Below are 121,749 nucleotides of genomic sequence, written 5' to 3'. Positions count from 1 at the left end.
GCTGAGAGATTGGGAGGTGGGAGCTGGGTTGGGCGGGAAGCCCGGAGCCAGGTGGGGATGGCAAGGGGAAAGGCAGGCAGGTAGGTATAGGCAGGCGGGTGCGCTAGGCTACCCGAAGTAGGGGTGCTCGCTCTGGAAGTTGTAATCGGGGCACACCTTCTGCACCAGTTTGTAGTCGAAGCTGAGGAAGGAGACGAAGATGCAGATGACCTTGAAGGGCTTGGCGCAGAGCCACGCGGCCTGGCTCTGCGTGTGCTCGGTGAAGCACACTTGCGACGGGTCGTAGAGGCACGGGCGGTGCTTGCGCGCGCGGTTCGTCTTCTCGTACTCCACATGACAGTTGAAGGCGCGCGACTCCTTGGCCCCGGGCACGGGGGGCACGCCCAGCGCGCCTCCCACCCGGAGGGGACCCCCGAGGGCTGCTGCCCCGGCTGCCGACAGGCCCAGCGGGGGGCCCAGCCCGGGCAGCACGCCTTCCAGGGCCAGTGTGGATTGCAGCGGGTGCGGCGCGGGCCCGGGCAGCCAGACGCCCCCGAACTCCACGCGCTTGGACGGCGGCACGATGCTGACGCTCAGGTTGCCCAGGCTGGACGAGTTGTGGCGAAAGTAGACGCTGAAGGTGCCGTTGACGTGGTCCACGATCTTGCCCGTGACGAGCAGCGAGAACTTGAGCGTGTGCACCCGAAAGTAGAAGTCGCCCCAGCCGAAGATCTTCTTGGCACGGGCCGCCTTCACCGACGGCTTCCTCTTGGTGCGGGGCGCCGACGCCCCAGGCTCTCCGGGCCGGGCCAGGGCCGCCGTGTGGTTCACGGGCCAGGCCCAGCTCCAGGCGCGGGAAGGGCCCAGCCCGTCTTGGGGAGTCTTGGGTGCCGGCAGCTGGTGGCCCGGGGAGCCTCCTCCCACGGCGGCTGCAGGGCGCAGCTCCAGGTACTGAGGAGGCCTCCCCGACTCTGCCATCTGGGCACTCGCGGCCTGCAGAGTGGAAAAAGACACTGGGGGTCGTCCCGGGTACAACCCAGCAGCAACCCTAGATGCCACGCCACGTCATGCCACTTCAGCCCCTTGGATTTTGGCATTGGGTTTGGAATTTTAGGAACCCTGGCTTGCAAAACTGTTGTTAGCAAGGGCATTCCAGGACCAAGCTCTCCACCAGCGAACCCCCTTTCTCCACCCTGGTCCCTAACTCTTTATCTTTTAAATGTTTTAATTGGGCGGGGGTTTGGGCCACACTCAGTGATGCTCAGAGGTTACTTTTGGCTCTGCACCCAGGGATTATTCCTGGGGGGGGGGGTGCATATAAGATGCTGGGACTCGAACCTGAGTTGGTCCTGCGTAGGGCAATGCCCTATCCATTGTGCTATTCCTCTGGGTTCATATCATAGTCTCTTAAAACTGGTGCTAGAAAGGCTAAAAATGTGACTTAGTGGTAGAGTGTCCCACATAGATGAAACCCTGGGTTCAGTCCCTGCACACACTGCAAACATAAATAAGCAGCCACAGTAGCTCAAAGGCATCAGTGGCTGCTTTGGGAAGGCACCATTGGAGGACCTCGTGCAAGCCAAAGCCAAGTGATCTGTTTCTTTTTCTTTTCTTTCTTTTTCTTCCTCTTCCTCTTCTTCCTCTTCCTCTTCTTCTTCCTCCTCCTCCTCCTCCTCCTCCTTTTATCCTGGTATGATCCTAGGGATCATACCTGTACTATCTATCACTCTTGGTCGGATTCCTTCATCAACCTATGCCTGCCATTCAACTTTTGTGAGAGCATAATTGTGCCTCTTCGAAGAATCCAATCAAAAAGGAGCGATCACTGGGGTGTGGCTAAAAGGGGAGTGTAGTTTCTGGAAGGTACCATGCTTCACTTTCATTCCCTGTGATTCTTGACTATTTGCCCTGTCTGGCCGCCTTTTGATGCAGTAGTGGTGTCCCCCAAGCATCTCCAGAAGGGCCCCCACAACAATTAAAGATAAAGCTAATAAATGGGGCTGGAGCAATAGCACAGCAGTAGAGCATTTGCCTTGCAGGTGGACGACCCAGGATGAACCCAGATTCAATCCCAGCATCCCATATGGTCCCCCAAGCCTGCCAGGAGTGATTTCTGAGCGCAGAGCCAGAAGTAACCCCTGAAGCACTACTGGGTGTGGCCCAAAAACAAACAAAAAAGATAAAGCCAATGCCATGGATATGTATAGGGAGTGGGGACTAGGGACCTTGATGCCCTCTCCTCAAGTTTGGAGCCCATTTGGGTAATTAAAGATGTGAGCACTTCCCAGAACCTCTGACGAGATCAGAGTCCCTGGAACCGTAGTGATAGTACAGCAGGTAGGGTATTTATTTGCCTTGTACATGGTTGACCGGGTTCTGATTCCACCATCCCTTGTGGTACCCTGAGACTGCCAGGAGTGAGTCCTGAGTGCAGAGCCAGAAATAACCCCTGAACCTCACATGGCCCCAAAGCAATAACAACAACAACAACAACAACAACAGCAACAACAAAGACTAAAACCTCTGTGCATCCTCCCCTAACCATAAAGGGGACCCCAAAGGGGGTTAAACTGAGAACAGGAGTCTGGGCATGGTGGGTTGAGCACCCCTAACTTCAATCATTTCTGCTATGGGGAGATAGCCTGCTTTGGGATCCCAAGGGGCCAAAGAAGCTGCCCATAGGAGCCTACACCCTTCATGTCTCAGGTGGCAGCTGATTTGAGAGACAGCGATGGGCCAAGTACAAGATGGATTGAGAGGCGGGAGCGGTGGGGCCAGGCCCCGGCCATCAATTATCTGGGGCAGGGATGGGAGGGGTAAGGGGCCGGGAGTGTAGGAGCCGGTGAGAGGCAGGAAGAAATATGGAGATGCTGCAAGGGAGGGGAGAGGGAGGGAGAGGAGCGATGTGTCAGGGTGTCAGTCAGACGGTGCTGGCAGAGCTATTACTGTGGCCCTTTCGATGTGTGGATTCAGCCTGGGGGGGAGGCAGTATTGTGAAGATGGGTCGGGGCACTGTTTGCACCTGTCTTAGATGGTGTGTGTGTCCGTCTGTCCGTGAAGGAGGTTGATTGTGTTTCCTATGCTGATGTGTGTGTGTGTGTGTGTGTGTGTGTGTGTGTGTGTATCCCTGGGGCAGCTGTGTGTGGGGTTTGTGTGTATGGGGATTGTTGTGGCTGTGTGTGACCCAGTTTGTATACCAGCTAGGTATATGTTGTGGTAGTTTGGTGCCTGTGAATCCACACCAGGATTGGCTATCAGTCTCTGGGTATTGACCTTGGGGTTGCCCATCAGTGATTGCTCCGTGAGCGGCTGTGTGGGAGTCTCTGGGGTGTCATTTTTTTTCCTGTGTGAGCTCCTGGGTCCCGTGTGTAGTTCTATCAAGAGGGTGTGTGTCATGTCTCCACATATAACACGTGTGCCCCACTGTGTTCCCCCTGGGGGTGCAGATGTGTGTCCTGACTTGTGTAGAAAAGATTCCTGGCTGGCAGGTCAGATTGGTAGCAGACAGAGATTTGAAGAAGGGGGGGTCCCCAGTGTACCCAGTGTCAGAGGCCAGGAGGACAGGAAGGCAGAGTGAAGCTGCTGCGGGGCTGGAATCTCCACTGCCTGGTCCCCATCCTTGCAGCGCTGCGATCCAGGGTTATTAATGCCGCCCGCCACTAGCTCGTCATACATATTTATTGCCCCCCTCATCCCTCCTCCCATCCATTCCTCCTCCCAGCTCAGGTGAGGGGGGCGGGGGTGGGAAGAGTGATTGACTCCACTGACAAGCCGGATCTGAGAGCCAACACCAGAGGGTGGTGGAGAAGCACCTAGGTTGAGGGAAGGATCGGGAGGGTGAAAGGACCTCCATGCAAGAGGGACTGGGGTCCAGGAGGTGGACTTGAGCCCCCAGGGAGGACACTGGAGGAGGGAGGACTTCAGGAAAGGCTTCCAGGGAAAGGTATGGGGGATCCCAGTGAACACAAACCCCCAGTCTCCTAACCTCTTTGGGCCCAGTCACCTCTCTTCCTGCCACACCTGGCAGCCCCTTCTGCCATCCCAAAGTCGCCCAGCAACACCCCAGGAACTATTAAGACTGCGTTAGCCCAGGGACTCCTTGCAGGCAGGATGGAGAGAGGGAAGGCAATTTGTCCGGGCAGTGAGGGGTTCCAGGGATGTGCCTGCATCCCAGACTCATAACTGTCTGTGCTTTTTCTTTCTCTGATCCTGGCAAATTTCCGACACCCTCGGCTGAGACAGCCAAGATAAAAAGGAAGAGTTGAAGGGGGGTGTGTGTGGCCAAAGCGACCTTGGCGGGGGAGCTTGGCCAGGGAGGGGCGAGAGCCTGGGAGGAAACGAGCCGAGAAATGGGAACATGGAATAAAATAAAATAAAATCCTCCCTCTGGCTTCCTTGCTCCAGCGCTCGCTCGCCTGCTCCCCTCTCCCCCTCGCGCGCTGGTGTTCCATCTTCCTCTCGCCTCACATCTCTGTCTCTCAGTCTCTCACTCGTCTCGCGATTCTGATTTGCTCCCAGTTTCTCTCTCTCTCTCTCTCTCTCTCTCTCTCTCTCTCTCTCTCTCTCTCTCTCTCTCTCTCTCTCTCTCTCTCTCTCTCTCTCTCTCTCTCTCCATTTTCTTCCTTCCACCCCTTCGGGGACATCGGTCTATGTCTCCAACTGTGGGGGGAGGTAGGAGTGTGGGGGAAGCTGGTGATGAAGGAGCCCCTCTACCCACAATTTAGGATGCTGTCTCCACTCCCTACAACTGGCAGCAGGAGCAGGGTGTTGTCCGAGACAGGCTCCCCTCGCTCCGGAGCTGGTTTAATTAAGCTAATTGGGCACGATGACATTTGCGGAGGGGAGAGGCGAGGCGGGCTGTCATCTGGAGGGGCAGAGGTGCTCCGTGGGGAGGGGGCTTCCCTAGGCTCCTGCAGCCCAGAGTAGGGCGGGAGACAGTTGGAAGCAAGTCTTTGCCCACAAGGCAGGAAGGAAGCCTATGCAAGCGAGGTGGACTCCTGCAAGGAGGACCCTCTTTCTGCTGTTCTAACTCCACTGAGGGGGGCTCTTTGGGAATGGGGCCTCTGGGAATAGAAGGAGGATCAGGCTGTCAGCCCACCAAGCCGCATTGCAGGGCACACCTCCCGGGGCCTCCAGACTGGCCAGTCCTTCTTCAGGGCTGCTGGGCCAGGCGGGGCCGTTTAAGATCTGGAAGGGGAGGACGGGGTGGCTGCCCGAGGTTTTGAGGGGATCCCTGATCCAGACCAGGGCTGAGGAAGGGGGAAAGATCCTTTGGTGCCCCTGCACCTAGAGAGAGAGGGCACTCGGGCAGGGCAGGAAACTGGGGGCTGAGGAGATTAGAAATCAGGTGGGAGTGAGAATGAAGGTGCAGTGGAGACTGGACAGATGGAGGGCAGCGGAATTGGGGACTTGCGGGTACAGGTCTAGATGCACAGGGGTGCAGAGATGGGCAAGGGAACAGGGTGAAGAGGAGATCAGACACTGTGGGCAGACAGGGGTGCAGCCGAGGCAGGGACAGGGAATGTCTCTGGACCTGGTGGGGTGGGAGTGAAATAGGGCCGAGGCAGGGCACGCCCGGTGACTGAAGGTTGGAGGCGGTGAGGACGGTGATCAGAGGCAGGTGGGGGCCGAAATGGGGACAGGGACGGGGACTGAGCTTCGGGGAGAAGCAGACAGCCTGGAGTAGGGGTGGGAGGAGAATGGGGACTGGACCTGGCGACGGGGGACAGGGAAGGAGACAGGAGGGACGGAGGCAGGAGCCTAGGACAGGTGCAGTGGCGAGGCGGGAGTGTCCGGCTGCAGAGCCAGGTTGCAGAGGGGGCCCGGGCAGGTGGGAGCGAGACCTCCCCTAGACCCCCAGATAGCGTGAGGGGGCGGGCCCGCTGGCGGGGTGGGCTCTGCCCTTGGGCCGGGCACCCCCTCCCCGCAGCCCCGCCTGCCCGCCCGCTCACGGCCTGCAGCGCAGGGCTCACCGTTATCTGAATTTTGATTTTATTTTATTTTATTTCCCTGCTTCCTAGAGCCGGCGCGGTCCCCCCGGGAACGGTCGCCCCCCGCCCCCCGCCCCGCGCCTCACTTTATTATTGCAATAAATGTGCCTATAAAGGCGCGGGCTCCGGGGCGCGGTGGGGGGGACGGTGAGCCGCGGAGCGGGGATGTAATTTCCCGAAGCCGGAGCCGGAGGGGGAGTGGGCGGGGTGGAGGTGGAGGAGGGGCAGGCGAGGGAGCTGGGGGGGGTGTGGGTGGGTGGGGGGAGACACGCCAATTTCCTGTTCTGGAGGCCACGCTCCCCTTCCCCCGTGTCCGCCCCTTAGCTCATTCCCACCTAGCACCCGGGCCCTCCAAAGGTGTTCAGACAGAAAGGCTTGGGGGCCTGAGACCGCCCCTGGCCCCCAGGACCCCACTCTCACTGCGGCACCCCTTCTTCTCCTGGACCCTGTCCAGATGGAGTTGCGGGGCTCTGCCCAAAGTTGCCCATCTTGCAGCCAGCGACTTATCTCCGAGCCCGTGGGGTGACAGAGCCCGAGTTCTGGAGCTGACCAGCTAGCTCCACCCTGGCCCCTTCCCCATCACCAACCCCCCCATCACTCTGCTTGTTTCTGCTCCCCGGTTCTGTCCTTGTGTGTCACCTCTTCCTTGTCATCTACAGTTCCTCCCTCATCCCAAGTTCCTGGCCTATATTCTGTCTTGCCACCGGGACCCCCCCCCCCCTCGCCTCTCATCCTCATAGGGACTGGCCCTGGGGACCTGTCAGCAATGCCGGCTCCATGTCTCCGGCCCATCTGCGGCTCTGATTACCCCCAAATCCCCACCAACAGCTTTGAGCCACAGCCCAGACAGCACGTGCCTAAGTGGCCCAGGCAGAGATTAGCTGGGGGTTAGGGGGCTAGAGAAGGGGCTCGGGAGGCAGGCGGGCTGCCTGCTGAGGCCCACAGCTCAGCTCTGCTAGTCCAGCTCCAGGGCCTAATCCTTCCCCTAGGCAGGATAGGGCTGGAAGGCCCCAAAGGGACCCACCCCGCCCTCCCCCACTAATTAGTAATTAGTGATTAGTGATTAGTGACTATTGATCGCCCGCTGTTTCTCCCAGTAGGCAGTCCCTTTGGCAAGGGGTGGGCTAGAGGGAGGGAGTCAGGGAACTGGGATCCGAAGGACCTGGACAAGCCAGACCCCTGTGAGCAGTGGGGGCCCAGGAGGCTGGCGTGGAAAGGGGTGCAGAGAGCCCTGGAGGAGGCGTGAACAGTGTGGGCAAGGGCAGGACTGGAGATGTTTGTGAGCCAGGGGCAGGAAGGTTTTCCAAAGGGCTGCTTGGGGGCACCTCTACAGACTCCTCCCTGGTGTCAGCCTCCTGCCAGCCTGTCACTGATTCCGCCCCTGGCGGAATAAACCCCCCCACAACCCCAGGAACACATCCTGAAGCTCTCAATTGCAAGCTACACACACACACTCCAGGCCACAAGCAGATCCACACTCACAACCAATACATACACTCAAGCACACACGGATTCTGAAAGCCCACCTTGGGGGACATGTGTGTATACAACATACTCACAACTGCACACAAGTACACATACCGTTCTATATCACACCCCCACCATCTGTACACTGGGTAAACAGATTCTCACATGTACACAGCTGGGCTAAAGGGTAGAGACCCCCACACTTACACACACACACACACACAAACACACACACACACAGAGACACCCGCAGCTGCAGCTCACACACTCCAGCTCCAGCCCCATCACTCTCATCCTCACGCTCATCCTCCCTCCAGTCTCCACCAGATGTTCCATTCCCCTTCAGGGGGCAAAGGAAATTAAACCAGATCTGTCCACAGGGGAGTTTGTTTGGCGGGCTGAGAGGGGGGAGAGCAGGAGGAAGCAGAAAGGCAAAAGGCAGGTGGGGGTGGAAGGATGATGTAGGTGGGGCAACGCGTCCTTATCTCCTCCCCACCCCTTTGCCCGTGGGTCACAGACCCCCGTCTGCAGTCCTTAGGAGCAGAGTTGGGCAGCGAATCCAAACCCACGTCCAGGCAGTGGAAGCAGGTTTTCTTCTGTGTGTGTGGGTGCTGCTCTGCCCACCTTTCAGTCATCAAGGTCATCAGTTGGGGTTGGGGAGGAAAAGGGCACTTTCCATCTTCACTGAGGCAGCCCCCATTCTCCATAAGCTATTTGGCTAGGAAGCAGGGGGTCTGATTGTTGGGGGGAATAACTATATACATTCTAAAATCAGCAGGGTCTGGGGTGCACTGGTAGAGGTTAAGAAGCCAACTACCTACTCCCCAAACTAGATAAGTCACAGTTGGGGTGCAGGAAATAGGGAAGCCAAAGGCAGAGGAGAGGAGAGAGGCAAGAACTTAGGCCCCCCATTGGGGGACCCCAACAAGGCGGAAACAGATGACTGCACTCACCCATTCAAAGCCAGCGCCACACACGCCCCCCCCCCCCCGCCTCACCCCAACACTAGACCTGCAGACTTGGCTTCCCCACAACACACGAAGCCACACAGGTGTACTCACTGACCCATGACCCATGCATGCAACCGCACACAAGCACACGATGTAAAGGAGTGGAAGCCTGCAAATTTGGGAGGGAGTGAGGGAGGCTGGTCAGTCTGGGCCCCCTTCACCTTGGGGGGACCCCACCCTGCCTGTGCGCCCCAAGGAAGGTCTTGGGGCGTTGGGGAAGAGAGACATTCTTCCAGACACCCTCCCCACCGTCCTCCCCGCAGCAGCCGGCGGGCGAGCTCGAGAAAGAGGGGTGTGTCTGGGTGTCTGGGGCTTGCGGGGCCACCGATCTCCGTGGGAAACGCCAGGGAGGATCGTGGCCGTGGCCAAGTTGGGCTCTTGGAGTCGTGGGAGCGCGCGCGCGTGTTTGGGTCGGGCCGGGCCGGGCCGGGCCAGCGCGGACGGAGCCCGGTCGGTGCCCGCCTGGGGAAGGGTGGGTGACAAGTGCTAGGAAGAGGAGTGAGAAGACAGACTCGGGTAGGTAGGTAGGTGGCGGGTGGAAGGAAGGACAGGCAGCGAGCGAGGTTGGCAGGCAGGCGAGGCTCACATCACACCCTTGCTGGCGTGCCAGTCTGTCTGTCTGTGTGTCTGTCTGTCTCGCACTCGCGCTCCGTCTGGCGCGCTCTGGGGCCGGGCTTCGTGCCCTTCCCAGCCAGCCCCGATCTGTGCCCCCTGAGCTACTGGGGGGCACCCCCGCTTGCCAAGCCGGTGCCAACTTGCAGGAGCAATCAGTCCTGGATAGGGGGAGTCTGTCTGTCTAGGTGTCTGTCTGTCTGTCTGTCTGTCTGTTTGCGCCCACCCACGCGGCGCAAAGTTCGAACGGGACGAGCCCCGCGCGTCCGTCCCCGGACCCCCGAGCCCCCCGCGTTCCTCCGGCGCGCCTCGGTTACCTTCCGCAGGAGCCAGGGGCCCCAGAGCAGCAGGAGCCATTCGGCGGGCAGCGGTCGCATCTTGCCGGCCGGCGGGGGCGCAGGCCCGGCGGGCGGCGGGCGGCGGCGCGGGGCGCGTTCTGAGCCGGGATCGGAGCGGAGCTGGGCGCGGGGGGCGGGGATCGGGGTGCGGGGGGAGAAAGTTGGGTCGGGCCGGGGGGGCGGGGCTCCGCGAGCGCCAATCCCGGCCGCGCCCCGCGCGCCCCCTCCCGCCCGGCTGGGGGCACCGAAGGTGACTTTCACGCGGCACGCCCCGGACACGCCCCCGGCCCAGGTGCGGGGAGCCCAAAGGCTGCCCAAAGGGGGGTTTGGGGAGCAAGCGGGAGGATGGCGAAGGCGCCCGGAATGGCACGCCCAAAACCGGGGTGCAAGGAAGACGGGCACCCCACCCACCCCACGCCCCCCTCGAGGGTCTCCCTCGCACCCCTGGACCCCCCGGGCGGGTGGAGCCTCGTCTGGCCGCCGGCGCGCCACGCTGACGGGGATGGATGGTCGCCCCGCGGCTCATTCTGCCCGGAGATGAGAATCATTGATCACGGACGGAAACCCCATCACGTCTGTCAATAGGGCTGACAAACGGCCCCCGCGTCCCGCCAGCCCCGCAGCTCCTTGGCCTGCTCGGGACCCCCATGCCCGGTCACCTCTGCCCCCTCCCAGCCTGCTGCTCCCTGCTGTCCCCCCCTCCCAGGCGCCCGCCCAGCCTCCCCCGGTGCAGTCTCGGCTGGCCCTCTCCAGCCCTTCCTCGTCCCATCTTTCACCGCCGCTCCTCCACGTCCACATCCCCGCTTCCGTCCTTGTCTCCCTCCAGCCCCGTCTTGGCAGGTCCTCTCTCTCCTCTCTCTAGGCTGGCTCCCTCCTTCCTCCCCGAGTCTCCCTCTCTCTTTCCCCTGCCCCGGAGTCTTCAGCTGTCAGCTGTTGCTATGCACTGAGGCTGTCTGTGGCCGAGGTGGTGTGAGGAGACCGGCAGAAAGAGACAGGGCCAAGCCGAGAGACAGAGATAGCTGCGATAGCAGAGATTGGAGACAAGCACTGTGCAATAATTAAGCAGCAGGGTCACTCCTGGGGGGGGGGGAGGGGAGCCCATAATGGGTCCAGAGACTGTCATGCCGAATAACAGACAGGTACACAGCCAGAGGCCGGCTAACACACACTGATGGACACAGTCCACTTCCACATTCAGGGGCACAGACAGGCAGACAGACAGACAGACAGACAAAAGCACACTGGCACCAGGACACTCATATTCAGGGTTCTCCCTGCTCCTTTTCCACCTTTGGCAGAGGGGCAAATCACAGCTGGTAGCTCGAAAGGATAGATACCCTCCCCGAGACACAGGTGTCCAAATGGCAAGCCAGGACACATGCAGATCAATGGATATGCCAGACACACACACACACACACACACACACACACACACACACACACACACACACACAGCGCAGCATCAGAGGTGCCAAGAGGATGAGAAGTCACTCTCCATCCATTCAACCCAGAACAGAGAACAGACAGAGGTGTGCAGGAAGGGTAGTGGTGACCAGGCCTAAGGCTCCAAGTGAAAAAACTGGGGTTCAGGCATAGATGCTTCAGAGGCAGGGAGGTCCCATCCCACCTCACCCCTGGGCCTATTGCATCTCTCTCCACAGGGTGCCAGCCTCAGTTCCCTCTCCCCCTCCATCTGCACCCATACACCCACCCTCACCCTCCGTCTTTGCCTCAGTCCCTCATCTGTGCCTGCCTATCTGCAGGCCAGCCTCTGCCTCTCTTCCATTTCTCACAGGGACTCTCTGCTTTCCTTGCCAGGTGCGGAGTTGGTGAGAGCAGCTCCCTGCAGGCCCTCTTCTGGCTGGTCCACAGAGAGGATCCCTACTGGAGGTGTGTGTGTGTGTGTGTGTGTGTGTGTGTGTGTGTGTGTGTGTGTGTGTGTGTGTGAATGGGGGTTATGTTCCATTCCACAGCTGGGGGCCCCTCTCCCTCGGCCCAGGATCTTGAGGCGACAGGCAGAGAATCAGTGGCTCCCGGGGGGCGCCAGATGCACGGCTGGCAGGGAGAGGGAGTGAGGGGTGGGTCTGGCAGGGAGTGGGAAGCAGGCAGATGCGGGGTGGGGGAGGGAGAGGAGCAATCTAGGGGAGGCTAGAGGTGGGGGCGATGGCGAAATAGCCCGAGGGAAGGAAGTGAGGCTGGGCTGGGGTCCGCTGGCAGGTGCATAATTAGCCTGAGCCTGTGAGGGGGCCCATGTCCGTCTTCCTAGCAGAGAGGCTATGCAGGAGCGCGTGCACCACCTGGTGGGCAAATGGCGGCACAACCCTCCCTCGCCACAACAAGGAAGACCCCTTTTCCCCCCAGCAGGGTGTTGGTCCAGCCCCTAGACCCGGTGGGGGAGCCTCAGAGGATCTCAGAACTGACCTGGGGGCTGAGGTGGGAAATGGGATGCTGTCCTAAGAGGGAGAAGACCCTGTTTCTAGAGGTGTCTAAACACATAGCTTGCCCAAGAAGGGAAGAAAGGCTAAGCAGGTTGAATGGAGCAGGGAGGGAAGTCAGAGAGTGAAAGGCAAGGGGAGTTGGGTCAGGATTTGCTATTGCCCCCCCCCCCCCCATCTCAAAGTCGCTGGCTGTCGAGAGACTCTGATCCTTTCTCAGGCTGAGCCAGTGTGAACCGTTGTGACCTTCTGCTGGGAAGGGCTGCCCTCTTTGAATGTGGCCGTCCTTTCCTGTCAACCCCTGGGAAGCCAAGAAATGATTGGTGACCTGAGTCTGTTTGTGGCCTATGGGGCTTGGTATTCCCAGTGCTCCTTATTGCACTGGGGACCCCTCCTCCCTCATCAATTCTCCTAAATCCAGAATTCTACTCTGGGCATCTGTTTATAATTAGTTCCCACAAAGTGTGAAATGTTAGCAGCTCAAGACAAATTCAGGCTGAGAGCTGTATAGGGCCATCATTTTTTTTTTGTTTGTTTGTTTTTTGGGCAATACCCAGCGATGCTCAGGGGTTTCTCCTGGTTCTACAGGCAGGAATTACTTATGGCAATGCTCAGGGGACGATATGCGATGCCAGGGATTGAACCCAGGTCGGCTGAATGCAAAGCAAACGCCCTACCTGCTGCATTACACTTTGGCCCTGTATGGGCCATCTTGAAGGATCAGGAGGCTCTTTACAACCTCTCTGGGTTTATTTTTATTTCTCAGTATGGGAGATCATTTTGACTAGCAGAGGGGCTTGTGCCTATAAATAAATGTCAAAAAAAAAACCCACAAAAAACAAATAGGGGCCAGAGTGGTGGCGCTAGCGGTAAGGGGCATGCTGTCTTGCACCCGCTGACGTAGGATGACCTGGATTTGATACCCCCCACCCACCTCCGCGTCCCATATGGTTCCCCAAGCCAGGAGAGATTTCTGAGCGCATAACCTCAAGTAACCCCTGAGCGTCACAGGGTGTGGCCCACCCCCTCCCCCCCAAAAAAACAAACACCACACCTTACAGTGTCAGAAAGTCAGAAAGAGCACAAGATCCAGCTAGAGAGTTGAAGTTAACTGCTGGAGGCCACACAGGGAGAAATCTGTCTTTCTGTTCAAGACTTGTGCCATCCCTTCCCCAGCCACCAAGAGGCAGAGAGGAGGGCAGGGCACCTCCAGCACAAAGCTCCCCCAGGTGGCCACAGAGGGCAAGACACAGTTCAGTTCCAGGACTCTCACACAAGTAGAAGACACAAGTGACTTTTTTTTTTTTTTTTTTTTACAATTTTATTTATAACAATATCTGTGTTATTTAGTTGTAAAGGAATTCAGCAAAAATTATTAAAACGTTCGTGTCCCAAAACGGGGCTGCTCGCTTGCCCTTTCTTGGCATGCCCCACCTCCTCATCCCCAGGGAGGGAAGGCTTGGGGGGCTGGGGGACCAAAGATAGTCCCCAGCCCTGGGAGCCTCGGCAGGGGGTACTGGAGAGTGAAGGGCCTGTCTGGGACGAGTAGAGCGTGGCCATCTCAGAGGTGCCCTTCGAGGGAGGCTGGGGCGGCCCCCCCCAAGAAGAACTAAAAAATGCCATCTTTCCTTCCTGCCCTCAGCCAAAGTCAGAGCTTCTGGGGAGGCAGAGGTCCTCTCCCTCCCTGGAACCAGCCCTTGGGGAGCTGGGTGTGGGGGAGCGGGAGGGGAGAGCCTTGACAAAGTGTCTCATACAGGGAGAGGGTGCACCACCAGCTCTCCCAGTGGGGTGCGATTCAGTGGGAAGGTGCTCCTTGGGGCTCCCTCAGAACTGTAAGCAGGAACCCTCCCTCCCAAAGCCCCCTCCCTGAAGGCAGCATTGGGGGGTGGGGATTGCTGAGGAGCAGGCAGGAAGGAGGAGAACGGAAAGAGATAATACTGTGCTCGCTTGCTCACTTGCTCACTCACATATAAAAAGTAATTCCTTCATTTTTACATTTATACACCCCGGCCAGGCCAGGGAAGGGCTGGCTGGCAGGAGGGGGCTCATTGGAAGAATTCTCTGGCAGGGGTCAGGAGGTGCTCTGGGGAAGTCCGAGGGAGGCAGAACCCTATGCCAAGGGGTCCCCTATCTCGTCCTCAGGACCCCGGCCCAGCAGTTCTCTCTTCTCATCCGTGCTGGCCAGGGAGTGACGGCTGCCGTGGCCACCCATGTACAGAGTGGCGTACACGGGGTTGGTGAAGTTGGTGGGCTGTGGGGAGAGGGTCTATGAGGGCTCTGGAGCCGGGCTCGGTGGCCTAGGTCTCCCACCGCTCCCCTGGGTCCCATGGTCCAGCCTAACCCTCCCCCCGCCCCGCAGCCCCTATAACCTTTTCCTCGGTACACCCGGCCCACCTTGTCAGGGTCCAGGGCAAAATCGGCGTCCAGGAGGCCCCCCACGTCATCAGGCTCCCCGCCTTCGTACATCTTGTAGGTGGGGTTCCCAATCTCCACATTCATGGCTCCATTGGTCATCCGCTGATGCTGGAAACCCTTAGCCCTGAAAAGAGGCAGGGGTGTAAGGGACAGGGTTCTGGGTGGGGCAAGGATGGGGTGAAGAGAAATAGCTAGGATGGGTGGGATTCCTATGACTTACCCCCGGACCCGTCGCTTGTACCAGAACACCACGCCAGCCACCAGGATCAGCAGCAGCAGCAAGAGCAGAGGGATCAGGATGGAGACCATGTCTGAGGAAGGAACAGGAGACAGTCAGAGGGACCCCAAGACAGGAGCCCATTCGCCCCTTCTGGTTCCACAGCTGCCTGCCCCAGCACCACCACCTACGTGCAGGCTGCTCTTGGCTGACCACAAGCTCTTCACACTGGGGTCCGGTCGTGTGTGGAGGGCACCTACAGAAAGGAGGGCAGGAGTGAACAAGTGTGACCCCCACAGTCAAGGCTGTCAAGGATATGAACGGGCTCCCCGCATGTGTGAGGAGTGGGAAGCAGCCCTTCGGGGTCCAGATGGACTCACTGGCACTTGGGCATCATCTTGCTGTCCATGGAGCAGGATCCACCATTGCTACAATGGCCCTCGCAGGTCAGGCAGCTTGGGGCCATTCGGCCATCAGAGCAGCTGTGGAGGCAGTGAGAGTCTGGGTGGTCTGGGAGGCAGAGCCCTCTGGGGTGAGAAGCTGAGGGATGGGGCTAGGAGAGAGCAGGGACTGGGGCAAGTGTGGTGGTGGAGGGCAGGGTGGTGGAAGGGGCAGGGTCGTGGAGGGGCGGGGCCAGGAAGGGGCACGCTCACTTGCAGGTGACATCTCCATTCTGCTTGTTGACTGAGCAGCTGCCTTCCAGACAGCGGTTACATTTATTAATCTCACAACGTGGGCCCTCGAAGTAGGCGGTGCAGCGGCACTGGCGGGGACCACCAGGCATCATCTGGCACGTGCCGAAGTTCTCACAGTAGCCTGAGCATTGTCCTGTTGGTAGGCAGGACAGCCTTAAGCCTCCCTCTTGGGACAGTCCTCTACGAGAGTGGGGGGTGCTGAGGACCCCAACTCCTCTAGGTGACTCCGCTCGCTCCTCCCGATCCCTCTGCTACCCCACCCCATGCCCAGCCAGTCAGCTTGTGGGTCCCAGGAACTGTTGAGGCAAGAGGGCTGTGCTTCCTAGGGACGATGCTTTCCAGGAAGCCGTGGGCTGAGACTGACTACGAGTGAGGGCCCTGCTCTTCGAACTTGCCCTGTGGCTGCCAGATCCCCAGTGGCAACCCCTCTGTCCCAGCTGCAGGGAGGTGACTTACGGAACTGGCAGCGATCACCCAGGAAACCCGAAAGGCAGCGGCACTGGGGCTGGTTGCCCTGGTTGACAGTGCAGGTACTGTTGTTGGCGCAGTAGCCCGCACACACCTGCTGGGTGCATCTAGGGCCCGTGAAGCCTGTGGGGCACCGGCATGTGGGCATGCCTGGCAGGAGAGAATGTGTGAGCGGGGCTGTGGCCCACGAACCCACCCAGCCTCCGCAAGGGAAGTAGGCTAGGGAGCCTGGCCTGGCAGGAGGAGGACAGAACAGAGCCAGCCCCAACCCTCTCTTCCCGCCCAGGGATGTGGACACGAGGTCATGTGGGGCAGTGGAGCAAAACCGAATGGGGCAGAGTTGGTGGAGTGGGGTACTAGTGGGGTGGAGCCAGGAGCGGTCTCGGCAAGAGAACCATACCAGAGGGGGAGGCAGCACAGGTGCCCCCGTTGCGACAGTACTCCCAGCACTGGTCCAGTTCACACTTGTCACCGGTGTAGCGGGGCTGGCAGCGGCACTTGGGCTGCCTGCGGGCATTGAAGAAGCAGCTGCCGCCATTGAAGCATTGCAGGTTACAGGTTCCAGGCTGAGGCGCTGAGGGGATGAACAGCGGGGCCAGTTAGGGACCTGGGGAGTCAGGGCCACAGGAGGAAAGTTAGGGGCCTCTGGGGGCTGTGCGCCTGTGCACCCGTGCTTACCATCAGGTGGGGGTGTTGGTGAAGGCACAGCCACGCAGGTACCATTGTCCAGCCGCTTGCCATTGGGACAGGTGCAGACGGGCCCGCTGGGGCTCAGCAGGCAGAGCCACTCACACTTCTTGCGATCACAGGGGTTGGTCACTGCAGATGTGGGCCGGAGTGGGGGTAGGAGGAACCCTGAGTCAACAGACCAGAACCCTTTTCTGCCCCCACAGGCCCTTAGACCAGGCGCTCCCTTGGCTCCCACCTTCAGGCTGTTTGTGCTGGTGGTATAGCACCACGTCAGAGGCATGGCTCAGGCCACCTGTCAGGTTGATCAAGGGGCTCTGTCCAAACTTTGAGATCTTGAAGACACGATTATTGCTGTAGGTGACGCCATAGATGTAGTCCTCAAAGACATCGATGCTGAAGGGGTGAGTCAGGCCTGGGGGAGTAGCTGGAACTCAGCAGGAACTCAGGCCCTGGGGGCGTCATCCTGGACACCAGCCTGGATGGTTCCTCAGCACTTCAAACTCATCATGCCCCCAATCAACTACCTCCTGCCCCGTTTCTTCTCTTGTGGACAGTATTAATCTTTTTTTTCTTTTACTAGGTCACATCTGGTACTGCTGGGGGCTATCCTACTTCTGGGCTCAAGGGTCACTCCCAGCACTGCTCAGAGGACCTTAGGTAGCCTGAGATTGAATTCAAGCCTCCCCCAGGTAAAGCATGAGCTCAGCCTGTTACGCTCTCCATCCCACTTGTAGGGTCAGGACTGACTTCTGGCCCTTCTCACCATATTTTCTAGGTTCCTACAGGAGCCCTTGTGGCCTCCATACAGTCCCTGCTGTATGGAGAAGGAATAGTGGGAAAGTAGTTAGGACCAGGCAGAAGAAATTTAGTGGATGCTGGGTGAACCTTGGGCTGGGTGGGGATATGGGAGGCCCTAGCTGGGGCTGGCTGAGGCCGAAAGAGGACACTGACCTCGTTTGCTGTCAGCAGCCACGATGGGGTCTGTGCCATTGAACCGGATGCTGCCGATGACCGAGAGCTTGGCATCTGCCCAGTAGAGCCGTTCATTGTAATAATCAACAGCCAGTCCTGGTGAGACAGAGAGCACAGTGATGGCTCAACTTATGCCATCCCAGATCTGGCCACATGACCACTCCAACAGCTTCTTCTGTGGGGGAAAAGCCTCAGTAACCTTGGCACCCCATCCCAGTCCAAACTCCTGTCCCTCCCATGGCCGATGCCTCGGACCTGTGGGCCACTGGATGTTCTCTTGCACCAGAGTCTCCCTTAGGGTCCCATCCATCGCGGCCGTTTCAATCTTGGGATGGTTCCCCCAGTCTGACCAGTACATGGTGCTGGGGAGAGAGAAGCCATTGAGTGCGGTAGTCAGGGGAGATCAACCAAGAGAGGTCACAGCTGACCATTAGGAGGGGTTCTCACTGCCTCCTGCAGAGCTTCCTATCAAGTTAAGGAGCTTTTTACTCTACAACCACAATGGGTTGATGGAAACCACAAAGAGCCCAGGACTTGTCAAGCCCAACCCATGCATCCTTGCCAGCACAGGCTGGGGGCAGCTGGAAGACCAAAGGCTGTAAGGACATGACCTTAATATGGTCTGTGAGTGGAAATGCATGCCTACAGGTCTTGGGCACCCACCCATCTCAGGAGTCTCCTCAACCCGGGCGCCTCCACCCCCAGGCCTCTGCCCACCCCCTCAGTGGGTCCACCACGATGGCATGGGGCTCGTCGATCATGCCCGAGATGAGGGTCTTGCGATTCTCGCCCTTCATCTGGGCCACCTCAATCACGTCTCGGCCTGAGTCAGTCCAGTACACGTTCCCGGCCACCCAGTCGATGGCGATGCCCCTGGGCATCTTCAGTCCTGAAATCTGAGTGGAAAGGGCGGAGGTCAGAGTTAGGGCTACTACTCTCTACCCCTGCCACTAGCTCATCCATACAGAAAATCATCCCAGGGGCCAGGGAGATAGCATAATGGGTAAGGCATTTGCCTTGCATGCGGCAGATTTAGGTTTGATTCTGGCACTCCGTATGGTCACCTGAGTCAGCCAGGAGTGAACTCTGAGGGCAGATTCAGGTGTGGGCTCCCCCCCGCACCAAAAAAATAAAAAGTCACTCTAGGCTGAGATGCAGTTCCCTGCCTTATCTAACTTTTTTTTTGAAGGGGACCACACTTGGTGGTCATCAGGGCTTATTCTCAACTCTGAGCTCAAGCATCATACTCTCAGGATTGGCCACATGAAAGGCAGTGCCTTCCTTGCTACCTCACCAGCCACTCCCTAGCTTTATCTAATGTACCCTGCATAAAGCTTTCCTGGATAATTGTCATTACTATTAGGTTTGGGGTGGCACACTTGGCAGAGCTCAGGAGACCATATGCAGTATCCTAGATGGAACTGAGTTGGTGAATTCAAGGCAAGTGCCTTATCTCTTTTACTGTCTCTGGCCCTGTGGGACATTATTACCCTCTTTTTCTTTTATTTATTTATTTTGTTTTTGGGGCCACACCAGTGACGTTCAGAGGTTACTCCTGGCTCTTGGCTCAGAAATGTCTCCTGGCAGGCACAGGGGACCATATGGGATGCCAGGATTCGAACCACCGTTGGTCCAGGGTCAGCTGTTTGCAAGGCAAATGCCCTACTGCTCTGCTATCTCTCCGGCCCCTTGTTTTGGTTTTTGGGTCACACCCGGCAGCGCTCAGGAGTTGCTCCTGGCTCTAAGTTCAGAAATCGCTCCTGGCAGGCTCAGGGAACCATATAGGATGCTGGGATTGGCAAATGGCCTACCTCCATGCTATCTCTCCAGCCCCTATTACCCTCTTTTACAGAGGTTCTAAATGAGGCCAAAGTACTGAATGGATTGGCCAAGATGAATTTAGCGGGTGGAGATAACAGTGACGAACTAAATGGAGCTCTGTTGCAGGAGGCCTGTTTGTACTGTGTCCTGCACCCTCAGGCTGCGATGTGGTCCAGCTGGTTACCAGCCACTCTCACCACTCTGCCTACTTGTCCATGCCAAGAACCAAGTCTGCCCTTGCCAGGCGCCCCCATGCCCTTTCTGATATCTTTTCCATACTCTGCTCTGAACCACTTGCTCTTTAATCTTCCTACCGAACCCGTGCCTCCGCGTGGACCCCAGGCTTGGTACTCACATTGAGGTGGGTGACACCTCGGTCAATCTGCCGCCGGTGGCGATTAGAAGTGGTGGGAGGAGCGGCAGGTGGCAGGCTGTGGTAGGAGATGGTGCCCGTGTGCCAGTTGGTCCAATAGACCCGGCCTGCCTTGACGTGGACATCCATAGCATCAATGCGAACACTCTCATCACCCTGGAAGGCCTGCTCATAAGCCGAATGTGGATGGCTGGGGAACAGGCTGCGGATCTCATTGTCATCAGCGATGTACAGGACCTGGTACTCAGAGCCTAGAGGGGCAGGAGGCCAAATTCTGCGTCTGAGTGAAAGATTGGGGCAGCTGGGACTGGGATTGGAGGAAGACCTGGGTTGTGGTCCCCATAAAGCTCAGACCCTTCATGTGGACTTGCCTTACTTCCTAACACAGCAGCTGCCCCCAACCAGAGGCCCCTTTCATCCTACATTAGTGTTACTGGGTAGGCTCCAGCCTCAGCCCTCTCCTCTCCCCTACCCTGAATTGATCTAGTGTGACCTGTCTGGGCAGTTGCCATGTTCCTCCAGCACCAGGATTTTCTGGCTACAAGTACCACACCCACAGCTGCATATTGTAAAGTGTGTGCTCTCAGCATACATCATATGTGGGGTGTGCAGGCAGAGAGCTGGGGTATATAGGCATGGACATGGAGACTGTACAGGCCTGGGCATGGGGTATAGGTTTGCAGGGAATGGGATGCACTTGGGCTTGTGTGGTAAGATTGAGGGTACAGGGCCCGGAGAGATAGCACAGTGGCGTTTGCCTTGCAAGCAGCCGATCCAGGACCAAAGGTGGTTGGTTCGAATCCCCGGTGTCCCATATGGCCCCCTATGCCTGCCAGGAGCTATTTCTGAGCAGACAGCCAGGAGTAACCCCTGAGCAACGCCGGGTGTGGCCCAAAAACCAAAAAAAAAAAGATTGAGGGTATTGATTGGTCGCAGGTGTACAGAGATTTGTGTGTGTGCAGTGTGGGAATTTGTATAGGGGAGAACTTAATTTATTCTTATCCAAACCAAAAAAGAAATAAATAGATGAGGGATTGGATGTATTGACTAATGGGGTGGAAGAAATCCTTTCTCAAGGGATATTATATACCAAACCATCACCTTGTACACATTAAAGATATCACTTTTTTTTTGAGGGGGGGGGGTCTATATTAGGATGATGCTCAGGACTTATTCTGGTTTTGCACTTAGGAATCACTCACTGAGGTGCTCATGGAATCATATGGAATGCCAGGAATTGAACTAGGGTCAGCCACATGCCAAGCAAGTACACTACCCACAGTACTATCACTCTGGCCAAAATACTTTTGTTAATTATACTTTAATAAACTGAAAAAGTAAGTGTAATGGGAGTATGCATGTTTGTGATTGGGGCCATGTCTGTGGCCTCTTTGGAGGGGTAGGTGAGCAGGCCAGAAGGGCATGTGTGTGCTGTACACAAACATTTCAAACTGTGCTGCACCTAAAACACTTCAGATGAACCAGGAGATGCTCACTCTGTGCTGCCTCTTTGTACCCATGGAAGTACAGCTGAGAACCCACCCACTCTTCCAGCCCTCCTTTCCCCGGGCTTCCAGACCTTCAGCCTTGCAGGTATTATGCGTCTTCATGAAGTTCCGAGCACAGCTGCAGAGGTGGCCGCCTTTGGTGTTATTGCAGAGCTGTGAGCAGGTTCCGAAGTTCAGGCACTCATTGATGTCTGGGGTTACATGGAAGGGTCATACAGAGCCCTAAGACGGGAGTCTCTGTCTCCCTATCCCCCTCCTCTTTGGCTCCCCCTCTCCTACCCTGGCATCCGGGCTGGCCAGGCACGGTGTGGAAGCCAGAGCGGCAGGCGCAGTAGGCGGCTTTCTCTGTGCGGACGCAGCGCGCCTCATCCCCACAGATGCTGGCGTTGGTGGCGCAGCTGGTCAGCTTGGGGTCTGTGGGGACAGAGAGTGGGTCCCCTCTCCTGATCCACTGGGGCCTGGGTTCTGGCTCTTGGCTGCTTCCTAGGGAGGCCCTGAACTCGCTCACCAATGCTGCAGTCTTCCTCATCGGACCCGTCCCCACAGTCATCAAACATGTTGCAGCGCAGGGAGGAGGAGAGGCAGCGCTGGTTCCGGCACAGAAACTCCTTCTTGTCCTTGCAGTGGGCAGCTTGGGCCGTGGGGGACTCTGGGGAGGGGAGGAGCCTCAGGTTCTGGGTATTCACCCCTGCTCCTCCTCCCATGGGGTCCCCCGTTTGCCCATCATAGATATAGGTGGGTCCCTAAAGCTTGCAGGGGAAGCTGTTAAACATTAGATCCCTATTCTCCACCTATCTGGTCCTAGGGCTTCTTGCTCCCAAAGATGGGTTCCCAGGCTCCCAACAATAGATGCTCCCCTTCCTGGGTGAGTTCACTTAGCAGACCTAGCTCCTTCTAGACCAGTACCACTTCCTGGCCAGCACCCTCACTGCAGGTAACCCTGCAGGACCCCTCTCACTGGTCTTCTTACCACAGTCTTCTTCATCAGTCCCATCCCCGCAATTGTCCGTTCCGTCACATTGGCGGCCGATCCACAGGCAGACACGGTCATTCTTGCACCGGAAGGGCCGGTTGGGTGGGCACACAAACCGGGCTGAGACAGGAAGAGACGGAGGAAAAACCAGGCTGGAGAGAGGTGGGACACCAGGAGCAAGAAAACCCGCCCCTCGTGGCTCCACCCCTTGACTGAGGCTTCCCCCTCTTGTGGCCCTGCCCTCTACCCCCCCCCCCCCCCGCCCACCAGATCCCCATCCACTCCAGTACTGCCATCTCACCACACTCCTCCGGGTTCTCATCTGAGTTGTCCCCACAGTCGTCCTCGCCATCGCACTTCCATGCCAGTGGCTTGCACAAGGTGTTGTTGCACTGGAATTCATCCAGGGGGCAGGTCCTCACTGGGCACAGTGGGAGCAGAGTGAAGAATGAGCCCTAGATCCCAGTTGCTGGTTGTCCAAACCCTTCCCTCTCAATCAGGAGCCCAGAAGGGCCCCCCAGGGGTGCCCTAGGTAAGCCAGATTGAACCTATGCCTCCTTATTTTCTACCAGCTGGAAGCCCATGCAGAACTGCCCCTTCTGGGTGCAGGAATGGCCCTTAGAGAAGGGTTCCAGAGCTACTGTGGTTCTATGGAAAAGGATTCATGCCACTGGGCAGGGAGGAAGTCAGGAGACCCAGGTTCCATTTCCAGAACCACCAGGGCAGAACTGGGATGTCTACTTCCATGTAGAGTTTCTGCTTTTGCGGCCTTCTCGGCCTGGGCCTTCACCCTATGCCCTCTGGGCCACTAAGCGGGGCAGGCAGTCAAGTCAGGGTGAGTCATAGGGCCCCGTGAGGCTATTTCTCAGCACAGATGAGCTTGTAAGCGGAGCATGTGTGGACTTGCCCAAAGGAATGGGTGGCTGACAAAGTACAGTTTAGAGCTCAGCCAGGGTCTCACCCCCAGTGCCACAGGCTTCCTCGTCGCTGCCATCCATACAGTCGGCATCGGCGTCACAGCGCCAGCGCAAGGGGATGCAATGGGAACTCTTGCACTGGAACTGGTCGATGTCACAGCGGGGTGTACAGTCTTTCTGTGGGCCCAGAGGCAGGCATGTTGGTCATCTTCCTGTGAACCCGTCATCCCCCTTCTCCTCTCCGGTCCCCACCCACCTCATCAGATCCGTCTGCGCAGTCATGGTCCCCATCACACTTCCAGCGTCCCGCGATGCAGCGGCCATTGGCACAGGAGAACTCGCTCTCAGAGCAGGGTCGAGGTGCTGAGGAAGGATGGGAAAAGACAGGCCCCGGGAGGTGGACACAGGGACATAGCCCTTTGGGGCATCTAGGGCCCTGGTCAGAGTGTGTCACCCGTTCCTGTGCCCCTAGACCATGGATGGCATGACTGAGATGCTCAACCACACCATGCGAGCAGCTGGCTGTCCTCATGCCAGCCCAGCCACAGAGGGGTGCCCACACTTACCCCAGGGGTCAGACACAGGAGAGAGGGTGGGTAACTGCCTGCCCTTGGGACAGACATTGTGGGGTTGAGAAGCGGCAAGAGTACTGAGACAAGCACTAGGGGCCAGAAGAGGGTGATGGGCTGAGGCACAGCACAGGGACGGGGGGGCTCTGGGCATAGGTGAGCGGGTGGGGGGGTGTGGGCACATCAGAGACACCTACCTCTGCACCCCCGAGAGGACAGTGTGAAAATGGAGAGAAACATGAGATGAGGTGAAATGGTACAAACTTAAATACATGACATGGAGTGGGGTGGGCTGGCGGAGTGGGGACGGGGACTCCACACCCCCAGCCCTGGGAGGGGCGGCCAGGTGGGAGGGGCGGCGGAGTACTGCTCAGGGAGGGGCTGAGGGTTCCAGGGGACATACTGCAGCTCTCCTCGTCGGAATTGTCCCCACAGTCATTGTCATAGTCACACTGCCAGCGGCCCGGCACACAGCGGTTGTTTTTACAGCGAAACTGGTAGGGTTCACAGGTCCGCTCATCTGCAAAGGGGGGCATAGCCAGGATGGGGGGGGGAACAACACATTAGGGTGGGGCCCCAGGCCACCATAGGGGAGGGGATAGGCAGTCTGGGAGAAGCCCACAATGAGAAGTTCTGGCCCTCCCCTAGCCTTGAATGGGTGGGGAAAGAGGGGCTCCTAGAGGTGGGCAGAGAAGGACCCATACAGGCAAGCCTCCTTGGTGGCGGCTGGGGTGGCATCAGAAGACTGTGGCTCCTGAGTAGAGACAAGGCAGCCCCAGACCTCCTTCCCCCATTCTGTGGGCAGAGCCTCCTGTCAGTGGGTGTAGCCCCTGATGGAGTGCATCCCGCTAGTATGTGTACCCCCTAAAAGTAGGGGCTTAGGCAGCTCACCACACTCTTCCTTGGGCTCATCTGAGCCATCTCCACAGTCATCCTCCCCGTCACACTTCCAGCGCGCAGGGATGCAACGGCCCGAGTCCTTGCAGCGGAACTCGTCCACGCCACAGGTCATCTGGGCTGCAGGGGCGGCGGGGAGGGGAAAGGGGTTTTAGAAGTGGCGGAGACTGGGGGTGGGGGGGGTAGCGGCTGAGGGGGCCACATGGGAGGGGGTGGGAGCAGCAACACGCCCAGGGGGTGCTGGGCTCCTGTGATAGGGAGCTCTCTGCGGGAGGGCACCCAGCAACTCACTGCAGTTGGCAGGCTCATCGCTGCCGTCCACGCAGTCATTGTCTCGGTCACACACCCAGACTCTGGGGATACAGCGCTTGGTGATGGAGCACTGGAACTGGTTGGGGGCGCAGGTCACCTCAGCTGCAAGGCGGGAGGGTGAGGATCTGCTTGCTTCAAACCATCCTGTTGCCCCCATCCCCCACCGCCACCCCTGCCTGCCTGCCTGCCCAGGCTTGGGAGACGGGGGCACTTAATCTCTGAGTTTGTTGCTTTTGTTTTCTGGATCTGCACACCTCTTTGTCAAGCACGATGATTTTATGAGCCAACCAAGTCACACCCGATAGAATTTATGTCGCCCATCTAAGAAGGCTGCTCCGCAGCCGCACGGGTCTCCAGCAGAAGCAGTGGGGGTGATTGCAATGTGAATCACGCCTTGCCGATCTCACCTACCACCCCAGCCCCACCTGCCCCGGGGCACTCACGACAGTCCCTCTCGTCCTCCCCATCGCCACAGTTGTCCTGTCCGTTGCAACGGAAGATGCCAGGAATACAGCGGTTGGTGTTGGTGCACTTGAACTGACTGGGCAGACAGACGTGGATGTCTGAGGGGGAGGGGAGAGGTAATTGATGCTGGATGGAAGCGGGGAACGCGGGCAGCACCCCATCTCCTCCATTCCCTCTGTGGGAGGTGCCCTGGGGACGTTTCTGCTGCAGGAACATAGCCTGGAATACAGCCTGAGGGAGGCTGACGTGGGTGGAACCCCAAACCCAGAGAGACCCAGGGAGAAAGGGGGGGCACCGGGACCATTTACCGCAGTTGGCCTCGTCACTGTTGTCTTGGCAGTCATTGTCTCCATCACAGATGAAAGCGGGGTTCGTGCAGATGCCAGTGGAGCACTGGAATTGTCCAGGCCTGCACTTGAACTCGGCTGCAAAGAGGGGTGTTGAATTAGAGAGAGGTGATGAGGGGCAGAAGCCCTCAGATCTGGGGGAGCCTGGTTGTCCTGACCCCCAACTCTCCGTCCCTGCCGGTACTCACGACAGTCCGAGGGCTCATCTGAGCGGTCCCCACAGTCATCCTCCGTGTCACACTTCCACCAGAAGGGGATGCATTTGTCGTTCTTGCACACAAACTGGGGGGCAGGCGGGGGCGAGAGGGGTTGGTGGGGGTCCGGTGGGCCCAGGAGGTTTTCTTTTGAGGGGCGGGGATGTTTTAAAGAGGTGGTGGGGTCAGGGTGTTTTGGGGGGAAGGTTGTATGGGATGAAAGGTTGGGACTTAATGGGTGCAAGAGGGTCAGGCCTGGGAGTCTTCGTGGTGAGGGGGTAGGAGAGACGGGGTGAGGGTTAGGGTATAGGGTATTTGTGTATGGTGACAGGTATAAAAGGAGTGCTGTGGGGAGACAAGAGGTAGGCAAGAAATGTGGGGGTGTTAGCGTGGAAAAAATAGGCGTGGAAGGACTCTAGGGCAGCTTTTAGGGCCTGAGGAGTTGGGGAACAGGTGTGGGGTCTTGGGGAATCAGGTCTAGGGAAAGTGCCTCACCTGGCTGGCAGTGCAGTTGGATACACAGGTGCGCCCATCGCCGCCCAGGTAGAAGTTGGTGGGACAGGCACACCTATGGCCGCCCCCAGGAGACAGCAGGCACAGGTTGCTGCAGCCCCCGTTATTGACCTTGCACGGGTGGTTGGGCACTGCGGGAAGAGGAAGGAAGAGGCACGGTCACTCCTCACGGAACAAAGAGAAGGGTCATGACTCTGGAAACCAGGCTCTGGTTTCTGGCACACGGTCAACACTGCTTAGTCAGGAGGGAGCTGTGGCCAGAGATGAGCTAGGATTTTCTTTTTTTGGGGGGGGGGGCCACACCCAGCGGTGCTTAGGGGTTACTCCTGGTTATCTGCTCAGAAATAGCTCCTGGCAGGCACGGGGGACCATATGGGACACTGGGATTCGAACCAACCACCTTAGGTCCTGGATCGGCTGCTTGCAAGGCAAACGCTGCTGTGCTATCTCTCCGGGCCCGGGCTAGGATTTTCTTATGATTTTCTTATTTTCTTATGCCCTGTGCCTCCGGAGCAGGCCTATACCATGCCCTGCAGTCTGAAGTCAGATATATATGCCCTAATGCACCCAGATATGCCCCGATACACCCAACATGCCCTGGCCACCTAGGCATGCCCTGTCTATACATAAACCCTATCCACCACACTTAAATTCTCCCCACTAAACCCAGACCCTTCTGACTACTCCCAGACCTCCCCATAAGACAATTGGACCCTCCCCCTACATTTGGACCCTTCCAACTATACCTAATCTCTCCCAAACTACACCCAGACCCACTCCCTTAGTCTCAGGACCCTCCTGCTTAGGTGGTTTAGGCTCTAGTCCAGGCAGAGCTGCAGCCAAGTGAGATGGAGCATAATCTGTCTTCAGAATTCCAGAATTACCTATGTCTGCCAAGCTCAGCTTGGTAGGTGCTGGAGAAAGGGTGTGCACAAATCTCATCTGTGTCTGGGGGGTCCTACAGGTACCCCTTCCCATCTGTGTTGGTCTCTCTAGTCCAGCTCACCCTTTCTCTGTTCCCAACCAGGGTTGCTCACCGTCTGGCTGTCGCAGGGCGTGGAAGACATGGAGGTCCATGGGCCGATGCAGTGTGCTGATGAGGAGGGTTTTGTTGGCACCCGTGGTCTTGTGGGCTCTATTGATGGACTTTGTCTCCCAGTCGGTCCAGTAGACGTAGTCTTCAAACAGGGTCAGTGCGAAGATGTGTGGTATGTCCTGGCTTAGCACTGTAAAAGGATTGGGGGGTGGGAACCCTGGTCAAACTCAAGGTTTCTTACCAGTTGTGTATGTGTGTGTTTGGGTCAGTGATCAGGGTTTGCTTCTAGCTCTGAACTCAGGACCACTTCTGGAAGGTCCAGGGGTCCATATATAGTGCTGGGGATCAATTGACCATGTGCAGGGCAAGTATCCCACCCTTTGTACTATCCCTACATACCCATTCCAGCCCTTCTTAACCCTTTGACAACCCAAAGCACTGACTATCCTCAAGTCAGAGAGCTAAAGAACATAGAGCTCAGATTCAATCATGTTCCCTTTCCCCACTTTTCTATAGTTTCCCAATCAAAAGTCAGGGAAAGGTGATGCTCCTCAATTCAGGCTCCACACCCACCTTCTCAGGGTCCTGTCATGGGAAGGGACCTCAATCCTTCCTCAGGGGCCAGAGGATGCCTTCAAGGATATCACCTGGGGTGCTTTGACCACCCTCCATAACTCAAGGATGTCATTCTGAAATCATGTCCTCTGGCTTTTATGCCCACTCTTGCCCGAGAGGTCTGCTCTCTTATTGCTTTGGCCCCCTAACCCAGCAGGTCTACTGTGCCGACTGACCAATATGGCGGTTGGAACCATCTAGGCTGGCAAATTCAATGTAGTCTTCTCGAGCATCGGCCCAGTAGATGCGCTCAGTGACATAATCCAATGTCAGCCCATTAGGCCACGTGATCTTGGTGTCCACAATGACGCTGCGGCCAGACCCGTCCATGCCAATTCGGCCAATAAGTGAGTGGTCACCCCAATCGGTCCAGTACAGGTACCTGGCAAGAGAGCGAGCAGTGAGGCTCCTGGAATCTGGTGGCTGGGTCCACCAGAGTCTGTATGGAGGCTGGAGCACATTGCCTGCTCTCAGGGGCTCCCCCACCTTCTTTGCCAGCATACCCATTCTGCACATCCACTACCAGCGCCCGGGGCTCTCGGAGGCCAGAGCTGACCAGCACAGTCCGATAGGCCCCATTGAGCTTGGACACTTCGATGGTGTCACGGCCTTTGTCGCACCAATACAGGTTGCCGCCCACCCAGTCCACAGCCAGTCCATCTGGGTTGCTGAGGCCTGTCCGGTGCAGCACCTATTGGGGAACAGGGCAAGGGGATTACTGGATGACTTAGGCAGGACCTTTAACCCCTAAAGCTCTGCAGCCTCGTGATGGGGAAGACGCTGCACGGGAGGACCCTGTATAGTCTGAGGCTCTTGGACAGAGACCATAGTGTCCCCACCGTGCCTAGGCATGGGTTCAAGAAAGGTGGACCACCTAGGATCACCCACTGACAATCAGGAAAAGATCTTCTAGATTCCAGCTGTGTCATGAGCCCATATGGGATGGGGTCAGGTAAGTAAATGTGTGTGTGGTGGAATGCCATAATAATTTGTTTTAAGGGGCCGGAGAGATAGCATGAAGGTAAGGCGTTTGCCTTTCATGCAGAAGGTCATCAGTTTGAATCCAGCTTCCCATATGGTCCCCCATGCCGGCCAGGAGCAATTTCTGAGCATGGAGCCAGGAGTTTCCCCTGAGCACTGCTGGGTGTGACCCAAAAACCACACACACACACACACACACACACACACACACACACACACACACACACACACACACACACACACACACACACACACACACACCACACACACACACCACACACACACAAAGAATTTGTTTTAAAATAAAGTTGCAATTTATTATCAACTCCCTGGCACATGTAAAAAGGGGCCCCGAGTAGAAATAGCTAAAGAAGTCCTGCCTTGGACCAGTGGTTTTCAACAGCTACCAAGTACCGTGCTGACCTACAGGAATGACAGATGGAAACACCCAGGCCTTACTGCCAGGGCTCCCACTGAGAGGGATGACAGAGGACAGGCGTGTTGAGTCAGTGGACCCCTCTCCTGCTCACCGCCCACCTTACCTGCACATTGCTCCCATTAAGATGCATCCTACGGATCATGCTGCCTTGGGTTGTTACGTCAGTCCAGTAAATCATCTGCTCTCGGTAGTCAAAATCCAAGGCGACAGCGTTGTTTAGGCCCTGGATTTGGGGTTGGGGGAGAGGGGTGACAAGCAGTGAGGACAGGATTGGTTAGGAGTGGGTGACAATAAAAGAATCAAACAAAAGAAGCTGTAGTGGGCCTAGGAGATGGATGAGTGGAGGGCCGGCTCGTACCTGCTTCAGCAATGTGTAGTTGGAGCCATCCAGGTTGAGCTTGCGTAGGTAGTACCGGTTGGCAAAAATCAGAAATGGCTCCTCGTCTGGAGACAGGAGTGGGGGGTTCCAGTTCAGCACCTTCCTGGGCTACATTTCAGTGTCCAATTCCCCAACTGACCTAGGCCACATCCCACCCACCCGGTGCCCGTCTTACCCATCACAGCCTTGCAGCTGTGGGGGTCCCCACCCCGCGGGGCGTAGCCTTCCACACACAGACATTTGTAGCTGCCATGAGTGTTGATGCAGCGCTGGCTGCAGGGGAAGGTGGTGCTGCACTCGTCCACATCTGCGCACGTTCGGCCATCGTCCTTCAAGCGGAAGCCAGGACGGCAGCGGCACTGAAGACACAGGGACATAGGGGTTAGGATAGGGGTTGGAGGTCTGCCCAGGAGCTGTAGGACCTCCCAGACTGGAGATGTAGAGAAGCCAGAAGACCTTTTGTGGGGCTGGTTGACTAGAAAGCTGAGCTTTACAGGGGAAGCAGTCAGGGAACCAGTCAGGTGCCCAGCTCCACCCCTCACTAAGTCCCAACAACCACAAAAGACTGTGTTCTGAGTTCAGAGCTCAGGCCGGTCCTGTGTGAGTCCCCTGTACCACTGCTCTTGTGCTTTCCCCAATCCCCGATCAGCTGTCCCATCTTAGGCTCCATTTCTGGTCCCTGCCACCCTCTGGGGGGCCCTCTATGTCACTGAGCCATGGACTCAACTTTAGACCTCCCCTCTTTTGCATTTCACTCCTTGGGGGTGGTGTCTTACGGTGGCTCTGTGGTGCCAACTCTCCCCATACTCCTGTTTCTGGATTAGCAGATCTCTGTGCCTATCAGACACAGAGGCCTCCAGTCCTTCCTTTTCCTGCACCCCTAGTTCATCTGCCAGCAGAGTCTGCAGGCTCCACGTGTACTTCCAGGCCAGAGAGAGCTCAATGGGTTGAGCCCATACTTTGCTTGCAGCAGGCGAGAAAGGTTTTTTTTCTGATTTTTTGGGGGGGTCTATCTGGTGACTGGTGCTCAGGGCCTACTCCTGGTGGGGATTGGGCTGCTATATATGGGATCAAAGCTAGGCCAGCTCATGCAAGGCAAGCATCCTATCCTCTGTACGATTTCTCTGGCCCAAGATTTGTTTTGTCTGCTGCTGAACGCGATGCCTGCAATGCTGCTTGGCATAGCCGGTGCAACTGGCACTGGCACAGAATAAGCTCCTGTCTTATTTTTGGGGGAGAGGGCAATGATGGGTCACACCTGGCTGTGCTTGGGAATCTCAGGGAACTTTATGTGGAGCAGGGGATCAAACCCAGGTGATTGCATGGAAGGCATGGACGTCTCTATCTGACTCCATAAGCCATTATGGAAGGAACATACGAAGGTGGGGTCAGGGGAGGCTCCTGCCAGGTGTGGGGTGTGAAAGCACCAGCCCACAGAGCACCTTGAAGCCAATCTTGAGGTCCTCGCAGTCCTGGCTGCAGCCGCTGAGCTTGCGGCTGAGACACTCGTTGACATGGCAGCCGCGCTCGTCGGAGCCATCCCCGCAGTCGTCCTGGCCGTTACACAGCAGAGCCTCCGCCACGCAGCGCCCACTGCCACACAGGAACTGCGAGGAGGCGTTGCACTTGTGCTCTGGGGGAGAGGGTCGGGGTCAGCTGGGGGCGGGGACTAGGAGGGGTCAGCCGGGCAGAGGACTGGGGAGCGCCTGCTGGTGCCCACCTGGGCTGGTGCAGTGCGGGTTCTTGGGTGCCTCGTCGCTCTGGTCGTGGCAGTCATTCTCCCCGTCACATTCCCACTGGCGGGAGCTCAGGCAGCGCCCGTTGGCGCAGCGGAACTCGGTGGGGCCGCAGGTCGGGTACTCTGAGGGCAGAGGGGGCGATCACCCTGGTGGTGTGACCCAGGCTCCGGGGAAAGGGTTGGCACCGATCGCCCCCAGGGCCCCAGGCTCACCACACTCGGGGGACTCGTCAGAGCCGTCTGCGCAGTCCCGGTCGTGGTCGCACACGAAGTGCTTGGGGATGCACTGGCGGTTCTGGCACATAAACTCCCGCTCGTCACATGTGCTGTTGTACACTGTGGATGCAGAGTGGGTGGATCCCATTCCAGCCCTGCCTGACTACTGAAGCCTCATCCCCACCCTTTCTCCCTAGGTAACTTGACCTTACCTGCAAGACCCCACCCATTCCTGGGAGGGGTCTTGGAAAAGGTAGATAAGGCCTTTGACCCAGGGGATTCGGCCCTTTTTGGGTCTTTGCCCTTTTGGTCTTTGACCAGCATGGAGGTCAAAGGGAAGATGGCTGAAAGGAGTTAAGATGCAGGGCTAGTGAAGAATGGCTGGGCTTGAAAGGTTATGATATAGGCCACACACATGTGGTGAATAGGGCATGAATAAAGTTGATGCTTCCTGATGCCTGTCTCTGGATGAGTCTGATTCTGACGTTCACCTAAACCTGGGACCTGCCAGCTGAATGGGGGTTGCGGAGCCACGTGGCCTGGGATAGCAGAGAAAAATCCCTCCATCCATCCACCTCCATCCAGCACCATCATTAATTATTTAATGCTACAACTACTGCCTCACCCTGCCCAGGCAGGGCACTGAGAAGAAGGGCTGGGGCATCGGGGGCTCCAGCTGCACAAGGGAACCCTACAAAAGCGCTTACTGCCCCTTGACTCAGTTTCCCCTTCTGCAAATGAGCCTGCCTGCCTGCTGCCTCCCTCAGCCCCCGTTCCTGTTCCACTCACAGCAGCCTGCAGTGACACTCTCATCAGCACCGTCTGCGCAGTCCTTGTCACCGTCGCAGAGCCAGCGCTCAGGGACACACACGTGGGTGCCAGGGCAGGAAAAGGAGGAGGGGCCGCACGTTTTTCCTTCTGTGGAGGTGACAAAGGGCCCTGAGTGTCCCAGGAAGCGCCGGAGAGGGCAGTCCTTGGGGTGCCGTGCCTAGCAGAAAGGGACACCTCCCGCGCCCCATCCCTGCCACCCCTCACCACAGTGAGCAGCCTCATCCGAGCCATCTCCGCAGTCGTCGCTGCCGTCACACAGCCACTGCTTGGAGATGCAGCGATGGTTCTGGCACTCAAACTGGGCCTCAGAGCAGAACTTATCTGGGTCAGGTGGAAGCCAGAGTAAGATGGGGGAAAGGACGGGGGGGGGGGGTGGTCACTAGGCTGGGAAGGTGGGTGCAACGGGATGACTGGGAGAAACAATCATGGCACCTCTGTGTGGGGGTTCAGCAGGAGCTGGAGAGATGCCTCCCTTCCCAGCCCATCATCCAGCTCAGACCCCAATGCCCTCCTATGATGCTATTTCCTGGGAGGCACCATGAGGTGGAGCAGAGATAAGTTTTTGTTGTGTTGTTTTGGGGCCACATTCAGCAGTGCTCAGGGGTTGCTTGTGGCTCTGCCCTCAGAAATAGCTCCTGGCAGGCTCAGGGGACCATATGGGATGCCGGAAATTGAATCTGGGTCCATGCTGGGTTGACCACATACAAGGCAAATACCCTACTATTGCTTTGCTCTGGTCCCTGATATTGTTATTTATTTATTTTTGTTTGTTTTTGGGTCACATCCAGCAATGCTCAAGGGCTACTCCTGGCTCTACACTCAGGAATCACCCCTGGCAGGCTCGAGGGACCATATGGGATACGGGGATTCAAACTACCATCCTTCTGCATGCAAGGCAAACGCCCTACCGCTGTGCTATCTCTCGGCCCCTTTTTTCTTTTTTGAGCCACATCTGGTGGTGCTCCTCCTGGCTCTGTGCTGTTGTGCTATTGTGGGGGTTGTTTGCTCAGTGCTCAAAGGTCACCCCCAGTGATGCCTGGGAACCACCAGGTGGCACCAGGGATTGAACTCAAGATTCCTGCGTCTCTAGCCTAGTGAGCCATTTCTCTAGTCCGTTGTTGTGGGGTTGTGTGTGGTGCATGCCTGAAGGTATGAGGGAATCATGTGGGACCAGGGATTAAAGATCATGTGGGCTACCACCTTTAAGGCAGATACTCAAGCCTGTTGACCCATCTTCCCACCCCGGTTGACAAGAGTGACATCCCCACCCGACTGCCTCCTGGTCCAGCACCTGGCTGGGTGCAATCACTTACTGCAGTGGGTCTCATCTTCTCCGTGCTCACAGTCATCCTCCTTGTCACACGTCCAGCTCATGGGGATGCAGCGCCCACTGGGACAGGCAAAGTAATTCAGGGGGCACCTGGGTCGCTTTACACCTGGGGGTCAAGAAAGACATGAGGACACCCAGGGGCGAGTAGGCCCTCCCTCCCTCTTACGATCACTGCCCACTGGCCAGACCTGGGCAGTCACGCTCATCACTGTAGTCCCCACAGTCGTTGGCCCCGTCACACACCCAGCTGGGTGCATAGCAGAGGGATGTCCGCTCGCAGGGCTGGAAGCGGATGCCCTTGACCCCAAGCCGGAAGTAGCTGCTGCAGTCAGTGGCACCTGGTGTGAGTGGAGATGGGGTGAGATCAATTTCTTTTTAAATTCCCACCAGGCCACCTGCAAGCCTGTAAGTCTGTGTGTTTTTGCAAATTGTGTGTGTGTGTGTGTGTGTTTTTTTAAATCAATCAAAGGATAATCCTGAGGACCCTCAGTCTGAACCAGTCAGGACAGGCTTAGAAGGATTGGGAGAGGGCAGGGAGGAAGCCTGAAGGTGCGCAGGATTTCACGAGGGCGCTGGGCAAGCACTCACTGCAGTTCATCTCATCCGAGGCATCTTCACAGTCCACTAGCTGGTTGCAGCGGCTGGACTTGCTGATGCAGGAGCCGTCCCGGCAGCGGAACTCGCCCACACTGCAGGCCTTCTCTGCAACAGGGCACATGCACTGTGTCAGGCGATGCTCAGAGCCCAGAGCACCCACCCGGAACCTGTTGCTGGGGGCCCGTTGATTGCAGGCGGGAGCAGCACTCACTGTTGCAGGGAATCTCATCAGAGCCGTCACCACAGTCATCAGCTCCGTTACACCACAGTAGGTTGGACACACAGCGCCCATTGCTGCACTGGCGGAAAGTCTTCTTGCAGCGGCGTGAATCTGTAAGGGAGGAGAGAAGGAAACTCATCAGGGATGCAATGGCTCCAGGGAACACAGTCAATTCTAAGGGTCTTGTGTGGGGTAAAAGGGACTTCTGCCCTCCATCTAAAGCTTTGCCTCCCCCTCCAGTTCAGATCCTAACCAACCTCTGACCTGGAACCTGGCCAGGAGTGGGGTGGGGTGGGGTGTGGATGTGGCTAGGGGTGGGTGTGAGTTTCTTACTGCAGTAGGACGGCTTCTCATCAGACTTGTCCTTGCAGTGGGAGACGCCGTCACACGTCAGGCTGAAGTTGATGCACTCACCATTTGCACACTCAAACTCATCTTGCGCCCGGCAAGAGGAATTCACGGCTGGGGAGGGCAATGGGGAAGCTTCGTGAACCAAGGGCCCAAGCCGTTGTGTATTGGTCCTTCCCCCGCCCCAATTTATTTTTTCTTTTTTTGGCAAAACACACCCAGTGGTGCTCAGGGATTACTTTTGGCTCTGCACTGAAAATCACTCCTGGTAGGCTCAGGGGACCTACTCCGGGTGCTAAGAATTGAACTTGGGTCAACCACATGCAAGGCTAGTGCCTTACCTGGTTTACTATCCATCCTGCTCTGGACCCCCTCTTCCCAGTAATTTTTGGAAATCCTACGTAGTGGTGCTGGGGCCAACCAGGACTATATCTAGCAGTTCTCGGGATGCCTGTGGTGTCAGGAATTGGACCTGACCCCCTGAACAGGCAGGGCATATGCTCTAGCCCTTTGAGCCATCTCCCCAGCCCTATATATTTTTTGTTTTGTTTAGTTTGTTTTTCGGCCACACACCTGGTGACATTCAGGGATTACTCCTAGGTATGCGCTCAGAAATCATTCCTGGCTTGGAGGAACCATATGGGATGCTGGAGGATTGAACCATGGTCCGTGCTAGGCTAACGCACGCAAGGCAGATGCCTAACGCCCTGTGCCACTGCTCCGGGTTTACTACTGGCTCTGGGCCCAGGGATCACTCCTGGCAGGGCCGGGAAGACTCAATGAGGTACAGGGGATCAAACTCAGGTTGATTATGTGCAAGACAAGTGCCTTACCCACTGTGCTAGCTCTCAACCCAGATTTTTTGTTTGTTTTTGGGTCATGCCCAACAATGGTCAGGGGTTACTCTTGGCTCTGTGCTCAGAAATCACTTCTGGCAATCTCAGGGACAATATAGGATGGCAGGGATTGAACCCAAGTCAGCTGCATGCAAGGCAAAAGCCCTACCTGCTGTGTTATTGCTCTGGCCCAACAGAATTTTTATTTTCAGTGCTGGGTTCCTGAAATCTGCTCTATGCCACTGAGTCATCTCCCTGCCCCACCTCCACTGTGCTGAGTGTACCCTTTGCAGCAGGCCAAGAAAGTCTAAGAAGACAGGATCCTCAGTGGGTACCCAAGGACTCCCTCCTTCCTCCCTCCCTCACCCTGGCAGGTGAAGTCCTCCTGCAGGATGCGGCCTCCACGGCAGGAGCAGTTGACATGGCCTTGGTGTGTGAGCAGACACAGGTCCTGGCAGCCCCCATTGTTGATACGGCATGGGGAGAGCTCACCTAGGCAGGAGGGTAGACAAAGGGATCATTCATCTATGCCATGTGTAGGTGGCCCACCCCCATTCCCACAGCCTAATGAACTGCCTTGCAGGCTGCGCTGGGGTACCAGCAGTGAGGGTGAGAAGACAGAAAAGGCTCTAGGAAGGTCTCATGAGGAGTGGGGTGGGCTGAGGTGGAGGTACTCTTAGTTGGAGAACATGGACTTTGAGGAGATTCAACTCCAGGAGCCTGGGATCGTGTGTTCACTGGACAAGAGATTCAGGTAGGCTGTAGCTCTCTGTGAGGGATAGGGGTCAGCCAGCCTGGCATAAGTGTGCATGTCCTGTGTATGCATAAGTGAAGTAGGCAGAGTGGGAGGCAGGGTGTGATATATACAACCAGGATCTGGGTGGTAGAAATGTAGAATGTTATGTTTCATAAAAGGAAGCATGAAACCCATTTATGGGGTGAGAAAAAGTTTGCTTGCAGGTGTCTTAAGGGAGCTATAAGTGTTAGCCTGTAGTGGGGTTGTGTGTGTTGTATTGTGTTAATATGGTGTGTAGGGTATATTATGTGTGTTTCTTGTGGTGTGCAGACAGTGTCTGTGTGATGTGTCAGTGTGTGCATGTCTCTGTGGACCAGCACTGTGGGCAGGAAAGCAAAGATAGGAGCAGGAGTCCACTCACAACTATTGGTGTCGTTGGCCACGGCAATGATGCCCATGGGTTGCTGGGGGATGTCCACTCTCAGTAGCTTCATGTCGCTGCCCACATACTTGTTGGCACGCTGCACTGCCCGCCGTACCCAGTCTGTCCAGAAGATGTGCTCCCCATACACGGCCAGCCCAAAGGGGTGCACTGGCTCTGACTTCAGGATCACCTGCAGGACAGCATCACCACCGTTGGGCACACTTAGGATTTTCCATGGCTTCTGCCCTACAGGAGTTGCCCCAGTGATGGGGTACATGACCCTGGCTGAGCTCTGAAGCATCATCCCCAAACAGGAAGGACACACAGAGATTCTGTGTCCTCGCCCTGAGTTAGCAGATGAGGTAACTGAGCCCAGAAGGGTGAGGACTGCACAAGGTTACATAGCTAAGTGGCCCACACTAAGTGGCCTAGCAGAAACTCCTCGTTCACTTGACTTTTCCCACTGTGCCACATGTCTCCCTGCCTGCTGCTTTGTGCTGGGCTGACCTTGACCCTGGTGCCCGCAGGGGCCAGGTCTACCTGCCCCAGAGACTCACATAGCGGTGGGATCCGTCATATTCGCACCGCTCGATCTTGTCCAGGGTGGCATCGGAGAAGTAGAGTTTCTCTGCTCGGTGGTCAATGGCCAGGCCATTGGGAGTGCGGATGTCTTTCTCAATGAGAGTCAGGACATTGGCTCCTGACAGGGCTGCCCGCATGATGCTCGGGTGAAGCTCATTCCAGTTGGTCCAGAACATCAAGCTGGAGGAAGAGTTAGAGATCAGGGATCAAAGCCAGGGTGTCTGTCATGGGGGTCCAGCTAGACCTGCCCATGGCTAGATCAGAGTTTGGCTAGTATGTGAATCAGACCCCACTCACAGGCCATATGCAAGCTCAGAGCTATCAAGGTCAATCCAGCTCTGGTGCCAATTAGTCTCTATACGTGCTTGTGAATATTTGCACAAGGATGTGGTATACATGTTTGGGAGGGGTACGTGTTTCTCAGTGTCTCAGAAATGTCTCACATTCCTTGTTTACTGAGAGGTAGTGTGGCCCAGTGAGTTAGATTCTTGGGTTCCATCCTTGCTCTCTGACTTACCAGTTGGGAGCTTTAGAAAGTTACTTAACCTTTCAGTGCCTCAGTTTCCTTTCTTTTTTTCTTTTTTCTTTTGGTTTTCGGGTCATACCTAGCAGTGCTCAGGGATTCTTCCTGGCTCTACACTCAGAAATCGCCCCCGGCAGGCTCAGGGGACCATATGGGATGCCGGGATTCAAACCACCGTCCTTCTGCATGCAAGGCAAACACCTTACATTCATGCTATCTCTCCAGCCCCAGTTTCCTTCTTCTTCTTTTTCTTTTTGTTTTGGGTCACACCTGGCAGTGCTCAGGGGTTACTCCTGGCAGGCTCAGGGGACCATATGGGACGCTGGGATTCAAACCATTGACCTTCCGCGTGGAAGGCCTTACTTCCATGCTATCTCTCTGGCCCCCAGTTTCCTTCTTTTTTTTTTTTTTTTGTGCTTTTTGGGTCATACCCGGCAGTGCTCAGGGGTTTTTCCTGGCTCTGTGCTCAGAAATTGCTCCTGGCAGGCATGGGGGACCATATGGGATGCCGGGATTCGAACTGATGACCTTCTGCATGAAAGGTAAACGCCTTACCTCCATGCTATCTCTCCAGTCCCAGTTTCCTTCTTTTTTTAAAAAAAAAAAAATGCCCTACACACTATACTATCGCTTTAGCCCCCTTGTATTTTTGACAGTGCTCAGAGATCTCTTCCTGGTGGTGCCGGGGGACCACATGAGCTTCTGGGGCTCAAACCATGGTTGGCTGAGTGCAACAAAGCAAGTGCCCCACCTTCTGTACTATCTCTCCAGCCCCAGTATTCGTATTTTAATGGCAGCCAGTGAGAAGCTGTTTTCCGTTACTCTATTCCTAACCACCCTCTTCTCATAAAAGTCCAAGGAAAGCCTTGCTTGAATGTCTCCTTTGTCCACAGTCCCAGGATACTGCCCCCAAAGTCCAGTGCGCTCAGTAGTCACCTCTGGGTGCCTCCCTCTGTGTTTTGGCTTCATCTCCCTAAAGGGGTGGTGAAGCAGCCAGCTGCACTGGCTGGGTTGGCAAAGCTCCAGCATTTGTAAAAGCCTCAGAGCTAATCAAGTTCCCTGCTAGGTCCTGGACCCTGATGTTTGTGGGGAAGCCAGGCTGCAGTGTGGAAACAGCACTTTCTGGCCTCTAGACTTGGAGTCCCCAAGCTGCACACAGGCCTTTCAGCCCCTACTTCTCATAGCATGGGCCTCCTGTTTTGCACCCAGGACCCTCTGCTTTACTGGTCCCCCTGGGCTGTTCTCTGGCCTAAGTGAGGTCTAGTCTTCTCAAGCCTTTCCAGACTTCATTTTCTCAGCCTCTTCCCTCAGGGTCTCCTTCTCACAGGCCTGGGACAATTTATATGTGGAGAATTGCAGGCCCTGAAGGTGCTGTGGAGAATGTCAGGTTGTGGCTGTAGGAAGAGGGTTTTCCAGGTCATTGATCCAGGACTGGAGGGAATCCAGGTCTCCAGGCCTAGGTTCTGGTATATTCCTCTAAGGCACTTTCTCCTTCTGGTGAAGGGTAGAGGGCTCCCTAAAACAGCTCAGGATTTGGTTTGGTTTTCTTCTGGTTTTTGGACCACACCTGTTGGTGTTCAGGGACTATCTGTGGCTCTATGCTCAGGGATCACTCCTGGTGGGGCTCAGAGGACCATACATGGTACTGAACCCAGGTAGTCCACACACAAGGCAAATGTCCTGCTATTCTAGCTCTCTGGCCCCCCAACAGCTCCGTTTCTGCCATGGCTCTAGTTGGCCTCATTCTCTTCCCTATCCTGGCTTGAGAATCACTTCCCTGGGGACCAAGTCCCTGCTTTCCAGCTGGGTAAGGTCCTTGTCACCCACTTCTGCAGCTCTCAGCAGCCTTATCACAACAGGAAAATCGCAGCTCTGCCCAACGTGCCCAGCACAAGCCAGACCACCTGAGCAAATGAACGCATCCCCTGTGCCCAGTGCAGAATTCTGTGGGTGGTCAGGATTTTGCAGCAGAAATATTCTGGTTTATGCACTAAAAGCCAGCAGTGGGGTCTCATCTGATGATGTGTCCAGGGCCATTGCGGACAGGTGAGGTCAACAGGGGCTCAGTGGGAAAGTGGGGAGCTCACTCCAGCTCTATCCTTGCTCCCTGGAACTGAGGCAGGTGGAAAGCAGCCCACCCTTGGGCTGGGCCTCTGAGCCAGGGATCAGGCAGGTGCTAACACTGAGTCACCTCTCAGGAACGAATCTAGGCAGTGGGATTAATGTTTCTACGTGGCTGTTTTGGGATTTTGTTTGTCCTTTGGTCTCCTAGTAAACGTTTGGGAAAACATTCCAAGTGCTGCTGAGCTCAGGGGAAAAATGTTTTTGTTTTGTTTTGTTTTGTTTTTTGTTTTTGGGCCACACCCGGCGGTGCTCAGGGGTTACTCCTGGCTGTCTGCTCAGAAATAGCTCCTGACAGGCACAGGGGACCATATGGGACACCGGGATTCGAACCAAACACCTTTGGTCCTGGATCGGCTGCTTGCAAGGCAAACGCCGCTGTGCTATCTCTCCGGACCCAGAAAATGTTTTTTTTCCATGAGGGGCCAGGATTGAGGAGAAGCGGGGAGCCTCAGTGGTGGGGTAACCAGGGCCTGTCCCTGCAGGAGAGCAAAACAACCCCCTGGGGTGTTTTCTCTCCTCTCTCTCTAATGTGTCCTAAATTCTGAGAGCCACATTTTTTGGGGGTGGTCACACCCGGCAGCGCTCAGGGGTTACTCCTGCCTCTATGCTCAGAAATCGCCCCTGGCAGGCACGGGGGCACATATGGAATGCCAGGATTTGAACCACCATCCTTCTGCATGAAAGGCAAACACTCCACCTCCATGCTATCGCTCTGGCCAGATGTGTCCTATTTTCTGTTGAAAGTCCACCCCAGGTCCCCGAGCTTCCCTGAGCATTCCTCTGGCTTGTCCTGATTGGAACTGAGGGAGGCCCCCCCATACTGCTTCCTGTGCTAGCATTCTCTTTCCTCCAGTGCTTCCCTGTTTCTTTCCTCCTCGCCCACCCACCACCTCTGGGCAGTCCCTCTGGTTCAGTCCTGTCTGGCCATCTGTGCTGCCCCCGATGAATTCTCTCCCCAGTGGCTGGCTCAGGCTTCACACAGCAGGTGTTCAGAGAACAATCTGCTCCAAGTGTGGAGTCCCAGAAATACAGGGGACCTATTGTGTATTCCAAATGTGACTCTGATGAACATGCGCCAAAAGCATCGTCCACAGCCCCACACACTCTTCCTTTCAGGGCCTGAAACACTGTACCTTCCCCTTCTATTTTAGAGGAAGACTGAAGCTCGGAGAGGTCATGGAGGTCACAGAGCCAGGCCACAGCCAAGCTCCCATCAGAGCTAGCCCCCATCCACATGTCTTTCCTGAGAAGTCTCCTGCCCTCTATGGCCTGCCCTCCCCACCCGAGGGCCCAGGCTCACTTTTGGCACTCGTCTAGCACAAAGGCCCTCGGATGGTCGTCTCCAGACATGGTGATGACTGTCTCACGCTCGAAGGCTCCAGGGCGGCTCTGGTCCACTGTGTGGCGGGTAATGGTGGATGTGGTATAGCTGGTCCAATAGAGCGTGTCCCAGGCTCGGTGATAGGCCAGGCCTTCCACGGAGCCCACATCTGCAGGGAGACAGCAGCTATAGGAGGGGGTCCAGGATGATAGAGGGGGACAACCTGGGAAAGAGCTTAGCATGTTGATCTGGGGAACCCTAATATAATGTGGGGGCAAGGGCAAGTGTGGGAACTGAAAATGTGGGGGACAGCATTGGGTACCCTTAAGTCCTTGTGTGTGACCCTCTCCCCTCTTCCCCCAAATTACGTGCCCAATCCCCTTCCCAAAACCTTCCGCCTCTGCTCAGTAGACTTGTCTGTATATTCCAATATCCTTTTTTCTGGAGCTAGATTTCAGCTAGGTTGGGTGTAAATTCAGTTTTAGTTTATCAGATCCTACTTGGTCTATACTGGGAAGCTTCCAACTACGAAGCCTCTGAGGACTGGGAGATTTCTCAAAGGGCCAGTGTGCATAGTCTGCAGCCAGAAAGCTCAGGTTCTGTCCCCAGCACCCCTGGGATTCAATTCTGAGCACCAAGCCAGGAATAGCCCGAGTGCCAATGGTGTGCTTCCAAATGCCAGGAAAGTCAGGATGAAACAAAACAAAACAAAACAAAACAAAACAAAAACATATAACCAAAAACACCCCCACCCCCCAAAAAAAAATCCTATTCCTGTTACATAAATATTTTAGAATGGTTATTTTGGGGCCACATCCAAGTGGGTGCTGGAGAGAGTGAGACTTGAGGGCTGCTTTGTTCCTGGTGGTACCCAGGGGACCATGCCCATGTGACGCCGACTCCAACTACTGCATTCAAGGCAAGTGCGTAAGCACAAAGCCATATCCTGGGTTCTTGTAAACATCTGTAACTCAGATTCTAAGTGCAAATGAGTGCAATGGAGAATAATTTAAGAGAAAAAGACTCAGGGGTTTGAGTAGTTCTAAGCAGCATGAAGGGGTGGTGGCCAGAGGCTGCATGAATAGAAGTTCTGTCCCCTGAGCCCGAAGGGAAAAAGAAGCCTGCCAGTGCCTCCGTCCAGCCAGGGTTACAGAGGGTCAGTGCAGTTTCCGACACTCCGTTTGCATAGACATATGGGTTGGGCTATGGGCAGGACAAGTTTGTTTATTTCCCCACGGCACACCTGCACCCAGTCCTGAGTCTGGGGGCTTTCTGGACAGGCTAAGTGAGAAAGTGAACAAATGAGGCACAGAATAAGGGTGGGGTCTGGCCGAAGGATAAGAAAGCAGCAGAGGAACTAAAGAGCTGGCTCCTGGGAGAGGCTATCTGAAACCCGCTGCTCCTTCTAGTTTGTTTGGTTTTCTTTCGTTTATTTTTTAATCATTTTTTGTTTTTGTTTTGGGGCCATACCTGGTAGTGATCGGGGCTTATTCCTGGTTCTGCAGTTCAGTGATCACTCCTGGTGGGGCTCAGGGGACCATAGGGAGTACTGGATATCAAACCTTTCCAAGTCAGCTATGGTCAAGGTAAGCACCCTGCACTGCAGGGTCCAATGGGATGGCTCCACCCCTTTGAGCTATGTCCCACTCCTTAGACCCTCTTTAGGAATTGCTCACAAGGTGTCCCCGTGCTTGTGTGGACTAAGTCTTTTTACAGACATGAGACAGAGGCTCAGAGCTTAGAGGGTTGACATGGGCAAGGCTGAATCAGTTGAGTCCAGAACCCAAGCAGACAGTAGTTGACACACAGAACTTAGACATGTGCAGGCGTCAGTGGGTAAGGGAGGTCAGTTATGACCCCAAAGGAGAAACTTGCAAGTAAGTGCAGAGAGAGCTGGGAGAGAGTACAGTAGACCAGAACCTCGCACTTGTCAGACTTGAGATAGATCCCTCACACCACACATGGTACCTTGATCCCTTCTAGTAAGCTCTGAGCACTGCCGGATGTGGCCCCAAAACAAAAACTTTGAAAAATGGGCCGGAGAGGTAGCGTAGCAGTGTTTGCCTTCAAGCAGCCAACACAGGACCTAAGGTGATTGGTTCGAATCCCGGAGTTCCATATGGTCCCCTGTGCCTGCCAGGAGTTATTTCTGACCAGATAGCCAGGAATAACCCCTGAGCACCGCCGGGTGTGGCCCAAAAAACAAAACAAAACAACAACAACAACAACAAAAACCTTTGAAAAATGAGGAAGAAGGGGCCTGAGTGGTGGCGCAAGGGGTAAGGCGTCTGCCTTGCCCACGCTAGCCTAGCACAGACTTGTGGTTCGATCCCCCATCGTCCCATATGGTCCCCCAAGCCAGGAGCGATTTCTGAGCACATAGCTAGGAGTAACGCTTGAGCATCACCGGTGTGGCCCAAAAAAAAACAAAAACAAAAACAAAACAAAAAAAAAAAAAAGAGAGAGAGAGAGAAAGAAGGCTGGAGCAATAGCACAGCTGTTAGGGTGTTTGCCTTACACTCAGCCAACCTGAATTTGATCCCAGGGATCCCATATGGACCCTTGATTCTGGCAAAAGTAATTTCTAAGCCTAGAACCAGTAGTAACCCCTGAGCACCAGAGGGCTCAAGGCTCCTCAGGCATGGGGTAAGGGATGATTCGGGGAAGTGAGAGGTTCTTCCACCCACCTTCCTCAAGACCCTGCAACCCCCCACCCCCGGCTCTTTTCAAGATTAGGGTCCAGACTCACTCTCCACAATGGTGGTTCTCCCAGAGCCATCGTCATTGATCTGTTGGATGTTCCCAAAGTGAATGTCGCTGAAGAAAATGCGATTGGGGGTGCCCGGGGATGTGCCAGCCCGGTAGTCAAAGGCCAGAGCGATGACGTTCTTCATGTGCTCAGAGTCCTCGAAGGGCTGCACGGGTGCATTGAGGTTGCGCTCATCCGACAGGTGGATACTCTTGAGGATGGTGCGCTCTGAGTAGAGCAGGTAACCTGCGTACTCGCGGCATGATGTGCCATCTTCTGCCAGCATCCCATGGGCGCAGGCACAGGCGCGCTGCCCGCCGCCCCTATATAGGCACAGCTGCTGGCAGCCCCCGTTGTTCACTGCACAGACGTTGGTACCTGGAGGGAGAGCGGGGAAGGTTGGGGGTTCACTGGGGAAGGTGAAACTCTAGTTGGTGCCCTGTTTGACTCAGTATCCTGGGTTTAGACCTTACACTGCAAATACCCAGGCTAATTCTAGAGATTCTCAGCAGCTCCAAATACAGGAGGGGCAATGGGTCCACTGGAACATGCCCTTTTTTTGTTGTTATTTTGTTTTGTTTTTGGGTCACAGCTGGTGGTACTCAGGGGTTACTCCTGACTCTGTGCTCAGAAGTCGCTCCAGGGGGGCCATATGGGATGCCAGGATTCAAACCAGGGTTCAACCTGTGTTGTCCGCGTGCAAGGCAAATGCCTTACCGCTGTGCTATCACTCTGGCCCCACTCTTTGAACATGCCCCTTTGGGTCTCTGAACTTTTTCTGTGGGATGCTCAGGGGTTGTTCTCCTGGCTCTGTGCTTAGGTATTACTCTCGGCGGTGCTCCCTCTGAGGATCATTTGGGATGCAGGGGATTGAACCCAAGTCAACTAAGTGCAAGACACTTGGTCTTATACCTACTGTATAAAGCTCTAGTTCTTGTGTCTCTGACTCTTCTCTGGGTTAATCTCACCTGGCCTCCCTCTTGCCTTCATCTCTCCTATCCAGCTCAGAGCCCCAGCCAGACACACCTTTTTGCCGGTCCCGGTTGAAGACTTTGATGTCCTTGAGCTGGACACCGATGCCTGTTCGTAGCGGCACAGAGTCCGTGGCATTGTCTTTGCTCCCACGTTTGATGGAGCCATTGGCATGAGTCCTGGGGGAAGAGAAACACAGGTCAAGGGTGGCTAGGAGGAAGACACAGCCGGCTGGGGTGCAGGCCAGGGGGACAGGTGCCCTCACCTGTCACTCCAGTAGATGAAGTCCTCAAACACAGACACGGAAAACATGTCCATGTTGTTGCTGGACAGAACCACCTCGCGGTTCTCACCCGTCTCCAGGTCAATGCGCTCTATCTTGTCTGTCCGGGCGTCACACCAGTACAGCTTCCCGTCCTGCCAGCCAGAGCACCCACCTCACATCAGGTCCTGTCTCCATCTTGTGTCCTACTTCTCTGCCCTATTGCCCCTCTACTCCTACTTCTGGGTCACCCCTTTATTCTTGGATAGCAGAAGTCTACTTTGGTGGTGGGCAGGCTCAGAAAACTCCATGATTCCCCTGGGTGCCAAACAGGGATCCATACAGAGAAACTCAAAAGGATAAAGGGAACATCCTTCCATGGGCCCTCCCCATTCATGGGCCCATCCACCCAGGGCTGGCCTATGTTCAAACCTGGTAGTCCACCGAGATGCCATTGGGCCAGCTGATGCTGACGTTGACCAGCACAGCGCGCTCGGAGCCATCCAGTCGAGATCGCTCGATGCGTGGATACTGGCCCCACTCAGTCCAGAACAAGTATCTGTAGACACGGGAGAAATGGGGCTCAGTTTCCAGACCAGGGAGAACAGAACACCTCAGTGTCATGGGCTGAGTGACTAGGCTGAACTGAGTCCAGGCCTGCAACTCACCCTTTCTCTGGGTGCACAGTGATGGCCCGGGGCTTGTCCAGTCCCTGGGAGATGACCACATAGCGGAACGAGCCATTGAGCCGGGCCACTTCGATGACATCAAAGCCCTGGTCTGTCCAGTAGATGTTGCCTGAGGAGTGATTGTGGGAGTTTAGGGGGTGTTGGTAGGGATTGGGGATCTGGGTCCGCCCCCCAACACCCCTGCTGCTCTCTCCTCCTCCTCCTTTGTCTGAGCCCATTTCCCCCAGGTCCTCCCTTAGCTTACCTGCGATCCAGTCCACGGCAATGCCCTCCACACGGCCAATGCCGTTGGTCACCACATCTTCACGCCATGTCTGGTCTCGCTTGGCCCGGCTGATAGTGCTCAAGCCCATGTCCACCCAGTATATGGTGTCGTTTTCTGGGGGGAAGGGAGCCAATGTGGAATTGTCAGCAAGATGAAACATGGTGGCTCATCAAAGGGGTCAGGAATGGAGGGGAGGGAGCGAGTGCTGGGAATCCCTGCAGATCTGTCAGTGATGAACAGGGCGGGACAGCACCGAGAAGACACCCCCAACACTTCTGAGGTCGGGCTAGCCTCTCACTGGACCCTAGAAACACACCACCCCAATAATTCCCTTTATCACGAAATGGCTCACCAGCATGGAAATCGATGCCAACAGCCAAGGAGGTTCCCGACACAGGGACGAGAGCATCTGACTTGTCGTTGGGGTCCAGGGGGATCCCTCGGATTCCCTCATGCACAGAGTATAGGAGGAAGGAGCCCACTCCTGAAACATAGGTGCCCGCATTACTGATAATTTAATTCCTTTTGCTTGGCTGGTCACCCTAAAACCTGTTTTTCTACACACACACACCTCTTCTTTCCCCATATCTTCACAGAGCCATCACTCCCTCAATACTCTGCCTGAGGCAGGAAGCAACTAGGTGCAGAGAAATTGCTCAGCTATCACCTACATGACTTATAACTACCACTAGAGGGCGGCAAAACCTCAATTTCTCTCCTTATGCTCAGTTTTTTTGATTCCCAACCTCAAAACAACCCTGTAAACCCCCAAAGGTTTGGGGAGAAGTTGGGGGAGGTTCAGACAAGACAGGGATGTATATAATTTTCACTTTCATTTGCCCTTCTTCCTCCCCTATCAATCTGGGCCATGCCTTTTCTCTGCTGAAATTCAACAGGCTCAACTCCTCACAGATTGTTTTGTCTTCTCCACAACCCCATCACACACCCAGCAGTAATGGTTTCCAAAGCTACACCCAATGGTGTTCAAGAAGCCATGTGGTACTGGGAAAGAATCCAGGGTCCCAAACATGCCCGGTATGCACTCAGGTGCTTTGAGCTATACCCTCAAACCAACACCTAACTCTAGACAGTTTCTGCATACTCCTCCTTCTCCCTGCATGAACTTCCAATGGGGATGGAACGCAGGACCTTATGTACGCCAGGCTTGCTGTCTACTGCCAATCCACATCCTTGGACTGGTCTTCCTGCTCATCTCCCTAGCTTGTATGGCCACCGCCCAAATGGCCCAGGGCCCTATCTGCTCATGATTCAAGGTACAGTGTGTTTGGGGAAATCTCAAACACTAGCATCCTTTCTGAGAAATCCTTAGCACATTCAATGCTCTGGGAAGTTCTGCAGCAAAAGAACCCCCACTTCAACCTGTCCAATTGCACGTTTCTTTCTGCAGCACTTTCCCACATCAAAGAGGGCTGTTCCCAGGAGTGCACTTGGGGAAATGGTGTCCTGGGGCTGGCTCATAAATCAGTCAGTAAGTTCTTGTGAAATGTCTCTGGGTTTCATCCTTTCTACTTGACCCAGCTGCTAAACCCCAACCCTGGCCCTGTCTCTTCACACCAGGATTACTCAAATCAGCTCCTAACTGGTCTAACCACCCCGGGGGTTTCACCCACATCAGCGGCTCTCTGCCGCCAGGTTAATCTTCCCCAAACATCACTTTCCAGGCACTGCTGGCTGAGAACTCAGGGAGCCCTGCCTATCTCACGGGGTTCCACTCACCACTTCCCTTACCCTCAGCCTCACCATTCCTGGTACCCCTCCAGGGGCCTTCACATCCCTCTGATTACTCTGCACCCCTTGTCTTATATCATAATTTCTCTGAGCTTCACTCAAAGCCTACTTGATCTTTATCTGCCTCCAGGAAGCCCACATCATTCCTCTAAAATCCTACTGTAGGCTGAGTCGCTTACTGTCCCTGTCCCTGTCACTGTTTAGGACTGCAGAGGCCAGGGACAGGATCTTCAGTCTTCCCAGCACCATAGAGGCTCTGGAATTAAGTGCCTCCTGCCCCTTGGGGAATGAGAGAGGAGCTGAGAGACGGGGAAGGCAAGGTGGGGAGAAGAGGTTGGTGCTGACCCTCGCAGGCCTGCTGGCCGCTGCGGAGACTGTAGCCAGCCGTGCACATACAGGTACGGGTGGACGCTGACGTGGGCAGGCAGAGCTGGGAGCAGTCACCGTTGTTGACGCTGCAGGCATTGGTGCCCTCATGGTCTGCAGGGGTGGGGGAGAGAAAAGGTTTAGGGGTGGGTCTCACCTGCTCAGAGACAGGAGGAGGGTCCATGCCTTCACCCCGGACCTCATGGGGGTCATCACCCGCCCAGCTCTTGGGTCTTCTGTCCCCAGGCCCCTACCAGAATGGCTGACAACACAGAGGGGGCCTTGGTGAGGAAGGGCTGGGGAACCCTGTAAGTGGTAGGTCCCCTGTTCCCCAGGCAGCCCCTGCCGCCTCACCTAGCTGGACGCTCTCGTCGTAAACCTTCATGTGCATCACTAGGGTGGTGCTGTTGCGCAGGACCACAGAGCCCGAGCCGTCCGCCTTGTTGCATGTACCCATCTTCTCCGACACCTGATCTGCCCACCACAGCTTGTCCCCTGGCGGGTGGGTGAGGACAGGAAGGAATGAGAGTCTGAGGCACCCCTCCCGCTTCCATACACACCCTCCCAAAGTCTGCCCCAGAGCCTTACCCATAATGGCCAGAGCTGTGGCCTTGCCCAGCTGGCTCCTCATACTGTCGATGACCTCCAGACCGCTCCCGTCCAGGTTGCAGCGGTTGATGGTATGGTTCCCGGAGCTGATCCAGTAGAGTTTGCTCTCTGGGAAGTCAATTGCCAGGCCTGGAAGACGAGGATGTCATTGCCCCAGAAAGCCTGGCTCGGGAGCTGGGGTCTGGGACCTCCAGTGATGGAGTTACATGTGTATGACTTTGAGTGGAGGGTGATGAGGGTGGAGCTGTGAGTTTATGGAGACAGGAAGAGCAACCAGGGGGGCTGGAGAGATAGCACAGCAGTGGAGCATTTGCCTTGTATGCGGCCGACCCGGGAGGGATCTGGTTCGATTCCCGGCATCCCATGTGGTCCCCCAGTCTGCCAGGAGTGATTTTGGGGTACAGAGCCAGGAGTTGCCCCTGAGTTCTGTTGGGTGTGGCCCAGAAACCAGCCAATCAATCAATCAATAAGTCAATCAATAAAGGTTTTTTTAAAAAAAGAGAACAACCAGGAGCCAATGAACAACTCTTGGTATGGTGTGGTGTGTGTGTGTGTGTGTGTGTGTGTGTGTGTGTGTGCGCACGCGCATGCCAAGTTCGTACCCACAGGGCCCATCTGGCCACTGAAGAGCAGGCTGCGGTTGCTGCCATCCATATTGGCCATGCTGATGTTGTCACCATCGGTCCAGTAGAGCTTCCTGGGGGTGGGTGGCAAGGTCAGAGTCCTCTTCTTCCCCCACCCACAGACCACCCCTCTCCCGCCTGTGCCCCAACTCACCCACGCAGGGGATGCACTACCAGGCCATGCGGCTGCTCCAGACCCTGCACCACCGCGTTCTTGAAGGAGCCATCCAGCCGGGCCACGTTGATCTGTTTCTTGTTGGTGTCATAGCTTGTCCAGAACAGGTTCCGGGACACCCAGTCCACAGCCAGCCCATGGGCATTGGGCAAATCTGGGGGCACATTGGGGAGAGAGGGTTGCAGGTTTATGGAGCATGGGTGGGGCGGGGAGAGGAGCTGCATGGGTCAGGCTGGAACCTGCAGAGACGACTGTCTCCACTCCTGTGCCGTTGATGAAGGCCCGTTTGATGGCCTGCGTGCGCACGTCTGACCAGTACACGCGCTGCTCGCGGGCGTCGTAGTCCAGCACCGTGACGTTGTCGATGTCAGGCACCGTGAAGGAGATGATGTAATTGTAATAGGGGGCATCCAGGTCCACGCCCCGGATCTCCATCTGCCGCGCATACAGCAGGAACTTCTTGAACTCTGTGGGGTTGGGTAGGTCACTGGGGCCACCCCTGCCTCCCTGCTGCCCCCTGCCCTCATCAGGGTCTCCCCCTCTTCTTCCACTTCTGGTTAGCTGCTGGGGAGAAGGGAACAGCCTGGAGATAGGCCTTCCTGAGGAGTTCCTGCCTTTTCCAGGGGGGACATTCAAACAGGACAGTGAGGGGCTTTGGCACACAGGGCCCCCCCTACCATAGCAGGTAGTGTTGTCAGGGCGAAGCTTCATGAGGTGAGGACAGGCACAGGACACAGTCCGGTTGTAGTTGATGAGACACAGGTGGGAGCAGGGCCCCCGGCCCCCGTTGGCCTCACAGGGGTTGGGAGCTGGGGAGAAGGAAGGAAACCTAATGACTGGCGGGGCCTGCCGGAGCAACCCCCTCACCCCCTCACCAGTCCTCTGGCTCCTGCATCCCCAGCTGGTCCCAGTTCTCCTGGGTGGCTCCTTACCCATGGGCTGCCGGGAGGGATGGTACACCTGCAGGTCGAAGGGCTGTGTGTTGGTCCTCTGAACCACGGTGACGTTGTGGCCCGTCCACTTGTTGGCCTTGGCCAGGGTGTTGGTTCTCCAGTCAGTCCAGTACACCTCCCCCCCATACAGCGTCACTGCAAACGGGTGCGACAGGAACTCGTGTCCCCGAAGCACCTCCATGTGGCCGGAGCCGTCGTAACGGGCTGAGTAAATGGCATCTGACCTGAGAGCATGGTCAGGGCAAAGTGAGGACGCAGCCGCCTCCAGGACCTCCACCTCTTCCCACACCCGGGGCCCCCAGACCTGAGCCCAGCCCCAACATCCTGCCTCCCATAAACTCATGGCTGGAGAACTTGGAAGACTGGTTGAGTGGGGTCCATGGATACAAGGAACCAGAGCCCAACTCTCACACCCCCTGAGGATTCCTATACCCCCATGAGTGCATTTGGGGCAGGAAAGGTTTGGTGGAAGAACCTTCCTGCACTGGGCACAGATGACATATGTGCGGGGAGGGATGGAACTCACTGAAGTTTAACTGCCTATGCATTTCTGTGCATGGGGGTGCCCCCAGCCCTGCCTCTACCTCTCTCTCCATTGTACTTCCTTCACTCTGGGCTCATAACAACTCAATCGTGCTGAACCCAGCTGTCAGCTACCCACTCTGGCCACAGCACCCCTGGCTCTCTTGATCCTCCCCACTGCCAGGTCCTAGAGAGATATGGTCTAGGCATGGCATGGGTGCTGACCTGGCATCAATCCAGAGGATGCGCTTCTCCAGGTAATCCACAGTGAGCCCGTTAGGCCAGCCCCCCGAGCCTGTCTCTCGGTGGATGGTGCGGCGCCCGGCCCCACTCATGGATGCTGCCTCGATGCGGGGCAGGCTGGCATCCCAGTCTGTCCAAAACAGGATCCTGGAGAGTGGAAGAGGCAGGCGGTGGTAGGCTGGAGCAGGGGAGGGCTACTAGGATCTTAGGTAAAGGGCAGAGGGATGAATGCATCAAGGGAACAGGGGTTCCTGATATGCTGAAGAGACCTCAGGGGGTACCAGGGAGACAGAATATGAGCAGGCAAGGGAATCCTCACCCATCTCGGGGATCCAGAGCAATCGCCCTGGGATGCTCTATGTCACCAGCCAGCAGGGTGGTGCGGAGGGTCCCATCTAGCTTGGCCACCTCAATTTGGTCCAGGTTACTCTCCACCCAGTAGATGTTGCCTGCGATCCAGTCTACAGCCAGGCCCTCGGGGGTGGCGAGGCCATACTGAATCACCACCTCAAAACTGGTCAGGGCTGTGGAGACAGAAGATTTGAGCATTCCCCAACCCTGACGCATGCACCCACATGACCTGAACCAACTGGAGTTCTTAGGCCCTCAACTTTCCCTGCCCAAGATCTCAGGGTTGAGCAAGGAGCCCTGCCCTTAGTACCCTAGTAAATGTGTGTATGGGGGTCTCCTGCCAGCTAGACCTACCATGACAAGGATAGAAACTTCCAGAAGTCACTGCCTAGAATGAGTAGGAGACTTTTCCTTGGTAAAAGACATCTGTGGATCCTGTTCTCTTAGGAATCCGTGAACACTGCCCCATCCCACAGCTGTCCCTGTGCTGATGAACAATTGGGCTACTCCCAAATTTTCTTTGTCAGGTAAAGAAGTGTTTCTATAGGGGCAGGAATGAGAGCACAGTGGACAGGGAGTTGCCTTGCATGCCATCGACCCAGGGTCCATCCTCGGGGAGGGATCCCTGAGTGCAGAGCCAGAAATAACTCCTGAACATCCCCAGGTAATGGCCAAAATCCAAATAACTTAGAAAGAAAATGAATTTTCTCCTTCCCCTCTCAATAAAAAAAAATTTTAGAGTGCTTCTTTCAGTCGGGGCTCAGAGGTCACCTTCTTAAGAGGCCTCCTTCCTCAATCATCTAATTTATTATATTTTATTAATGGTTTGGAGTCAAGCCCTGAAGTGCTCATTGGTAGCCCCCAGCACTGCGTAGGAGTGAGTGTAGTACAAGATGGAACCCGGGCGTCCTGCATGCAGAGCCTGTGCTCACCCTGTGGAGCTCTCTCTGGCCCTGACCCTCTAACATGGTCATCACTATCCATGCTCCCTCCGGTCATCGTTCCTTTTTCTCCCTCACAGCTCCCTTTATGTCTGTCCCACACACATGGGCCCATGCTCCATGGCCTGGTTTGTTGACACATTAGTTCCTTGGGGTCAGACAGGGCTGCTGTGCTGAACGGATTCTCACTACATGCATGTGGAGGGATGAAGTGTGTGCAGGGCCAGGGCTACTAGGCCACCTGGGGGCAGAAGGTGGGGTTCAGGTACCCCACCCTATGTGACTTTTTTTTTTTCCAGCCTACAATTCTAGGATTTGGGGAGCTGAGCTCCTGCTTCCAAAGAAAAAGGCTGATCATTGTGTTAATTATCAGGCTGGCAGTTCGGCTGATGATAATTACCGGGCGTCAGGCACCGAGACCCACAGCAAAATCTAACCCAATTAACAACCGTGTGGGGGGTGGGGGAGCCAAGGACCTCTGTGAAGACCTGCCTAGATCCCGGCCATGTCCTGTACACTCCACCCACTTGGGCCCCAGGGGGTGGGCGGTCACCTCCGTTGTCCAGCAGCTTCCCGCGGTAGATTTTGTCCTCCACCACGTCGGTCCAGTAGAGGGCACTCTGGCTGAGGTGAAAGTCCAGGGCGATGGTGTTGCGCAGGCCGGGCACCAGCACGCTGTAATCCCCCTTGTGAAGGTCAATGCGCCGGATCTCGTGGCGGTTGGAGAAGATGATGAAGGGCTTGAAGGGGTCTGGGAAGAGGGGATGACGCTCAGTTGGTGGCTGGCTCCCTAAGGCCCCCTGTGAGGGCCAACTCTGGGTCGGGTCAGAGTGGAGATCTGGGCCTCGGGCCCTCCCCGCAGAGAGTCTCACCCAGGCTGCGGCAGCTCTCGCCATCAGGTTCCAGCACCCAGCCCTCGTAGCAGGAGCACTTCACGCTGAACTTGATTTGGTCACACTTCTGGCTGCACTTGAGGTGCTTGGCACAGTAGCTCTGGATCTGACAGGTGTGGTTGTCCGGCCCCAGCTCCATGCCCAGAGGGCACGAGCACACTATGCCCTCACCAGGTGCCACCGAGCAGTTGTGGCTACAGCCGCCGTTATTCAGAGAGCACTCATCTGGGGACAGAAGGCAGTAGACAGGCCTGGCCTCAGACTCCAGGGCACTGCAGGACCTGGGGCCGGGCAGAGAGATAGGGCCCTGCCCAGACTGTCCCCTTCTTCCATCCCTGCCCAGTATCAGGCTTGCCACGTCCTTGACTCCTTAGGGGCCAAGGTTGAAATGGGACTATCTCTGGGCATCTCCCAGGAGCACTTTACCCTGCATCCACTAAATGTTCCAGCCACTACTTGGCCCCCATTGCAGCTCCCATTTTCTTTCTTGGCCTGTTCTTCCCTTAATCTCTGCTGATTCCGGGTATAGTAGAAAGTGTCCTGGAACCTACCAGCCGTGACCCATCAGCAACTCTCCAGGCTTGTTCCACCTTATCACCCATTGACCTCAAGGAACCTGGTGCCCCTCTGACTCAGAGATAAGGCCGCTCTGCTCTGTCCCTCACTCCCAAGCCAGATGCCTGTGCCCCTTGCTCTGACCCTCATTTCTTTCTATCTGAAGGCACACTCTCCTCCCCCACTTGCTCACTCCCTCTGCAAGCTGGAGTCCTGGGGAACTGGAAAACTGGGATATCCCAAGCATTCTACCCCCACCACCCCCACGGACACATCACACTCCCACCACCACCACCTCCACGGAGCCTTGGCTCGGAAGCCAGCTCCTCCCTGCGCTTGCCCGGGAGCTGTCTGTGTCTCCCTGTATTTTATGAGCTGTGTGACCTTAGGCCAGTTACCTAACCATGGTTTTCAAAGCTATAAAACACAGAATGATAGTATCTGCCTCACAGGGCTTCTGCTCAGGGATTACACGCTGGGAAGAGGAAGGTGTGCTAAGTACATCTCTTGCCAAAGCAAGTCCCAAATTGAAGAGAATTCCTGCTCACTGCCCTGGGTCCATCAAGCCACTACCCCTCACTGCCTGCCGCACACCCCCAGCTCCCGAGCCGGCTGGCTTGGTCCTCACCACACAGGTCTCCCTCATCCGAGCCATCTCCACAGTCGTCGTTGCCATCACACAGCTTGTCAGGAGGCAGGCAAACAGAAGTGTTGTTGGCACACGGGTGCGAGGGTGGCCTACACGCCAGGGACTCGCAGTTCTCTTCGTCCGAGTTATCTTCACAATCGCTGTCCCCGTCACACACCCAGGCTTTGCTGATGCATCGAGCTAAGAGAGGATGGGTCAAGTATGAGGGACCGTTTTCAGGCAGTGAGGCCTCTCTGTGTCCTCCATAGAGCTAGTGGGCAGCTGCTTTTCCTACCCTCCTTCCCTTCCTTTCTTCTCTCCCTCTCCTTTCTTCCCTCCCTCCCTCCTTCCCTTCCTTCTTCTCTTCCTCCCTTCCTTCTTTCCTTCTTCCTCACTTCCTTCCCTTCTTCTCTCCCTTCCCCCTCCCTTCTTCTCTCCCTTCCTTCATTCCTCCCTTCCTTCGTTCCTCCCTTCCTTCGTTCCTCTCCTTCCTTCCTTCCTTCCTTCCTTCCTTCCTTCCTTCCTTCCTTCCTTCCTTCCTTCCTTCCTTCCTTCCTTCCTTCCTTCCTTCCTTCCTATCTTCCAGCTCTAACCTTTGGCCCTCCATTTGTTTTAACAGTTACGTGCCTGCAACACCATAGGGTCTACTAGGAACTCAGCTTTTTCATTTGAAGTTACCCTGGCAATACTGCAGGGAGGACTGTGCAAAGGGGCTGAAGCTCAGTACTAATGAGGGTTGATTCTCAGGGTCCTCAGTGAGAGCCTAGCTCCTTCTTCCACCCCATCACCCTGCATCCCACACAAGCTTTTTCTATGCTGTCTTTTGCCTCAGGATGCCGCCACCTCGCCCCACCCCATGAAGTGCCACTGCTCTCCGTCTACTCCCAGTTCCCCTCTAATCCTTTACCAGAGTCCTTGCACCCAAACTTGACATTGGGGTCGCAGACATGGGTCACTCCCTCACAGCTCTTCTCATCACTGGAGTCCATGCAGTCAGTGTCCCCATCACAGCGCCACCGCAGGGGGATACAAAGCCCATCCAGCCGGCACTGAAACTCATCTGTGTGGCAGCCACCTGGAGGCCTTGTGGCTATTGTGGGACAAGAGAAAGGGGGTGGAGTAAGGCCTCTGGGTTATCTCTGCTTCAACAATCACTGATGTCTGCTTCCATGACCCTTCCTGCCATATCTGTCCTGAGCCTTGCTACCAAATTTGAATGTGCAGGCTGAGGCACCCACACCTTTCAGGATCCCGTGCTCTGGCTATATATGTGGACTCTTCCCCAAACCAAGTAGTTCTTCAGGTCAGAATTTGGATGCCCTTATCCCCAACCCAAGAGTTTCACTCATTCACTCCACCCATTTATTTAGAACCTATTTGTGTGCCAGAAGAAAACAAAGGCAAGTCCTTACTACTGATGGAGCTGAAGCTCTTGTGGGGGGAGCAGAGACACTAGATATGGCAGTAAAATTCATACTGGAGGGTCAGGGGCACCTCTGTGGGTTGGAACACATGCTTTGTTTGGGGGTCCTACCTGGCGGTGCTCAGGGGTTAGTCCTGGCTCTGTGCTCAGGAGTCACTTCTGCCCCAACTGAAGACCTTCCTTGTCCTTTCACCCTGCCAAACTTCTCGCTTTCTCCCCACCCCAGAGTACCTTATGCACCCTGCTCCCCAACACTGGCCTTACATGTCACCTCACTTCATGGAGAAGTCAAGGCTCAGAGGAAGCAACTTGCCCATGTTTCTCCTTTTTTTTTAAAAAATAGGGGCCACACTGAGCTGGAGTGGTGAGGAGAGAACCAGGACCCCAGACAGAGCCCTGAGGGTCTTTTGGTGCCAGGAAGCACACTCAGGGCCTTGCATATGTGGCACAAGCATGAATTCTACCACCTGAGGGTTCTCTGACCCAGCCTATAAGCGAGGGCAGAAATTCTTGCTATCACTTTCCACTGTAGGACTCTAGGCCTCTCCTGAGAAGTCCCACTGTTACCTTTTCTTTTCTTTTTTTTTTTTTTTTTTTTGTTTTTTTCTTTTGGGCCACACCCGGTGGTGCTCAGGGGTGACTCCTGGCTGTCTGCTCAGAAATAGCTCCTGGCAGGCACAGGGGACCATATGGGACACCGGGTTTCGAACCAACCACCTTAGGTCCTGGATCGGCTGCTTGCAAGGCAAACGCCTCTGTGCTATCTCTCCCGGCCCCCACTGTTACCTTTTCAATGCCCCTGAGTTCCTGTTGCCTCTATCTCCTCCTACCCCACTTTCCCCTTCAGGGCTGGGTGATCTCAGTGCTGTCACTGTTCCACCAAGTGTCGCCTAACTCCACCATGCAGAGGTGCGCTGGCAGTCCAGGTCAGATTAGGGCTGCAGAAATGTTAGAATGCAATAATGCAAAAAATTAAAAGATCTAGATGCGGGCCGGAGAGATAGCATGGAGGTAAGGTGTTTGCCTTTCATGCAGGAGGTCATCGGTTCGAATCCCAGCGCCCCATATGGTCCCCCGTGCCTGCCAGGAGCAATTTCTGAGCCTGGAGCCAGGAATAACCCCTGAGCACTGCCGGGTGTGACCCAAAAAAAACCAAAAACCAAAACCAAAACAAAAAAAAGATCTAGATGCTCTTTGTTGGAAGATCATACTTGGTCAGTGCTCAAGGGACCATGGTGCCAGAAACTGGACTGGGTTGGCAGTATGAAAAGCAAGTGCCTTAAGCCCTGTGCTATCTCTAACTCTGGATGCAGAAGTTCCAACTGATAAGACTGACAATTATGAGCTTATGTGAAAGCAGGCCTTTGTAGATGATCAGTTTAAGATAAGATCATGAAATAATCAAGAAGAGAAGGGGGGCACAGATGGCTCAAGGGGCTGAAGCACAGGCTTTGCATACAGGAGTCCCAAGTTCCATCCCCAACACATGGTCTCCTGAGCACTGCTAGGAGAGACCTCAAAGCACTGAGCCAAGAATAACCCCTGAGCACCACTGGTGCTCAGGCCAGAAAGCAAGACAAACAAATAAACAAACAAAAACCCAAAAGAAACAAAAAGAATTAAAAGAACAAAAGATGAGGCCCTGGGAAGTTATGCCTCAGTGGTAAAGCAAATATCCTTCCCTGGGCTCAATCTCTGGTAGTGGAAATGCAAAAATAATAATTAAAAAAATTAACAGTGCTGAAAGAAAAACTTATGAGGTCATTAGGGTGGGTGCCCATAGGACTTGACAATGTCCTATATAAAGAAGAAAGTTGGAAACAGAGATACAGGTCTAGCAGGACACAAATTAGACATAGGGAGGGGCCTCATGAAGATGCAGATAGAGATTGGGGTGAAGCAGGTATGAGCCCTAGAAACCACAGACCCTCTTTCCCAGTCCCGAGAAGGAGCTCTAGAAGAGGGAAACCCTATATTTCTGTTGCTCAGCCATTCCATTGGTGGTTCTACCACTATCTGTAAGAAGCTAACAGGGTTTAAAAATGGGAAGACGGGCCCGGAGAGATAGCACAGTGGCGTTTGCCTTGCAAGCAGCCGATCCAGGACCAAAGGTGGTTGGTTCGAATCCCGGTGTTCCATATAGTCCCCCATGCCTGCCAGGAGCTCCTGAGCAGACAGCCAGGAGTAACCCCTGAGCACCGCCGAGTGTGGCCCAAAAACCAAAAACCAAAAAAAAAAAAAAAAAATGGGAAGAAAGAGGCTGGAAAGATACTGCAGTGGGAAAGGCACTTGTCTTGCATGGACCTGACTCAGTTCATTCCCTGGTACCTGGGTATATATTGCTCAGCTTTGCTCAGGAGTCCCTGAGCAGAGACCCAGGCAATAGCCCCTGAGCATGGCCAGGTGTGCCCTACCTCCAAAACAAAATGAAAGATTGAAAATAGCACATGAGGGGCCTGGAGAGATAGCACAGCGGTATTTGCCTTGCAAGCAGCCGATCCAGGACCAAAGGTGGTTGGTTCGAATCCCGGTGTCCCATATGGTCCCCCGTACCTGCCAGGAACTATTTTTTCTGAGCAGACAGCCAGGAGTAACTCCTGAGCACCACCGGGTGTGGCCCAAAAACCAAAAAAAAAAAAAAAAAAAAGAAAATAGCACATGAAAAAAAAAAAAAGCTGCATTTCCAACTTGTCTTGGAGCCAGAATGGTCCGGGGTCTGCATCCTTCTATGGCAATGACTGTTGACTGGAGCTGAAAAACCAGCCCTCTTTGAAAAAGTCTGGTCTCCCCAACACACATTTTTTTGGTTTTGGGCCACACCTAGCTCTGTACTCAGAAATCACTCCTGCTTGGGGACCGAACCCTGGTTGGCCAGGTGCAAGGCAAACACCCTACTGTTGTGTTATGCTTCAGTCCCAAAAGGGTCTGGTCTTATCTCAGCCTTCTATATTCCCCAACTAGACCCTAGAAGCCTGAGCATTAAACTAAGCATACCCTGTGGGTCCCCTCTTGAGTATCTTTTGCTCAAGCTACCAGCTGCTCAGCATAGTCCTAGTGCCAAGTGCCCACCAGACAGATCCCACTCATTAAGGCTGTGCTGTGGACTCTTAGATTGTCCCCACTTTGTGGATGAAATTCACAGAGGCCCCTCAACATGAAATAAGTAACTCGTTCAAGGTCATCTAGATACCCAGCTGTCCAGCAGAGCACAGGCCCAAGGTCACCCAATTGCCAACCAAGAAGCTGGTGACGATCATAAGACTGAGACTGCTGTGGGACAAATTCCTTGAGAAGGGGGAGGAGGGTGGCCGCCTGGTGCTCACCCTGGTTTGTACAGTTAGCGTGTGTCTCATCACTGTAGTCTCCGCAGTCGTTGTCCCCATCACAGGTCCAGTGCTCGGGGATGCAGCGGCCGCTGTTACACTTGAACTGGGTGCTGGAGCAGGAGTGACTGCAGCCCGCCTCATCGCTGTTGTCCCCACAGTCATTATCTGGGCAAAGTGGGGGTGAGGGTGGCAGAAAAGGGAGAAGTGAGTAGCCTTCTTGGTGACTCTACTCTGGGATCCCCACTCCCACCTCCCCACTCACACCCTCCAGCCACCCATGAGAAAACAACAAACAGAAAAGACACAGAAACTGCATAGATTGCAGCATGCACCATGGCCCACTTTGGGGGCAAGGGGGAGAAATCCCTTCTCTGAATGTAGACTCTGAAAGGAAGGGTGTGGGGACTGGGGACTGCTTGCTTGGTGGGGTGAGGGCAGGAATTCTCAAGTTTCAGAGGGGGAGGCTGAAGGGTGGGGACCTGGGAGGAAAGGGCCTCATCTGGCCTTACCCTGAGTTAGGACAGGATACAGGGCTCATAGGGTCACTGCCTACAGTTGGAAGAGTTCGGGATGGGTCTGGAAGGCATGTGATGGTCCAAGAATGATCAGTACTTTCTAAACCTCCTTGAGTGTGAGACTCCCCAGCATTCAACGAGAAGCTTGGAAGAAGGGTGTGAACTGTCTTCCTCAATTATGTCCCTGCCTCTCTGCCAGTTGGATTTGCTTCTATCTTCTCCTCCCCGTACTAGATCTTGATCTTTTTGTCCCCATTTCTGTCGTGTCCTTGCTTCTGTGAGATTCCCTTTCAGCTTCCTTTCCCTTCACTATCTCCTTCCCTCCACCCCCTCCCCCAGTTTCTCTCTCTCAGGGGTTGTTGTGGTCCTAGGAGTTGGCTGAGTCTGGGTGGGTTTTGGGGTGATGGTGCATGTGCTTCTATGCACTGACCGGCAGGCTCAGGACAGGCCTTTTCATCAGAGCCGTCCCCACAATCCTTCTCTGAAACACAGAAACCGCCGGGGAGGCATTGGCACGAGACATGGCAGTGACATGAGGTAACGGCACTGCCCACATGACCTCCCACAACCAGGAGTCCCAGGCACACATGGAACATGGAACATCTGAACACATGCTCAGATGCAACCTGAGACCCAAGACACACACACAGAAAGTGCACTGGCTCCCTGAGACCCGAGCAGCTTCATCTGCTCCGTGGCTGGCTGACGGCCAGATAAGGCCCCCCATCCCTGAAGCCTGAGCTCCAGGAATGGGGTATAAAGGGACAAGGGAGCTGGGTTTCAGACTCCGGCCTTGCCCTCTGGCCCTTCCCTGCTCTCTCCCAGCTCTGTAGGCCAGGGAAGAGTAGGCTTATAAGCAACAAGCATGGTGTCCCCTCAGTCACTTGGATCCCCTGGGCATGGATGACTCATACTGAGATGTCCAGCATGATGCTAACATGCCAATAACTCACCACATCTAACCCTTCACCCCCCACCAGGTCTGGCTGTGGTTTCCAGCTTTCCTAGAATCAGCCGATGACTTATGGTTCTAGGTTTTAAGTCACGCTTACCATTGTCACATCTCCAATTGATGTTGATACATCTGCCATTGTTGCAGGTAAACTGAGTCAGGGGGAAGCAGGTGGGATATGCTGTGAGGGAAGAAGTGTAGCTGAGTGGGAACAGCAGGTGACCACAAGCTCCCTCCCATGCTGCCCATCTGCTGTCCACCCTCCACTCTAAGCCCTCGGGTACCCTGACCCTGAACTGAGAGCCATTCTCCAGTGAGATCACTGAGCCCCCAGATCCATGCTGTCCATACCCCTACCCTGCAAAAGCAGCACCCACCCACCCACACAGACATACATACACCCCGCACATGCACAAAGGGACTTTCTTAAGACCACCTAGGTAGAAAGTAGGGGGGGGTCTCTGCAGTGCCCTGTCATGCTCCATTGCTCGGGCCCTCTTGGCTACCTGACCCACCACCATCTCTCTCACCGCATGAAGCTGACTCATCGGAGCGGTCCCCACAGTCGTCGTCCAGGTCACATGTCCAGGAGATGGGGATGCAGCGGCCACTGGCGCAGGAGAACTGGTTGGGTGGGCAGGTACGAGCTGGGGGGAGGGATGGTGTGAGGACTCATGGGCTAGACCCCGACACCCATTTTTCTCCTACCCTATCCCAATTCTTTTCCTCTGACTCCTTCCTTTCCCCAGGCCCTTCCACCTTCCAAACAAAACCCCTAACTCCTCTGCTCTCCTGACTGAGAGGTGTCCCCATGGCCACACACCGGAACAAGTGGTGTTGGACTCATCCTCGCTGTTCCCACAGTCATTGTCCCCGTCACAGAGCCAGCGGTTGGGGATGCACCGGTTGTTCTCACACTTGAAGCGGTCAGAGGGGCAAGTGTGCTGATCTGGGCAGAGAACAGGTCAGGAGTCAGCGCTGTGGGGGCCATTGGGGGGCACCCTACAGGCCTGCACCAACGGGAAGACAAGCGACTCACGGCAAAGCGCAGGAGCCTCGTCGCTGTTGTCCAGGCAGTCATTGTCTCCATCACACTTCCAGCGTTCTTGGATGCAGCGGCTGTTGGCACAGGCAAACTCGCCTGGCTGGCACTGGGGTGGGGGTACGTAGGATGGGTTCGCTGTAGGCACCACAGATATATGAGGGGAAAGTCAGGCCTACATCAAAACATGTACTGAGTCCCTGTCCTTTGCTTCTTCTTTTTTTTTTTTGTTTTTGTTTTTGTTTTTGTTTTTGGGCCACACCGGCGGTGCTCAGGGGTTACTCCTGGCTGTCTGCTCAGAAATAGCTCCTGGCAGGCACGGGGGACCATATGGGACACCGGGATTCGAACCAACCACCTTTGGTCCTGGATCGGCTGCTTGCAAGGCAAACGCCCCTGTGCTATCTCTCCGGGCCCTGTCCTTTGCTTCTTTAAAATTTTTTTTTTATTTTTGTTTGATGGGGGCACACCTGGCCATGTTCATAATGTACTCCTGCCTCTGCACTCAAGGATCATTCCTGGTGGCCGACAGGTCAGGGCATATATGGGATGCCAGAGGTTGAGTCCTGGTTGGCGCTGTGCAAGGCAAGAACCTTACTCACTGTACTATTGTTTCAGCCCCATCTTTGCTTCTTTTACTATCTTTTTTTGTTTGTTTGTTTTTGGGCCACACCAGCGACACACAGGGGTTACTCATGGCTCTGTGCTTAGAAATCACTCCTGACAGGCTCGGGGGACCATATGGAATGCTGAGGATCGAACTCAGGTCTGCATGCAAGGCAAACATCCTATTACTGGGCTGTTGCCCCAGCCCTCTTTTACTGTCTTGAAAGAATACCCTGATTTTATTTTCCTAGTGTGATTTTGAAGAACAAATGAGAGTGGTGTAACCATGCAGCCCTCAACACAGCCTGAGGGTGAACAGCTTCCAAGGAGTGCAGACCCCTCTGCTCTAATCTGTTTTGCCCAGGAGTCATGCCCAGCCCTGCTAAGGGTCTCTCCCAATAGTGAATATTCAGGAGACCATGTGCTGCCAGGCATTTAGTTGGACTCCTGCATCTAAAGCATATGCTCCAGCTGGTAGATGTGTCTCTCCAGCCCAGATAATTGTGAGTTCGTGTGTGTGTGTGTGTGTGTGTGTGTGTGTGTGTAAGGGGGGGGGGGATGGAGATGCCAGGAACTGAAGTAGGATCTCACACAAGTATGACAATCATTCTACTATTGAGCAACTTCCTCAACCTCATTAGATAGATAGAGAGATAGACAGACAGACAGACAGACAGACAGACAGACAGACAGACAGACAGACAGATAGATAGATAGATAGATAGATATAGATATGGCCACATGCAAGGTAAACACCCTACCCACTGTACTATCACTCCAGCCTCTCATTTTCAATAGAGTGGGGATGTAATAAAAATGGTGGGATGTCAAAGAACTTAGGAATATTTTCCTGGGCCGGAGTGATAGCACAGTGGTAGGGCATTTGCCTTGCACATGTCAAACCCCAGCAGTCTGGTTTGATTCCCGACATCCTATATGGTCCCCTGAGCCTGTCAGAAGCGATTTCTGAGCGCAGAGCCAAGAGTAACCCATGAGCACCTCCGGGTATGACCCAAACCACTCCCAAACAAACAAACAACCAAACAAAAGAATATTTTCCCTTGCTTTGCCTGTATGAAGCCCTGTATTGATTCCTGTAATGGTATCCCGTGGCTCACAAATACCACCAGGTGTCCCCACCCCCTAATTAGCATCAACAGTAAAAAATTTTCCTCATTCCATGCCTTTTCAATGTTCAGTTTCTCCTAATCTTCAAGATTCCCAGAACTCTCTGACCATCCCTCATCCCCACATGGCTCTCTTGGCCCCCTTCCTCTCAGAGACCCTTGCCATGCTCCCTGGCCCTCAACCCAGTGGGCCCCTCATACCTAAACAAGTGACTCCATCTGCATCCAACACCTGGTCCTCAGCGCAGGCACACTGGCGGCTCCCAGGGGTAGCCAAACATAGGCTGCTGCAGCCGCCATTGTTCACCCGACATTTGTTGGTCCCCACTGCAAAAGAGCACCCAGGGGGGATCAGGGAAGGGGAATGGAGGACAGGGATGAGGAGACAGAAAAAGAGACATATGATGAGGAAGAGGCAAACATGGGAGAGAAGGGAGACATGAACCAGAAGGGTCCAACTGGTTTGAGAGGCCTCTCTTGTCAAATGCTTCAGAGTCAGGGCCTAAGATCCCTGGGGAGCACCTTTACTCCCCCTGTCCCAGAAGCCTCACCCCCATCTAAATACTTCCATCTCCAGCCCAGTCCCAGCCCAAATATTAGTCCCAACCCCAGAGGTACCTTGCTGCTGCTGGGCATCATACATGCGAATCTCAAAGATGGGGGGCCGCTCGCTGCGCAGAAGAGTCACAGTTGGGGGTGCACCGTCTACGCCCCGCTCTAAGCGGTAGACACTGCCACTCCGGTACTCGGTCCAGAAGAGGTAATTGCCATGGTGACAGAGACCAAAGGCGTGGTTCAGCTCAGGCCCCTCATATACGATCTAGGGATGGAGCAGAGGCCACTAAGGAGCTGGGAAACACGTGGGTGCCTGAGGGAGGGCCCAGGGTATCTGTTTCGTATGCTCAGAGTATACTCAAAGTATGTAGTACTCTGTTTCCCCATTAGCCTGGGAGCCCCTAAAGATGAGAGCATTACACAGTGAGAGGCCAGACTCTAAATCCAACAGGATGCTGACTGTCCACTTGTCCTTGACTGGGCTTTCAACATGTATAAGTACATGTGACATGACACAGACACAGACACAGACACACACACACACACACAGACACACACACACACACACACACACACACACACACACACACACACACACACACACCTATGTAGTCAGAAACCAAACCACTTCATTTCTTTGTTGAAGAAATTGCTAGAACCAACTGAGGGCCCAGAATTGTCAGGACTAAGAAATGGAAATGACATGGCCATTGCCCTTGAGCTACCTGTTGTCTCCAGAGGAACACACAGGTGGGGCAGAGAGCACAAAGGCCTAGAGCATTCCTGAGCACATTGAGGGCCTCAAGCACTGCATGTTCTCCCAAGTTCCTTTGGTAGCAGCCCTATGTCACCCTCCATCCTCCCTATGCCACCCCCCATCCTCCTGAGCGCCACTGTGAGGCCCATAAAACTAGAAAGGCAAAAGTCAAAAAGAAGGGAAAAGGGGTCCAGAGACAACATCCAGACAAGGTGTCCCGGGAGCAGTATGCCAGGCAGAGGAAGTACCTGAGTAAAGGGCTCAGGGGGGAACATGGACAAGGTGCTTAGTGCAGATATTCAAAGTGTGGGGTGAGAACAGGGAAGAAGATCATAGAGAGTCAGGGTCATACCAGAAACAGCTTGGTTCACATTCCTAGACATGCACACAATATGAGAAGCGCAAAGCACACAACACGGGAAGCTCACATCTTGAGCTATTCTGCAGTATACAGAGAAAAATAGGCAGGTGCTTACCAGCATGTGCTGTGTGCACACTAGTATACTCAGATATACTCGTGGACAAAATACAGTGAGGTGATTTTCCAACAACACAACACAGAACACAGATGTTATTAACACAAATGGGACATAACCATTGGTGACAGGTACACAAGCCCGAGTCTAGCCATGCACAGTGGCCACCCCCACACAAGAGCATGCCTCCCACCTTCCGGTCTGTTCCGTTGAGCATTATGGTCTCAATTCTGTCATAGAAGGCATCCACCCAGTAGAGGCGTCCAGCTGGGATGTCCAGACTTAGTCCGTTGGGCCAAAGCACTGTCTTGGAGGTCACAAAGACATCTCGGTGTGAGCCGTCCATCCAGGCCCTCTCTAGCCGCCCTCGTCGACTGTCCTTTGGGTCCTCCTCCCAGTCTGTCCAGTACATCCACCTGTGGGCGGTGACTGGTCAGTGACATAAGGTTACCCCTGCCATCCACAGCCTCCTCTGGGAGCCAACACAGGATCCAGGAGAGACCCTCACAGGGGTCTCCCCACCCTCCTTACACTCACATCACACATTTCATTCATTCCTTCTTCTACCCAGTAAAGGTAAGCCAGCTATCATTCTGACACTTGGGGACCCTTACAGAGCTCATAACCCACCCAGGGGTCAGATAAGAAAAAAACAACCAAGATGTTGCACAGAAGAGAAGGTTAGGTTAAAGCCATGAAGGAGATGAAGCACGGTGATTGGGCAGCAGGTGGGGTGAACATGAGAAACAGAAGTGGGCAAGTCTCTTGCAGGAGGTGGCCATTCACTGGGACCTACCCATTGAGGGGGTCAACCACAATGGCCCGAGGATGTGTCATTTTGCCCTCAATCAAGGTCTTGCGGGTCTGTGCGGCTTTCTCCAGTCTGGCCACACTGATAGTCTTCTTGGGGCCATCATCTGTCCAGTACAAATTATCTCCCATCCAGTCCACGGCCACACCCTCCACATTGTGGATACCTGTGGAACAGGAAGGGGTCATAAGGCAGAGGCTGGAGGGGAGCACAATGTGTCTATCTCAGAGCCCATTTGGATGGCTGGGAGAGGAAGAAGGTCCTGCACCCAGCATGATGGGTGGGATGGGAAGGGAGCTGGGAGGAAGAAACTGGGGAGCTCATTTGTGTTCCCCCATCTGTGTTGAGGCCCAGAGTCCCTCCAAGCTGCACATGACAGCCAGGAAGCCTGCGTGGCAGATGTGGGGAGAGCAGGGTCATGTCTGTGCCTGAGTTGGGGACAGGGGGAGGGAGGGTGTCTGAGGCCATGTGCTCTGGGCACAAGTGTGACGCCATGTCCCAGGCCTGAAAATCCTGAATTGACAAAATGAATAAATTAGGAAGTGATTTTTCACTTCATTTCAAGTGTCCTTTAAATAGCAGTTCCCCTGGTATAGGGAACCCCAATCTTTTCCTGATGAGGAGTTACTTTTGATTTCCCCAAAGTCTTATGATTGCTGACTGCAGAGGTTCTCTGAATGGGGATGAGGGGTGAGGAGCAAGACAGAGCGAGAGCCGGATGGTGGGGTGGGGGAGCCTTCTCTGGGGAAACAGGTGTAGGCTAGGGAATTGCTAACACCTGGCAGGGAAGGGAGCCTCACTGAGGAGCTGGGGAACCAGCACACAGCTGGATGTGCAGATCTCAACATACAGTTTTGAGGGGAAAACTGGATTCAGTTCACCATCCTGATTAAATGGCAGGAGGAGGTAACACCCAGCAATTCAAGGGCTATTCCTGGCTCAGGGGTTACTCCTAGCCAGGCTTCGGGAACCATGCATAGTGTTGAGGGTCACACAGGGTTGGGGGAGAGGTCAGTAGTTTGCAAGGCAAGTGCCTTATCCCTTATACTACTATCTCTCAGGCCCCGAACCAAACCAGTTGCTGCAGCTTTGGCAGCTAAAGTGCTGGCTGCAGAGGCCCTGTGAGCACACGTGTGCTGGTTGTTCCGATTCAAGGCCTTGCTCGGGTCCCTCCCAGGCTGTGTGCTGTGTGTGGCTCCAGGGCTTGGAGCCAATGGCAGAGAGACCCTGAGTTTTCCCCAGGGCTGGCAAGAACTGCCCACACTGCCTAACCCATCCATCCTCCTGCTCTTTTTGGCTCAGCCAAGAAGGAGGTCATACAGAGGTCACTCTGTCTATCCCATCATCTCCATGCCAACCAGCCCAGCCAGCAAGTCAGCAGGGGATGCGCCCTGCTGAGAGGACACCGAGTAAGAGGAGCCAAGGCCCCACTCGTACTCCATGAGGCGGCGGGAGTGGGGGACCCTGAGGAATCCTGTCTGTATGCTCCCCATGAGGAGGCCCTCACCGTCCTTCAGGATGGTCTCCCTCTCAGTGCCATCAATCTTCTGGCGACCAATGAGGTAGCTGGTAGTGTCAGCAAAATAGATGAAGCCGGTCTCAGCATGGAAGTCCAGAGCCCGGGGGTTCATGAGGTTCTCGATGGGGATCATGTGTTCATCTGGGACCTTGGCTCCCATGTCCATGCCCCGGATGATGCCTGGCCGGCCTTTGCCGTATACAAGGAATAGCTCATGTTCTGGTTCTAGGGCGGGCACAAATAAGGGTACAAAGTTAGAATACATATACACATGCTAACATACAGACACCACCACCACCCAGTCTCTACATGACCCCAGGGCCCGGATGCTCCAGCTCGACTGGGTCAGGGAATGTGACCATAGGAGGGAGAGCTCTAAGTCTCGGGGCCAGATAAGAGCAACATATAAGGTTCAGGGACACAATTAAGACTTTTATTTTTACCCACTAGGAATGTGCAATGGGGCAGGAATAGCAAGTAGCACGTTTAGTACCCACTAGTCAGTAGTCAAAATCATGGCCCCAAAGGAAGCACTATGTTAGAATCTTCTCACTCTTCTCACCACTTAACCATCCTGGTCTGAACCATCTTAGTTCTTCCCATACAGCTCAGAAATAACTGCCTGCCACTTCTCTCTGTTGATCCTCCACTAATAGCCCAAGTCATAGTACAAATGTGAATAAAATCACATCACTTAATTCAAAAGTCACCAAGAGAGCCTGGGAAGGTGGCTCAGTGATTTCCATATGAGTCTGAGTTTGATTCTCAGCACTCTACACCCCACAAGTAAGCCACCAGGAGTTTCTCAGCCCAGAATAAAATTTAGCTTGTCCCCGCCCTCAGCTCCCAGCCTTTGGCACTGGCCTAAGAGTCTGTGCATTGTGGGTAATCGCTGCCAAAAGAACAGCTTCTAGGAGGTCACATGATTCCTTTCCTCCCATCACAGAGTTCCACTCAAAGTTCTCAGCAGGGACGCCTTCCCTTACCGTTCCATAGAACCTGAGCCCTCCTGTCATCATTAATTTGTCTCTCCACTCTATGTCCTTCCTAGCGTTTCCCACCACTCAAATGTCCATCTTCCTGCCCAGACAAGAAGTCTGAAGCCAAAGGCAGTGCCAGAACAGAATGCGTCCCCCAGACACCACTGGATGAATGAAGGGTTGGGCCAGTCTGGAGACTGTTTTCTCTGAATAGGCAATGGGAGAAAGGTTCTGATGTGAGCTCAGAATTCTTTCCCTACCCCTCACTCAGGCATGGGGGAAGTTCCATCACCTCGCATCACAGACAGAGGCAGCCAGAGAGAGACAGAGTTGCCCCACACCCCTTCCCAGAAGGCATGTGCACCCTTCCCCATTACTCACTTTTGCACGATTTCCCATCACTACCCAGGCTGAAGCCAGAGCGGCAGCGGCAGGTCCGCGCCTTGTGGCTGTTGGCCAACAGGCAGATGTCAGAGCAGCCGCCTGGCTTTCCATACTGGTCATTCTCACAAGCATGGCTCCGCACTGGAGGTGAGAGGGGAGGTGGTAAGGACCCCCCTGGGGCACTCAATCCAGGGGAAAACATCCTGAGCATAACTTCACTCCCTCCATTTTCCTAGGGTTCCCTGCCCTATTACAATCTAACTTTCCTTCTTAGTGGGCACCTCTGTGAGCAGAGGAGAGAGTCACACCTCTGCCCCACAGTCAGGTGCTACTACTATGGCCCAACAACAGACTTGGTGGGTCTGTTCTTATCCCAAGCAGAATAGGATCCTGGATACTGAGGAACTGAAGAGAAGGAAACAAAAGAGATTTGAGGGCTTATAGCCTAGCTCTGTGTGTGTGTGTGTGTCTGTCTGTCTGTCTGTCTGTCTGGTCTGTGTGTCTGTGTTTGGGTCATACACTATGGAGCTCAGTAGCTATTCCTGGCTTTGTGCTGAGAAGTGGTCTCTGGGAGAACTTGGGGGGGCCATATGTGATATATAGGGTACCAGGAATTGAAACTGGGGGTTCAGCAAGGCAAGCACCTTAACCCCTCTAGTATCTCTCCCACACTCTAGAGCCTAGCTTCTCAAACTGTGGAATGAGAACCTATCATGGAATGTAGGCAGTTGCAAAATCTTGGGCAACAAAAGCTTCTGAACATACAATCACCAGAAAACAATCCATAATCAAATGATAGTGAATCTGAGGTGTTCCTGGCAGTGCTTCTCCATGTTGCATACTCAGGCCCAAGCAGGTCAAATGAGTTGAGGCCAACAGCAACACAGAAATGAAAGGTGAGGCCCAAGGGAGAGCTGTACTAGAGGGCAAGTGGAAAATGTTGAAGAATTCCTGGTCTTAGTTGGGTGGGTGGTGGCTAGGAGAAGAAGGCAGGAGGCTAGAAAACAGGGTTTTTTCCAAGAGGGGCTGTGGAGGGCTATGTGCTTACCTCGGGGCTGCCTTCTCTGGTGATAGATGTGGAGGGCACCACCCTTGTCCACACGAGTGACCACCTGGTAGTCTGTGCTGTTGAAGCGGTTCACACGGATCACACTTGTCTTTTGCTGAGCATTGGCATTGTCTGAGTTGGTGGCATACAGATAGTTCTCAAATACTGTCAGGCCATACAGATGTTCGATCTTAGAAAACAAAAACAAAAGCAAACAGAACATTCTTAAATTGACTCTAGAATGGGAAAGCTAAATGGATATATCGAGCCCCAGTAAGCCTGTATCACCTCCAATCTCCAAACATAATTTATCCAACGTATCCAGGTTACTCATTTGCTCACAACTGAGGGTTCTCAGATCTAACACCTGGAGATCTCTGAGAATGAAGGCTCCATCTCTGGCTTCCAGACTAGGTCCTAGAACTACATTCAGTTGTTTAAGCTCAGGCGAGTCACTTAACCTCTTTGAACCATTCTTTTCAATTTTGTTATGGGGCCACACCGAAGGTGCTCAGGACTTACTCTTGTCTCTGTGCTCAGGAGTAACTTATGGCAGAGCCTGAGGGACAAATGAGATACTAGGATTGAACTTGGACTGGTTGCATACAGGGCAAGTGCTCTACCTGCTCTGCTACTTTCTGGTCCAAAGCAATCATATTTTTTTATATATTTTTTTTTGTTTGGGGGACACATCCGTTGATGCTCAGGGTTTACTCCTGGCTTAGGGGGACCATATGGGATGCCGGGGAATCGAACTGTTGTCTGATCTAGGCTAGTACTTACCTATAGCACCACCCACTCCAGCCCCTATTTATTTTTATTTTTATTTATTTATTTTTGATTTTTGGGCCATACCCGGCATTGCTCAGGGGTTACTCCTGGCTGTCTGCTCAGAAATAGCTCCTGGCAGACTCGGGGGACCATATGGGACACCGGGATTCAAACCAACCACCTTTGGTCCTGGATCGGCTGCTTGCAAGGCAAACGCCGCTATGCTATCTCTCTGCCCCCCCCCCCTTTTTTTTAAATATTTTTTAAGGTATGTTAATTTGAAGGGAATGGTCCATACCTGGTGGTGCTGAGGGACTATTTCTGGTTCTGTGTATGGGTCATTCCCAGCTCTGCTGGAATCAAACCAGGTTGGCCATATGCCAGGCAAACCTTACCCCCACATACTACCTCCCTGGTCCATTGCATTTAAATTGTTTTCACTAACCCTGCTTATTAAACATCAGGAATCAAGGTAAGAGTCACATGGTAAAGATTAATAAGAGATATCTCTGGAGCCATAGGCTCTCATGCTCACCCTCCCTACAGGAGTGACTGTACCCTGTATTGTCTTCCCCCTCACTGGGAGGACTAGTTAGTGGTACGTGGTGGCGCTTCCCTCACCAGGATGCCTTGAATGATGGTTTGCCGGCCCTTGCCCTCGTAGTCTACCACCTCGATGTAGTCCAGATAAGCATCTGCCCAGTAGACAAGGCGGCTGACCAGGTCCAGTGTGATGCCGTGAGGGAAAACAATCTTGCTGTCAACCAATTTAGTCCGATTCTGCCCATCCATGTCGCAGCGTTCCACCTTGGGGATCTGCCCGTAGTCAGTGAAAAACACTTTCCTGTGGGCAGAGGTTATGTTAAGTGAGTCTGGACTCCAAGCACACTCTCTCTTCTCTGGGAACCTCATGTTGCCTACCCCCCTTCCAGGACCAGAAGCCCTGCCTGCCACACTCACCCCATGGCAGGGTCCAGTGCAATGCCCTTTGGGTTGTAGAGCTCCCGGTCTAGCAAAGTGACACATGTGTCCCCATTTCGGTTGCAGACAAAGATCCTATCGTCAATATCATCCACAAAGTAGAAGTTGCCTGTCAGCCAGTCGATGGCCATCTGCTCCACGTCTGCAGAGTGTGAAGGAAAGAGCTATGAGTGTGGAGGAAAGAGCATCTCCCTCAGATAAGCATCCATGGAGAACATGTGGCTGGAAGTCCACCTCCTCGGGGTGCCTTCCCTCACCTCTAGGCCTCCTTGGGGAGCTTCTGTCACTGGCTCATAGTGCCTGCTATTCTCTATTGTCTCTCCCAAGAGTGACCCCTGAGTATCTATCGTGCTGCATGACCCTGCTCCCCATGCTGACCTCAGGTGGGCACATGGCAGACACTGGGGGATCATGGACTGGCTGGTTCACCTGAATGGTTTCCCCAACTCTAAGATCTCCTTTGATCTTCTTGGGGTATCAAAAGATGGTGAGGATAAGTCCGTTGGCTTATTTCAGTATGTGTGTATAATCTACACTTTCCCTTTGGACTGAACTTTAATCAGTTTCATGAGGTAACAGTATGCAGAGTGATTTCATGCTCGCTTGGACTGTAGTGTGATAGTATATGGACAGAGTGTTTCCACTGCACATGGCAGATCTGCTGGGTGTGTCCAACAACGAAAAGGAGCAAGAAGGGAAGTGAGCAGGGTACTATTAACCAATCCCACAATAAAGGAAAGAATCAAAGAAAAGGACTTCAAAAGATGTGACCCATAGAGATGGAAAAAGGTGCAAGAAATTGGATCAAGCTGGAGAAAAGACTGCATGGGAGGGGCCCCATTCGAGGACACTGAAGATAAACTGAGGCAAGGCTCAGGAAGAGGTTTAAGAAGATGAATAGAGAAAGAAGAGGGAGATAGGGTGTCCACCCTCAGTCTATGCTCTTAGATCTGGAGAAACTGAAAAGGCCAGAGGTCTCTAGTGAGAAAATAGGGAATAAGGATAGCAGAGGGCTAGGGGACAGGACATCTGGGGACAGGGACCCCCTGGTGGTTTCCTCTGGGCCTCCTTCCAGGACCCAGAGGTTTCTAGCCACACACGACCCCATCAACCACCCCAGAGGTGATGACTCTGCAGACCAGGCATTTCTAAGTCAGAGTCTCTTGGGTACCTCCTGCCTTGTGTAGAGCCCTCCCCAATCCCCCACAGGTACAAAGCTCCCTGGACACCTTTCAGCAAGCTGCAACTTTCCCCCTCACTGCCCACATTCCAGTGGTTGAGATTATTCTGGCAGCCATACAGCTACAGGTATAAAATCTGGCCATTCTGTTCAACGATTCCTTAATCTTCCACCTCCCCACAGGGATTTGAGGATATTTCCTAATAGCAAGGGGGGGGGGGGGTACAGACCAAAGGGAACAGGAACGTGGCTCCTGAAGAACTTGGCTAGGCCCCGACACTGACTCACAGTCACAGGATTTAGGCTGGGGGGGGGGGTGGCTGGGGAAAGGGAGTGCAACTCAAGGCTTTCATCAAACTAGTTTCCTCTTCAGCATCCCTGTCAGGATGACTAGAGAAAGGTCACGGGGAGTAAGTTCCCCCTATAAGTGCTGATGTACCCCCAAACCCAGTTACTCCCTCCGCTGGGCATCCGTCCTGTGTCCTGTCTCATCCGGATCCAGTTGGGGGGGGGGGCAGAGCAGTTCAGGGAATACACGAAGTAGGAGTAGGAGGGGCCATCAGGACTCCCAGCCCTCATCACAGAGAAGTAGATTCAAGGCCTGCCCCGGGCCACCGCCAGAGGAAATCCAACTCCAAAGAAAGGAACCTGCCATGGTACAGGCAGCCAGCAGGGCAGCTGAAGGCCAACAGGAATCTGCGTGCTGTCCAGGTGGGCACAGTGGAATCTGGAGGCCAAGGCATGTGGATGAACTTTGCCAGCACTAGCTTCCCTCCATTTCCTGAGGCTTCCCTGAGTCACTGCTTAGCTCCAGGTCTGGCAACACCCTGCCCCTGCCCCCCCTACTTTCCATTTACAAGAGCGTTGTTGGGGGGGGGGGAATCCTGAAGACCACTGATGCCCACCACCCCAGTTCCAGGTAAAGTTCCATGACCATTCCCCTACCTACCCATCCCCAACTTTTAGGATGTGGCTTCCCTCCTGCTCTGAGAGAAGGCAGGCAGTGGGATTGTCCCTCCTCTCAGATATTTACCCTTGGCTGGTCGCCCCTTCCACCTCCCAAAGGCCAGGCAGGGCCCCACTCAGCAGGCCGGTGAGGAGTTGGCAAGAATTGGAGTCCCCAACCAGGCCTGGCCTCCCCTTTGGTATTTTTGCAGCTGGAGACGATTAGTTGCAAGCAAAAATCCTTTGTTATCCAACCCCCCTCCACCACATTATTTTCCTCTCTCCTAAAGTCCAGATTCCTCTGCCCACTGCAACACACAGACACACACACACACACACACACACACTTGCGCACACACATCATGTACATTCACACACATGTGTGTATGTATGTATATAATCAGATGCACACACATACCACATGCTTCGCCTCCAAGGGAAAAAGCTGGCCCATGAGGGAAGGGAAGAAAATGCACCTTGTCTCCCTGGCTACCCCAGAGGCAGGGCCTCGGTCACTCAGTCTGTCCCTGGAATGGGGGGGAGGCAAGAGTCCAGGCTTTGGCCCAGAGGATCAGAACCTTTGAGTCATTCTTGCAGCCTTTGCAGTCCAACTTTCCTGGAGCTGACCCACCTCAACACTCTCTAGAGAGGTCTGGTTGGTTAAAGACTCCAATCCTGAGAAAAGGAGAACCTTAAAAAAACCCAAGGGCTGGGGTTGAAGCAATAGCACAGTGGTAGGGAGTTTGCGTTGCACGTGGCCAACCCAGGATGGACCTGGGTTCGATCCCTGGCATCCTATATGGTCCCCTGAGCCTGTCAAGAACGATTTCTGAGCACAGAGCCAGGAGTAACCCCTGAACACTGCTGGGTGTGGCCCCCAAACCAAAAATGAATGAATGAATGAATGAATTTAAAAAACTAAGGGTAGTGTTGTTGCGTTGTGGGAGGGCTCAGGGGGCTGAAAAGTTGGGATTCCAGCTAACCTTTTAGAGGTTAAGAAGAGAAGCGACTAGGAGGCCAGAGGGGATGAGACAGAAAGTTTTGGTCTGCCAGTGATGTCGCAAAGTACTTTCAGTTCCAGGCACCAAAATAGACATGGGTCCTCCCTGCACTCTCACCCAGAGCCTGGCGTGCAGCTTTCCCCACAATTCTCCAAATTTTCCTTCATTTCCCTACCACCCACACTACACTCTGGGGACCTTTACAGGTAGCAAGGCTCCACCTGATCTCCAGGAAGCCTTGGCTTTAAGGAGAGGATCCCAGTCTCGCTCCATGAAATAAGAGGTAGGAAGAGGCCTCTCTGCCAAGAGGAAATCTCTGATCTCTGACAAGCCCTGCACACCGCAACTGTAGCACCTCATGTGCGGGCTCTGGGTGATGAAGTGAGCTCTCCTTTCTCCCTCACCCTGGGAACACACTGTTTTGTTTCCCCCGACACAGGGCTCTACCCACAGGGCTCCAGCCACTGACTGCCTGTTTTCAATTCTGATTCTGTTTATTTTTTGCTGGGGGAGTTCAGGGACCGGAGAGAAAGTACAGCAGACAGGGCCTTTGCTTTGAATGTGGTGGGCCATGGTTCGATCATTGACACCATAAATAATATTCCTGAGGGAAGCCAGGAGTAAACCCCGAGCACCACCAAAAACAAAAACAAGAAAAAAAAAGAAAAAAAAAACTCAGTTCAGGCCCCCTAAGGAGTCCTCTGTTAGCCAATTCCAAGTCCGGGTAGAATTTTTTGTTGTTGTTTTGAGCCACACTTGGCATTGCTCAGGGGTTATCACTGACTCTATGCTCAGGAATTACTCCTGGAAGAGCTGGAGGATCATATGAGATGCTGAAAATTGAAGCCTGGTCAGCCATATGCAAGGCAAATAAATGCCCTACCTGCTTTACTATTGCTAGGGCCCCCTAGTATATTTTTTTAGGCCATTGTGTTGGGGTGGTGAGAAGCTACTCCTGGCTGGGTGCTCAGGGCCTGCTTTTGGGGAAACATGAAGGAGTTCTAACCTGGGAGCTTTTGCATGCAAAGCATTTGCTCCAGCCCTTTGAGCCCCAGCAGTTCTCTTTATGACAGTCTGTTTACCTGACTCCAGACACTGACAGGGCAGGGCGCTGTCTTTCATCTTTGTCCCCAGTGCCTGGCACTCATGCACTGATTCATTTCACAAATATTTGTCGACATGGAGTCCTCTTGCCATTATCCTAAGAGCAGGCACGTGGCTTTACCCTCCCCTTCTTTCCTCTCCGGTCTTGGGGTGCCCCACGATGGTGGGAACGTTCCTGGCTGGGAATCCTCACGGCTTGTCAAAGGCACTCAAGGAGCTCACCCTGAAAGCTGGAAGGAGACAAGGGTGATGCCCCAGGGACCTCCACAGACAGGGAGGAGATTGCTTGGCCAGCCTAAAGCAGCAGAGCCTCATGTTCTGGTTTCTTGCTGGTCCTGCCTGCCTGCCTGCCTGCCTGCCTGGCTTCTACTCTTCTTGCCCCACCAGCAGGTCTTCGGAGCTCAGCCATATGCATCCCCTCTACCCGATTCCTGAGCTCCCTTCCTGCCCTGCTCACACTGCCAGCCTGTGACTCCTGCTACCTTCCTGTTCCCTACCCCTGTTCCATCCAGCTCTATCAAGGGGACATTGGGTCTTTGGTCCTAGGGCTGAGCCACCCAGAATCTGCAGTTCTGATTCAGAACTATTGAGAAATTCCTGCTGTACTCTAAAACGCATCTCTCTTGCTTAAGTTACTTCCCTTGGCTTGAAAACAGCGAAGGGGTGGGGGGGAGAGTGTTGTGAGCAGGGTGGGGAAGACGACTTCAAGGAGACAGCGGGGGAGGAGAGGACAGGGCTGGAGCTATGCCTGAGAGGAGACACAGGCAGGGTTAGCCCTGGCCAGTGGGAAGAGTGGGGAGAGGGCTGGGAGACGATCAAGAAATTCCACTGGGAATAGGAAGTAAAAGCACCAGGATGCAGGGCCCCAAGGTCAAAGAATGGGGGTGGGAAAGCCTGGAAGCGCTCTGGAGGCATGGGGGGTGCAAAGGGGACTGAGGACAGTTGGGGTGCCCCATTCTGTGGGAAGGCGGCTTTCCTCAGCGGGTCCATCCCAGACTCCAAAGGGCTACTTGTTGCCCCCCCTCACTGCTTTCCCCTCTAGTTGAATCACTACCCTGTTTCCTGTTGTGATTGAAACACAGACACACACACAGACACACACACACACATACACACACAGACACACACACACACACACACACACACACTCTCTTACTGAGGAAAAGTGAAGCAGGCCAGCTGGATTTGGGGACTCATTTCGCAACCTTGTTGCCTGCAGACTTAAGAAGCTTTCTCTGCCTCCCTCCATCCCCTTCTCCCCAAACAACAGTGAGAAAGAAACCTAAGGACCGACTCCACAGATCCCTCTGTACTCATGGATGAGCATGGATGCACAAGCAAAACAACTGAAAACTGAAGATCTTCAGCAAACCTTATTTCTTCTGCAGCCTTGGGACCTCAGTCCCACACAACTCCTGATGCTCCATATACCTCCCTGAGGTCCTGACACCTCCCAGGACCCTATCCATCTTCCAGGGGCTCAGCCTGCAGAGACCCTCATTCTTTATACAGACTCAGGACAAAACAATGGTTGGTCAGGGGAGCTCAACCTGGGGAGGTGGGAATAACTGTGCCCCGGCCCTAAACAGGGGCTGCTCCACAGGGTCCTGGAACCAACCACACCAGGTCTACTGGCTCTTCTGGGTCTTGGTTACAGAATCTTTTGGTGTTACTTTCAAACTGCTCACTGTATGATGGGCAGTTCACACTCTTATTTGCCTAAAATGTCTTTAAAATGGCTCACTTTTTAGGGACAACATAATGAATAACCATAGAAATAACCATAGATTTGGCCGGAGTGATAACACAGCGATAGGGAATTTGCCTTGCATGTGGCCAATCTGGGATAGACCTGGGATCCCTGGCAGCCCATACAGTCCCTTGAGCCTGACAGGAGCGATTTCTGAGTGCAGAACCAGGAGTAACCCCTGAGCGCCACAGGGTTTGGCTCCCCAAAAGAAATAACTATAGATTGATATGTTATAGGATTTTCTTAATTAGTATTAAATAAAAGCAAGGCATCCCCCACTTTGCAAAAGGCAGAAGGTTAGAGACACTGGAATTAGAGTCTTCTTAGACCTCCCTATTAGGACAGTGGCAGAGGGAAAGGGTCCCAGGATTATATCACAGGAAGGAGCAGTGGAGACCAATGGGGTCCCCAAGACTCACCCCCAGTCCCAGCCAATAAAAGACATGGGAAATGGGAGAAGAGTCCACCAGCAGCTGGTTTCCAGGAGGAAAGCCCACCTGTACCCAATTCTCAGAGCAGACAGAGATGTTTCTGATCTCCCCACCCTGGAGGGGAGCAGACGGTGGAGCCAGGCTGGAGACCAGAAAGGAGGAACCTGAGTGCTGTCACCACAGATCTTCCTCTACAGTAGTCCTAGGCACAGTTGTAGGCTACCCTGCCGCTGCTGAGGGCTCTCAGAACTCAGAGCAGGCTGGTGGTCCGTGTGAAAGTCTCACTTCCGGGCCTCCTTCCTTCTATTATGATTCTATTTCCAGAGTTTTCTCTGGGACAGATTCCCTTTCCTGCACCAGCAGGCAGCTTCTCTGGTGTTCAGGCCTTTCTCAGCCTCTAGGCCTCTGGGTTCCAGCACCTCTAATTGTCAGCCTTTCTCCTCCTTAGAGGGCTCAGCCTGAGTGGACACAGCCAGAGCCAAGATAGCACCCTGGGCTGGGGGGTAGGGAGTGGGAGGTGGGCAGAGAGAAAGCAAGAGAAAGCTAAAGCCTTTCTTCTTCTCCATCCTCTTTGGGGAGTTAATTACAGGACATCTACCCACTGCCCAGGTGAGTGCCTGGGACAGACGCCCCACATCCCAGGGCAGGTCATACAGCCTCTCCTGAAAAGTGGTTGAACTGGGGAGGAGGGCAGGGTGGCAGGGGAGAGAAACTTCCGACAGCCCCAGTTCAGGGCCCATAATTAGTTTGTGGGATGAGAGCAAAACAACCATCTTCAGGGTGACAGCCAGACATTCCGGCGGCGTGGGCCGGGGGCAGGGAGGAAGGGACAGAGGCTGAGGCAAGAGAACCCACTCATTCACCCCACTAGCAGTTCTCCCCAGAACCTTGATCTCTTCCAGCCTCCTGGACTCTGCCTCAGAGGGGCAGACAGGGAGTCAAGGCTCTGTTTGCCAAGGGAGGGGTACCCGCCTGAGGTTATTTCCTGCTTCTCCAGGGGAGGAAGGCAAGAGAGGGCCAGGCCAGAGCAAAAGCTGAGAAGGTTCCCATCAATGCAACCCAGACTCTGGCCCCAAGGTCAGGCCAGGAAAGGAACTGGCAGAGTTGTTTGCCCAAACAGGCTCGCTGGGCGGAGCTTGGACAAGAAGGGGTTGTCTTCTGGGGTCTCGGGCCCCACCCAGCCTGTGTGCTCTGGGATTCCCTAAGTTGCCCTCTAGTCCCCATGAACTCAGCTCTAAAGGCTCACCATAGGAGGACCCACATCTCATCACAGGGAAGCTTGGCCTCCAACAATATAACAAGGACATTCTCGGATGCCTTGGTGGGTCAGGTTTTGGCAGACCGTGGGAAAAGGCATCATGAAAAGGGGTTTTCTGACCCCCCCAGGATGAAGCCTAAGTGTCCCGCTAGGTTCTCTGTCTTCTGTGAGAACATCATACAGGAGCTCCTGAAGGAACGTGGAAACTTCCTAGGGGCAGGGGCTGGGGCTCAACATGGTAGAGCAGGTGCTTAGGTGTGAGGCTCTAAGCACCACCCTGGTGCCAATCAGCATAGTTGGGCCATGAGTGGTAGCAGTGGCGGCAGCAGCAGTAGCAACAACAACAACAACAACAAATCCAGATAAGCCAAGATTCACTTTCATGGATGCTAGCCTCTATTTACCTCTGGCTTTCACTTCCCTTTATCTGATTAGACTCAAACCCATTATGCAGATTAGGAAACTGAAGTAGAGACTGGGAATTCTGGTTTACTGGAGGTCACAGATCCAGTTACCTCCCCCTGGGGGTCGGAGCCACCTCAGGCCAACTCTCTCTTCAACCCTGTGGTGCGCTTCCTGTTGGTGGGATGGTGCCAGATGCGTCATTTGTTTTAGTAACAGCGATTGAGATGAGCTGGAATGATCCAGACAGTGGGCCCCTGCCCCGTCCCCATCCCTTTTGCCTTTAAGAAAGCATAGCATAGCTGGGGCAAAAGCCCCAAGAGGGCACCTGGAGTATCTGAAAATACTCACATGGCCTCAGCTGAGCCTTCTCTGGTTTCACTCACTGCCACAAAACATCACCATTCAAGAGCCTCCAAATTCCCAGGCCTCACCTGAAGTGAGGAGTCCAGGGATGGAGCATAGTTGGCAGGCTGGGCCCTGGGTCTCTCTGCACTCAGCCACAAGAGCTCAGCCACAAAATCTAGGCCCTTCTTCTGCACCCCGGCTCTCAGCCCTAGGAAAGCCCCTTTAATCTGATCCACATTGCTTTCGCCAAGAAGGGACAGCACCTAACTCAGAGATTTACCACTCATTCATTACTCCCTCAGCCCTCAATTCTCCTGGGAGGCCTTCCTCAGAAATTCAAGAGCCATCAAATACTTATCTCAGGAGCTGGGAAGATAACACAAAGTGTTTCACGAATATGCCGAGGTTCTGGGCTCTGTCCCTCAAGCACTGCCAGGTCTGAGCAGCAAGGACTGAGTTTGAACCTAGAAGCCTACCCAGCAGAGCCCAGTATTGCCAGTAGTGGCTCTGGGCTCTGAGCACTGTTTGGGAGCTCCCCAGTGGCAGAATACAACAATGGAACAGAAACTTAGCTCAAAGAAGTAGGAAAGGATCACAGCTAGGACTCCCAGCCTCTGCCCCAAACAAGCTAGTTAGTCCCAGTCTCAGCCACCACTGAGACCTGTCATCGCACTTCCAGCCCCAGACAGGGGTGACCTTGTCCAAGGATCCTTCCTTCTAGCCCATCTCCCCTGCTTGCCAGGAAGAGAGTGAGTGACTCACGGTGCAGGCTGAGGGAGATGTTGATGGTGTGCTCATCCACAAAGCCTTTCAGGCCCGGCATGCGGGCACACTTGAGCTGTGTCTGGGCTGCACTGTCTCCCACATGTACCCAGCAAACGGTCTCATTGGCATAGCTGAAGTCCATGGCTGTGGTCTGTCGCGTGCTCGTCGGTGTGATGGTAGACACTTGGGCTCCACTCAGGTAGGTAGCCAGAATGTTCTGAGAGTTGGCAATTAGCAACACAGGGGGCCGGTCGACTGGCTCTGTGGATAGAGGAGAGAAGAGTGAATGCAGTACCTCAGTGCAGGGTTCTTTAGACCAGACCTCATCAGAGAAGGCCACAGGGAAGGAGCCACGCAAGGTGGCCCTGGGGATCCCACATACCATTCTTGGCCTTGCAGGAGCGGTTGTCTGGCTGTAGCAAGTAGCCTTCCACACAACCACACTGGAAGGAGCCATCTGTGTTGGTGCAGAGCTGGCTGCAGGTACCATACACGGAACACTCATCAAAGTCTGCCAGGAAAAAGACAAGGTTTTTCATGTGACAGGGGTAGGGAAGTGGGTTTTCGGGTGACGGGGGGTGGGGGGGGGGAGTGTGTTCTGTCAGGCACTACTAGTGGTGGGTGTGTCCTTCTCTACAGCTCCTCAGGAAGACTACTTGGCAGAATGCTTTACAAGAAATGTGTTGTCACCCAACAAGTCCAAACTTGGCATCTTCCCGAGAGGGAGAGAGAATTAACTCCTGAGATTTAGCTCCTCCATTCACCTGGGAGAGTTAAGTTCACCTGTTCAGTGTCAGCTATTGTTGTTCTATGCTCTAGGGCTACCTCAGTGAATGAAAGAGATTCAAATGTCTTCCCCAGTGAAACTTAACTTCCACTAATAAACAAAATGCTCATGACAAGAATAAATAGGAAAAAACAAAATAAAACATGGGTGGGGGGGTGTTGGGGAGAGGTTTGTGCAATGCTATATGGAGATGAGCAGAGAAGGGGCTGGAGATGCTGGTGTGTAGGCTGAGCTAGAGTGGCCTGCTGGGCTCTCTGAGAAGGTGGCATTTGTGCAAAGACCCAAGAGGGGTGGATTTAAAACAGCAAAGTCTGCATTGTTTGTCAAAGAGGGAAACTGGGAACATCTTACTCATCAATAGGGCAATGGCCAAGTAGTCTGTGGTAACAGTCAGACATCACAGTGGTTTGAGAAGAACGAGGTAATCTCTCCATATTAACATGAGAAAAATCTCTAAAACATACTGAATGGAAAAAGTGATATATATATATATATATACACACACAGGTATTTTTTTTTTTTTTTTTTTTTTTTTTTTTTTTTTTTTTTTTTTTTTGGTTTTTGGGCCACACCCGGTAACGCTCAGGGGTTACTCCTGGCTATGCGCTCAGAAGTCGCTCCTGGCTTGGGGGACCATATGGGACGCCGGGGGATCGAACCGCGGTCCGTCTCCTTAGGCTAGCGCAGGTAAGGCAGGCACCTTACCTCCAGCGCCACCGCCCGGCCCCTTTTTTTTTTAAAAGTACACAGGGGAATGGAGAGATAGTACAAGTGGGTAAGGTACTTCTTGTCTTAAACACAGCTGACATGGGTTCTATCCCTCCAAATCTAGGAGTAAGCCCTGAACACCACCATATATCACCCAAAAACAAAATAAAGAAAAAAAAGAAAAGAAAAAAAGTAATTACATAAAAACAATACTTTCAAGGCCGGAGAGATAGCACAGTGGTGTTTGCCTTGCAAGCAGCCAATCCAGGAACCTAAAGTGGTTGGTTCGAATCCCGGTGTCCCATATGGTCCCCCGTGCCTGCCAGGAGCTATTTCTGAGCAGATAGCCAGGAGTAACTCCTGAGCACTGCCAGGTATAACCCAAAACAAAACAAAACAAAACAAAACAAAACAAAACAATATTTCAATGAATTTCCATGAGTACATGTCTAGAAATACATAAAAAGGCCTAAAAGGAGAGAGCAAACTATGAGAGATATGAGATATGGGAAAGAAGCAGAACTGAAGAGAATTTGTTAAAAGAATATCTCTAATCTTTTCTTCACTTTTTTTTTTTTTAAATGGAAGCCTCAGGGATCACTCCTTGTGGGCTCAGGAAACCATACGGGGTTATCAGGAATTGAACGTGGGTCAGTTATATGCAAGGTAAACACCTTACATGCTGAACTATCTCTCTAGCGCCTTTTTCTTTCTTTTATTTTTCTGTTTTTTGTTTCTGTTTTTGGGCCACAGCCAGTGATGCTCAGGGGTTACTCCTGGCTATGCACTCAGAAATCGCTCCTGGCTAGGGAGACCATATGGGACGCTGGTGATCAAACAGGTCCGTCCTGGATCGACCGTGTGTCAAGCTCCTCTTTTTTTGACAAGAAACTCATATGTCATCTATAAGTACATGTATGTGTATGTGTGTGTAGAGCTGGGGAACAAACTCAAGGCCTCTTGAAGGGTTCTTCCACTGAGTTCCATACCTGGCCCTGATAAATAGGGTGTAATGATAAAATTTTTGGTGTGGAGGAAGTAACTAGTTTGAAGGAAGGGCTCCCAGCCATGCCCTAGGCTGGTCTGGCAGGTCTCCTTCCATATGTACCTTCCATAGTCATTTCTCCTCCCCTGGTCTGTCTTGCCAGTCCAGAGCACAGCACCCCTACAACCTGGCACCCATACGCACCTTTGCAGGTCTTGCCATCTGCTTGCAGCTGAAAAGTGTTGTTGCAGTAGCAGGTGGGCCCACTGAGCGTGGGGACACAGTGGTGCTGGCAGCCCAGCTGAGAACAGTTGCTTCGGAACTCTGTGTGAGGGCAGATGACACACACTCAGTCCCCGATCCGGAACATACCTTCCCCCAATTCCGCTCAACCCCCTTAGAAACCACTTTAAGGCCTTTGTTCCAAGGCCAAACCACTGCCAGTGAGAGGTGGAAGGAGTTTTAGCAAAGAGACAGTTCTCTGCTGTGACCCAGAGAGGGTGTGAAGGCCTGAGGTTATAGAGACTCTACCTATACTCTATCCCTGTAAAAGAGGCTCTGTGAATTTGCAGGGGTTGGCAGAGAGTGGGGCAATGAATTTTATCCCCTCCCTAATCTCTTGTTTGTGCTGCCTTGGATTTCAGGGTGAAGAATGGGCATGCAGTACCTGTCCCAAGAGCCCCTGGCACTGGGCTGGCCTGGAGCCCCCCCTCTACCCCCAAATCCTTGGGTCCCAGGAGCTTCAGTGAAGGCCTCTGGTCCAGGTGGAGGATGGGAAGAGGAGCAAACCGGCTCCCACAGGACCCTTCTCTAATCTTTCTGCTGCCACTGACCCACTTCCACAGGGAGACAGAAGGGAATGAGACAGAAGGGGGGAGCAGTCCCCCCCCTCAGACCAGCGACCCAATTAATGGCCTTGCGTGGGGCCAGGCAGCTTAGTCACAAAGACCCCTTTGTCTAGCTGCCTCACACCCCAACTCGCCCCACCACCTAGGAGAGAGAACTCCCCAAGATGCCGAGATGTTTAGAGGCACTAAGCTTGCCAGGAGGAGTTGGGGTGGGGGCAGGCCCCAAATAGGTCCTTCTCCTCCCCACCTCCATTTGAGAGCCCAAAGGCACTGTCTGTCCAGTCTTCTCCCATGAAGGGTGGTGAGAGGGGGAAATATTGTTTGTCTTGGAAAATCTAGAAAGGACTTTCTCTGCTGAATATTGGGTATGATGATAAGGAGGTCCAACTTGTGTAATACCAGAGAAGAAAGTCCACATTCTAGGTTTCAAGTTCTTTGCAGGTTTTGAAATTAAAAAATAAAAGCAAGTGTGACCATGCCCTCTCAGATCAAATGGGATATAAGCAGTCTTGGGGTCAGCTGTGCTCTGCACTATATCCAAGAAGTATCAGACAAACAAAATTAAAGAGGACCTGCTATGCTTAGCAGGAAGGGCTTTGCTTTGCATATAGCCAACCTGGGTTTGATCCCCAACATCAAATTTATGGTCCCCTGAATCCACCAAGAGTAATTCCTGTGCAAAGAGCCAGGAATAACCCTGAGCACCGCCACCAATAAATAAATAAATAAATAAATAAATAAATAAATAAATAAATAAATAAATAAATAAATAAGAACTGAAAAAATAATATAGGGGTTAAGGAAGATAAAGCCAAACCCAATTTGAACCTTGGCACTGTATCTTCCTCTGAGCATGGCTGGAAGTAAATACCTTCCACCCTTCACACAGAGCCAGGAGTAGCCCCAGTCACCACCCAAATGTGGCCCAAACCCCACCTCCCCTCCCCCCAAATACAAAAACCCAGGCACAAACAACCAGAAGGAGAATGAAAACTTCTCCAGTGCCCTTGCCCGCCTCTGACTGGATACAGATGTGTCCCTCGCACAGGCCCATAGGACATGTGGGACATGCATGCAGGCATGAGCACCTCTCCACCACAAAGACTGCTCCAACCCCAGGGGCTTACTAAGACCTCGAAAAGGCATCCTGCTCTAGGGAGGACCAGAAAATCACCAGGAAGAAGGGATTGCAGCTTTGAGGCCTCCTGAAAATCCTCCCTCATTGCTCATGTGGGCACCAGCTTCTCCAAGCCCCCAGGACCAGGCAGACAAGCTGCCTACTCATGCTAGGTGACTGTTGCATCAGAAAAACTTCAGTGAGCCAGAGCGATAGCACAGGAGTAAGGGTTTGCCTTGCACATGGCCAATCCAGGACGGACCCTGATTCGATTCCCGGCATCCCATATAGTCCCCCCGAGACTGCCAGAAGCAGTTTCTGAGTGTAGAGCCAGGAGTAAACCCTGAGCACCACCGGGCGTGGCTCAAAAAACAACAACAGGGCCCGGAGAGATAGTACAGTGGCGTTTGCCTTGCAAGCAGCCGATCCAGGACCAAAGGTGGTTGGTTCAAATCCCGGTGTCCCATATGGTCCCCCGTGCCTGCCGGGAGCTATTTCTGAGCAGACAGCCAGGAGTAACCCCTGAGCACCGCTGGGAGTGGCCCAAAAACCAAAACCAAAACCAAACAAAACAACAACAACAACAACAACAAAACCCCCCAAATTTAAGAGTATTCAAGTTGGCAGGATAATACAGTGGGTGGGGCGCTTGCCTTGCACACAGCTGAAATGGATTTGATATCTGGTATCCATATGGTTCCCCGAATCTACCAGAAGTGATCCTTGAGCACAGAGCCAGGAGTAACCCCTGAGCAAAACCAGGTGTGGTCCAAAAACAAAACGATAACCACAACAAAATGTTTTAGTGTATTCAAAGATTCTGGGAGATTGACACGGGAGGGAGATGAAAAAAAACCAGCCCTACAGATGCTGTCACAGTATCTGTCCTGTCCTTTGCTGACATTCAGGTTTAACGGAAAAAAATATGGGAGGGCCAGGAAATAGCTCAATTGGCCAGAGCTCGGGAGACCTGGGCTTCATCCTTGCTGCTCCATGGACCCCTGAGCTTTGCCAGGAGTTGATAAAAAATAAACAATAACCACCAAAAAATGTTTAAAGAAAGGATCTAATTATTCTATTTGTTTAAAGAGATAAACAAAAAAGGCATGAAAACATTGGCCCAGTGTAACACTCTCATTTTACAGGTAAGAAACTGGGATCTGGAGACAGTCTGACTTGTGCACATCCCCACAGAAAGCAAGATGTAAGATGTGTCTGGCCAGCCTGTATGGACAGAAGCCCAGAAGGCTCCTGAGCAAGCTCCAAGCCAAAGGAGCCCTTGTTTACATCATTCTCCAGCGACCACTCCGTGCAGGGTGAGGGGAGCATCTCACTGATGGGCTGTCCCTGCAGGAGCTCAGCTGAGAGCTCACTTGGGACAGCAGAGGTGGACCAGCTCTTACCTCGGCAGTGGGACCCCTCATCTGAACCATCCATGCAGTCCTGGACTCCATTGCAGAGGTGGGACATGGGGATACACAGCTCAGTGCCCAGGCAGTTGTGTTCATTGGGCTGACATCGCTGAGCCTTGCTCTGTGGACCTGGGCAGAAGAAAAGGTGATATGCCGAGGTTGGCTATAAGTGGTGTCTCGGAAGCTATTCACTGTGGCTGAGAAACAGATTGGGACTGACTTCACATCTCTGTGTTTTTTATAGGGACCTCCCTCACAGTGCTGGGGACCCAAGGCACTACGGTTCAGTACTCACTGCAGAGCTACTCAGACCTGGTGATGCTGAGGGCCACCAGGATCACACTTAGGGTTGTGGGGAGTGGGGGAATTGGAGATCAAACTGGACCTCGAGCAGGCTAGGCTGATGCTTCAGGCCCTTGTTTTCTCTCCCTCGCCCACACATAAGAATATTTTCTATCTCAGGAAGCCTCTGTGACTAGTTATTCTTCTTCCTCAAGTCCTTCCATGTTATCCCCAAGTGTCATTCACTCTGGGAGCAGTCAGAGGAAGAAAAAATAAGTTTCAGCTGTCATGAACCCAAGGCTTTGCAAGTGACCAACCCAGGAGTAATTCCTGAGTGCAGTAATTCCTGAGCACTTTGAAGGTTTGACACCAAAACAGGTAGGAAAGAAGGGAGGGAGGGAGAGAGGGAGGGAGGGAAGAAGAAGGGAGGGAGGGAGGAGGGAGGGAAAGAGGGAGGAAGGGAAGTGGAGGAAGGGAAGGAGGGAGGGAGGAAAAAGAAGAGCCCAAGATCCAGACACCCCAGCCCCTGGTTCCTAGCACCTTAGTATTCCTCACACAGCACACGCAGAGGTTCGAGGAGAAGGTTTGGGTGAGCTGTCTCTCCCACAACAAAGCACAAAGACTGAGGTTGAGAGCTGGACCAAGTCTTCTAGAACTGCCTGTCCACTACATAGTACCAGCACCTGCAGCTACTGAACCTACATGCAACTTGCTACCACTCTAAGTATGAAATACACTTTTGACTTTCTGTTTGTTTTGTTCTGTTTTGGGGCCACTCCCAGTAATGCTCAGGGTTTACTCCTGGCTGTGCATTCAGGGACCACTTCTGATGAGCTCAGGGAACAATACATGGTGCTGAGGAATAAACCTGGGTTGGTTGCCAAGTGCAAGGCAAGCGCCTTTCCCACTATCACTATGGCCTCTGAATTTCTTTTTGCTTTTGGTCCATACCCAGCTACACGGAAACTTTCCTCCTGGCTCTGTGCTCAGGGGTCACTCCTTATAGGACTCAGGGAACCATATAGGGCACCAGGGATCAAACCTGGGTTGGTTGCATGCAAAGCAAATACCCTACCTACTATACTATCTCTCCAGCCCATGGATAATAATATGAAATGTAAATATTTTTGGATGCAGTGAGGAAAAAGAAATCAATTTTATCTGATTTAAAATTTGTTTCTGAGTCACACCAAATACTCTTGGCTCTGTGCTGTTCTCAATGGTGCTCCAAAGAGCATATGGCACCAGGTATGAAATCTGGGTCTCCTGTGTGCAAAAGCACATGTTCTAGCCTTCTGAGCGATCTTCTTGGCCCTATGCTGATTATTTTTTAACTTTCTGAACCTGGCTACTCAAAAAATTGCCATATAATGCTTGTATTCTATTTCTGTTGAAGAAATCATTCTCAATCGTCATCCAAACCAGCTTGCCTAATGGAAAGAAGTAGGGGATCAAAGGTTGTGATCCACTGGTAATGTCTCTGGTTCTTTCTTTATTGCCCACGAAGATGCACTGGAAAAGGAAGTTATCTTCGGGGATCTTAAAGAGGCCCCTTGGGCTAGGAAGCTGACCACACCAGAGCAGAGAGACTCCACTGCCTAAAGCTCCCAAGTTTGGAAGGACGTACAAGTGCAGACATCAGAGTTCATGAGTTCATCTATGAACAAGTACTTGAGTGGGGGTCAGAGTACACAGGCTGGGGGTGGGGAGCATGGGGTGGGGCCACGGCTGGGGCACCATCAGTGCTTTGTCATGTCCTTCTGGAGTGAGTCTGGGACAGTGCGGGTGTGTCAGGTGTCTGTCCACGTGTGGGTTGTTCCCGTGGCCCTGGCTGAGGGCTGACTCTGACACTGTACGAAGTGTCCTCGCTGGCATCTGCCTTAGTATGTGTGTTGAAGGGGCGGGGGACTCGGTGCTAGGAGGAGAGTGTGAGTGGGCACAGTGCGTGGGTGTGGACGAGGTGGGGTTTGCATCAAAGTAAAGAAAAATGGACAAAAGCACCAAACTCAGACCCATCTGCAAGGCTTTCTGTACCCAAACCCCAAGCAAGCATCAGGGTTCAAAAGAGGGAGAAGAAAGAAAGACAATCCAGCCCTCCCACCCCCATCACTATATGAGACATCTTGGCCCCTGGCCCTGCAAGGCAACACATGGGGGTGAGCCAGAGAGAACTAATGGCTCCTTTTCCGGCCCTAGGCCCTAAAATTACCCCTGATAATTATGGGTGGGGGCGTAAGGCCAGGGCCAGGGCAGCAGCAGGACCAGTCCAAGGAAGAGAAAAGAGACAGACCTGAGCATGCAGGGAGGCCTTGCTCCGGGCCCTGAATGGCCACAGGAGCAGAGAATGGAACTGGAGACCCCAGAAGGCTGCCAGCTACCCAGGGCTCTGGGGTCCCGCCAGAGTAGTCCTCTGCACCCCCACCCTGCAGGGTACAGGCTGGGCGGGGACCTTTCTCCCAGTTTAAACAGCTGCCTCTGATTACACCACTTACTGGGGGCAGAGGAAGGCGGGGTGTCGGGAAAGGGGTGGGGTGGGGCCTCCAGTAAAGACCCAACAAGTGCCAATAGCCTTTAGCCTGGGAGCTTGAGGAAAAATCAAGGGACCCAGCAAGATTTGGGGGCATCTCTCAAGGGCCAGGGGTGGGAGACAGAGGGCCACACTGAAAGGAAGGGGTGCCTGGCAGAGCTGTGTGGCAAGTGAAGGGCTGCAGAGGCCAGGGAAGACTTCGACATGCTCTGCGCCATTTCTGAGAACATAGGCAACAGGCTGGGCATTGGGAAATCGGGAAAAGAGGGTGGGCCGTTTTAGCTGTATCAGGGACAACAATTCCAGAGCAAGGTCCACGCCAGGCCAGAGCTCCCGCTGTCCTCATCCCAAACTACCCCAAGTCAAAAAGAGATGGGTGGGGGCTGGAGAGATAGCACAGGGCATTTGCCTTGCAAGCAGCCAATCCAGGACCTAAGGTGGTTGTTTTGAATCCCGGCGTCCCATTTGGTCCCCAGTACCTGCCAGGAGTGAGCAGATAGCCAGGAGTAACCCCTGAGCACTGCCGGGTGTACCCTCCCCCCCCCCAAAAAAAGAAAGAGACGGGTAGAGTGGGGCAAAAAATGGGAGCTACTTACAGATCTCAGGTGCCTCATCTGAGCCATCGGGGCAGTCCCGCTCCCCGTCACAACGCCAGCCCTTGGAGATACAGGTGATCTGGTCTCTGCAGGCAAACTGCTTGGGGCTACATGTCTTAGGGGCTGGAGCCAGGAAAGAAATTGAAGTGTGATTAAGGGAGAGTTCAACTCTGTGGGCCCAAAGTTCCCTGGGTCACCTCTTCCTCCTCTGGCCTAGACTCTAAAGCACCTTCCCTGGGCCTGAGGAAGCAGGATTGGGCCTCCCTGCAAAAAGACAGTGTACCCAAGGTGGGAGGCAGAAGAGCTGGGGCACATTCTACTGCCTCTCCTACTTGTCCAGTGAGCCCCTCCAACAGTCCTCAGGGTCAGTGCTGTGCCCCTTTCCTGACTGCCTTCAGTCCCTCAGATTTGCTAACTGAGAATGGGCAAGAAGGACGGGCTGAACACATGCATTGCAAGCAGGTGGCCTGGTTTTGAGCCATGAATGGCTGAGAGCAAGCCATTAAGACAGCTAGCCCTGAGCACCGATGCTGCCGGGGTCATTGTGGTCCAAATACCAAACCAAAACCAAACCAGAAAACAGAGGATGGAGCGTTTACACTTTGACATGGTCTTCCCGGCAGGCCCTGGGAATAAGGTCACTTTGTTCATAATTTCGTTATAAATAAGATTGTTGAGAGAATCCTAGCCAATACTCAACTCAAAGACATTACTTGAATAAAGTGTTTTGCCAAGTTTCTGGGGCCGGAGAGATAGCATGGAGGTAAGGCGGTTGCCTTTCATGCAGGAGGTCATCAGTTCAAATCCCGGTGTCCCATATGGTCCCCCGTGCCTGCCAGGAGCAATTTCTGAGCCTGGAGCCAGGAATAACCCCTGAGCACTGCCGGGTGTGACCCAAAAAACCACAAAAAAAAAAAAAAAAAAAAAATCCAAGTTTTCTAAGACCCTAGAGGTTAACTGAGGACACCTTTCATTCACTCTAGAAAATTTGAGCTTCTAAACTTCCCATTCCTCCTCTTAATTATGACACACCTGGTCATGAAAACTTTCACGTGGACAAGCCTTAACCACTTGGCCCCCTGCTGGGAACTCTGCCGTGGCTTGGAGACTATCAACAGAGGGACAGAAGGGCAAGGCAGGGTGAGGCAGGGTGGGGCTGGGAAAGGTAAGGCGAACCTAGCTTCCTCCTCCATCTCCTAAGACACAGCCTCTGGGAGCTAGGGTTGCTGAGGCATGGGCAAATCCTTCAGCAAAAGGGGTGGTGGAGGGGGCTCGAGATGAGTGGGGGTAGAGCTGCAGTCAGGGGACAACTGTCTGGTCAGAGAAGGAGCTAGTTTCTGTTCAACCAAAGTCCCTCTCCAAGCCTGCTTTACACCATATCCTCAGCTCCCACCTGTTGGTGGGGGAGGAGATAGGAGAGACTCTCAGGAAGGCCAGGAAACCCACTGGACCTGGCAATTCTCAGCCAGTCTGGCCATGAGGTCAATGCAACCGCATGAGGATGCTGCTGCTTGGGTTCCACAATACTAGGGATACTGGGGCTACCTCAGTAGTGTGTCCCAGTGATATCAAAGCCTGCAGGGCTGCACCAGGCAATGATGAGAACTCTGTGTCCAGCAAGTGAACCTGGCCAGGGAGCTGGCCAGGCATGCACCTTAACTGTTGTGCTCTTTGCTGGCCTAGCTTCCCGTTCCTACCTCACACCCAACTCTCAGATTCCTTTAAGGAATGTTCAAACTAAATGCATACACCAGCCATTACTGTAAGTGCTGGCCTAGCCCAGAACTGGTAAAGTAGCTCCTTCCCTGAGCCCTCTGACTTAATCCTCTCACAGTATGACGAAGCAGGTCCTGCTCAAGCCCATTCTCACAGGAAAACTATACCTCGGGGAGAGGGCTCACAGCAGGCAGATGACAAAACCAGGGCGAGCCTGTCCAGCTGACTAAGCTTCTGAGTCCTACCTCCCTAGTCCTGAACAGGACTCTTGGGAACTGGTGCTCCAAATCCATCCTTTTGACCTCCTCGGAAAGAGAGCCCCCTGAGACCCTCCCTACTGGGGCTGGATTCTCCCTCACCCTCCATTGCTTTCTCTGGGCTGTTTCCCCAACACAAGACATGAGTGCCAGGGAGGAGCCGCTCAGGTGGACCCTTGGAGTCACAGCCACCCTCAGAAGACTGTGGCTCTCCCAGAATGCAATAGTGAGGAGGAACTGGGGTTCCTCACAGACTGGGGTTAAGAGCAGGATGGAACAGGGCCTGAGGAAGGGCGAGGCTGCCCTTCCTCCCTGACCCTCATCTCTGGCACAGGGGGTGCACTCAGGCCCCAGGCCAGAAAGAGAGTTGAGTTCAGGAAATACATCAAGGATGGCCCGGGTAGGCCCCCCGAAAGTCCCCCTCCCAGACCCCCCCTGAGCAGGGAATAAAGGCCCCTTGAGGAGGTGGATAATGCTGAGTTCATTGCCCGCTGGGCCAGCTGTGAGGTCTTCCCAGGGAAGCGCAGCCAGCCTCGTTAGCATTCGGGGAACAGTCCTCTTCCCCTGGCTGCCTCTTCCCCTGGCCACCAGGAGCCACCACCGGCTGGGGGAGCTGCGGGGGCTGGAATGGAACTTGAGGCATATGGGCAGTTTGGAGCCCAGAAACTGCCCCATGTAGCCTTCCTCACAACTGCCCCCACACACACCTGGACTTGGTCCATACCCCCACTCCTCCCCAGGGCAGCACTCAGAGCCCAGGCCTGAGGTCACCGGTTGGTCACTCCACATCCCCCTCTATTCTGTATCCCAGCCACTCTTCCCAGCCTTTGGCCCTCACTTTGTCTGTCCGTCCCCGCCACCCCCGCTGCTCCAGTCCCCCACCCCCATTTTTGGCCTGAACTCCACAGAGGAAACAGCAGCTGGCAAACTCGGAAAGCTGGAATGAGAGAGATTCACAAACCAGATGTGCTTACAGCGAACAGGGGGAGGGGAGGCAGGGGCCTGCCCACAGCAGCATCTCCTCAGGCCCCACAGAGGGACTGGGGGTGTGTGTGGGGGGGTACACACATATCCATGGGCAGCACAAGGATGGTCCATCAATGGGGGACAGGGAGGGGAGGGGTCCTGCGTTAGGTGGTGGAGAAAAAAAACCCAGGAATCTTGAATTTGAGGGTTGAGGCCTGTGTTTGATTTCCTTCAGGGAAAGAGGGGAGGAAAGAAACAAATAACCTACTTTGGGGCAGTCTACACAGCCAAGGGAAGCCTCACTCTGAGGCTGGAGCTGCCATGGGGGTGGGGGTAGGAAACTTGTAATCTGCTCAGAGCCAGAGCCTGCAGCCAACCCCACTCTCCTCAGCTGAGCACCTCCTCTCTCTGACGCCAGCACCCAGAAAACCCACCCTCGTGGGCTGTAGCTTCTAGGAAGGAACAACACAGCCCTAAATTTGGGAGTGACTCCTGAGCCCCCATCCAGCCTCCCGTCTCCAGCTCGGGCTCTTGCTCCTCCTGACAACTGGAGCCTCCGGATGATGTGTGCAGACAGATCATTAGCCTGGTAACTGTGGGCCAGTCACCGTCTGACATGCTTCTCCAAGCATTCTCCAAGCATTTTCCTTCCTTCAGGTCCTCACCAGGCCATGAGGAGAGTGGCCTGGTGGTCCTCATCTCACTGAGAGGGAAACTGAGGCACAGAGTGATGAGCGTGATGAGCAACTGAATAAGTGATGAGCCCCTTAGACATGAGGATGAGACTAGATGAAGTGGTGGCAGAGGGAAAGGGCAGAAAGAAGGTTTGGGTCTGACCCTGGAATGAGGAGAAGGACTCTATGTGGGAATGGGGTACGGAGATGCTTCTTGGCCTTCAGAACTCCTTGGAGAAGGCGGGGTGTGGAGAAGCCGGGGGATCTTGCTCTTATGGGACAGAGAGGGCAAAGAAAGGAGGGAGACAAGGAAGCGTGGACTAGAGAGGGAGGAGAGCAAGGGAGCGAGGTTGCAGAGAGAAGTCCAGGACACAGGGGCCGTCTGTTCTCAGCTTTGCCTGAAGATGAATGTGACCGCCATGCTAACTCTGGCCAATACCCCTGCCCCCCCTCACACCCAGGCACCCAGCCCAGCCACGGCCCCCAGGGCCACCAGGCTGTAGCCAGGCTAGGAGGTTAGAGCTGGGTGTGTGTCCAGACACAACACAAACCCCACTGGCCTGCTCTAGCCTTGGCTGTCCTCTTCTACCCCATTCTAGGACCTTGGAGGTAGGGTTGGGAAGGAAGGCAAGAGTGCCTGGTCAGAGAAGAAAGGCAGTCAGGCAAGTATGGGACCTGCGGACTCTCTCATCCTAGAGGGGACATATTCCTGGTCCCCCCAAGGGAACAGAGAGGGTGAGGAAGAGAAGAGCAGTGCCTCCGTGGTACTTCCTAAGACTAGGAGCCAGGTGCTTAGCAGGCCAGGAACAAAGGAGAGAGGAAAACAGAGACAGAGAGAGATAAGGACACATAGAGAAATGGAGAAAGAGAAGAGGGGGGCTGGAGCAATAGCACAGAGGGTAGGGCATTTGCCTTGCATGCAGCCACCCTGGCTTCGATCCCCAGCATATCACATGGTCCCCGAGCCTGCCAGGAGTGATTCCTGAGCAGAGCCAGGAGTAATCCCTGAGCATGGCTGGGTGTGGCCCAAAAAACAAAAAGATAAAAAAGAGAGAGAGAGGAGAAAGAAGACAGAGAGAGGAGAGAGAAAGATGGGTCATGTCGGGTACAGGGGGCATGTTTTTCAAAGGGAACCACATAATATATCTAAGGGAGGGGGTGTAAAGAGGGGGTGGGGAGACACAGCCAGCAGGAATCTGACCTTTCAAAAGATGGGGTGTGGGAGCAGGGGCCTCCCAGACCCAAACCGAGAGTTTTTCACTAAATTTTATGTATTTTGGGTGTTACCCGATGGCTCTTTTCTGCAGCTCGGTGAGGCTCAGACACATTTTTGTCATTCCTGAGTCTGGGCCTCTGCTTTGCGGCCTGGACCGACAGACAGATGGGCTGGCTTGGGCTGCCAGGGGCACAGAAGGCTCCCCCACTGCATCCTGAGTCAATATTGACTCAGCAGGACATTAGCCGGACAGTGGCCTCCCGTTCCTCCCGTTCATCTTTCCTCTCCCCACAAAGAAAAGTTAGACCCCTCAAAAGTCTCAGGAGGTCATCCTATTGCTCACAGGATGTGCAAGCCCTCCCTCTTGCCTCTACCATGCCCCCTATACCTTGTAGGGGGCTGGGAAGGGCAGATTGAGGGCCCCTGGTCCACTCTCCACACCTTCTCTGGATCTTGGGCTCCTGGTGCTGAGGACATTCTGTTGGGGGGACCTCCCTCCTGCCCTCTGAAATAACTCCTCTACCCGTCATAGTCCTCAACCCGCAAAGGGATATCAAGTTCCCTTCTTCCAGGAATATTCTCTCCAAAAATCATTCCCAAAATGTGTGGGACAGAGGAGGGCGGGAAGAGCGAGGAACTTGGAACAGAGTGGAAGGGAAACATTCACTGCCAAAGTGGACATTCTAAGCCTAGCCTGGGTGGGGTGTAGGACTCTAAGATGGTGAGATGGGAACTGGGATCATGGTGGGAAAAGAGGGGGATGGCCTGAGAGGTAAAAGGGGCAGGTAGAAACAAAGCAGGTGGTAGAGACCAAAAGACAGGACAGAGGCATGCCAAGGATGGACAATAAGAGGATGAGAAGCTGAAGTTCTGAGTGCCAGGGCTGTATACACCAATGGCAGCTGCAGGCCAAAAAAGACCGGAAGGACCTCAGCACAGAAGTTGCCAAGATAACGACACAGTTGTCTTGGGCTGAACCTGGAGAATAACAACCCCCAGACACACAACAGGGTGAGGCAGCCTATATCCAAAGCCAGAGGGACAGAATCCCTCCATATGTGCAACCCCGGGTGAGCAGAACAGGGTTCCTGCTCAAGGTATTCCCAAATTCCTTCCAAGAGTGGGAGAAAGGAAGACAGAAACCCTTCAAATCAGGAAAGCCAGACCAAAAAGACACTCTGAGTCCCCTTGGCAGAATAAGAGGGACAAATGCCTCTTGCTGCACCTCTTTCCCAGGGAGGTTTTATACTGCTGCCTGGGGCCGATGCTCCGGAAGCACTCCAGAGCCAACTGCTTCCTTTTCCAAACAATACAGGATCCTGCTAAAGGGGTTGAAAACCCGGTCAGCACACAGAGATGTGGCGACACAATGCTTATAAGCAAGCACTCAGCCCTAGTAGATCTGGGATCCTTGAACCGTCCCATTCTGTTGCACCCAGATTCTGATGTATCCATGAGGTCCCCCACCCCCAAACTGGGAAATGTGAAAGCTAGAGAGTCTATAGGAGGTAGAAGGGGTCTCACAGAGGCCAATGTAGGATGCTGAGTCCTAGGCTTGAGATTGGTATGCAAAGAAGTGAGAATACAACGGAAAGACAAGAGTAAGTAAGATCTTCTCAGGATTTTGAAGAATTGTCGACCTGGCTGGGGCAGCGTTGAGCATTCTCTAGGCTACAGCTGACATCCTTGGGAGGCCCATGAGAGGGAGGAGGAAAGAGTATATAAAAATTCATAGAACAACTTGTGGAAGAAGCGGCAAGAGAGGAGAGAGAGAGGTAGCCTCAACATCAAACTATCTGATCCCAAAGAATGTCTTCCTCACCCCTACCATGAAATGAGAATAAGGAATGAAGTTCAAGGATATGAATTGAGGGGCTGAAGCAATAGCATAGAGGAGAGGGCGTTTGCCTTGCATGCTGCCGACCTTGCTTCAATACAATCCCTGCCATCCCATTGGTTCCTGCAAGCACCGCCAGAGTGATTCCTGAGCACAAAGCCAGGAGGAACCTCTGAGCACTGCTGGGTGTAGCCCCAAAACCAAAAAAAGAAGAAAGGGCACAGCGAGAGGGCGTTTGCCTTGCAAGTGGAGTCCCATATGGTCTCCCTAGTCAGGAGCAATTTCTGAGCGAGTAGCCAGGAGTAACCCCTGAGCATCACTAGATATGGACCAAAAAATCAAAGAAGAAAAAGGAGGAGGAGGAAGAGGAGGAAGAGGGGGAGGAGGAGGAGGAGGAGGAGGAAGAAGAAGAAGAAGAAGAAGAAGAAGAAGAAGAAGAAGAAGAAGAAGAAGAAGAAGAAAACATCAAAGAAGGAGGAGGAAGAGGAGAGGAGAAATATCTGAGAGGCTGGAAAGATAGCATAGAGGTAAGACATTTGCCTTGCATGCAGAAGGACGTTGGTTCAAATCCCGGCATCCCATATGGTCCCCCGAGCCTGCCAGGAGTGATTTCTGAATGTAGCCAGGAGTAACCCCTGAGTGCTGCTGGGTATGACCCAAAAACAAAAAGAAAAAAAAGAAGGATCTGAGTTAAACACAGGGAAAAAGGAATCTGAAATATAACTTCTCTTAGGGTACCAGGAGCTTGACACCTCAGCCTGATAACTTACTATGATCATCTCCCTTATCTAATAATTCACTGGTAACCACTGGGCTGGGGGGGGGGTGTTCTGCAGGAGGAAGTCTATCAACCGGTTCTCCTGCCTAGGGCTGCCCTTTCCACTTCAAAACGTTTTCTTTTTTTTTTTTTGGTTTTTGGGCCACACCCGGTGACGCTCAGGGGTTACTCCTGGCTATGCGCTCAGAAGTTGCTCCTGGCTTGGGGGACCATATGGGACACCGGGGGATCGAACCGCGGTCCATCCTAGGCTAGCGCAGGTAAGGCAGGCACCTTACCTTTAGCGCCACCGCCCGGCCCCTCAAAACGTTTTCATCTCTTCTGGGCTCCCAAACCTCCCTCCTTTTCCCCACATCTACTTTCCTATCTTATCCTGCAGCAAGTATGCTGAATTTTCTCGACTAGTAGGGAAAGACATTGTTCCCCCAAAGAGACAGTGGTCCTGGTAAAAGGCTCAAACAACAGAGGTAGGAAAGTAACTAGGATTGCTCCATAGGAAGGGAATGCAGCCAGGCTTGTGACGGCAGCAGAAGGGAGGTTAAAGGTAAGCTAGATCAAGTTAGCTGGTGCCAGGAACTTTCATTCTCTGGAAAACTCTACGTCCATGGGCCTAAATCATGCGGCCAAAGATCAGAGAATCCCCTAGTCCATGGGGCAGAGTTGACTTTTCAACAGTGTGCAATCTCACGCACATCCATCCTTCCACCTCCAAAAAGGTGCTTCCTATTACCCAGGTAAAAAAAATTAGGGTGTTTGTTAGGGAAGAGGGGTTTTGGTTACTTCTCTTGGAGCATACAAGTATGGACTGGGTAGCAATTTTAAGAAAGGGAAGGGGAAAATATTTAAGCATAAATCCAGTCCTCTCTTCTATTTTCCACACTTACTTGATGTGGCAATAAGAGCTATTAGAAGCTAGGGTAAAGCTGCCTGGGGGTGTTCCTGACTAACCTCTCCAGCTCTGTACCTTAAGAGATCCTAACTTGAACTCGATCCACTCTCCATTCTGAGACTTCTGAGAAATCACTTTCTCTCTCTTTTAAAATTTATTTTTGTTTTGGTTTTGGGTCACACCCAGCTACACTCAGGGATTATTCCTGGCTCTTCACTCAGTGCTGAGGGGACCATATGGGATGCTGGAGATCAAACCCAGGTCTGCCATGTGCAAGGCAAGTGCACAACCCACTGTGCTATCACTCTGGCCCAAAGTCTCTTTCTCTTGAAAGTAACTTTGAAATCCTTCCTAGAAATTGCTGCACCCAAATCTCTGCTTCAGTTTTTCTTCCCCCATCACAGAGTTGAGAACAGGAAGGAGGAGCATACATAAGGAGAGTGGTCTGAAGACCTACAAGACAGGACATACCCTCTTCCTTTAATTTTGGGAAGACAACTGAGGTAAATGGTTTTAATGCAGAAAGACATTCCCCAAGGTGGCATAACTGAAGTCACTAAAACTATGTGGGTACTCTACTTCCTGACCCTTTTATCTCCTTCCTCCAATTAAAGTTAGTTATGGGGGGGGGGGGCGGGGGCAGAAAGAGATAATCTGGTTTCAGAGGAAAACTTTCCAATCTCAACCTGGCAAAATCTAGAAGCTGGAGGAGGGGTGCTTGATGACAAAACCCCAATTTTGTCACTGGCTAAGAGGATGAGTGACTGGAAGGGATGAAGTCCTGCCCCTCTCAAACCAGAGAACCAGCCTAGCCCAACCCAAGCCCATGACCCCAGTTCAAACCTCAGGCAAGGTTCGAACCAATGACTCAAAGCAAAAACACAAAATAGCTGACTGAAAATGGGGGAAAAGGGCAACCTTTTCCCAAAAAACGGAATGTTAACTGCAGTACATAAAGTGTGTTTGTGTGTGTGCATGTAGGGTGAGAGGAGAAACAGAAGAGATTAAACACATTTATCAAGTGAAAAGGAAATCGGGGGGGGGGGGGCAAAGCCTTACGCCCCATCCAACCTCCAACTCTCCTTCCAATGCAAACTGTAATTAAGCCAGAAAGTCTGGAGCAAGCAGCCAGCCTCCCACCTCGGCCTTCCAGGCCATATTCTCCAGTCCCTTTCCCAATGATGACATCTGACGTTTGTTCATCTCAAAGCTCCCAGGAATTAAGAAGGAAAATTCAAAGTCACCACAGCATCGCCTGCTCCTTCCACCATCACCCCCCAAACACAACCCTATCCAGGCTACTGACAGAGGCCCAGAGAAGGGGGAAGTGCCTAGCTCAGAATCCAGGCGGACAGACGGGGATCCTGGACTGGTCGGTCTCCAAGCCTGATCTCCAAGGGCCCAGATTCCACACCCAAACGGGGGGGGGGGGGCCCTCCCCGGTTCTGGCTCTGGCTCTCCCTCTCTCCCCACCCGCAGCCTGCTCAGCCTGCCTGCCCTCTGCCCAGCAGGCACCCTTGACCCGGCTGCCGGGTCCAGATTGAAAAGCTGTTCTCTCCCCCCCACACCCCAACCTTTGCAAACCCAGATTCCTTCACAATTCAGATGGGGGGTGGGGGTGTAAGATTTAGGGGAGGCGGAGGCGCTCCTCCCGGATCAGAGATAGGAAGAGAAGGCCTCTAGATCCCAGGATCTAAAAAAAATAAAGGGGGGGGGGCACTCCTCTCATCTCTTCCCGACCCCTCTCTCTGGTCTTTGTTTGGGCTGAAGGAGGGGGGTGAGGATCCTGGAAGCATCCTCTGCTCAGGGTCCCCCCCATCTTCCAAAGAGGACCCCCCCATCCCCATCCCCGCCCCCAGCAGGGCCCCGCTGCTGTGTCAGCTGGACTGGGATAACAAAAGGCACCCCCTCCCGCGGCTCCCTTCCCCATGCAGAACGCAGGAGGGGGGCTGGGAAGTGGGGTGTCCTCAGGGGTCCAAGGTGGAGGGGGGGGTCCCCGCCGGAATCTCACTCACCTTCGATTGCAGCCGCCACCAGAGCCCAGAGCAGGGGCAGCAGGAGCAGAGGCAGCGGGGTCAGCATGGTGTGAGCTGATGGACGCTGCTACTTCTCGCCGCCCCCCAACTGGGGGGTCCCCCCTTTTTCCCCCTCCTCTCCCTTCCTCCCTCTTCTATTCTTATAGCCTCTCCTTGGGCAGAGATTTTTTTTTTTTACAGGGACGTCGTAGGCTGGAGTTCTGCTGATGAGGGGCTGCACCCCGATAGTCCCCCCCAATCCAAACCCTTTACCCCCTCTCCCTTCACCCCAGCTTTTTTTTTTTTCCCCTCTCTTGCTCCCCTCGTTTTCCCCCCCTCCCCGGGCGAAGCTCACAGCCCCATCTCCGAGCCGCCTCCGGCTGCAAAAATGCACAATTGGGAAGAGGCGGGGTAGGGGTGGGGGGCGTGGACCGGGCTGGGGGGGTGGGGTGGGGGGAGCTTCGGAGGGCCTGATGGAGCTCGGGGGGGGGCGCCCCTCGTTGCCGCCTCCTCCGTGCACGGGCCTGGAGCTCCGATCACGGTTCCCCGGGCCGGGTGCCGCGGGGGGGGGGGGGGAGAGGGGGCGGGAGGGAAGAGGGAGGGGCCGGGGAGGGGGCGGGGCCAGGAAAATAAAGGGGGAGAGCTACGCGGCAACGCCGGGACTGCGCATGCGCCGCTTTGGCGCGCGGCCCTGGGGGGGGGGGGGGTGGCCGTCGGCCGGCGCGCGGAGTGAGGGAGTGAGGGTCCCGGGGCTGGCTGCTGTGCAGCGCCCTCTCGGCCCGCCTCGCTCCTCCTTGCTCCCGGGCTGTGTGTGGGTGGGGGGGCTCAAGGGGGGGTGCTCGGCTTTTACCTCAGAATTTCAGGCCTGGTGCTGTTTATTTTTTGGGGGGGGTCCTAGACATTTGCCTCAGGATTTCAGGCCCGGTGCTGTTTGGGGGGGGTTGCTAGACCCCAGGTCACTCGCATTGACCTCAGAATTTGAGGGCCACTGCTGAGAGGGAAGGGTCCTAGACCTCGAGGTCACTCGGCTTTTACCTCACAATTTCAGGACCGGTGCTTTTTGGGGGTGCTAGACCCCGAGGCCACTCGCGTTTACCTCAGACTTTCAGGCCCAGTGGTGTTTGGTGGGGTCCTGGGGGTCCTAGACCCCGAAGTGACTTTGCTTTTACCTCAGAATTTCAGGCCCAGTGCTTTGGGGGTCCTAGACCCCGAGGTCACTCATATAAACCTCAGAATTTCAGGACCGGTGCTTTTTGGGGGTGTTAGACCCCGAGGCCACTCGCGTTTACCTCAGACTTTCAGGCCCAGTGGTGTTTGGTGGGGTCCTGGTGGTCCTAGACCCCGAAGTCACTCTGCTTTTACCTCAGAATTCCAGGCCCAGTGCTTTGGGGATCCTAGACCCCGAGGTCACTCGTATAAACCTCAGAATTTCAGGCCCGGTTCTGTTTGGTGCTAAACCCCTAGGTCATTCACCTTTACCTCAGAATTTCAGGCCCGCTGCTTTTGGGGTTCCTAGACCCTGAGTCACTCATTTTTCCTCAAAATTTCAGAACCAGTGCTTTGGGGGTCCTAGACCCCGAGGTCACTCATATTTACCTCAGGATTTCAGGCCCAGTTCTGTTTGGTGCTAGACCCCGAGGTCATTCATGTTTACCTCAGAATTTCAGGCCCGCTGCTTTTGGGGTTCATAGACCCTGAGTCACTCATTTTTTTCCTCAAAATTTCAGGCCCTGTGCTTTGGGGGTCCTAGACCCCGAGGTCACTCATATTTACCTCAGAATTTCAAGCCCTGTGCTTTTGGGGGTGCTAGACCGACCCCAAGGCCACTCATATTTACCTCGGAATTTCAGGCCCGGTGCTATGCGGGGGGGGGGGGTCCTAGACCCCGAAGTCACTACTAGGCTTTTACCTCAGAATTTCAGGCCGGTGCAGTTTGGGGGTGCTAGACCCCGAGGCCACTCATATTTGCCTCAGAATTTCAGGCCCAGTGCTGGGGGGAATCCTAGATGCCACTCGGCTTTTACCTCAGAATTTCAGGCCCGATGCTTTTGGGGGGGTGCTAGGCCCCGAGGCTTTTATCTCAGTTTCAGGCCCGGTGCTTTTGGGGGGGGGGTCCTAGACCCGAGGTCACGCTGCCTCACCCCCTCTGCCAGAGGCGGAGGCCAGGGACCGCCAGGCGGCCGGCGGGGGGAGATAAGGAGCCGGGCTGAGCTTTGATTTTTGCAGACTTGTTTTCTTTTTTTTTCTCCCCAAACCCAGGTCCTGGATCCGGGCGGGATTGGGGGGGGGGGCGGCCGGGAGAAGGGTCCAGGACCCGCCCCCCACCTCGCTGCCGGGCTCTGTGTAAACAGGGACACCCGCGGGGACACGCCGGGGCTTGTCCGCCCGCCCCAAGCCCGAGGCTCGGCTCTGGGATGGAGCCCACCTTAGCACCCGCCCCGCCGGCCCGGTTAGCCTGGCATCGGGCGCGGGAGGGAGGGGCAGGCCCTGGTTTGGTTTGGTTTGGAGGCCAATGAGTCACCCTCCGAACGGGTGGGGTGGAGGAACGGCCGCCCCCACTTCGCCCCCAGAGGACAGCACTGATTTCTTTATTATTTATGGGTGCACCTCGGTATTTCTCATGCATCCCCCGCACCAAGTCAGGGGGGTTGCAGACCCCCGCGCCCCCTGGCCTGCGCCCTTCCGAGGTGTGTTGCGGGACCTTCTTTCTGCGCCCGCTTGGAATGCTGCTTGGAGTCCTGAAGGCGCCGGGCGGTTCCCTGAGTCCTACGAATGTGCTTCTGGCCACTGCCCCCTTCTGGGAGGTGTTTGGAGGCTGTGCCCCGAGTGTCTGCTTTTCTGGCGTCTGCAGAGAGACAGCCCAGCGAAGTCCGCTGCGGGGGGACTGGCGGGGGACGGAGCGGGTGGCACCACCTCTTTCACTGCGTAAAATTCGGGCCTCCGAGTCCTCGCTTGAGACAGCCCCTGGCTGGCAGCTTGGCAACGTGGAAAACTTTTCCCGTTGATGACACTGAACTCTAGAGAGGAATCCAGAGGAACTCTGCCTTTCCTCCTAAATGGAGCTTCCTCGCCCATTGGATCTCCTCTGGGCCAAGGCCACTTAGCTGTAGTCTCCCAGGCTTGGAACCTCAGACTTGTGTCCAGCTCCGTGTAAGGGACCAATTTTCTTCTCTGTCCAACCTTGCAAACTTGGGCCTGTCATTTCCCCCCTTAGAAACAGATCCACATATTTTCCTGCTTCTCCACTGTCAGGGCTGGATACTGTGTGTCACCAAACTCTCATTGGCTTGTACAGTGACAGGACAGGCACAAAGATTCATTAAAAAAAGTTTCTTGGTGGCTTTTTTGTTTGGTTTGATTTGTTTTTAATGAATGCCTGCTAGGTTCCTTCCTTTCTCTCTGGACCTCTCAGTCTCTGGTCCCTTATCCTAGTGAAATCAGATTGAAACAGACCTGAGGCAGTTTTGACTGAGAGAGATCTCTCTGAAGTGACCCTGGCTGATCCCTGAGGGCTATGAGCATCCCTCACTCTAAATGTCTTACTTGAGTCTTGAGAACTGCTTTCCCAAGACTTATCTGGATGACGAATCTCTACTGGGGGCCAGAGGGAGGGTCTAGTGAACTCTCCTCTCAGACACCCAAAATCTAGCCTCAGCCCCCATGCTGTTCTCACTACTTCCCAACTCTGTCATCTCTAAATTAAACACGTGTTTATTTTTATTATTAACTTTCTATTGTAAAAACAAAGATGGTTAGTTAATGTTAAGGTAATTAACACACTTAAGGCTAGAGTGTTCAGAATTAGAATCCATCTAGGTTGAGAATTTGGAAGGTTGATTCTCATGGGTCCTGGCAGAACTGTTATAGTGGAATATCCTGTGAAACTTGGCTTCCAGTACCCCTCAGTGCTCTGTGGGCAGCCCCAATATCCCATTATTCCCTTTACCTGTCTAGCAGAAAACTAGCAGAATTCTTACTCCATTTTCACCCTTGCCAGAGACACTTTCTTTTCAATATTTTCTTTCTCTTCAATATTCTTTAATAATTTTCTTTATTCTATATTAGCTAATCTGTAAAGTCTTTAGTTATATATGTCTACTTTCCTTTCTTAGGGGCCAGAGAACTTTTTATTCTTTGGTGCCCTTCTGTGTCTGTTACTCAAGTAAAACTTTTGTCTTTGTGGCCAGAGAATTATTAGTTGAGTGAGTAGGGTGCTTGCCTTGCATGCAGCTGACTTGGGTTCAGTCCAGTGCTTCTCAAATAGTGGGGTGCGCCCCCCAAGGGGGCACGAGGCTCTGTAAAGGGGGGGCGCGTTGACCTTAGCAAACACTGTCATAACAAGCTAAGTCCCGTGTTTCTGTCTCTGTATGTCTTTGGAGCTGGGAGTTGCTGTGTCATGCTTCAAACCTCCCTTCAAAAAGCTCTGCATTAGGGGCCGGGCGGTGGCGCTGGAGGTAAGGTACCTAGTAGCCTTGCCTGCGCTAGCCTAGGATGGACCGCGGTTCGATCCCCCGGCGTCCCATATGGTCCCCCAAGAAGCCAGGAGCAACTTCTGAGCGCATAGCCAGGAGTAACCCCTGAGCGTCACAGGGTGTGGCCCAAAAACCAAAAAAAAAAAAAAAAAAAAAAAAGCTCTGCATTGGGGCCGGGCGGTGGCGCTAAAGGTAAGGTGCACCTGCCTTGCCTGCGCTAGCCTTGGACGGACTGCGGTTCGATCCCCCGGTGTCCCATATGGTCCCCCAAGCCAGGAGCAACTTCTGAGTGCATAGCCAGGAGTAACCCCTGAGCGTTACCGGGTGTGGCCAAAAAAAAAAAAAAAAAAGCTCTGCATTGCAAAACGTGCTCGTTGTAGCCATTAATCCAGACATCATCTCTGATTAAAAAATCAGCGGCGTTTGCCTTGCAAACGGCCGATCCAGGACCAAAGGTGGTTGGTTCGAATCCCGGTGTCCCATATGGTCCCCCGTGCCTGCCAGGAGCTATTTCTGAGCAGACAGCCAGGAGTAACCCCTGAGCAATGCCGGGTGTGACCCAAAAACCAAAAAAAAAAAAAAAAAAAAAAATCAGCTCAGGGGGCCGGAGAGATAGCATGGAGGTAAGGCGTTTGCCTTTCATGCAGGAGGTCATCGGTTCGAATCCCGGCGCCCCATATGGTCCCCTGTGCCTGCCAGGAGCAATTTCTGAGCCTGGAGCCAGGAATAACCCCTGAGCACTGCCAGGTGTGACCCAAAAACCAAAAAAAAAAAAAAAAAATCAGCTCAGGGCCCGGAGAGATAGCACAGCGGCCGACCCAGGACCAAAGGTGATTGGTTCAAATCCCGGTGTCCCATATGGTCCCCTGTGTCTGCCAGGAGCTATTTCTGAGCAGACAGCCAGGAGTAACCCCTGAGCACCGCCGGGTGTGACCAAAAACAAAACAAAACAAAAATCAGCTCAAATTATTTTATATACTTTTGTTTTGCAGGTTAAAGTTTTTTTTTAATAAATATACTATTTACAGTTGTGCGGGGGGGGGGCGCAAAAATGTTTTCTTCTTCCTAGGGGGGCATGACAAAATAATTGAGAAGCACTGGGTTCAGTCCTTAGCATCTCCCACCCCTCCTATGTGGAAAGCCAGAAGTAAGTTTCAAACATTTCTAGGTATGGCCTCCAAAATAAAACAAAACAAAACAAAACAAAAAATCTTCTCATTTTTTTTTTACCAGTGTCTTTATTTCAATATCTACTCTATCTTTTATCCAGTCCATAAATTAGTGGTTTTATTTTTGTTTTTGGGTTATATCCGGTGGTGCTCAGGGGTTCCTCCAGGCCCTGCACTCAGAAATCAGTGTGCAAGGCAAATGCCCTACTGTTGTGTTATCATTCCAGTCCCAACTTAGTGATTTTTTTCTTTTTTGGTTTTTGGGTCATACCCGGTGGTGCTCAGGGGTTACTCCTGGCTGTCTGCTCAGAAATAGCTCCTGGCAGGCACGGGGGACCATATGGAACACCAGGATTCGAACCAAACACCTTTGGTCCTGGATCGGCTGCTTGCAAGGCAAACGCCGCTGTGCTATCTCTCCGGGCCCCCAACTTAGTGATTTTTAAAAACTCACTGAGGCCGGAGAGATAGCACAGCAGTAGGGCGTTTGCCTTGCATGCAGCAGACCCAAGACAGACCTGGGTTTGATTCCCGGCATCCCATATGGTCCCCTGAGCCTGCCAGGAGCAATGTCTGAGTGCAGAGCCAGGAGTAACCCCTGAGTGCCGCCGGGTATGGCCCCAAAACAAAAAAAATTAAAAGTCACTGAAGTGATAGCAAGTAGTTATGGCTCTTGCCTTAGAGGTGCCCATTCAGGATTTGATCCCCATCAGCCTTTATGGTCTCCTGAGCCCTGCCAAGAATGATTCCTGAGTGCAGAGCTAGGAGTAAGCCCTAAACACTGCTGGGTGTGGCACACACACACACACACACACACACACACACACACACACACACACACACTTTAATAAACTCAGCAGGGATGTAACTCATAGTCAAGAGAGCACTTGCCTTGTAGTTCTTGTCTGGGTTCTTTTTGGCACCATAAAAATTAAACTACCAGGGGCTGGAGCGGTAGGGTGCTTGCCTTGCATGTGGCTGACCCAGGACGGACCTCGGTTTGATCCCTGGTGTCCCATATGGTCCCCCAAGCCTGGAGAGATTTCTGAGCACATAGTCAGGAGTAAACCCTGAGTGTCAACGGCTGTGCCCCCTAAAAAAAATTAAGCTATCAAATAGAGAAGGCTCAAGGGCTAGTTCTATGGGTAAGGGGTTCCTGTTTTTGCAGGTGTGAAATCGTGACTTTGATCTTGGTGCTGCTACATGCACTAAGTACAATTCCAGCAATTCTGCTGTCAGGACCTACCCACCCCAGCCCCCAGTAGGCTGCAAAGGAAGTAGGCAACCCCAGGTAAGCAACACTACAGTGAGTGGGCACCATAAATAGAAAGATGTGATCTCCAGAAAGCACCATGGCCAAGTGTGGGAGCACTGAAACCGATGGGCAACCCCCAAAGAAAACCACACCAAGGTATGCAATCATTCATGAAAACAATAACAGCAAAAGAAAAAATATAAAGAAAACAACAACCTAGGGAAGCTGAGGGTTTGGGGGGGGGGGGCAAAAGAAGAGTATAGGAAAGTACAAGGTGAAAAGTAAACTTGGCACTCTCCAAGCTTCCATTCTGCCATCCCATCATCAGGTAAAAGTTCCTAAGACTCCTTCCGGGAGGCTTTTCTTCTTAGAGATAAATGTAAATAAACATCCTTTGAAAATACAAATGAGCTCATATGATATACACTGTTCCGACTTGCTTTTCTTCAATTCACTTATCTTGATCCCCTTCTGACATCAGTACACATATCTAGCTCACGCTATATTGCTATATTGGCTACTTGAACTTTCCTTGTGCTTGGAGAACTGCAAAGGGTATCTCTGAAAGATGAGAGAAAGCATTTTTCTACCTGAGCCTCTAATTATATACTGTTCTCTCAGCTCCTCCCTCCCCTTCTCAGAAAATCCTGGTATTCATGCTCTGCCCATCTTGCCTATCTCAAACTTGCACTCAAGATTGCTTCAGAACCTACAATTGAGCACTTAATTTTGTGGATTCTGTGTCCACCATCAGACCATAAATTCCTCAGTGAAAAGAATGATGTCCTTTACTTCTTCATATCAGCCAATTTAAGAAGCTCTTGATGAATTGATGGAAAAGCTGGGAGGAGAATTGGGATGAGGGTTGCTTGTGCTGGTAGGTGAAACAATCATAGTCACTGTGGAATAGGTTAAGACTATAGCATTTCTTTTTTTTTAAATATATTTTTATTTAAGTAACATGATCATATTTGGGTTACAAAGGTTAAGACTTAGTATTTCTATTTCTCCTATAGCACTCATGATGCTTTTCATTTTTATCTCAGCTGCTCCCTTTCTGCCCAATAATATTCCTTAGTATTCTCTTATGTGCATAAAGAAAAATAATTTTATTTATTTATTTATTTTTATTTATTTATTTTTTTTGGTTTTTGGGTCTCATCCGGCAGTGCTCAGGGGTTACTCCTGGCTCCATGCTCAGAAGTCGCTCCTCGCAAGCACGGGGGACCATATGGGACGCTGGGATTCGAACCGATGACCTTCTGCATGAAAGGCAAACGCCTTACCTCCATGCTATCTTTCCGGCCCCTTATTTATTTATTTTTAACAGTCATGCTCAAGGCTTACTCCCTGACTCTGCTCAAGAGATCCATATATGGTGCCTGGTATTAAACATGGGTTGACCTCATGCAAGTCAAGTATCTTACCTACTATCCTATCTGTACTTAGCTATATTTAACTCTCTGGCTTTTAAAAAGCTTCAATGAGTAGGGATACTAATTCAAGAAAAAATGTGGAATGAGAGAGAGAGAGAAAGAGAGAGTCCCACAAAGGAAGCAAAATTAGGCACCCAAGCTGAGTTGCAATTGACTTCAGAATGTAATAACCCCCCTTTATTCTTTTGTTTTGTTTTGTTTTGTTTTGTTTGGAGGTCACACCCAGCAGTGCTCAGTCTTGCTGCTGGTTTTGCATTCAGGGATCACACCTGGAAGACACAGAGGACCATATAGGGTGCTGAGGATGGAACCTGAGATGGCCAGGTACAAGGCAAGTACCCTACCTGCTGTACTATTGCTCTCTGTGCTTTTTTTTTTTTTTTTTTTTTTTTTTTTTTTTTTTGGTTTTTGGGCCATACCTGGCGGTGCTCAGAGGTTACTCCTGGCTGTCTGCTCAGAAATAGCTCCTGGCAGACTTGGGGGACCATATGGGACACCGGGATTCGAATCAACCACCTTTGGTCCTGGATTGGCTGCTTGCAAGGCAAACACCGCTGTGTGCTATCTCTCCGGGCCCTCTGTGCTATCTTTATTGCCCTATCTTATTCTTTTGTTTGTTTGCTCTTGTTTTTTTGTTTTTGTTTTTTGGGTCACACTTGGCAGAGATCAGGGGTTACTTCTGGTTCTGTGCTCAGAAACTGCTCCTGACAGCCTTGGGAGACGGGCGGTGGCGCTCGAGGTAAGGTGCCTGCCTTACCTGCGCTAGCCTAGGAGACGGACCGCGGTTCGATCCCCCGGCGTCCCATATGGTCCCCCAAGCCAGGAGCGACTTCTGAGCGCATAGCCAGGAGTAACCCCTGAGCGTCACCGGGTGTGGCCCAAAAACCAAAAAAAAAAAAAAAAAGCTGATGGGACTGGAGAGATAGCAGCTGGAGGTAGGGTGTTTACCTTGCATGCTGAAGGATGGTGTTTGAATCTCGGCATCCCATATGGTCCCACGAGCCTGCCAGGAGTGATTTCTGAGAGCAGAGCCAGGAGTACCCCTGAGCGCTGCTGGGTGTGACCCAAAAACAAAACAAATGTTATATAGATTGAATTCTTACTTTTACACATGCAACTTGCTGAGCTACACCCCTGACCCTTATTCTATTGTCTTCCTTCCTTCCTCCTCCTCCTTTCTTCCTTTTATCTTCCTTCCTTCTTTCTCCTCCTTTTTTCTTCCTTCCTTCCTTCCTTCCTTCCTTCCTTCCTTCCTTCCTTCCTTCCTTCCTTCCTTCCTTCCTTCCTTCCTTCCTTCCTTCCTTCCTTCCTTCCTTCCTTTCTTTCTTTCTTTCTTTCTTTTTTTTTTTTTTTTTTTTTTTTGGTTTTTGGGTCACACCCGGCAGTGCTCAGGGGTTATTCCTGGCTCCAGGCTCAGAAACTGCCCCTGGCAGGCACAGGGGACCATATGGGATGCCGGGATTCGAACCGATGACCTCCTGCATGAAAGGCAAACGCCTTACCTCCATGCTATCTCTCCGGCCCCCTTTCTTTCTTTCTTTCTTTCTTTCTTTCTTTCTTTCTTTCTTTCTTTCTTTCTTTCTTTCTTTCTTTCTTTCTTTCTTTCTTTCTTTCTTTCTTTCTTTCTTTCTTTCTTTCTTTCTTTCTTTCTTTCTTTCTTTCTTTCTTTCTTTCTTTCTTTCTTTCTTTCTTTCTTTCTTTCTTTCTTTCTTTCTTTCTTTCTTTCTTTCTTTCTTTTTTTTTTTGGTTTTTGGGTCACACCCGGCAGTGCTCAGGGGTTATTCCTGGCTCCAGGCTCAGAAACTGCCCCTGGCAGGCACAGGGGACCATATGGGATGCCGGGATTCGAACCGATGACCTCCTGCATGAAAGGCAAACGCCTTACCTCCATGCTATCTCTCCGGCCCTCTTTCTTTCTTTCTTTCTTTCTTTCTTTCTTTCTTTCTTTCTTTCTTTCTTTCTTTCTTTCTTTCTTTCTTTCTTTCTTTCTTTCTTTCTTTCTTTCTTTCTTTTCTCTCATTCTTTCCTCCTCTGTGTTCAAAGGTTGCTCCTGGTGGTACTCGATGTGATACTGGAAATCAAACCCAGGCCTTCTTCATGCAAGACATGTGCTCCAGCCCTTTGAGCCATTTATCTGGTCCCCAAATTCACTTCTGTTCTTTTTGTTTTTGAGTCACTCCAAGCTGTGGCCAGGACTTTCTTCCGGCTCTGTGCTCAAGGATCACTTTTGGAGGAGCTTGGGGACCTATGGTGCCAGGAATTGAACCTAATACTATCTCCCCAGTTCTCCACTGCTATTATTTTTCTCCCTACAAGTTTATTTGAGAAATAAGGGAAATAAAAGGAGAGTGAGGGAGGTGCTCAAGAGAGGAACCGAGTTTCTCCAGAGTGGAAAATCTCTCCTAGTCTTTTTATTTGGGGAGGAGGCACACCGGCAGCGGCACTTGGGTTACTCCTGACTCTGCATTCCTGGCAGGCTTGGGAACCATATGGAATGCCGGGATTCAAACCTGGTCCATCTCAGGTCAGGAGCCTGCAAGGCAAACACCCTACCCGTAGTGCCATCGCTCCGGCCTAGTCTTTTTCTTTTTTAAGTCACACCAGTAATGCTCCAGGCCTACTTCTGACTCTGTGCTCAGGGTTGTATTCCTGGTGGGGTTTCAGTGACCATACTTGGTGCCCAGAATTGAACTTGAGTCAGCTGCATGCAAGGCAAGCACAGTACTTCTCTCTGGTCCTATTTACTTCTGTTCTTAAGAAGCTTCACCCATCTTCTAAATCCTTGGGTTGGTGTTATAAACAAAGTCCTGCGCGTCAAGGAGTAATTCTCTGTAACCCGTGACTGTAATTTCTAGAATAATGGCAAAGGGCAGCCAAGTAGGTGTGAGTTGAGGTACCTCCTCTTTGGAATCTTTTAACAAACCTTTGTAGAGACTGACACCATCTAGTGGTCAGTTAAAGAAATGTGACTAGGAAGAGTATGGAGAACAGATTTGATGGAAAGTAGGAAGAGAATCACGACTTATTCAGTATTTACCATGTGTACCAGGCCCACTCAATAGAATTTACCTGGATTAGCTCACATAATCTCATACACCTATGGTACAGGTATGATTTCCAGCTGATGAATATAGAAATAGAAGCTCAAAGAGATTAAAGAATTTACCCCAAATTTGAGTGCAGATTAAAGTGCAATGTTCCTCATTCAATAAATAATTAGGTACCAAGTATGTGCTGGACACCTTACTAGGCACTGTGGGGTCAGCCTTTCTTTTTTTTTTTTTTTTTTTTTTTTGGTTTTTGGGTCACACCAGGCAGTGCTCAGGGGTTATTCCTGGCTCCAGGCTCAGAAATTGCTCCTGGCAGGCACGGGGGACCATATGGGACGCCGGGATTCGAACCGATGACCTCCTGCATGAAAGGCAAACGCTTTACCTCCATGCTATCTCTCCGGCCCCTTTTTTTTTTTTTTGGTGGAGCCTTTCTGAAATAAGGGTGGTTTGCACAAGATGATTGACAACTGAACAATACCCAGAGGCCTCTGATAAAGGCAAGTACAGAAGCCTCCTGGGGGAAACAAGAAGGGAGGAAGATGATGCTGGAAAAGATACATGTTGGAAAAGATAAAGGAAATGACAAGTACTGACCAGAGAAAAGGCACTTTAGGCTGGAGGACAGGAAAAGGCATGGAGATGTTGAGGGAAGTGGACTAGGGATGTGCCTCAAGTGGTAGAGCACTTGTGAGGTCTTGGGTTCGATACTAAACACCACATGTGTCCCCCTCCCCCTCAGCACCATGGTAGCCCCCTGTGCACCACCCCAAGCAATGCAGGGTGTGGCCTCTACAAAAGTTTTTGGAAACAAACACTTGAGTGGCAAGTATGGTATGACTCAAGTTTGAGGTCCTCCTTGGGGAGAGTAAGTGGATGAAGTAACAGAGAGCCTAATCAGAAATTTAGTCTATGTTTAGTTACGTAAAGGACTTAGAATGTGTTTTCTAGAAGTAGTGGAAGTAGGTAAGAGCTGGTGAAGTGCTTAATGCATCAGAGCTGGAGAGAAAAGGATTTCAGGTTAAGAAAGTAGGATCAGGGGCAGAGAGATAGCACAGCAGTAGGGTGTTTGCCTTGCATGCAGCGAACCTGGGAAGGATCCGGTTAGATTCCTGGCATCCCATATAGTCCCCCAGCCTACCAGGGGTGATTTCTGAGTGCAGAGCCAGGAGTAACCCCTGAGCACTGGTGGGTGTGGCCCAATAACCAATCAATAGAAAAAGTTTTTTTAAAAAAAGAAAGTAGAATCAGGGCAAGAGATAGTACAGCAGGTAGGGTGTTCGCCTTACATATGGCCAACCAGGGTTCAATATCCAACATCTCATATGGTCCCTAATACCTCACCAGGAGTGACTCCTGAGTGCAGAGCCAGGAATAAGTTCTGAGCACCACCGAGTATGAACCAGAAGCAAACGTAAAGAAGGTGGAGTCAAGTATAACATCAGGGGCCGGAGAGATAGGTGTTTGCCTTTCATGCAGAAGGTCATCGGTTCGAATTCCGGCATCCCATATGGTCCCCCGTGCCTGTCAGGAGCAATTTCTGAACATGGAGCCAGGAGTAACCCCTGAGCACTGCCGAGTGTGACCCAAACACACACACACACACAGAGTATAACATCAACCTAGAGGATAGTGATTTGGAAATTGATTAAATAGTGATTGTGCGAAGCTGGCGAGGTGGCGCTAGAGGTAAGGTGTCTGCCTTGCAAGCGCGAGAGCCAAGGATCAGGACCGAGGTTCGATCCCCCCGTGTCCCATATGGTCCCCCCAATTTCTGAGCAGTTAGCCAGGAGTAACCCCTGAGTATCAAATGGGTGTGGCCCGAAAAACAAAAAAAAAACAAAAATAAAATAGTGATTGTGATTGAAAGCTGGATCTAGAAACTGGATCAGATTAAATCATGTGGGTAATTTTATTTTATTCTTTTTGAGTGGGATGTAATACTGGTGGTACTCGGGGAACTTATTCACAGTTCTATGCTTGGGGGTTGCTCCCTGCAGTGCTTCGGGGACCATTAAGCTGTGGGAACTGACCCCAGGTTTCATACATTTCCTATGTGTGAACATGTGCTCAGCACACTGAGCTATCTCTCTGGCTTCATCACCTGGGTTTAAGATTTTTTTTTCTTTTTGGTTAAGGTGATGCTCAGTGGTTACTCCTGGCTCTGCACAAGGCAAGCGCCTCAGCCATTGTACTATCTCTCTAGTCCCTAAAATAAGAGCCAGAGAAATAGTACAGTAGCAAGGTGTTTATCTTGCACTTGGCTGACCCCAATTTGATTCCTGGAACTGCATATGGTCCCCCAAGCACTGCCAGGAGTGATACCTGAGCACAGAGCCAGGGGTAAACTTGATCAACATCTGGTATAGCCCAAAACCAAAATAAAAAAATAAAAAAATAATTCTTTTTTTTTTTTTTTTTTTTGTTTTTTTGGGTCACACCCAGTGGTGCTCAGGGTTTATTCCTGGCTCTGCACTCAGAAGTCACTCCTGGCAGGCTCGGGGGACCATAATGGAATGTCAGGATTTGAACCGGGGTCCTTCCTGTATTGGCCGAGTGCAAGGCAAATGCCTTACTGCTGTGCTATCGCTCCGGCCCCAGAATAAAAATTCTTTTTCTTTTTTTTTTTTGATTTTGGGTCACACCGGCAGCACTCAGGGGTTACTCCTGGCTCTATGCTCAGAAATCACTCCTGGCAGGCTCAGGGGACCATATGGGATGCTGGAATTTGAACCACTGACCTTCTGCATGCAAGGCAAATGCCTTAGCTCCATGCTATCTCTCCAGCCCTCCAGAATAAAAATTCTTATCGGAGGGGCTGGAGTTACAGCACAATAATAGGGTGTTTCTTGCACATGGCTGTCCAGGATGACCCTTGGTTCGATCCCTGGCATCCCATTTGATCCCTTGAGCTAGGAGCAGTTTCTGAGTGCATAGCCAGGAGAAACCCCTGAATGTCACTAGGTATGGCCCAAAAACCAAAAAAATTCTCCCCAGTGGTACTATGACATGACTACCAGAATTGTGAGGTACAGAGTCTGGAGAGATAGTATAGCAGATAGGGTGCTTGCCTTGTATGCAGTCAACCCAGGTTCAATACTTAGCATCTCATGTTTCCTCTGAGCCCTTCAGGAGTAAACTCTAAACATAGAGCCAGTCGTAAGCCCTGAGTGCTGCCAGGTGTCACCCAAAAAAAAAAAAAAAACATAAAAAGAATTGCAAGGTACTATTATAAGATACTATTCAAGATACCAATACGATTCAAGATACTAATCAAGATACTATTATGGGATGATCAACAGATCAATGTAATAGAATAGAGAGCTAGAAATATTCATAAAGCCATTTGAGTTTCTCTCTCTCTCTCTCTCTCTCTCTCTCTCTCTCTCTCTCTCTCTCTCTCTCTCTCTCTCTCTCTCTCTCTCTTATTTTAGGCCACATCTGCCCGATCATGCTCAGGGCTTATTCCTGCACTCAAGGATCACTCTGGGTCAGTCACATGCAAGGCAAGTACCCTTCCCACTGTACTGTTGCTCTGGCCCCTCATTTTGTTTTAGAACCTGAGAACCAGTCTACAAACTGAGCTTGCCATGATGGTCATGGTGGTGATGGAATTGGGGGTCTGAGAGAAGCACTCTGCTGGAGGGCATGGTGTTGAAACATTGCAAGCATGAAATCCTATAATTAACTATATTATAAATCATAATGCCTAATTTTTTTACAGTCATTTGTTTGTTTTGTTTTGTTTTTCATTTTTTGGGCCACATCCAGTGACTCTCAGGGGTTACTCTTGGCTATGCACTCAGAAATTGCTCCTGGCTTGGGGGGGCATATGGGATGCTGGGGGATCGAACTGCAGTCCGTCCTAGGCTAGCCCAGACAAGGCAGATGCCTTACCGCTTGCGCCACCGCTCTGGCCTCTACAGTCATTTGGTTTTGACAAAGTTATCAAAGCAATCCTCTGATGACAGGAATGTCTTTTCCATCAATGGTGGGGGGAAACTAAGTCATTTGGGAAAAACAAGTAAACCTAGATCCCTCCTTCATATCAAATGCAAAAATTAATTCCACATAGAACATGTGTTCATTGCAATATTATTTACAATGACTAAGACATGAAAATAACTGAAGTGTTCACTGACAGATGCATGGATAAAAAAATATGGAACAAGGGGCCCGAGAGATAGCATGAAGGTAGGGCATTTGCTTTGCATGCAGAAGGACGGTGGTTCGAGTCCCGGCAACCCATATGGTCCCTGAGCCTGCCTGAATGATTTCTGAGCGAAGAGCCAAGAGTGACACCTGATCACTGCCATGTGTGACCCAAAAACCAAAAACAAATAAACAAACAAAAAACAAGGTTTGGGAGATAGTTCAAAAGAGCACATGCTGTGCATCCGGGAGGCCTGGGTTTATCCCCAACACCTCATGGTCTCCTCAGAACTGTCAGGAGTCATCTATGATATATCTGGGTATGACTCCAAAACCAAAATAAAACGAAGTTAATTTTATCTTATTCTTTGTTCAAATTTTATTTATTGGAGTTTGGGGCCATGTCTTGTGATGATTAGGGGCTAATTCAGCACTCAGAAATTGCTCCTCTCGGGCCCGGAGAGATAGCACAGCGGTGTTTGCCTTGCAAACAGCCGAACCAGGACCAAAGGTGGTTGGTTCGAATCCCGGTGTCCCATATGGTCCCCCTTGCCTGCCAGGAGCTATTTCTGAGCAGACAGCCAGGAGTCACCCCTGAGCAACGCCGGGTGTGACCCAAACCCCACCCCCAAAAAAAAAAAAAAAAAAAGAAATTGCTCCTCTCAGGCTCAGGGGACCATATGGAATGCTGAGGATTGAACCTGTGTTGGTCCCAGGTCAGCCATATGCAAGACAAACACCCTGCTGTGCTATTGCTCCAGCCCCCTTAGAAAGTTGTTTGTTTTGGTTCACAGAGGCAGTGCTTAGAGTTTACTCCTGGCATTGCACTCAGGAGTCACTCAGGGATCATTCAGGGTGGTACTCAGGAGAGTATTGGCAGTGCCAGCGATTGAACTATGGTGAGTTGCATGCCCCAATAAATTCTTTTTTTTCGGGGGGGGGGGGTCACACCCAGCAGTGCTCAGGGGTTACTCCTGGCTCTATGTTCAGAAATCGCTCCTGACAGGCTCAGGGGACCATATGGGATACCGGGATTCGAACCACCATCCTTCTGCATACAAAGCAAATGCTTTACCTCCATGCTATCTCTCTGGCTCCTGCTCCAGTAAATTCTTAACATGGAGTTAGATGTCATTCAGGGGTAGAGTTGCCTTGCATGTGTGTGAGACTCTAGATTGGATTCCAGGAACTGCTCCCCCCAGATATATATATATATATATAGATATATATTGCTATAACTTGAATATAAAGAGACAACCCAGTTCCCTTCTCATTTCCTGTCCTCCCAGACAGCTGTGTTCATGAAGGTGGAGTTGTGCAGTCTGGCATATGTAAGAGTACCTTGGTTGAGTGAGACACTTTGCCAGAGTGGATGGAAGGCTATCCAGTGTCCTAATCAGAGTCTGAGCAATAGCACAGAGGTTAGGGTGTTTGCCTTGCATGCAGCCAATGACCGGGGTATAATCCCCAGTATCCTATAAGGTCCCATAAGCCTGCTTAAAGTAACTTCTGAGCACAGAGCCAGGATTGACCCCTGAGCACCACTGGGTGTGGCCCAAAGACAAGCAAACAAATAAAATGCAAATCACCATTCTTTGGCCAGAGGGATCCTTGGTGAAGAAAAAGGAAACAGGAAGAAAATCAAGAGAACTCTCCATTCAGACTCCTGAGGGTCATCGCTGGTGCATGTTGATTGGTTGGCAAAGAGTCAGAAACCTAAAGTTAGAAAGGCTTGATGAGAACCGGCTCTCCAGCCAAGAAAGCTCATCAGGCATCTAAAAACCCAGTAATGGCACAGGGAGTAGGGCACTTGCCTTGCATGCAGGTTTACAAACCTGACCTGGGTTTGATCCCTGGCACCACAGATGATCCCTGAGTGCAGGAGTAAGCCTTAAGCAGTACTGCACTGGGTATAGCCCCAAAACTTAAAAAGTAAAAATAAAACAAAATAAGAACTCTACAATGGCTGCAGCCAAGACTCCTACATAGGCACCTCCTACTCAAAGGCTGTGACATCTGTGAAAATTTCTACACCCTGAATTGGTAAGAAATGCTAAACTGCTAGACCTAAACTTTATTGTATTTATTATAATCATTTTATTATTATTATCATTATTATTACTATTGTACAGCTGGGGGCAAACCCAAGTTTCATGCATGCAAAATGTGCTCCTTACCTCTGAACCACATCCCTCACCCTCAGATCCAAATTTTAATTTTTTTGTTTTTGAGCCACACCCTGAGATACTCATGGTTTCCAGTAGTGCCAGGAATGACCTCACGCCACTGAGTTTGGGGCTGCTCCCAAGTACCACAAGGTGTGGCCTCCAAAAAAAGGAAAAATGAAAATGATTGAAACCAACATTATCAAATATTAATGAGACAGAGCAACTGAAACTTTCATATAGTGTTGGTATAATTTAGAACAATGAGTTATAATTTTCCTCCTTTTATTTTCTTTTCCACGGTGCCAGTGTCAAGCTTAAATTTTATTCATGCAAGGCATATGCTTTACCATTGAGTCTTACTCCCAACCTGCAATTTTTACTTGTTTTTGGGCCACAACTGTTGGTGCTCAGCGTTTTCTCCTGGCTCTTCGCTCAGGGATCACTCCTGGTAGGACTAGGGGGACCATAGGGAGTGCCAAGCCTGGATTGGCTACATGCAAGGCAAGCCCCCTGCTCACCTGCTCACTTACTATTGCTCCAGCCTCTGCATTTTCTTAATGAACTAATTAGTTTACTATTCTCTTTTTCCTTTATTTTTGTTTTGTTTTGTTTTGTTTTGTTTTGTTTTTTGACCACATCCAGTGTTGCTTGTGAAACCATGGGATGCTGGGTATCAAACCCAGGCCTCTTCCCTCATGCAAAGCATGTACTCAGCCTGTTGAACTATCTCTTCAGCCCCTTTTCTTTACATTTTGACTGGTTCTGTTAGGGAACTATTTCCAGTTCAGGGGCTATGCATGGTAGTTATTGATGGGCCATGTTGTAAGGGGGACTAAAATGGGGATGAAAATTATGTATTCCAGCACTTTAAGTCATCTCCCTGGACTTTTATTTTATTTATTTATTTTGTTTTCGTTTTTTTGGGTCACACCTGGCAGTGCTCAGGGGTTACTCCTGGCTCTATGCTCAGAAATTGCTCCTGGCAGGCTCGTGGGGCCATATGGTATGCCAGGATTTGAATCACCATCCTTCTGCATGGAAGGCAAACACCCTACCTCCATGCTATCTCTCCAGCCCCTGGACTTTTATTTTAAAGAGGCCACACCCAATCATGTTCAAGGGTCACCAGGGCTATAGCCCATAATATTCAGGGGTCAGATACAGGGCCTGGCACATGCAAAGTATTTTCTCTTACTAAGTCATATCCTGGCTCAACAATTATTTATAAAATTAAGCATATACCTTCCCCATGACACATCAATGATACTTGTTCAAGAGAAGTGAAACATGCTCCTACAAAGAATAAGAATGTTCACAACATTTTTTCTTTAGACGAACCAAAAACTGGCAGCAGCCCAGATGTCTGTCCTTTTTTGAAGAGGATGAACAGTGCCTCAGTGGTAGAGGGCAAGCCTCACCTGTGTAAAAGTCTGGCTTGACCCCAAAACCTCTCCAATACATGCACATGGGTAAACAAACTGGCATTATCTCTACAATAAGTACTGTTTAGTAAGAAAAATGAACAAGCCCTGAACACAAGCAATAACATGAATGAATCTCAAAACATGGCTAATGAAAGAAAATCAGACACTAAAGCATATCTTGCTTTGTGTGAATTATTTGCATATAAAACAGACAAAGTTTCATTTATAGTGGGAAAAAAATCAGAACAGTTCTCCTTTTTGGGCTGAGGTGAGGGTAATGATCTCCAGCTTGATAGAGGTTTGGCTGCCAGACAACAACCAAGTGGTAGAGCAGGGATTAGAACCCAGGTGGCTGGGTTCCAGAGGCCGTGGTTTTAACCACCATATTATATTGTTTTGCCCCTGGGAAGTGGCAGCCTTGGGTATGGATGAGACTACACAGTCAGGCTAGCCCACAAGAACCAAATTATAAAAAAAGAGTATACAGAGAGGAGGAACACCCAGGGAGATTGACCATTGAAACCTGGATAGGGGGGAGGAGAGTAAATTAACTTGAAATAGTAATGTTCAGTGCAGTGAAGAAAGGGAGCCAGAGAAACAGTACATAGGGCAAGTACTTGCCTTGTACACAGCCAACCGAAATTCAATCTCTGAGGTCCCTGAGCCCCACAGGAAAAAGCATTGAGCACCGTGCTACCCAATAATCAGACAAATCAATATTATGGAGAGGTCCAGAGAAATAAGGACAGAGCATGTCTGATGGTCAGCACATAGTGGGCCGTGTAACAGTAGCCAGCATGCATTTACTGGACTAGTAGGAACAGCAACCTAGTAAGATGCTGAGGAGGTGAGGGTGGGAACATAGAGAATAATAATAACTCCCAAGAATCTTGGCTGCACAAGAAAATAGAAAGAGAGCAAGACAGTAATTAGGGTTCTGATTAGAGAGCTAGGATCCCCTTACAGTGGCTTAAGCTTGACCACAGCTGGCTCTTTTCATAGCTGGTTCCTTAAATTTGCCCGCCCACAGAGCTGCCACTTTCCTCCCTAAGGTAAAGAGGCCTATTGGCAACAATAAGTCTTGAGCAGACCAAAGCTTCATCTGGAATCTTGAAATCATCTTATTCCACCACTGCTCACATCCTGTCATCCTTGTTAGGCTTCAGTGTGTGTTCACCCTTCTCCACCCAACCCAGTGCTCTTCCTGACCATCCAATGTAAGGTTTCCCACCTCTTCTTTTGCACCAAGCACATAGGACACTTTGATCAGACTGTCCTGACCCCTCTTGTCTTGCCTGCAACCTGAGGACACTGTTTTATTAAGATACCACTTATCCTGCCAAGAGCTGGAGAGGAGAGGTGTTGTGAGCATGCACAGTTAGCCTGAGGCAGCCTATGTCCTATATTCAATGTAATTCCAGCAAGGTCTCAGCCAGGGATGCATCTAGCAGCAAGTGACTGAGAACCCAATTAAAGTGAATTAAACACTGAGGGGCTCTAGACTAGATTCTGGACTGATGGACCAACCAAGAGTTTTCTACCTCTTCACACTGTTATT

The 121,749-nt window shown here is 52.9% G+C and overlaps 1 protein-coding gene across 1 annotated transcript; it reads right to left on the bottom strand.

Moving 5' to 3' along the window:
- Window positions 1-13,126: 13,126 nt before the first annotated feature.
- On the bottom strand, window positions 13,127-101,236 carry LRP1 (LDL receptor related protein 1). Its single transcript, XM_049783052.1, has 89 exons — window positions 101,066-101,236; window positions 90,718-90,840; window positions 87,304-87,441; window positions 84,140-84,259; window positions 81,838-81,966; window positions 81,453-81,716; window positions 72,251-72,413; window positions 71,912-72,134; window positions 70,520-70,709; window positions 69,469-69,612; window positions 68,096-68,332; window positions 66,574-66,754; window positions 65,971-66,193; window positions 64,608-64,809; window positions 64,191-64,316; window positions 62,254-62,394; window positions 62,038-62,163; window positions 61,745-61,861; window positions 61,315-61,395; window positions 59,745-59,912; window positions 55,906-56,088; window positions 54,999-55,199; window positions 53,795-54,040; window positions 53,476-53,673; window positions 51,950-52,154; window positions 51,613-51,777; window positions 50,845-51,089; window positions 50,590-50,721; window positions 50,152-50,379; window positions 49,892-50,066; window positions 49,717-49,811; window positions 49,094-49,243; window positions 48,860-49,000; window positions 48,485-48,619; window positions 46,743-46,874; window positions 46,370-46,504; window positions 46,105-46,234; window positions 45,869-45,995; window positions 45,440-45,591; window positions 45,229-45,353; window positions 44,203-44,580; window positions 41,433-41,622; window positions 37,461-37,665; window positions 36,901-37,093; window positions 36,110-36,235; window positions 34,893-35,021; window positions 34,551-34,670; window positions 34,331-34,444; window positions 33,931-34,080; window positions 33,726-33,848; window positions 32,617-32,733; window positions 32,371-32,499; window positions 31,579-31,701; window positions 31,348-31,488; window positions 31,070-31,260; window positions 29,803-29,986; window positions 29,607-29,692; window positions 29,352-29,471; window positions 28,332-28,519; window positions 28,005-28,210; window positions 27,215-27,403; window positions 26,160-26,308; window positions 25,659-25,752; window positions 25,432-25,548; window positions 25,102-25,221; window positions 24,638-24,760; window positions 24,341-24,466; window positions 23,853-23,969; window positions 23,137-23,243; window positions 22,925-23,057; window positions 22,265-22,384; window positions 21,961-22,083; window positions 21,499-21,639; window positions 21,270-21,404; window positions 21,062-21,181; window positions 19,465-19,733; window positions 18,006-18,184; window positions 17,544-17,650; window positions 17,268-17,384; window positions 16,552-16,728; window positions 16,305-16,445; window positions 16,027-16,200; window positions 15,615-15,776; window positions 15,117-15,291; window positions 14,844-14,945; window positions 14,655-14,719; window positions 14,467-14,557; window positions 14,226-14,370; window positions 13,127-14,082 (listed from the first exon to the last, which is right to left on the bottom strand). Exons 1-89 carry the CDS (start codon window positions 101,130-101,132, stop codon window positions 13,942-13,944), a joined length of 13,635 nt encoding a protein of 4,544 aa, XP_049639009.1. The 5' UTR covers window positions 101,133-101,236; the 3' UTR covers window positions 13,127-13,941.
- Between the last annotated feature and the right edge of the window lie 20,513 nt (window positions 101,237-121,749).

The sequence above is a fragment of the Suncus etruscus genome, chromosome 11, assembly GCF_024139225.1.
Source record: "Suncus etruscus isolate mSunEtr1 chromosome 11, mSunEtr1.pri.cur, whole genome shotgun sequence".
Lineage (NCBI taxonomy): Eukaryota > Metazoa > Chordata > Mammalia > Eulipotyphla > Soricidae > Suncus > Suncus etruscus.
Note: the sequence above shows the minus strand (reverse complement) of the source record. Positions and strands in the feature narration are given on the sequence as shown.

Excerpts from the sequence above, each read along its gene's own strand:
- LRP1 (XM_049783052.1), bottom strand. The coding sequence starts at position 101,132 with ATGCTGACCCCGCTGCCTCTGCTCCTGCTGCCCCTGCTCTGGGCTCTG. Across the intron at positions 61,396-61,744 it reads CGATGAGTCAGCTTCATGCG|CATATCCCACCTGCTTCCCC; the intron begins GTGAGAGAGATG and ends CTTCCCTCACAG. Across the intron at positions 49,001-49,093 it reads CACAGCTCTGGCCATTATGG|GGGACAAGCTGTGGTGGGCA; the intron begins GTAAGGCTCTGG and ends CCCACCCGCCAG.